We start from the raw sequence: 144,179 nt of genomic DNA, 5'->3' as shown, positions 1-144,179 counted from the left end.
GATGGACCCGCTGGTGCAACAACCTCAACTACATCACAAAGATACAGCTACAGCGATGCTACACTCCACCCACCTTCGGACCCATAAAGAAAACAGAGTGTCACATTTTCTCTGACGCCAGCAATGAAGCCATAGGTGCTGTAGCGTACTTGCGGTTTACTTACCATGAAGACAACGTCAACGTATCATTCATACTTGGCAAGGCAAAGGTAAACCCGACTCATGCAGTCTCTATACCTCGCCTAGAATTATGTGCAGCCGTCCTAGCGACAGAACTCGCACAGAAGATCATATCAGAAATCGGCCTGAACATCGACAATGTCATATATCACACGGACAGTGAAATCGTCCTTGGATATATAAACAACAGCTCGAAACGTTTCCACGTATACGTAGCGAACAGAGTAGAAAAGATACACAACATCTCATCACCACACCAGTGGCGACATGTGTCTACACACGAAAATCCAGCTGACATCGCATCACGCAGCGTACCAGCCCAAAAACTCAACTCAACTATCTGGCTATCAGGACCAGCACTCCTGTGGCAGCGAGACAAGCAAGACAAAGACAACCATGAAGAAACAGAACACAAATACACAGTAAGTGACGAAGACCCTGAGGTCCGCAAACAACTTGCTGTCTTCATCAACACATCAACGAAGGAAGTAGAACAAGACGACTTAGGTGCTCACCGATTTCAACGATTCTCATCATGGAGATCCTTGAAGAGAAGTATTGCTAACTTAATAGGCAAAATTCGACAAAGAAAATCACCAGAAAAGACAGACAAAAAGGAGAAAGAGAAGTCTCCAGAAGAACTGAAAGTTGAGATGATGGCACAAGCAGAAACCATCATCCTACGCTCAGTACAGAAAAGTGTGTTTCATAAAGAATATGAGATACTATCTGCAGCAAAGTCAGCAGGCACGGACGACGACAGACTACAGAAACGAAATCCCATCACCCGGATGAACCCATTCATCGATGAAAAAGGACTCATCCGCGTTGGAGGAAGACTTCGTCAATCTGACATCGACCTCTGCGGCCGACACCCCATCATCCTCCCACAGGACAACCACATTTCACGACTTATCATCGATCATGTACATCGACAAGTACAACATCAAGGCAGACAACTCACCCTGTCAAACGTCAGAGCTAATGGCTATTGGATCATGGGTGTACATGACATGGTAAGAAGCATACTACACAAATGTGCGGTATGTAGAAGACTGAGAGCAAAACCACTCACTCAACTCATGGCCGACCTACCATCGGACAGAACAGAGAAAACCCCACCATTCACCAACGTCGGAATGGACGTATTCGGCCCCTGGACTATAGCTTCCCGCAAAACCAGAGCCGGTACGTCTGAAGCAAAGAGATGGGCAGTTATCTTTGTCTGTCTCTACACTACAGCAGTACACATAGAAGTAATAGACTCCATGGACACTTCATCATTCATCAACGCCCTATGTCGCTTCATAGCTATACGCGGCAACATCAAGAAACTCAGATGTGACCAGGGCACCAACTTCATTGGCGCAAAGAACGAACTTCAGGCAGCAGCCAAAGAGCTGGATCAAGACCGCATCAAGAAATTCCTTACAACGAGAGACTGCGAGTGGATTTTCAACCCACCTCACGCATCCCACTTCGGCGGTATATGGGAACGACAAATTGGTACCATCAGACGCGTTCTTGACTCCATGCACTATCAACTAGGCAAGCAACAATACACACATGACTTGCTGACAACTCTCATGGCAGAAGCCAGCGCCATCGTCAATTCCAAACCTATAACGACTGTATCATCAGATGCAAACGATCCCCAAGCTCTCACCCCAAACATGCTACTCACCATGAAGACTCAATCACCGACCCCACCACCAGGCTCATTTGTCCAACAAGACATCTACAGTAGAAAACGTTGGCGACGCGTACAGTATCTAGCTGATCAATTCTGGATACGATGGAGAAAAGAATATCTACAAAGCCGTCAGCCACGACCAAAATGGAACAAATCTACAATCAACGTCAAAGAAGGAGACGTGGTTCTTTTGAGAGAGAAAGAATACGCAAGAAACAGCTGGCCCCTCGCTCTCATAGTGAAGGTCTACCCCAGCGATGACAACAAAGTGCGAAAAGTAGACGTGATGATCTACAAAGATGGCGAACATTGAACCTACCTCAGACCTATTAGTGAATTAGTTTTGATTGAAAGCACAAATTGAACTCTGTGATTGAATTCAATGAACACTATATACGGACTCTCTTAGTACGAACCCTTTCGTATATACTCTTAGCTTTTTTAGATTTTATTAAGACCTAAAATATTAGTAGGCATTTATTCTATTTGAAATTTATAATTAGTAAAAATTCAGCTTACCGCGCATTTTTAGACGGGGAGTGTGTTGAATTGACCCTTCATGACCCTTTCTAGATTTTCAGAAGATCGCCCTCTATCTTTCTTAAGGCCTTCTGACACAAAGGTCAAGAAACTTCTTGGTAAAACAATTAAAAGGTTAAAGATTAAATTACACCCAGGCAGACACGTTTTTCCTCCACTGTCTTAAAGCAAGTAGACATGCCACGTGGATCTCACTAACACTCCAGCCAAAAGTAGGACTGTAGGCGCAACGATGTAAGTTGATTTCCTTTTATGACTTTCCAATTATTTAGAGGACCATTTTGAATGCAGTGCTTAGATATTTTAGTAGAATTTAGTTCTTTTATTCCGTTTACTTTGAACTTGATTTGCCTCGACTCTCCGATGTAGACAATGAATGACCTTGTATTTTTAATCTCTTTATTTACCCAGTTTTCACCGCTTCTTGAATAAACCTATCCTAAACTAAAGCAACTGAGGGTGGTTATTTCTTGGAGTGGTTGGCACTTAGCGGATACAAAAGTAACTGGACTCCGCCACAATCGCCTGTGTCATCCCCATAAGCTACAGGATTTGAATTCATTGCAGATGAGTCAAGAAGTTCTTCATGTTGCAGGCTTATATATTCTTTCAAAAGGTTCGTGCGCAAAAAGAAAAATCTATAGCTTGAGTCTTGTGACATGTTTACGTTGTCATTAACATAAATCAGAGCACCCGAGAGATCAACACACTCTCTGAACTCATTCATTCTTTACTATTGACTTGGTCATCCATATCTCGGCCAATACGTCGCCTAGCTACCACCTCGTATGGCAAACATTTAGCGATTCCTGTTCTGCAGTCAGGTTTCAAGCTCGGTTTGCCCTGACCAGGTGCCGGCGAGAACGTGAAGTGCTGGAATAGACTGACACAGGTGAATGTCATCAAATCCATCGCCACAGACTCTCCGACACACTTACGACGCCCAGCGGAGAACGGTAGGAAGGTGTTCGGCGACGGCAAAGCATTGCCGTCCTCGTCCAGGAATCGCTCTGTGTGGGAGACGGAAGTGTAACATGGTTGTTATGGGATTCTCAATTGTGGCGCAGTTCTGAAGCAAATAATTGACAATAAACTGTATAGCAGAAAGAATATTGGCTGCGTCGGTGTTATGTTTCTCACAGGGCCATTGTTCAGTGTTCACGCCAAACATATTTATGGAGACAGTGTGTAGTGGGACCATGGTGGAGGGTTGAGATAATTTTATTTCGCCCATTCCACTCTAAGCTTATTCAAATTTTCCTGGATCAATTAAATGCAACATACCTGGACGAAATTCCTCCGGTTCTTGCCAGTATTTGGAATTCATGTTGACACTCCCAAAGTACATCCATATTTCTGTTCCGCTAGGTATGCTGTAGCCACCTGAGGAAGTTAAAATATAAGTGTTCGTTGCCGATGATTTTTATGTCAGTGCAACGCCAGTGACTATAATCTTTAAAGGTGTAGCTCACTGTTCTGTGAAATACTTTCCAGAAAAAGGGGAGGGAGATTATTTTTCTTCGTAATACATATATTTTTAATAATTGTTCCGGGGGGGGGGTTGGCTTGCTACGTTGCGTATTCTGACTATATCTCTCTCCCCGTTAAGTATTAGAAATAACCATATATTGAACAAAAAGAAAGTTTTGTGGTCGTACCCCGATGATGACCTCCCCTGCATCACCAAGAGGTAATTGCGTTAGGCTGCGTTCACAAAAAACGGTTGGAGGGGGGGGGGTGGCTGGAGGAATTCAGGAGGGATCCGAAAATTTTTGGGGTAGCAGAGGGGAGGACTTGAAAATTTTTGGTTTCGAATTCCTTTTGTGTTTTACATTTTCCAGTTCCAAGTTTTTGTAGGTAATTCAATGAAAAATGAATACCATTTTTATGTCATCAAAATGTTGTAATGTTAGTAATAATTTAACAAAATCTAGAACCATTTTGTCACATTTCATGACTTTTATCTCGAAAAAATCTAAACGTGTGATTTTTCGTAAAAAACAAACTTGAGCCAAGTAACAGGCTAGAAGCTGCAACTGTTAATGATTTATGCAATATTTCTATGCAATATAACAACTATAGTTTCTTGCTGTCTCCCTACAGTATGCTAAAACACTCAATATTTAGTTTGTCGACAAAGCCTGTAAATATATAAATACAAATATGTATTTGGTGATAATTTAATTGGAGTCCAGACTGACAGTCAGTTGTCAGTGATACAAATGCATGGTACACATACATAGGCTGTGATAGCAAGCTGAATACTAGACAATTCAACATGCTGTAGGGAGTAGAACAAGAACGCAGTTCTAAAACTGAACAAAAATATTGTCAAAATTATCAAAGTTAATACAGCTACTGTCTATGGGACGGTAGTGTCACTATATCATTAATGCTCTGCTACTGCAGTGTCACTTTCACTGCATACCTGAGCAGTGATAGAGATAGCTCTGACTCTGATGTGCATGGTAGTTGAAGAAGAGTTTGGGTCAAATGACAGTCATGACAGTGAAACATACTTGTACACAAGATCAGGCCAGAGAGCAACACATGGAAGAACACATAGAAATTTTTGAATTCTGGCATATTAGAATAATCAAATATGAAAGAAAAAGATAGGGTCACCATGCTTGATTTTCTAAATTTTCACATTCTTGTTATAAAATGATACAGAAGTAAAACTTTGAACAGTAAAGACTAAAAGAAAAATATGTGACCAAATGGAATTATTTATTTTTTAACCAAATTTGCAATTATTACACCCAAAATTTCAGAGATTAAAACATTTATTTGACGGAATATTTTAACCTTCCAGTATTGTCAATTTTGAGTAGTATCTAATCCATATATGCCTTGTAGTTTTGAAACAAATTTTTGGTAGGTCACTGTGCAATATGGCAATTAGCCAGAATTCACAATTTGCCTACTCTCTCATGATTGTCATTTTGTGTGCTCTTCAGCAGGAGCAGTTGACCTAGCTAGAGTTGGATCAACTCAAGTTGCCTTTATAACCAATAAATCTAAAAAATTCACTGATACATTTAAAGAACTTGCGTTTTGAATATGACTATACAAAGTGCTAATACAGGTAGTGTTGAACACCTGTGAGCAGAACGGCGCAATACATATTTATTTTTTCTACGCTCACATCCTTTACAAATATGCGGCCTGTGATAGTTGGGGGGACTTGAAAAATTTTGACCATGTAGTTGGGAGGCATTTGAAAATTTTTTAGGGTACTTAGGGGGGATCTGAAAAAAAAAGATTTCAATCGAGATTCCTCCAGCTCCCCCCCCCTAATCGTTATTTGTTAACGCAGCCTTAGAGGCAAAGTAAAGACGTATATACAGTCAGTCAGATCGCCTTTACTGAATCATTGCTATTTCAGGGGCCTTTTTGGCACAGTATAAGAACTTGTGCACTGGACCATTATTGGCATGTCATGTGTCAGACATAGTAGTCAAATTGAATTTTTTCCAAAATCTTAAATTTGATTCTTCTAAAACAATAATCGTTAATCAAACGTTCAACACTTGACCTAGATTAAACTGTCGCAAACAACACAACACTAAAGGCATACCTACCTAAACAAGTATCTTCGAGAGTTTGGTGCGGTAGACCTTTGAGTGCAACCGTTCTTATTCGCAAGACCTCAAGAATAACAGCTCGGCAGTACGGTAATGTATCAGCGTCGGACGACAGCAGCAGACTCTCTCGTCCAATTACATCTTCAATTTCCTTCTGCATTCTCGTCTGCACAGCCGGGTAATTGACTAAACAGGCAACGAACCAAGTCATGGTGGTTACAGCCGGGGCCACTGCAGCTGTGTGTTAAAGAGAGAGATTTGTGAAACCATCGGCCAAACGGCAAAAATTTCAAAAACAGAACGGTCATTATCCCGCTTGTATTAATACCGACTTTCGGAAATATTCTTGAATTTCAAAATTTTGATTATTGTTCATTGTTATGCGAACCAATACTAAAACTATGCCCCTGCCTTTCATTTCGTTAAATTCATCAACAAACGCCAATTATAGGAGGGTAATTTTGTCCAAGGTATCAGGTTGTGCAGGTGAATAAAATTTAGACGTTGAATGGTCATATTATAGCTCGGCGATTTAGTCAACTCACATATTTTGATTTCTTTTCAAATTTTCCCTTGCATTCGTTGATGAATTTTTTGCGAAAAACTGGCCTTCGGAAGTATACGTATACAGTATATATCATCCATACGCTTCATAACTTTTCTTTCATTACCACTGACACTTTTGGCATTAAATAATTGTAGAACAAAACTTAATTAAGCATGACATTGACGGACATCATCGAGCACAAAAAGAAATACGTCTGGTTGTCTGTGATATGATGAATACTCTCTTAAGATAAAAAGGACTTCTGTTGTCAATGTTTAAGGCACTTTGTGACACGAGTCTCTTATCTAGTGTGGATTAGTTTTTTTTAATATAAGATACTCTATTTGAAAATTGAAGTGAAATGCTGTGAGAACTACATAGCTATGGTTCTTTCACATGTACAAGTTAAATAGGGCATCCCTCATCATGCAATAAGCATTTTAATTCCCTTACCTACGAATACATTAGATAGTATTTGCCTCACGTTAACGTCTGTAAGCCAACTGCTCACGTCTCTACCAGATTCATCCGCATCTTTCAGGAATTTTAACAGGCCGTCAATAATACCGTGGATCTCTTCTGTTAAAATGATTTACAAGGAAATAGGCTGTAAAAGTGTAGTATGGTCTAATGAACATTGTTAATTGCGGTGATGACGACGCTGTTGCTGGCGATGATGCTGCTGCCGCTTCTGCCACTGCTATTGCTACTGCAGCTGATGATGATGATTATAACGATGACGATGATTTTGACCTTCACCACCACCACCTCCATCATCATCATCATCAGGCCAATGCAAACAGCCGACTTGTGGTTCCATGTACAAGACACACAGGTTCACTCGCTGAACCGAAGTTTTTTTAAGCCACATATAAACGCGGAAGTAAAGAAAATCAAAAACCATGTAAACATTGGTATGAAAAATACAAATCCACGAGAACTTTGAGGTTAACTAGTGTACGGCCTTGTTCACAGACGTTCAACTGTTTCAAAAAATGCGGCAATATTTAAAAATGCGAGATTACTTGAAGAATATCGCTATAAAAATTCATCCAAAGAAAACAATTTGTGTACCTATGATATAAAAACAAGCATGGGGTCAGTTACTATTTTCGAAACACCTGACATCACTTCTTGGTCTTCTGGCCAGAGGTCCATGTATCTTTCTTTCATGAATATGACTTTGTTTGTGTACCGTCTATTTACTGTCTGTTCTGTGCTGTTTGTGTCTATGTTTACAACTATTGTCTTACGAATTCTGACCTAATGCCATTGGATTATGGATTGGTATGATTACGATTATTTTACATGGGCTTAATGAAAGACCAAATATTTCTATCAACAATGATTACAGTTCAAATGAGTATTAATCACTCTCTTTTATTTGAATAAACAAAGCAAGTCAAATTAGTTTTAAAATCAACAAACATAATGCATTTTTCAAGTATAAATATACAATGCCTCAGAAATAACAAACGGAGGAATTTACACAACTAAAATAAGGTAAAGAATTTAAAGCTATGAAGTGTAACATTGCAGTTATTTATGTTGTAACATGAATGACTCTAGATTAATTTCTGTAGGACTGTTGTGCATTTCAAATTATGTAGGGGTAATGATATGATCAGGTCAATGTAAGTGAATTTGATATGATTGATAGCAAACGTTTCACAATTCTATGCATGTGTGTCAAATATTACAGTTGTTTTGTTTGAAAAAGCATCTTTCACTGTCATTTCTATGACCTGTTGTGGTGAAGGCCGCAAGCTATAATTGGTAATTAAATGTGGTCGGCCCTTATACGATTTGATTTCACAATTACTGTTACACCCTGCACGATGATATCGCTTACCAAGGTTTGGTACAAGGTGTAAACCTATCATCGTGATGTTTTCTTTTTTAAAGAAAAGGAGTTGATACTTCGAAATGCTTTCAAACTGAAAGGCACAGATATAAGTGTAGATGAGGACTTTATGCCACGTACGACAGCTATTTGCAATAAATTACTTGCCAAGAGAGGAGAACTGCCAAGTCGAGGAGGTAATATTAAGGCTTGGCTGAAATTCGACAAATTAGTGGTGAAAACTCCAGAAAACAAAATATGGTACGGCTACGACGAGATAGCGCAATAGGCGATACGCATGCCAGTCAACACTGAAAGACATTATGCAAATCAAGTGCGCTCGCAGCCACACGACAGCACTGACTAGCAATGCGACCAAGGCCAAAACCTGCAGCAACCAAAAAAGCAAGATATTAAGCTCATATCGAACTTGAATTTCATTGTTTGGAATATCAAGGGACTTAAGGTAGTATGCGCCTCGAAAGTGAAAGACTTAAACTTTTGCTCCAACTTTCCTTAAGGAATCTTTCAACCATTCTCTTTCAAAATCAAGAATAAAATTCGGGGGTCACCGTGCAAATTTTGGTACTTGAGAAACAAATAACCAAAGGTTTACCGATATTTGAAATTCAAAATGGCCGCCATCCCTGTGTTAAGTCTATGAAGAAAAATAAAAATTTTCGAATTTCGAAAAACTAGGCCGGTGATAAGTTTTCTTACACCATGAGCTTGAAAATGAACCCCAACAAGTGGTATATCAGAAGAAAATTGTAAAAGTTTGAGAGTCCGAATGTCTGTCCCCGAGGTGCATTCAACCTTAAATCAAAATGGGGGACAAGAGAATTTACTGAATACATAAAAAGTATGACATCATGACCTTGGCTACTGGGAAACAGGTGTTCAGCATAGATGGTTATAAAAGCTTTGCTTCTATTCGTACACCCTAATCAAGAAGGCTGTAATTTGGCTGAAATTTTGTCTGCCAGGAAATGAGAGTATCACATGGATACTTGACTTAGTGTCACCCCACAAGGATCATCGGAGTATGCAAAGGGCATTTTTATATTTTAGAGTTGGTAACAGATTTGAGTCTGACCATTTTCCATTGCTCTTTTCATTTTCAATGCCCATACAAAACATACAAAATTGTACAAGTGATGGGCGAAGTGTCAGTGTCACCTAACAAGTACCACTTTCAAAACCATTCATAAAGTATCGCACTGATACTGCTGACTTTGTTAATAATTTTTCTGAAAGTTCTTACGAAGTTCTTATTGCAGAATTTACAGATCTTCTTACTTCTGAAGTAGATGTTAATTGCTTGACAACTAAGTTTAATCAGTTTTTTACAAAGCTGCCAAGCCTCAAATGACTGATTCAAAGCGTTGTGCATGGAATACAAACACTTGGTTCGATGAAGAGTGCCAGAACGCTCGTAATTCAGTTTACAAGTCTTTGAGTATATGTACAGGAAAAACAGGAATGTGGAAGATTTGGAGCAGTACAAATAAAAGAAAAAAGAGTATCGCAATTTAATAAAAGAAAAGAAATCCAAGTTTCAGATAGATAGACTTCATAGAATTGATTTAGCACAGTACTAAGGGAAAAGGATTCAAAGAAGTTTTGGTCTTTTTTAAAAAGCACAAAATCCACACATCACCATGCATTAATAATGATGCATGGTTTAACTACATTCAGAATCTTGACAACCCTCAGGTTAGCAAGTAACAAGAGCAATATAGAGATCTGCTGACATACATGCATGAGTCTATTGACAGTTTTACGAATGCAGAGATCTCGGGGGTGAACGAAACCGTCATTGACACTTTAGATCAACCGATTACTGATGAAGAAATAGTAGCAAGTATGAAATTTAAAAAAAGTGACAAATCACCTGGAATAGACGGAATCCCACCAATGTTTTTTAAGGCATGTAGTTCTGTACTTATTCCCATGTTACGTGAACTTTTCAATGCTATTTTCAATTCGAGCAATTTTCCCTCGATTTGGGCTTAAGGTATTATTATACCAATCTTTAAGAAAGGCGACAAACAGATCCCAAACAATTATAGAGGGGTAACACTTTTACCTGTCATAAGTAAAATATTTACCAGAATTTTGTATAACAGGTTGCAAATTTGGCAAGACAATTGTGTACAGTTCAGAGAAGAACAAGCTGGCTTCCGTAAAGGGTATACTACGGCAGACACTCTTTTTATTTTACAAACACTTGTTCAAAAATGTTTAAGTGTGAGCCATGATAGATTGTATTGCGTCTTAATTTGTTGATTTTGAGAAGGCGTTTGACTAAGTTCATAGAACAACCCTCTTTCTTAAGTTGTGGGAAGCGGGACTTAAGGGGAAAATGCTTGAAATGTTGTACGCCATTTACTCTGAGGTGAAAACATGTGTTCTCGGAAGGGAAGGGCTTACAAAGTTTTTAATTGTCCACATGGGCTCAGACAGGGTTGTTTACTTTCCCGATATCTTTTTCCTTTTTTCTAAACGATCTTCATAAAGAATTTACTATGATTACTTGGGTGTGTGGCTGTTCTATGGGATTGGTGCAAATTTTTTATCTCCTCTTTGCGGATGACATGGTTCTGATTGCTGAAACGAGAATCAAACTGCAGAAATTACTCAACGAGTTAGACTCTTATTGTGTAAAATGTAAACTCAATGTGTATCTTGAAAAAACAAATGTTGTTGTTTTTTTAGAAGAGGTGGGCGTTTGCGAAACTATGAAAAAATGATTTTATCGGGGTCAGCCAGTCAAAGTGGTTACCTATTTCAAGTATCTTGGTATAGTATTTTCATGTAGTGGCATATGGTTTAAGACACAAAAAGTGTTAGAGGACCAACCCCTAAAGCTTTATACTCTATAGCCCGCTCTCAATTCAAAGCTATAGATGATGTTCCAGTCAGAACATGCTTAAAGATTTCTGATGCAAAAATATCACCAATTTTGAATTATTGCTCAGAGGTATGGGGGTATATTCAAGTGCCTGATATAGAAAGAATTCATTTTATGTTTTGTAAATTTCTCTTGCGTCAACATGGTTCAGTTGTTAATATTGCTGTGAGAGGAGAACTGGGAAGATTTAGTATGAGAGCGTTAAGACTTCCAAAAATTATTAAGTTCTGGCTACGTTTAACAAACGTTGATGTTAAGAAATATATTTTTCATGCGTACCAGGAGCAATGTAAACTGGCTGAAAGAAACTGTGAGTGTTGGGCAAAAGCTGTGAGATCTCTACTGTTTCACTATGGGTTTGCCTAGGCATGGTGCAATCAGGGAGTTGGTAACGAAACAAAATTTCTTTCTGAGTTTAGACAGCGATGTTTAGATATAGACCTGCAAGATTTGAACGTGGAAATTAGTACATACTGCAAGCTACAATCTCTTAGACTTTTTAAAACTGCTCTACTGACAGAACCTTACCTTCTCACCACCTTGAAGCCCATTTTTAAAGCCACGTTAACATCCTTTCGGTTATCTAACCACTCACTTCATATTGAACAAGGTCGACGGAAGAATACCCCACGAGAAAACAGATTGTGTATTTGTAACAATGGATGCATCGAAAACGAATATTAAGTTATATAACTCAACCAGGGTAAAATACTTACCTTCTCAATTTCTTGTCAACCCTTCTATAGATAAATTTATACAACTTATGTCAACAGCAAATACGAATGTCCTAAGAAAGTTAAGCTTGTACTTATTTTATGCATTTAAGAAAAGAAAGGAGTTGGTTAACTGATTTATTTTTTTCGGTATTGTTATCGGGAAATGCTGGTTCCTATTCCCTTTTGAAAGAAATTCACTGTATTTTATGTACATTCTCAAGGCGACTGTGTTCTGTCACTGCTTCTTTTTCTGTAATGTATAAGAAAATTCCAGTACATAGGGCTGGAGGCCTACAGTGCAAGTGGAGTAAACCATTATTATAAAAAGAACGGGCGACGCGCTGACTATTAACGTTTATTTATGGGCGCGGGCGAGAGGAAAGCCAAAAATTAACGGGCGAGGCTTGCCGAGCCCGTTTATTTGGTTTTCCTCTCGCCAGCGCCCGTAAAAAACGTTACGGGTCAGTGCGGAGTCTGTTATTTCAATTATATTATCAACGAACCGGAGAAAACCGTCAAAATTTGCGAAAATTTTCGGAGCGAACGACAACTGGGCCCCAGAACTGAGCAATACGCGACGCACTGTCACGCGCTCTGTAAAATATTGGCAAATCTGGAAATATTTTCAGAAAAAAGTATCTCAACCTGTTCCACAAGTGCTCCATTTTATTTTGTGATTGATTATGATTTACGTTTGAGCTGTAAAGTTACGATACTTTGAGTTGTTAATCTTATTATTCATATTCACGGGCATATAAACAGACCATTACTGTATATTTGTGGTCAGTCACGTGGTTCAGCTCGACCAATCAAAATGCGACTGGCAAGGCATGGTAATATTATATTATATCATAGTGTCTTCAATGAACATGGCATTCTGTCAAATTTTGTCAAGTCTATACAATATTAATTACCAATTAGGGAATCTTCTTAAATACACTAATTAATTATTAGCTTGAGTAAAAATGCCAAACCACTTTCACTGATGTTATATCAGAGTATTTTTGATGGGTATAGCCAGTTTTGTCAACTTATGGTCTGGTCAATCCAGATATGTACTGTAAGGAAGAAAGTTCATTACCTTATGAAGAGGTTTGAGAGATATTGATGCAAAAAATTCATCACACACAGACAAACACACATGCAGACATGTTACAGACACACATACAGATTAATACACAGCAACCTGCGACGTAGGCCCACTTTGATAGGCCAAAAATGGCAAAATAAGAAGGTTCCGACCTAATTTGAACGACACCTATTATTTGTATTTTGCCTAACTATCGTCATCATTATGCTTAAAGGGGGAGTGATTGCGGTTATGACATCATCATTTTGGTGATTGTGATGCAGTAGCTTTCGTTTGCCGTCGCGATAATGTGGTATTTATGGCAATGATGGCGGATTGGTGTCGGTGTCGGTGATGGACAGGTGCCGATGGTTGCGATGATGTAGCATTGTCGGTGATGTTGGCAGTGGTGGCGGTGGTGGTTGCTATGGTGGTCACTGTGATAGAAGCAGTGTTGGTGATGAAAGTCGGTGTGTTAGTGATGATAGCGATGGCCACCGTGATGAGGATGGCATTTGCGCAATTTTGCGGTGGTAAATGATGATAATGTTCGTGGTAACGGTGGTGATGGTGATGTTGTTGTTGACCAGTTTGCTGCTGCTGTGCCGGCCACTGACAAAAACTATATTCATGTTATGGTAATAACAAACGATTTGAATGGTTGCACTGGTAATTCCTAACCATTTTCTCTCCATTGTAAATGAAATTTAAAGTGATAGCGTGCCAGTAAAAGTCAAAGGTACATTCACGGGGAGCGTCAACAAAAACAGCAATAGCCCAGTCATGAAGTCACGAAACTTCTAACATAATGGTATCGTCTGCATTATTCTAAAAAAAATTTTGATGTACTACGTCCATAACAGGAATATCACCATAAATGCAAGGTTTTAATGACATACCTTCGTTATGCTGCGTCTTTCGCTGATCGATTTTCGACTGAATTAGCATCAGCCAGTCGCTTACAACTTTCTTACATTCGCGGACACCCTTAGTCGGTACGTGTCGCAAAATCGGGAACATATCGACTTGGACTGCGTGACCGAATCCTTCGAGGACATTTTCAAATGCACTCATTATTTCTCGAAATTCAGGATCATCAATCTTGTACCTGACAGAAAACGTATCATTAACAATGTCGTTTAAATTTTGAGTGCAGAGTTGAAACATGTCTTGAAAACTAAAGATCTGCAATCGACCAGTGGCGTGTAGGCTACTTTGACTTGCAAAAGCTCCTAAATAATAAATTTGTGAGACACGCGCAGATAGAGACGATCTGAACAGACATGTTACGTCTGTTAGCGTCTGGACGCTGGAAGAAGCAGTGTGGCGAGTCCACAAAACACATCTGTGTCAAAACAAAGACTGCAAATAAGGCCAAAAAGAAAAAAGAAATGTTTCTGGTCAGGTCTTTCTTTAAAAAATGGTGCGGCGACGCGCATTTTATTTTTTTTTATTTTTATTTTTTCCCCTCAAGGGAGGGAGGAGGGTCAGTTTTATATTTTTATCAATATAGTCACATATATACTGTTCATGCAGTCACTGATCATGCCCCCAAAGAATTTTCTCTTTCTCTTCAGCCATTTTGGTTTGGTCTCAGCCACGGCCGCCGGCCACAAACATAAAAAAGGGTGACGCGCTGTTGTTCAAGTGACGCGCGCGCTGACCAGAAACATTTCTTTTTCTTTTTTGGCCTAATTGACGCGTTTTATGCCTATTGAATATCGTTCCATATTCCACACTAAAATGACGGCATTTGTTGAAAACTCGCTATGAGGTTATAATTGAGCCTTTTTAATGTGATATACAGGACTACTGCAATCCTCTGCAGGCAGTTTTTCATCACATACTTACTTCCGACCAAAACACATAGAAGTAGCAGCGCTGCCGACGACCAACGCTAAGTAGGGCTGCGGATTGAAGGGCTTTCCATTTCTGTCGCAGATGGAATGTTTCACTTGCAGAAACGCTTCTCTGGCAGATTCTTCCATCCTTTGTCTAACAGTAGCATTCCTAAGAATGGTAAGCGCCGTTAGTTTAGCATATTGTCATTCTGAGATGCAGGTAATGTACACGGGATATGGCGTCAAAAACGCTACAAACGTTACATAAAATCACCGAGGGACTGTGATAAAAGTAACAACAATGCTTGATACATTACTGTATTTTGGAAGCAATCATTTGGTTTGTTTTCCTTTTCTGTTTTTGAAAATCCTCGTCCATCTGCGAACTGTACCGGAGAAGGCATGACGTCTTGAACACATATCGTGAATGACAACTTGCAAGTATATTAAAACTCATTAGTGCATAAGAAAGGAAAATAATACAAAACGTGCATGAGCATGTCCATGAGTACAGTCAATTTTAAGGCAGTCGGGTGAGTTTGATGGATAGAGGATGGATTGATAATGGATGTTATAGTTGATGGATGGATGGTTGGCAGATAGCCGGAGGATTCATGGATGAGAAGGTGGTTGGACGGGTTGGACGGCGGGAGGTGGGCGAAAGATTTCTGCATGGATTTCCTACCTTAACGATCGAATCAAAAGTTCGCGCCGTGCCACATACTCTGGTGAGTAACTGCAGTCGGTAATATCTTTCCCTCCTTCACTGAGCAAGTCATCTTCAAAATGATGGAAAGGGCGTCATAATACAATTCTGATAGAAACTGTGATGTGTGTACCTGCGTTACAAATCGCCCTCACTGCTATAATATCACTACATTGCCGAAAAATTGCTTATAAGATTATTTGACAGTCAGTTACGTCCATAATTACAAAGACTCTAAGTCACTTTAAGGGAAATCTCACCTGTATATCAGAGCATTTTGCACAGCAATCTATTAAGTACTTCCTTTGATTCTTACAATGTCAAGGTTTTATTTTGCATTTTATCGTGCACCCATACGCTGAAAAATGTATTAACTCTTAATATTTGTTACTTTATAATTTGAAAATATGGAACGTCGGGAATGTTTTTGCACTCACTGAAAAATCTCCATGGTCTTCCAGCAAACTCCTTCTTTACTAAGGCTTCTCTGATCAAGTGGACGTCGTTAATGACAACTTTTTTCCGTCCTTTTGTCTTCACGGAGAGTATGTCACCGTACCGCTCACTTAGGGCTAACAGATTCTCTGACAGATCGCCCCTCATACCTGAAACGAAGTGAGGGTACCGCCTGAAATTGTCGATGGAGAATTTCACGTTCACTCAGGTACTCGCAAATTTACAGACTTTTTGCCGACACACACAACACTTTACCATCATTCGTTTAGAACGCCCTCAGCGACAACTTTTGATACTTTGTACATTAATTTATTAACATTCTGTCTATGCTGTCTTTTGTTCAATGGGTTATCTACGTTTTCAGTGTTCAAATTGTGTTGACAACATTAAACGTTTATAGTTTCTCTGACCAAGTGCAGATATACTCCTTCCGCGTTTTTCAAGATGCCTAACTGAAAAGCTATCCTTTCTAGCGGCAATACTACAAAAAGACATCGATTGGTCCAAAAATTTCCTTCTTTTATACATGAGCTCACCTGAGGAGTTGGCAACAAAGGGCCATGAAACTGGCCCAGGAGGAAATCCGTTTGGCGCGTGTTTACTCCACAACGCTGCAAGCACCATTAATAATATTACTGTCATTATAACATCAGTTTGGCTTACGAGAAAGGAGTAAACCGTATCCAGTATGATAGAAACCATTTTGTTGACGTGATGTCCTATCGGGATGTAATGAAAAGTGCGTCTTTATGGCTCTGCTACATGAATGTGCGATTCACAGTGACCTTTTTCTTTTCGTTGATGGTGTCATATGCACCAATCCTGAAGCATTTGCTACTAGCATGAAAAGAGACGAGTTCTTCAAAGTCTGCCACAATGATGTATTAGTCATTGGTTAGGTGATATTTCAGCATATAACAAACAGACAACGATGATAACTTCCCCATTTCATGTAGCCTCCCTCTACTACTTACTTCTCCCTTTTATACTTCGACCCACTATACTTCGTTGGTTGAAAACAATGCAATTGTTCAAAAAGCGGAGTTTGTCAAGAAACAATGGAAGAACACAGAAGAATTCCAACAAGAGATCGACATGAACTGCTGTACAGAAAAGTGCACTACAGATCATGGGATCATGCTATCATGTTGACGTATGTGGAGGTTATACACTTACTCGACTCAGACGGAGGTCAGGCATGGGTCAACCCAGTTAGGGAGTGTCAGCATTTACTTCCAGGGCGGCCCCGGAGGATTTTCAGGGGGGGGCCCACTCCTTCCCCAAAGAAAAATTAAGGGGGACCAGACAAAAACACCACAATCCTTAGAGGGACTAAGGAAAAAACCGCCCAGGGGTCCCGATGAAAAGAGAACCATAGTAGCTACCTGGGTGACAGATAAACTCCAAAAGTGTACAGGTAAACCCAACCAGTGTATTTACACTCCTTAAGCTGCAAACTTTGGTAATATTCATAGTGGGTTGTTTTATACATCTACTGCAGTATCTTGTTCTCCTCACTCAAGCGTCATGAAATGTCCAGTCTTTAGCAGTCAACACAGACCAGACAGTAAACTGTCAGCGTTGTTATTGTTTAAAAGAGATCTCGAATTAAGTCCAGACTAGAATTCATTTGTCAACAATAACAATGGTCATTTACGTATGTATGTATTAGTATGTTGCTGAATGCAGCATTTGGTGTTCTATGTCGGGATAGAATAATAGACAATTGGTTGATACAGAGAAAATAAAACATTGAACAAACATTTCATACTAAACATTATTATACACCTGCGTCTGTAACCTGTGGAGATTCGTCGTACAGTAAATTTCGGTATAAAAGGACGCGGAGTCAAATAACTTTGTCGTGGAGTACACCGTAACAAACTATATGGCATATACCTTTAAGATATTTAGATTGGCATTGTATTATGACTGGCACTGTGTGCTAAATTATGACAGGGAACGTCGATGGCTACAAGCCAATCATGGGTTTGCTAGGGGCAGTGATTTACCCGACCTAAACATCTTTCTCAATAACCCTGTGGCCTTTAAGAGCAACCAATTGATGGGAAATAGCCAAACTTCTCATAACAGTGTGGAAATTTGCCGAAAATATAACTCTCGTCAGGGTTAGGGAAACATGTAAATATACCAATTCTTGTATTGTCCCAGGCTGTGGAAAAGCTCACCCACAGACCCAACATCAGTCAAAAAACGGGACACAATCACCATCACCCCACAGTTCATTATTCAGGCTGCTCCAAGTTTGACAGATTTTTTGCCCAACTGGATAAATGGACTTAGAGATAATCTCGACCATGATTTCCTGATTTCTGGCATCACTAATGGTTTTCATATCACTGACCCCGATTCATGTGTGCAGAAAGCGCAATTATTCTTCAGCCACCAAACCAGAATTTTGCAAGAAAGTTGAAAAGCAAATTTTGACTGAAATTCAGTGGCCAGTATGTTTGCACTAATACCATCCTAACAGTTGTGAGAGCATTAGGTGCTATCCTTAAAAAAGATTGTGATGAAATTCGGCTGATCCATGACTGCAGCCAACCAGTCGGCAAAGCAGTTAATGATTATGCTTCACTTGATAAATTCAAGTATCAAACACTCCAAGATGCAATTTCATTGATTACCCCTGATTGTTTCATGGCCAAAGTTGATTTGAAATATGCATATCGTTCAGTTTGCTTCTGACTATGAATGCACTCGGTTTAAGGAGAAATTTCAGAATGACAGTGACTTCACTTACATGTATGATACTAGACAGCCATTTGGGGCTCGTAAATCCCGAGCCATTTTCAGCCGCATCACACAAGCAGTGCGGAGAATTATGTCAAGAAAAGGGTATAACTCTGTCATTGTTTATCTAGATGATTTTCTTGTGATAACTAATTCATATGAGTCCTGTATAGAAGCTATGAATGTGTTGATTAGTTTACTGCATAGTCTTGGTTTTAGTATTTCATGGAGAAACTAGAATGTCCTACATAACGTATTAATTTTCTCGGAATGAGGCCATGAGGCTCGAACTGCCAACTCAAAAGCAGGCTGAATTAAGTAATCTCCTTGCGAGTTTTAGTGATAAAACTCGGGCGACAAAGCGGCAACTCCAAAGCCTGGCAGGGAAGCTTAACTGGGCAGCTCCGGTAGTCCGTGGAGGGAGAATTTTTCTCCGGATAATCCTTGATGCTATTAATCGTCTGACTAAACCATGGCATAAATGCAAGCTATCCCATTCTATCCGTAATGACATCTTGTGGTGGCGTGACTGTATGTATATTTTTAATGGTAGGCCTATTTCTCTAGATCCGTGGCCTGTATCACATCTTCTCATGGATGCATCGAAACATGCATCTGGCATCTATTTTCAAGGCGATTGGCAATATACTATGTGGCAAATAGATTGGCCAAAAATTAACAATGTGCACATCAATAACAAAGAGGTTTTGTCTCTGTATTTGGCAGCCTGCAGATGGGCCCCTTACTGGCAGAATAAATAAATTAATTAATTAATGATCCATGCAGATAGCACCACAGCAAAAGCCATTATTAACAAGGGTACTTTTCGTGAACCCCTAGTCATGGATATCCTTAGACATCTCTTTTGGCTTTCTGTTCGCCATAATTTCCATGTCAAGGCAATCCACATCCCTGGTCGCATCAATGATATTCCAGACTTCATCTCACGTTTACACCAACCAGGCCAACTAGACCGTTTTGACACTCTGTTTCGAGACCTTTGGCGAGACCTTTTTGCACTGACCTCCCTTCAGGTATATATAGGGGACAGAGATTGAGGCAAATTGTCAGCCACACTTGCACGTAGCTAGCAGACATAGCTTTTCTTTCTCAACCTACCCACTCCTTGTAAAAATAAATATTTTGTTTTCTTTTATCTCTGCATTCGAGTTCTGTATGCTTTGCCTTTTTAGCTTTGATACCTTTTGTAGTTTTAGAATAGTGGATATGGTCTCTCTCCTTGGGAGAAAGTTCTGTTCTAGGCCCTTCAGGGCCTTTTTCTGTTCGCAATAAAGAACTTGTCCTGAGTGTACCAAACAAACTCATGTGTTATCTCTCCGGTTTAGCTGTCTGCCTATTCGCTCTCGATGTGATCATTTAAGAAAAAGGAAGCTATCTTTGCCGATTCATTTTAGGTTAGCTTGACCAAAAATGGCAAAAACAGCTGCAAAAATACAAAATTGAAGATTCCATCATTATTTCAATATATCACATTAAGATAAATCCTAGGAACCTATATACCAAATAACAAAGCTATCAGACAAGTAGTTTTTGAGAAACAAATTTTTAACCAAAAATGGCAAAAATTGCCACAAAATTACAAAATTGCAGATTTCATCACAGTTTCAATACATCATATTAAGTTAACCCACGGAAACCTGTATACCAAATATCAACGCTATCAGACAAGTAGCTGTTGAGAAACAAATTTTTTGACCAAAAATGGCAAAAATTGTAGCAAAAACACAAAATTATAGATTTCATCATAATTTTAATATATCATATTTTCATCATCTATAAACCTGTAAAGAGTTTTGCGAAAAAACGTTTTGACAAAAAATGACAAATATTGTCTTACAAATCAAATTTGCGCAATTCTACACAATTTGAACAAATGTGAAATAGGTTATCCCTAGAGACCTTAATCCCAAATATCAAAGCTGTTTGACCAACAGTTTTGAAGATTTTTAACGAATTTTTTGACCAAAAATTACAAGAATTGTCTTAAAAATACAAATTTGAATATTTAATAACAATTTGAACAAATCAAAATAAGGTCATCTCTAGGGACCTGTATACCAAATATCAAAGCTGTCTGACCAACGATTATGAAGACTATTTTTTTCTAAAAACGGCTTCCTTGAGCTAATTTGCATATTTTCAACAATATCAAAAAAAAAAATACTAGTTCGTCATAATCATATTTTGCATCTCCAAATTAAATGTCAAGTCTGTAAGTAGTGCGCTTCTCGGGATATTTGAGTGGACGGACGTCCATCCATCCATCCATCCATCCATCCATCTATCCTTACATACATACATACATACATACATACATACATACATACATACATACATACATACATACATACATACATACATACATACATACATACATACATACATACATACATACATACATACAATTATCAAGAAAAGGGCTATAAAATGGATCATTTATAGTGGACATGACAAAAAAATTATTGATCTTTAATAGGCAACTTTTCTCCAGAAATTTACAACCTGACTAGTTCATTACTAGCCTTCCGAAAAGTGTGCCACTTACAGTCCCGGCAAAACATGATTTTTATAGGTACTCGATTGTAACTCTGAAATGTTTTGTTATATCATTGACTAAATGACCACTGTATTGTTCCTGCGAAGTGTGATTAACTTGTCAGACTCTATGTGTTTTAGTGTGTAAGCATGTATGTATAGCTGGGGGACCGTGGAAGAAAACCCTCAGATAATATAGGGGGGCATACATTTTTTCCATAATTTACTGGGGGAACCAAGGGAAAAATCACCATGAAAATAGAAAATCCTCCGGCCTTCCCCTTGAAGTAAATTTTGAATAGTCCCTTATACTTCGAATCGAACCACTATACTTCGTTGGTTGAAAACATGGCAGTTGGTCAAGAAGCAAAAGAAATTGTTGAGGAACAATGGAGGAACACAAAGGAATGTCAACAAGAGGTCGTCTTGAACTGCTGTACCGAAAAGTGCATTACAGGTCATGTGATCATGCTAACATGTTCAGGTATCTTAGGGGTAATACAATTACTCGACCCAGACGGAGGTCAGGCAAGGGTCAACCTAGGTAATAGTGAAAGGCAGCTCGCTCAACATTCAATGGATCTGATGTGCATGCATCAGTGGTTCGTTCAGCTCGTTACCTTATCTTACCTGTAGCATTTTGTTGAGAACTTTTGTTAAATCATGCACTATCATGCATTTCTGATCGATGTATGTCACCATTACTGGTGATGTCACATGTGACGTTAAACTTAACGTTCTCGCCATTATGTTTCTCTGGTGATCGTGCCTGTACAATTTACAGATGCTAGAATAAACCCACGCCCTGAACTGCAACCTGTACAAAGTGACGTGACAGTAACACTTGTGTAAACACAAGCATTCTCTCTCGCGAATCACTATCGAATATACTTACTTCTTGATCTTCCGATGCAAAGAATACACTCTAGTAGCTGGGCTTCGGCATAACAAGGTGTTTTATCGACCCTGGATATCTAAATCATCCTGCACAGAGATTTGGAGCGATGGAGTCTGGCTGTGCGTTGTTTCTCTTGACGGGGAAATATGGAGCTCAAATTCCGCATGAATCAGTGTGTTTGTTGTTGCGCTACTCCCACTATTTTTTTATAAGCTGCCTCTTCCTCTAGGTCGAATGTTGTTTTTGCATTCTGGCCACTACTTCAGGGATTAACATCAGTGCAGTAGTTGGTACAAAACGCGTGCTCTTGCACAGAACAGTTAAACCGTAATCGCTCTCTTCTCCTTTGTAATTTTTGTTTCCGATGATACATATATGCACTAAAACTTTTAATCGGTAAAATCAGACTAAACTGGCGCGCAAATTGATAGAATATTAGCCTCCGCTGGAAACTTCGCTTCAGGAAGTATGTTGCTTTTTAAAAAATACTTTTGCTTTTTGATCAGATAGGAAATGTATTCAAATGTTAACGAAATTATCACTTCAGATCAGTTTCCTGCGATGGCCGTATAGTTCCTCCTCACTGACATTGACGAGTTTCAAGTACAGTATGCCAGACTGCTCATCCTCAAGTCCCCTAACTATTCACCCTAACCCTGACCCTGGCCATATATCGTTCATGTTCCAATAAATTCTCTTAATTTATTTCACCAGTCTGAGAAAAAAGCAAAACTTACGATTGCAGATTTAGCTAGTTTAATGTTGTAAAAAATTCAGTTTTCTCATAGACTGCCATGTATAGTGAATCAACATTTTAGGTGAAATTCCAAATTAAAATTTCTTGCAGACATGTCCACTTGTAACCATCCTATTCTTATCAAGTACATTTTAATCAATTATCAAACGTCTATAAGTGCACAGATATTGCTTGCTTTCATATTGGAGAAATATTGTTCATAATTTTCACATAGACTAAATGGATCAACCATGTGTGGCCTGAAGGGCACACAGAAAAGTATGTCTGATTATTAAAGTTATGCACCCGAAGGACGCACAGAAAAATGCAACTGAATGATGAAATTTGTGGCTGGCATGATGCATTTTAGGCAAGTTTGAGCCTGTGTCGAAATTCAAAATTACACTGACCCCCCTGTTGGGCATTTCAAAAACATGGTGACCCCATCACCAACGTAAAAAAGAGGTTGACCCCCACGAATCCACCGCAGGCCCAAAGAAACTGACAAGTTCCTTATATGGTCCCTGAACCAGAGAAAGTTGAGAAGCACCACCAGCGATGCCAACCCCCGAGACGACGACAACCTCTTGTATGAAGTATATACGAGGAAGTATGCCATCAAGGTCTGGCGAACGTTTGTGAGCGGCCATGGCGCCATTTACCCCAGTGCGCTCGGCAGCTGCATTGTATGGGAAATCACTCTGGCGCCTGCAGCTCAACTGATAGTCTCTGAGGACTTCACTGATGGGGTTACATACTGTTGAGTATCCAGATGGAGTACGAAATGATCAAAGATGAGGGCTTGGCCCGAGACATGGCTTGCTACTATAACAGCGGGAAGAGCTTCTTGTATGATTATGTTCACCCTTTTCGAACGATCCTCTTCTTAGAAAGCTATACCATAATTAATGAGAATGTCAACGTCCCTCGCCGAAGTATGAATGGCGTGCTTATTCTGTTCACAAAAACAACACAGGTGCAAGCCTGGCTAGACAACAAGCTATTCGTGAATCCAAACCTTGAAAGCGTTAGTATGACAATCAAAGGGATTGCTAACAAAGTCTATGCCCAGTGAATGTTCCCCCAGCATATCTTGAAAGAGGACCACCTATACTTTGCAGAGGGCGTCGAAGACCAGAATCTTTTTCTTCATGAGATCGATTTCTTGAAGAACAAGTTTTACCTGTTCGTATACCTGAGAATCTTCAACTATTAAATGTTCCATGGCAATGGCCTGAGAGTGATGAACACGAAAGATGGTGCAGCTGGAAATCCGCCGAAAACACAGCCACAGCAGATCGTTATGACAGGCTGCTGGCACAAGTCGACGTGCTAGCCGATGCGCAGGTTTCATTGGTACAAAACCGTCTTAGCAGTATCCTTTTCTAAAAATAGGCACAGGCAGGTCGCAGCAGATGGAAGAGAGATTGAGGGCGGTTTGTGGGTAGATCCACACTTCAATATGATCATAACAGGGCCCACCTGTAGTGGCAAGACAGAGTACCTGATGAACCTGTTGACAGGGCCCTATTTTCGGAGGTTTGAGTACATCATTTTCTTGTGGCCCACTTACCTGTACAGCGAAACCTTCAACAAGAGCTTCCTGTTCATAGACGATGATGTCATCATTCTCCCGATCCCCTGCACAGGCAGGAGGACTGGCTAAAATGGTCAAGAAAACATACGCAGGGACGCTGTTGCTGATCATTTTAGATGACTGCGCGGCATCAAAAAATGTGAAGAAGCGGAGCGATGAGCTAGTCAACTTCGGGTTCAGTGCCTGACATGACCGCCTCAGAGTGTGGGTCCTGATGCAGCAATACACCAGTATCAGCAAGGGGTTTAGAGTGAACATGGGGATACTCGTGTGCTTTTCTAAACTCCGAGTAAGACAGACAATGAGAGCATCATCAAAGAGTACGGGATAGAATTGGACTAAAAAGAAGTGAAGTGACTGCTCAGTCACCTGAAGGAACAAGAACAAAGCAAGCTATACTTCAGGCTGGGGCAACTTACAAGATCGCCTGGGGTTGAGGACCAATACTCGTGGGCATGGCAACTTTTTTTTCACACAAGCGAAATCACGTTCTCTTCAGGTTCCCTTGAGTTGAAGCTGTTCGGGTAGCCCTTCCACTTGATCAGGAGGGACATTTTGCCCTTCACTTTATTTGCCTTCAGCACCTTTTTGACCGTAGTGATGTCGTCGTCACAATCCATCACTTTCTGCAGCTCATCCTCATTAAAAATGCCAAGGACCTCTTTTCTCCTGCAGGTTAGTGATTGCGGCTATCATGTCCTGTGGCTTCTTGAGGATGCTGCCATACTTGGTGCTGTTGTAATTCGCAACCACATCGTCCGAGGGGTGCGTGTTTTTAGGATATATTTGTCACCATTAATGTTATTTCCTACGGCCTTGAACGTTTGGTATTGACGCTGTATGTTGTACTGTGTAAGAATTTGTAAAGAACATCTCCCGAACATCTTTGAGACACTCAAAGTTGTATACTGTAAGTACAGATATGATCTGCTGCATGTTCGGACTCAATTAGAAGTAGATACAGCTTGTGTCATTTTGTTGTCACTTGAATCGAAAATTTAATTCCATCCCCGATAGAGTTTACCCGGTGTTAAATTTATATGTCGGTAAATGTTAGATATTTTATTCTCTCATCTAAAAGTTTTGAGACGAAACACAATGGTTTAAAGTTTCCGTGGGGTATTTTCTTGGGCAGAAATTGAAAACTTGTGCGTCAAGGCGAGATGACCTCAATTAAAGAGATTTCTAAATGAGTGATGTCAGGTGTTGCGACAGCAGTAATGAGAACATTTTAGTGTACATTTAATAACTATCCAATTTCGATATATTTGAATTCTTTTCATGCTGAAGTGGCAAACTCACAAGCAACCTCGACGTCGTACAGTGTACAAGTAAAGATTACTTTCTTTAATTAGTGAAGTTTATTGGGTAAGAGTAAACAAAGTGAAATATGATATCGGGTTTGTTTGTGAGTGAGGTTTATTAATTCTCTACCAAGTGTAAATTTAAATATTTCAAGTCATATTTTTTTATATTTTGCAATATGTATTACCCAAGAAATAGTTTTACAGCACTTATTCAACCTAGACGGTGTTCTTGTGTCAGATGTTCCGAAAAGCTTGAGCACCTTAGCAACATATGCGACAGCTATGATAAAACCTCAGTCTTTTCGAATTCCATTCACGTTATTTAGAGCATGCTCACGCACAAATTGTAAAATTTTTGCGTGCATAGAAAGTATGGTTTACTTCTGAAGACTACTATATATCATGAATAAACTATAATATGGCACGATTATTGTGTGTGTTTGATTTAATTATATGCACTACTTAATGAATTTCAAATAGCTTTTGAACATTAGCACTAGCTGATATAATGATATTCCAACGAAACTTGGAAGTGTCAATATTCCCGCGAATTTTGCCATTGGCCGAGATCACGACATCCCCCTCCCCCCAAAATTATAAAACAATTATAAATAGTATACAGGATCATTAGTATCTCTTTCATGTGTCAAAGAATTTAAATCACCGCCAATGTATCACGAAGTTCTATTGTACTGGATATGTCTCATATTATACTTCGCAGGTATTTTTTCAAAGATTTAATATACAATAAGCAAATGAACAACTTTGCCTTGTGACGTAATCACGCTGCCATTGCATTTCGCTCAATGTATTTGAAGAGTTTTGAAGATTTGCCGCAAAATAATTCCCTCGGGATAATCTGAGCACATGATTAGTCAATACGCCCTCTGCAGTTCCTTCGTTGAGACTTACTCAATTGCTCGGTCGATTCGTCTCCTCGCAACTATCTCATATGAGCGGCATTTTGTGGTCCCGTCTCCAAAGACAGGTTCCAAGCTCGGTTTACCCTGCTCTGGCGCCGTCGATATCGTAAAGTGCTGTAACAGACCAACACACGCACGTATGAGCAAATGCATCGCCACCGGTTCTCCAAGGCACTTACGACGTCCAGCGGAGAACGGAATAAAGGTGTTCGGCGTTGGCAAAGCTTGGCCATTCCCGTCAAGGAATCTTTCTGTGTGGAAAATTGAAGTAAAAAAAATTGTTAAAGTAAAGGAAAGAGTTTTTATTGTCACACCAATGCCCTACTGTGTTTCCGTTCTGTAGGGAATGATACGCCATGAACTAAATACCATGGACGAAGTTGCGGTGCCTGTGTTGTACCTCGTAAAGGTTATCTATAGTGTAGATTTCGTATGTATATATATATATATATATATATATATATATATATATATATATATATATATATATATATATATATATATATATATATATATGGAAAACATAAGTGTTACTGTCATGTCCGCTTTGTTCGAAATGTCGACCATCATTATAATACCTGGATGAAATTCGTCCGGTTCTTGCCAGTATTTTGGATTCATATGTATATTCCAAAAGTTCGTCCATATTTCGGTTCCTCTTGGTATGCTGTAGCCACCTATAAATGATGTTCACAGATTTATCGATTTCCCCACCATACTCTTTTTTAAAGATCTTTGAGAGTAAATGCTCATGCACAAAACATCTAACGGTTCATTCATTGTTCCTTTCAATAATAGTGACAGACAAGTCGATATCTTCAAAGTGTTTCGCGAGTGATGACGTTTCACGAGGATGAGTGCACACATAGCAGACATAGTCGAGATCAAGCTCGCATTTATGTTTGAGGTAGCAATACTGACGTTGCAGGAACATTTTAATGGGAGGGGGGTTGTTGATGCAGTAATTACTCTGTAAATAAAAATACCAGATGTGTACATCTAAAAACTATCAAGCATTACTCCCTGTTGACAATAAATGATTACGTCCATACTTAATTTGAGCCTCGAGTTATCCATCTTAATGTCTTTTTTTGCTTTTTGTTTTCTTGAACTTCATACATTTTTATGATGTATAATCCATTCAAATAGTTAGCATCATATGAGAGCATGGAGTTAAATTCCAGTTCAGGTCATCTCTGTCTGTCGATAGTTTTAACGAGCTTCATTTTTTCAACATCTGATTTGGTGAAGCTGTCGCCATGTACGTGACACCACACCTACCTACACAGGTATCGTCGAGAGTTTCATGGGGTACACCTCTCGGTACATTCGTTCTTATCCTCAAAACCTCCAGAATAACAGCTCGGCAGTAAGGTAATTTACCAGTGTCGGACGACAATAGCACGCTCTCTCGTCCAATCACATCGTCTATTTCCTCCCGCATTCTTATCTGCACATCCGGGTAATTGACCAAATAGGCTATGAGCCAAGTCAGTGTTGTTACAGTTGTGTCCATTGAGGCTGTGTGCGAGAAGAGAGAACCGTGAAAATATCTGCCGAATGTAAAATATTACAATGCTCGCATGCATACCGACTTCTGCTTACAATTCTTGAATTTCAAAAAGTGTCCGATTAGTGGGCTTTCGAAGAAGCAGAGTCTTCCACTTAGTTACAACTCTTGATATATCGTGTCAGTTACTAGCATATAATTTTGCTAAACTATGCCGGATTTCACGATTAAACATTTAGCACGGGCAATTTTTTTGTGTCTTTTAATTGCATTACCACTGCCCTTTTCAGATGTTATAGTACTTCAATCATAACTGTAAAAACCAAACATTATTGCCAGTCTGAACTATCATGAAGAACATGGAGCTCAAATAACTGGTTGTCTCTGATAAAGTAAATTCCTACTTTAAGTCATACGCACTTTTATTGGTATAGTTTCTCTACATTATTCTGATGAGCCTCTCTTATCATTGCGTTCATTTTCAGGATAGTTTGGAATGGGTTGTGGCATGACTCGTTCACGTGTAAAATTTAAATCATATGTTTAGTCCCTTAATCTTCATCAATAACTTTCTCATCATTGTACATTACCTATTATTACATCAGATAGCATTTGTCGCAGGTGAACGTCCGTGAGACAACTGCTTCCGTCTTCACCTGCAGAATCAGCGTCTTTCTTGCATTTTAAGAGGTCGTCAACAACACTGTAGACTTCCCCTGTAAAAAGGATAAATAAAGAAATCGGGAGAAAACATGCGTGCGGCATTACTGTCATGAATTTTTACATTGACGACAATGAAGTCGACGATGATGTGATGGTGACGGTGGTGGTAGTCATAATGGTGGTGACTCTCGTGGTGGTGTTTGTTGTGGTGGTAGTGATGATGGTGGTAGTGATGATGATGATGATGATGAAAATGATTATGATGATGGTGGTGGTGGTGGTGGTGGTGATGGTGATGATGGTGATGGGTGTGGTGTTGGTGGTAGCGACGGGGACGATGAAAATAGAGACAATGGTCATTTGTTTTTGCTGTTGTTGTAACTACAGCTATTGATGATCATGACGATGATCATGTTGATATTATAGAAATCGGTAGCGTTCTGTAGAATGGTGTCATTCTGTGCTATTCTGAAATAATCGCAATCATACCAATCCATAATCCAATGACAGTAGGTCAGAATTCGTAAGACAATAGTTGTAAACATAGACACAAAACAGCACAGAACAGACAGTAAATAGACGGTACACAAACAAAGTCATATTCATGAAAGAAAGATATATGGACCTCTGGCCAGAAGACCAAGAAGTGATGTCAGGTGTTCGAAAATAGTAAGCGCATCCTGCCCCACATGTGGCCCCCGCCATATATCAATCTATAAGTCAGATAGGTAGTGGTCACTAACTAAGGCCCAATGTCACCGATGCCATCAGTGATCATTTGTCAAAGAGAGATATTGTATTTGTCTACCAGCTTGCGATACCTGCCAAAAAAGCGTTTGAATGTAGAGACAAGTCTTGCTCTGGTGTAACCTTGATTTAACAGTTTGTAAGAGAGATGGCCATGTCTCTCTACAAAATCACCATATGAACTGCATGCTCTAGCGTATCGAATAAGCTGGGAAATGTATACCCCATAAGCTGGCGAGAGTGGAATATTACTTATGAGGTGTGGAAATTTGATGATACTAAAGTTGAAATCATCTCTCTTGTCATATAGCCTAGTAGAAAGGTGACCATTAGAGTCAAATTCAAGTAAAATGTCCAGATATGAAGCAGAAAAGGCCGTTTCTGTAGTTTCTTTAATCTCCAATTCTGGAGGATAAATCATAGCGAGATATTTACTGAATTCAGAGTTATTCATTGAAATAACATCGTCTATGTATCTATATGTTAGATTGAAAGTTCGACCTACAGAGACCTTTTTTTCTGTTTGATTAAGTTCTGGATAAATTCTGCCTCGTATGAGAACAGAAATAAGTCTGCAAGTAAGGGAGCACAGTTAGTGCCCATAGGAATTGCTATGCACTGTTAGAAAATGTGTCCTCCAAATTCTACAAATATGTTGTCAATGAGGAAATCAAGCATACTGATAATGTCTTTCTCGGTATAAAACACTTTAGCGTTAGTAACATTTTAAACAAAATATGTAGAATTATACCATAATACTACATATTTGTAACTTCGTGAACCGTTTTTGTAGAAAAATGCTTGGCTGATGATGTTTTTCAAGCGTTCTTTCAATTTATTATGTGGTATTGTGGTATACAATGTGGAAAAATCGAAAGTTTTAATAGATGTTATTTTTGAAACATCTTGATTTCAAATTTTCCAAGAGTTCCTTCGAATTTTTAATATCCACATTTGATTTATACCACTCCGAGAAAAGATAACATGACAGTATGCTTGAAGTCCCCGTTTAACAGTACAAAGAACAGAAGTCAGTATCTTCGATAACTCTGTTGTTGAACATTTTGAAGATCCTGCGATAAACCCAGCTTTGTAAGGTGTTTTGTGGAGCTTTGGTATCCAGTATGAGCTAGGCAACTTATTATGGTCATCCTTTGTTGTAATATTAAAATTATCCAGGAATGACTTATGGTTTGCCAAAATTTCAGATTTGCTGAATATTGATTGTGGAGTTGGTGGAGGTCTTAGTTACACCAAGTTCGTCTATTAGACATTCAAAATAATACTTCTTACAGACAAATACAATGTTATTGGCAGCTTTATCAGCAGGAACGACAACATATTTGTCATGGATATCATTCAAACACTGAACAGCATTAGGATCTTTAAATACAGAATAGGGTCTTCTGCAAACATGTGATCTTAGTCGACCAATACGGCCACGCACTATTTTCCTCATAGATTTGACCCATTCTGACAGTGTGTCCAACTCTACATCCTCCCTTTTAGCCCATTTCCTGGCATATTCTTCAACAGAGTCCATAATGATCTTAAAATTATGGTTCCAGTTGATCCTGCGAGGTTCTCCAGACTTGGGTCCACAAGATAATATCTTACGAAGGTGATGATGTTCAACCAAGTTCAGATCACCAGTGATGACATGGCCAACTGGAGTATATTTGAAGGGAGATGTAGAGCAGTCACAGGATGCTGGTGTTTGAAGGAATTCATCAATTTTTAAGTGCCGCAATGCCTTATTGTAATTGAATATTTTATTGGAGATTGTCTTGGTGTATTGATATGACAGAATAGGTACAGGCTGGTTCTTAAAGTATACAGGTATAGTTAATGTAACCTTTTTGTTGTGAAGTATATTGCTGATATTAATGGCATCAATTCCTTTGTTAGTAAATGGAAGATGTATGAAATGACGATGATCATCAGTCATAGGTTCAGCACGAACAAGCTATAGTCTGTATAGACTATAGTATAGTCTGTATAGTGCAACATCAGCAATAATACTAACCAGTCTGTATGGTTGTTTGTTCGGATCTGTCAAAGACAATCCCAATGCATAGACATGCAACCTTCTCAAGTCCTTGATGGAAAGAGCAAATAATGAAGTACGAATGTGATGGAGACTTAAAGGCTTCTGTAATAAAAGAAGCAGTTCATGAAATTTGTCATGGCAGTTGGAGGTAGATATATCCAATTTAGGCCGATGGTAACGCATATGTCCATGACTACGTCTTCTACGGACAGAAGACTCAAATAGGCCCATCACATTCACTTCTGAACAACCAGGACTTGAGAGATTGCCTATATCTTTGATGTTGTCATTACAACCATAAGGCATTGCGGTACATAACCGTCTAATCCAGTGGTATTCTCTCTGTCTACGGAATGGTGAACTAAGTGTGGGGCTGTTGGTTGGATGGTATATTTTTCAAGAATACGGACACGCATAGACAAAGTGGAGTGATCGTCCTGGTTAAAATGCTTATAAAGTTGCACATCCAAAGATCGATTCACTCCACTGCGATGTCCGTCCATTCTATAAGCTGTTTCCTGTTTCACCAACATAATTGAGCCCACACACCGAAAACTCAATTCCATAGATTACGTTTTTGGTTGTGCAATTCAGAGGTTCCAGACATTTGGTAGAATAGGTCTTCCCTGTCAAACTACTACTGAACTGTTCTGTAGTGATGAGCATACTACAAGTTTTGCAGTTTTTAATACCACATTTTGTAATAGAACCTGTATAATCACAAGCTGGAGATGACTTTAAACAGTCCGTCAGTAGCAATTTGCATGGTTTAATTGTCTGGTAGCTTTCTCAATTTCTGTGATAAAAATTGCCCTCTGATTGCACGTATGAGGTCTTAGTAACATCCCGAAGGGTAATCCGAGGGACACACGGTTTTTGAGCTACTGTGTCCTGTGTAGCTGACACAGTTTCTCCAATCAGCCCCCAAAATGCAACCTGATTAGATGCAACATGTTTTTGTGGGAATAATGTCAACAGCTACCTGGTAATCAAGTCAAGATATGTACAAGATGATAGGATAACACTTTGTTGTGCATCATCTACAGTTTCCGCCTAGAATATCATCTTATATATTATTGCCTATTCTAAATACATGGGTTTATGTGCCCCGAGAGCAGTTGACAATTTGCCCAACGCCAGGAGGGCAAATTGTCTCTTGCTGCGAGGGCACATTAACCCATCTAGTCAGGCAGTAATATTTTTATTGCTCGCCTTTCACAGTTAATGCTATATGACATTTAGTTACATGCAGGGCATTCTCAAACAATTAGTACCATTATCGGTGAGCATCGAACAGATTTTAACGAAAGTCAAAATAGCAGTGCGTGCCTAGCCTGAATATTTTACAAGCGTCCACTTTGACGACGAAAACGTCGAAGGGCTACAGCGGACCGGGTAACTGTACAAACCGGTCGGTACATCGTTCACACGGCCCGCTAATTCCCCGGATTCAAATCGATTTGCAATCGCATCGAGGCGTGTGATAAAATGCAACGACAAACCTTCATTGGGCTTTGCCTTGCGCTGATCGATTTTGGATTGGATTAGCATCAACCAGCGACTTATCACTTTCTTGATTTCACAGACACCCTTGGTCGGTACGTGTCTTAAAATCGGGAACACGTCAGCTGAGAATCTCTGACCAAATCCTTTGACGACATTTTCAGCTGTCTTGATGATTTCTTGAAATTCCGGATCATCAAATCCGTACCTGATACGATTAAAAATAATTTACTACAACATTGCATGAAAACTTTTTTCAAAATTTTAATATGTACATGTGAGTCAAATGTTTTAACAATCCACGTTCAGACATGACCACTTGATATAACTTTGTCGCATGCAACGTTCGTTTGATAATAACACATCATGCGTTAAATGCAATTTGCATTTAATTCCATATTGGATTTCCCAAACTTACATTCTTACGCTGGTCAATTGCTCACAACAAAATTATTTAAATATTTCTATGATGGGTTCGCATTTTCAAAATGCTCCCCAACAGTCCCGCGCATGTATGTTCTGGATGAACTTACTTCCGACCAAAACACATAGAAGCAACTGCGCCGCCAACGGTCAACTGAAAGTAATGCCTTGGATTGAAGGGCTCTTCATTTCTGTCGTCGACGGAGTTTTTCAATTGCAGGATCGCTTTCCCAATAGAATCATTCATCTTACGTCCGCTTGTAGCATTCCTGAAAGAAGACAAGCTCTATATTCGTTTAGAATACGGACATTTCTATCACACATTGCATGCCGAGAAATCTGTCAAGCTTCGGAGAAACGCGCGCATTTTCGAATGAAAGCGATCCATAAATGTTTGAAAATTAAACATTAAGTTATCGACAAAGTTTTGTTTTTGTTATTAGTTTTGTATTGTGCTGTTTTTCCTGTGACTGTTACTCTTACAGTGCGTTGAAGAATTACACCGAGATGCTTTTACGCCTTGAAAGCTTCAAGCGCATGACACCTTGCATGCGCAGAAACTAGAAAGAAAACAATGTAAAGCACGCTGTAAATGTGTTAGCATTGAATGCATGCATGCATGGATGAATAGATGTTGAAGGTTAAGTTGGGTAACTAAATGAATGATGGGTGGGTGAATGGGGAAGGGTGGACGGATGGATGGATGGATGGGAAAATAGATGGGAAGAACAGTACGGGAAAGGACACCAGAATGGTCTGGATTTCCTACCTTATCGCTCGTACTAACAATTTACGTCGGGTCATCCACTTTGGTGAGTAACTGCAGTGAAAAATACTTTCTCCTCCTTCACTGAGCAGTCCAACTTCAAAACGATAAAAAAGTACGAAATTACAATTCTTATGAATAATTAAACGAGAATAAGGCTAAAATGCATAGATTTATCAATTACCTAAGATGATGCCGTGACGGTTTTTTTATTTTGTTTTCGCTTTTATTTAGCTCACTGCGTCAAATAACAGAAATGTAAACAAGATAACAGAAATATTTACATGTTGCGGTAATGTTGATCTGTAGCAAGAAAACCATAAGAAATTCATTGTTTGGAACTTTACAGTGCGTAAACTTAATCATATAGCCGTTAACATTTTCAGTCGCACCGTGTAGTGTGATATCACCATATTCAAACAAATCTGGAAAAAGGCTCACGCGGTAAGTCTAGATCGACGCGGCGAGGAATAGAAACAAAACCCTTTTCTTTTGCCAGAACGACAATGGAACAGTGCCTAGAAGCATAAGCCAGGGTCACAGCCACCTCATTCGTAAAATGTAAATATAGAAGTGCATCCTTCGCTTGGAATCCAAGACGAGGGACGATATCATTTAATGTCTATGAATCTGAATTGTTCAAGGACATTCACCCTATGGAAACCTAACGGACACTGTAACCCCTACTCAGGGTAGCAAAACTGAGTGTTGGAAATGTCTGCATGCAATCCTGATACTCGGCAACCAATTCTTGATCATTCTACCTGTGTCACCGATTTCAAATAGATTCACTAATTTAACACGTTTTGAGCGATAACTGTTTTCAAAACGAAATAAGTAATAATTTAGAGAATGGATGATATTTTGTCCGCATGCTAGTAACTTGCTTGTAAAAATGGGAAATGTAGCAAATATGTTAACACGTACGATAATATCTCCATGGTCTTCCAGCGAACTCGTTTTGTTTCTTCACCAACGCTTCTCTGACCATGTTGACGTCGTTTATGACAACCTTTCGCCGCCCTGATACCTTTATGGAAAGTATGTCACCGTATCGCTCGGTGAGGTCTGTAAGAGCCTTTGACAGATCGCCTTTCAAAGCTGAAATGAAGGCGTATGATTTAAAATTTACTCTTGGAATTCTCGTACTCTCATACATTCGAAAAATAAGTTTTTGAGGACATCAGCGGCACGACCAGTCGTTCCCTTTAACGCTCGATTAGCAGTGACTTTCATATGCTGTCCATTATTGCTGTTGTGTTTGTTTTTATTTCTTGTTGAACTCTCAAAAGTATGTAAAATGCCTAGTGTTAAAATTGTCATTACATCATATTGGTATATTGTACAAGCGGAAGCTTTTTTCTTCTTTCTAGAACAAAAGCTTATGAAACTATTATCGCAAATTGCCAATATCTGTTGACCCCTTAAAAGGCTCACGCGTTAAGGTTCAACTGACATCCAACATCCCAACTGCAGGACAAACATACATCAACACCGCCATTAATCATTTCTTTCGGTGGTGAAGACTTTCATTACTTAGTGGGTTAGAGGTGGGTTTCAAAAAAAGAAGGAAAAAGGACCGCCTAAAACTGCTTATAAAGTCAAGTAATGTCAGTTCTGGATATGATAAGTATAAAATAAAACTTCAAAGTACGATACGTCTGTGTTGATGTTTCAGGAAAGATGCCATCATTTATTACCATTTTCATCTCGTCTCCTGTCTTTAAATGGGAATGACGGTTTGTTCTGTCACTTGACGATTACTTTTTCCAACACCCCCCTCATCTAGTTTTGGTTTCGCCGCCCATTTCATTTTTGCCGAGCCATTCAAAGTCTCATTTCGGTATATCAACTCAGTACCCCTAAATGGTTCTTTTAGTACAGCTCACCTGAAGAGATGCCAAGAAAGGGCCATGCAACCGGCCCGGGAGGAAATCCGTTGGGTAAAAGCACACTCCACAACGCAGTTAGCACCAATAGTAATATCACTGCCGCTATAACATTGGTTGGGCTGCTGAGAAAGGCGTGAAGCGCACTCGGTATTGCACAAACCATTTTGATTCCTGTGTTTCCTATGAGAATTTTATGAAAAGAGAACATTTAGGCTCTGTTACACTTACAAGCTATTCATAACAGTGACTCCTTATAGAGCGTGTTAGGTTCATCGCCGAGCCTCTGAAAACAACCGCTCCGATGTTTACAAGCATGTTCCGTTTCTATTAAGGTTAACAAAGCTACACAACATTTTAAGACTTCGGAATATACAAAAGAGTTAGGAGAATGTATTAATGTATTACATTCCATATTATATTACATGTACCAACATTCCATTCATGAACGTAATTTCCCATGACATAACAAAGTCAAAGTTTTATTATTGGCACATCGAAAACCGCTCAATGTTTTGCATAGACGATCCTCTAAACTTTCATTGTATGACTTCCTTAGGGCCGAGAGTATAAACAAAATTATGTGATCAGAAGCTTTGAACGAACCGAAATTGAAATTTGTTGCTGAGGCTCACCATTCTGATGATACAGCCATACTTTAAGTTTATTGAGATAATTTGAGTTGGCGTTGCACATAACACAAGAGTTTTTGATCAAAATAATTTTTCGCAAAAATTCGTGCAGGTTACATTTATTGGTCAACCAAAGATCGAAATTATTGATTGGCTTCACCTTTTAGCATGACAAACAGTCGAAAGTTGAGTGAGGAACATTAGTGTAAACTCGTGCACGTTTATACAAAGCACCCGAAATCTCAGTTTTTTTTTCTCCCGTTTTCAACATTTCAAAAAATTAACTCCACTCTGGTTAGGTCAAAGTTTTCACATTAGGTTCTTCAAGCACTATGTAACAATTACAACAATTTTGTTAGGAATGAAGTTCTTATATTTTGAATAAGAGTCATTTCAACTTTGGTTATCATGATTTTCATCACGTTTAAGAATATCAGTCATTCAATTGCTGGCATTTAAGAATGAGAGTAGATAATGCAATGCAAAATTTAAATTTTTCCGTATATTCAGGTTTCAAATGAAATATTGAATTTCACAAAGTAGTAGCAAGTTTTATACCTAAATCAAGTTTTGTCATCAATACAAAAATTAAGGTTTCTACCCATAATATTTACACCTTTGTACTTTAAGTAAGCTATTGCTAACGCACTAAACTTTAGATTCTCTGCTTTTTTGAAAATGCACAGCATGATGGATTTTCTTGTTATCTTTGATAAGAAATATTGCTTGGAAAAAAGTATTATCAAGTGCAACATCACCTTCTGAAGTTAACAGTCCACAGAAGATTGTTTCTAAAATCGATGGATGGTCTTTAGAAAAGAAGTTACCAAGAGATGGACACACACAGCTACGTGGAAGAATTCAGTGCATGAAACGCATACCCTTCTGACGGTTATAAATGTTCACCCCGACCTAGTTGGGGGAACGGACAGGGGTCAAGCATATGTTGATAATTCACCAAACCCGACACTGATACGGATCTGATATGCATGCATGTACGGTCTTTAGCGCTGCGTATATCACAATACTTGGACTTTTGTTCAGAGTTCATTACAAGTAATGCATGATAATGCCGTGTATGCTACATTATTTGTGATCGCCTGTGTGATCTTGCGAACAAACTTCTCGTCGCGATGTATCTTAGCCTGCCCTGCCAGTATGATTTATAGGTGCAGCACCAATGCCCTGAACTGCAAACTTTACTAACTGCCGTCACTCAAACTTATGTAAAGACCAGCATTTATCGTCATCATAAACAAAATAGTACTTACGTCTTCCACTTAAAGCACGATGATTTTTAGTGTACTTGAACTTGACAGGAAGAAATGAAATCGAATGGGACACCTGCTTAAGAAATTGTTACGCCCACAATACACGAATCAACATTTTCGATTAGCGGACATGTTTGTATTGCATTATGGGAAATATAACTGAGGACATGGGGTCATTCGTGCCAAAATACATGCAGGGTCACATGTGTATGTACACAACCAACAGCAATCTACACTCCATGTACTCGGCAGATTTGCCTTGCCCATCGCTTGCTTTTTTACTATAGCATAAATTTTCGCCAAAAGTGATCTCGTTGCACTGTGGGGTATATTGATTGATTGATTGATTGATTTTGTTTATTATTTCTTTATTCATAACTATTCGTTTCACGACAGTGCAGTTATTTTTGACACGGCCGATGCAGTGGGCGACTTTCGTAACTGTGTTAGCGAATATTATGACATTTTAATTATTTGATTATTGACAATGGATCGAGCGAAAGACCAAACGCCTATCACTTGTAAACCGGCGTTCAGATGTCAAATGGTGAAACCATTGGACAAAATATTGAAAGCAATTAATTTGTCACCCACAGGTTTTCCAGACTCAGAATTTGACTTATTTGTTCACTTGGACACGATTTGGTACGACTTTAGGGGTTTCAATCCACGTAAATGATTGTATTTCATTGCGAATGAGATCGATCGTCACTGCAGAGTGCCTATGTTACGATTGTAATTTTTAGCAAATGTACGATTACTTTCTGTGACGAATTTTGCATTTTAAGATACGCTTTTAAAATTGGCTCTATTATGTGAATTTTGATGTCTATAGGTTGATTTTCAGAGACTTTCCGAGATTTTTCAGAGATTTCGGAGACGTTCGGGGACTTTGGGGGACTTTCGGAGGCTTTTGTAGGCTATTGGACTCCAGGACTTTTGACTCAAGGCTTTGTGTGGGAGGCTTAGACTTTTTCAGTCTAGGCGTCCCTGGCCTCGAGCCGGCTACGCATCAATAAAAGTCATCCACTTCAACTTTGCGGCATCCCTGCCTAGTTCTATCCTGTTGTTATCGCCCATCGAGCTAATTTCCTGACTCAATTTGTCGGCCATAAAAAGAAAGCGGACAACACGTGGTGGAGAATCAGGGCAGCTACACAAACGTCGCAAGTTCTGGTAAACGACGCCAAGAAACAGTATATTCGGTATTGCAGGATGACGTGATCAATAAACAAAGACGGAATGGTGGCGATACAACAATGCACTGATGTCATCACCCGAAGTGGCTGAAGTACGTCTGGTGAAGGAGCTGACCATGGTTTCTAAGAGGAAAATGTAAAATGATAATTTAACGGTTTGCTGGTTTTGATATTAATACTTCCGAGCAGCCTGAACCGTCCGTTCAGCATGATGTTGACATGTTTGGTGAAAGAGACACCGTGGCATCCGGTAGCTAGACAGTTCAACAGATGAAAATTGACACAACTTACAATGACACTGTTTGGCGAAGCGACTGTTTAATCATTGGATATGGAAAAAATCGAATCAAGAAGAGAACATTGTACATGTACTTTAATGAGGTCAAAAAATTGACCCCGATATATATTGTCCTTTCATGTCGGGCTGTTAAACTGATATATTGCTGTTAAAATGGGTCAATACTCGAATGTGATGTTATTTCACTGGTAGCGTTTATTGGAAACGAAATAAATCATCCTTTAATGGTGATTTTGAAGAATGTCAATTGTAAACACACTGCAAGCGCTTCTTTCTGTTTTGTGTAACTGCTTTTTTTGAGTTAGAAGAAAAGTAGGTCGGTAAAGTTAAATATTGCGTTATAGATTTTGAAAAGTATTCTACATTCCATCATTTCTGAATGACCAGAAGGAATAGTATCCGTAGCCCGAGATTAATGGGTATTTAAAGTTTATACACGAGACTGGAGAGTTCGCCTTTTTTGTTTTAAAGTGTACTGTGTATTGGAGAAAAGTAAGAATAATAATGACATGTGCATTGAAATAGCACGATGTTAATAGCTGTATGTGTATATCAGAGAGATGCAGAAGTCTTGTTTTATGTTTGGTATTTTGTATGTTGCATGATTAACAAGGAAATGCTTAAGTCTTGTTTATTTTTTTCTTACGGTTTTGCCAATCAAGCGGTCTTTGCATAGAACTGCTGGTCGGTTTCCTTTTAACAATACATGTATTTGCTTTGATTAATAGTTGGCATGTCCTACCCACTGATGATGTGCTCTGTATTAAGCGAAATTGCGAGAGACCTCTTTAGTGCGAAGAAACACCTTTGGCTACGCAAGTTGTGTTACTTTTGATGTAGAGAGTCGAGTATTCTTATGTTGCAAATTATCGTTTCTTAGGCTTGAAATTATAACAGAGATTAAATATGCTGTTTTTACATGCTATCAGTCCTGCAGTAAGAAGAGCTTACAGTGAAAGTTTGGCCTTTTTCGATACCCTGCAGAAATTGGTTGATCGTATTTTTTTTATCAGTCCATCATCCAACGGGCGTTAGCCCAATTACAGGATGAAGTACGCATAACCCACTAACTCCCCCAATGGAGCACTGCGGAGTAAAGTGCCTTGCTGAGGGGCACAACACCGTGCTAGAGTCCTAAATTCACCGTCCTCTGACAGTGAGTCCATTACTCTGGACCTACCTACTGGTACCGAACTCACCGTCCTCCGATGGTGAGTCCGTTACCCTAACCACTGGTCAACGATGCCTCCTTTTGTTTTGTAAAATGTCATGCTACTTATCTGATTAATGCTTCATTTTTTAAGTTGTACAAAAGGTACACAAACAAACTGGTTACATGGATGAATTCGAGATAGAAAAATTTTTAAGAGTTGTCTGATTGTTGAGTTTCCTGTATGAAGGGATGACTAAGTGTGTGAGTAGCTCCGTGGGTACAGGAGTGAGTGTGCTGTGTGTTTCAGTTCGTTTAACCCTTTTTATAACATGATTCAATGACTGGAATTATGTAATCTCTCTGTACTACTACGGCGCGCCAAATGTTTCAAAAATATTTATCGATTCAGTGCAAAAATAAACTGTCTTTCTCAATTGATATAAAAATTCGACCTCATTAGGAAGGAAATAAGTAAGAAAAGTATAACTAAAATTCGGCAGTGATGGCTCTAGACAAAAGTGGATCTCATCTACAAAAAAATAAAATAAAATAAAATAAAAACGAAAAAATAAAAAAAACGACATGAGCAGAGATACAAAAAAAACGCGTGGGCCTGTGGAAAGAAAAAAACAAATGAGGACTCGCCACAGCAAAAAAAAAAACAAGCCCGAAATTACAATTATATTATTCAAAAGACTCGTGGTTCACGTTTCCTTCGATCGATGAATCCCCAACAGCGGGGAATCCGATCACCACATACTACAATGTTTGACGAAATATCAATTGAGCATTTCAGTGATAACGTGACATCTTGAAACCTAAGCTCTGTTTGGCTGGGCCCTGCTCTACTTGAAACCATACTTGATGAAATGAAGTGGGCAATATAACCTAAAGAACGTCCAAGTTAACAGTGATAGTTCCAGAGAGTCAAGTTAACTACGCCAATTTCAGGCAGTCCACAGGTCGGATCACGAGCGAGACGTACAACCCATGACCCATCATAGCAACACTGCGAACATATCGATGCCTTAGGCGCGGTATGGCAGGGAGCCCACTGCAGGCCTTCCACCGAGCCGCACTCGCCGTTTGGCCCACATGATTTCTACACAGTTTTATACGTGTGGTTCGATACATCGGGTTCAAATACCATGATAATAAACCACCTTGTTGTTTGGTAATTCCTCGTCTATCCTCAAAGATCACCCAAATCATGATAAAATGAATAGTTTTGAAGAAATCTGCCGCGTGTTGAGAGAACGTCCATCGTTTTCAGTGTTCGACAAGACGAGCAACGCAACTGTACAAGCCTTACGTATGGCGCGAGTGTCCGGCCTTCGCAACGCCAGACACTCTCACTATACTCGCAGGGCTAGACCGGCACATACACGACATGTCGATCCCCATTGCAGAAATCTTTATATCCACACAATATTTGTGCAGTAGCCTATACATAGCTCTGGGTGGCAGGGCTGTGAGTTAACGGCGTCACAGCCTAGCCCTGCCACCCAGAGCTAAATTTAAACGGAGTGAGTATTTTTGCCTTTGCCACACTCCGTTTAGAGGCTAAACCCACGGGATACGTGTGTGGTTCGATACATAGCGGCCGCTGCTAGCTCTGCATGGCGGCAGGGCTGTGTGTTACCGGCGTTATACGGGAGGCCGTGTCACGCCGGTAGCACACAGCCCTGCCATGCAGAACGAGCCGCTGCGCGGTATGCAATTTTACTATACATACCCACACGGCTGTGTATCGAACCACACGTAACCGTGGGCTAGCGGCTAGCCATCGTTTTGTTGGGGTTTGGGCACAGACTGTCTATGGTTTGGGAGAGGCGGCCCTACACTTTACAGCGAGGGGATTGCTGGTTGCCGGCGTGTAGGCCTACTGTACTAGTGACGGGACCGCCGGCCGCTGGCTTACCATCTCGAGTGTACATTGGAGCGAGGGGACCGCTGGCAGCCGACGAACCACCACGAGTATTTTGTCCACTTTTAACCAAAACTGGTAACTGTTTAATATAGAATGGGACGTGTCGGTAACTTGGACGTCCATGAGATGATATTGAAGACTAAAAGATGAGAGTTATCGCTGAAATACCCCAAATATCTTGTCCAACATCCGAGTGTGATAGTCCAAAACCCTCTGGCATTAAACTGTAACAATCATGACGTTGACATTATTCAATTTTCATGTTGGACTTTTTCTGCGGGGTGTCCCACTCTGTTTTCTTTTCTCGAACGGGCCTCTTTTTTTTCTACTGAGTTTTTTTTTGTTTTTTTTGGTAACCTCGCTTTTTTTTTTTGTAACCTCGCTTTGGTTTTTTTTCCAAGCTGACCTCGTTTTGGTTTCTTTACAGCCTCAACGCCGGCGCGATCTCGGTCGACTTTTCAATTGTGATTTTATTTCTTTTTTTAGGTGAGACCTGATGGTGATTCGTTTTGTTTTTTGGTAGTGGTGCAAGTACTATTTGTGGTTTTGTTTTTAATCATTTCAATATTTTTTGTGTGTGTGCTTAATTTTTTTTTCGTTTTTCCCTTATAATCAGCATTCATTGCACCTTTATTTCAAATACACGTGTATGTGTACGTCAATAAGTATGGGAGTGTGGTATTTCCAAATTTTTGAAAAGTTTATCTTCTCATTACGGTATCTTTTCATTACAGTTTGAAGAATATTTTACAATTTAGCATTACATAATATTCTGCCCTTTTTTGCAATAATACTTTTCTCGTTTATTTTCTTCCGTAATTCCATCGAATTTTTATTTCAATCGAGAAAGGCGGTTGCACGTCATCTTTATCTGTACAGACACATTCAAATATTTAATGACACGTATTTTCAAATGAATGCTATTTTTATGAAAAGGTACATTAATAAAATGCAATGATATGGACGAAAGAACTTTTTTCTTTATTATTCATACACGTTTAAGACTTTTTTAGAAAGAAAATTTGACAGTTTATTTTTACTCAATGACGATAAATATTTTTGAAACATTTGGCGCGCCGTAGTACTACCTTTAAAGTTTTACATTTCTTCGATGACACCATGGTAAGAAATTGCCATTAGTAATGTATACATTTCAGACGTCGTGTATGCATTATATTATCTTAGTGGCGTTATGGGCGTTATAGGTTTATGGTACTCCTCCGTATTTTGTAATTGTTGATCTTTTTGGGTGTTTAAGGGTATAATTTGCTCTTTTACGATTTCATAATTTTTTTCATATTTTTAACTTTTCAGATTTGGAAGGGTCATAAAGATATAACTTTTATTTTCAAGCAATGTATACTTGTGATGGTATAGTGTAGATTTTTTCATATTTTGACATTTTACCTGTGTTTTATTGTACTTTACATTTAATATGAACTTCGAAGTATTTTTTTGTTTTTTATTTATTTTATTTTATTTTGAGATAGAGTGTGACAAGTGACAAAAAATGAAACTTAAAAAAAATTTGGACGATTTCTTTAAAGTAGGGGAGTGTACGATTGTAACTTTTAGGTGAAAGTATTACACATTATATAACTCGGTTCATTCCATGACTAACATGCCATCAGGTTGGTTGGAATTCAAACAATTGTAGTCGGTCAAAAGTGGACAAGTTTTCGACCGCAAAAAGAGAGCAGACAGACCTACACAATTCTGAAGCTGGAATTTTCCAAATTCCCTCATTGATACAGTGTTTCAAATTCTGCTTTCAACCTTTACCGCTACCAAAACACGAATATATATAATTACACTGGTATCCATGGAGACTGAACCACAAATATGTTGTTGGCTGTGCCTTTCGATGCGTACACTCTACGTCATGACGTTACCAAAGCTGAATGATAGGCGATATTTTGTCTTTTCCGGGGAATATTTGCAGTAAAAGAAACAGCGAAATCACAGGCCTCTACAAAATGTGCTTGGGTCACCCCAGACGTGGCCTCATCCATATACATGTGTGAACGTCTTTGCTTGATGTGTTTGGTGCTCGATTTCCTCTCTTTCAGTAACTTTTTCAGAACAGACAATGGCTCAAAATGTGCAATTTAAGCAATTGCGCAGTCGAGAGAAGACCTTACAAATCCTTTCTCGCAATTTAAGAGGCATGATTTCGATACCCGATCATGGTCCCTGGATCTTTGACTTCGACAAAAAACAATGATGCTGAAATGTTGTACTACCAGGCACCCACTTTTCGGCACCGAGCTGGCAACTAGTCACTGAGCTCTAAACGATCATGTATAGACCCTTGCACATCGTTAAAAAGGAAGAAAAAATTCACCAAACAAACCATTTTGATATTTCGTATTTTGTTCTCTGTATAGTTATGCCGACGGCGTCTCGTTTGTGTTACGTGTAAGTCTGGCACGTTCGTTTCAAATTTCCAGATCAGTGCCGTCATGGAGCTAGCTCCACGGTGCAGTGTACGAAATCGGTTTTGCCCGGACGTTGATCTTAAGCTTCGTAAAAGATTAACAAAAATAGGGAAATATCGCCCTACTTTAGCGAGCCAAATGTTGGGATATTCTAGAAAAACTATTTTCTTTAATAAAAAAACATTCTCTTTATGCAAAACATATTTTCGTTTTGTAAAATTGATTTTCTTTGCGTAAGATCAATTTTCTATGTGTAAAAACCTATTTTCTTTGTGTTAAAACCCATTTTCTGTATGTAAAACCCTATTTTCTTTTTGTAAAAAAAAATTCTTTGCTTAACAAAACATTTCAGTAAAAAACATTTTCTTTTCGTAAGAAAACATTTTCTTTTTGTAAAGCCCATGTTCTATTTGTACTATTTTGTACAAACCTATTGTCTTTTGGTACTTTAAGTAAAAAGTAATAATATCTGTTGCTTAAGTTTCATGCATCATGCAATCTTCAGACAGAAGTCTGTTGGCTAGGATGCATGAAAATTACTTTATGCTTGAAATAATTTTGTTATTTTTCATAACGCTGTAGCTGCTTTCCGCATCGAGCACTGTAATTTCCAAAGCGAACATCTGTTGATCTTCAAAGTAGTTCGTAGAGTGTTAAGAAAGCGTGGTTTACTTCCTGAATCAATAAAGAGAATATTTCATTAGTTCGTGTGCATTTGAATAATTTTGCTTTCGAGTTTGAAGATGAAGTTCAGGCACCTTTAAAATATCAGCTCTCCCTAGCTCATGCTCTTGCTTGAAAGTCTCAACATTTCCGCGCCCTATGCTGTGTTGGCTGATGTTACAAAAACTAAATCAGCGTTGGATATAGGATCATAAGTGTCACTTTCACAAGCTACAGGATCTAATGTTTCATGAAGTCCTGTTTTAAGGAACATCATAGGATTATATATTCTGTCATAGATTTCATATACGACAGGTTAAATTTATAATTTGAGCCTTGTGACACGTTTAAGTTGTCATTTCATTTCACTCCATGTACTGGATTGGTCAACAAATAAATGTGTCTTTGGAAAAATCAGAAAATCTCAGGACTCATTACGCTGATCGGTTCTTTTAAGGAGGCTTAATCATTCATTTCTCGGCCAATACGTCGCCTAGCTACCACCTCGTATGGCAAGCATTTAGTGACCCCCTCACTCTCACTGCAGTCAGGTTTTAAGCTCGTTTTGCGTTGACTTAGTTCGGGTGAGAACGTGAAGTGCTGGGAACACGATTGGAACTAATTTTGGATAATTGGATTTTCATACTTTGCAAACTTCTCAAAAGTGTTAGGTGCCATATAGCTAAATGTTTCAATATCGCAAATTACTCATAAAAACAAGTGTGTAATATAAAACGAAAAGCAGATGAGATAACATTTGTAGATTAAATCGACATTACTTCACTATCCAATTATTCCAAATTAGTTCCAATCGTGTTTGGAATAGACTGACACATGTGAGCGTGATCAATTCAATGCATTTACGACTACCAGTGGAGAACGAAGGAAGGTGTTCGGCTTTGGCAAAGCATGCCGTCCTTGTCTAGAAATCGCCCTGTATGGGAGATTAAATGAAACGTCGTTGTAGTAATTATTACATTATGGTCACGCCGATACTCAACGATCCCTCTTTCAGTGCAGTTCTTCAATGAATGAAATGCGATAAACTTTATAGCATCACGAATGATGGCCGCTTTAGTATTGTGTTTTTTACAGGGCGATAATTCATCGAAGATAGTATTACCTGTTTTGGCGTTAAGGCATGTCCTTGAATGAAATTATTAGCCGGCTTAGAAACGTTGACTGAGGGAAAGAAGAGTGTTCATAGAACATGTCAATACTATAGTATTCTTGCCAATTGTATATATTTACGTACCATATTATCACGTTGACATTCGCAAGAGATCACGAAATCGTTTCGCTGTCGTGGAAATCCATGCATCTCGACACAAGGTGTTGCCACTAATGAATATGAGTTTGATAAATTGATTAAGCATCGAATTTCATTCATTTTTATCAGATAAACATTATTAACGTTACGATTCTACACGGAGAATTTTCGCTGATTTAAAACACATCTGCTGGACATCGGCAAGACCATAGATGAGAGAATCCAACAGAGAAAATCTTCATACCCATACCTACATCAACGTCAACTGCAAAATGCCATATCCATTTAATATTGAATTGACCATCAAATTCTATTGATTTTCTTTTGATGAGAATAAGAGGTGTGTTCCATCGTCCACTTCACCAGAGGTTCACTCGATTGGCTGTGTCACGAATTTAAGTTTAGGAAGAAGATAGACCCCCAACTTTTTTCTAACTGACGGAAATTTAAGATTATTTAAGGTTTAAACACAGACAAATATATAACAGACTAGCAACGGGCATTGTTCAAGGTGTGAAGCGGTTACTTAAGCCACCCATGTTTGCCTCGCCTCAGGAAGCTCTCGACTCTCTTTTCCGAAGAGTGCCGACCATGCACCCTTCGGTATTTTCCGAATTTTTGCTAATTTTTAAGCGAAAGTGTGTTCGGCAAAGTTCGTGTCGTTGTTGTCTTGTTGTGCTGAGCAGAATTGGCGTGCTAGCGAAAACTGAAAGTTTTGAGCATCGGGGAGGTGAGTTTTACCATTTTAAAAATTCCTCTCACTTTTAATGAATAATTAATGAGCGAGTTTGAACCAAATTTGAAAGTCTTTTTACAACTGTCAGATTTTACTCAATGGTTTCGGTCAGTCATACCGTCTTTTACACTTTCGTCAAGGAAGGACATGTTTATGGAACTGCTTGTGTGATATGTTTTGATTGGCGTGAAGCAGTGTTTCTGCCCTGATACTCACAAAGTAACTCTGGTTGCTAAGCGATTGGCAGCACGATGCCAACTCGTCGTAGTTTTCGCATAATCTCGTGCAAATATCAACCACAAAGTCTCCAAAAAGTTTAACACCTTTGAAGCTCATTTCAATATGAAAAGGCCATAGTCTACCGAGACGACCATGGAACAAAAGGCATGCCGCGTTGCTAGTCTGCTCTATATTTGTCTGTGGTTTAAATGATGAGTGTAAGAATAGTTTTACTAGATAGTTAGACTTTGTCGGTAACAAATAAATATCATTTCAAAGTTTGCAACATATGCTGCAAATTTAGTGTACACTTTGTGTGATGGTAGAAATATAAGTTGAATATAAAGTAATGTATTGTTGTTTAAGAATGGAATAGAAAACAACATGACGCAATGAGTAAGCAATTTTATAGCTTCTGAGTTAGGATACATTTGTCACCATTAATGTTATTTCCTACGGCCTTGAACGTTTGGTATTGACGATGTATGTTGTACTGTGTAAGAATTTATTAAGAACATCTCCCGGGAGACATCTTTGATCTTTGAGACACTCAAAGCTGTACAATACTGTAACTACACATATGATCTGCTGCTTGTTCGGACTCAGCACAGGACAAAGGAGGCAGTCCCTTTGGGTGGGCTTCTTTGTGCACGGGTTTACTTTATTTTATTAATTTTGACTGTGATATTTCAAATACAGAATGTGACTCGAAACAGTCTCACTGCTTTCTTTATTACCTACAAGTCCTTATCTCCTCTCCAACAATAGGGGCCTTGATCTCCGATGATGATGATGATGGGGATGATGATGATGATGATTGATTAAATATTTAAAAAATGAAGAAAAATTATTATATATTTGGATTCATTAAATTTGTTTTTGTTGTTATTATCGTATTGTTTTTGTTGATTGTATTTGCAGAAAAGAACAAAGTATGCGCTGCAAAATTCAATACAGCGTAACTATACAAATGCGCTGCAAAATTCAGAACAGCCTAACTATACACAAGGGATGTCTCTTCATTTTCACAGATTTTTTTTCCATCGCCAAAAATGCACCTAGCAAGCATCGAAAGTGGTAAAATACTACGTATGGTCACAGCATATTAGTCCTTCTCAATCATACTCAAACATTTATACCTCTTCCCAATGAAAAGTCGACAAATCAGCAGGTTTTTCAGCGCATCTTGTCGTGTCTTACATTCCAGATTTAAAAGACCCGCGTTAGATTAAGTAACGTGGGCGCATTTCAAATCGAACCAATAGCAGAGCCTGTACTTAACAAATGGGCCCGAAAGTAACGTAAGTTTCTCACGTCTTTGGAAAGAACTTTCTCTCGCTATGGGTGTCACTGTCTGCGTGCGTCTGCATACGGAATTCTGGTAAGTTTAACAATTCCAGTACACCCATAGTGTAAATTCAAATACTTTAAGTCATATTTTTTTCATATTATGCATGTTTATTACACATTGAATATAAATTTACATAACTTAGTCAACCTAGACGGAGTTCTTGCGTCAGATGTTCCGAAAAGCGTGAGCACCTATAGCAACATATGCGACAGCTATGATAACCTCAGTCTTTTCGAATTCCATTCACGTTATTTATAGCATGTTCACACACAAATTGTATATTTTTGGCGTGTATAGAAAATATGGTTTACTTCTGAAGACTTCTTTATATCATGAATAAACTGGAATATCGTACGGTTATTGTGTGTTTAATTTCATTATATACACTTTTTGATTAATTTCAAACAGCTTTAAACGTTAGCACTAGCTGATATAATAATATTCTAACGAAACTTGAAAGTGTCAATATATATTTCCGCGAATTTTGCTATTGGCCGAGATCATGACATCCCCCTCACCTAAAAATTATAAAACAATTATAAACAGTATATAGGATCATCACTATGTCTTTCATATGTCAAAGAATTTAAATCATCGTCAATGTGTCGCGAAGTTCTATTGTACTGGATGTTTCTCATATTATACTTCCGAGATATATTTTCAAAGATCTAATATACAAAAAGAAAATGTACAACTTTGCCTTGTGGCGTTATCACGCTGCCATTTCATTACGCTCCATCTCGAAGAGTTTTGAAAGATTTGCCGCAAAATAATTCCCTCGGGGTAATCTGAGCACATCATCAGTCAATACACCCTCTGCAGTTCTTTCGTTGAGACTTATTCAATTTCTCGGTCGATTCGTCTCCTCGCAACTATCTCATATGGGCGGCATTTTGTGGTCCCGTCTCTACAGTCAGGTTCCAAGCTCGGTTTACCCTGCCCTGGCGCCGTTGTTAACGTAAAGTGTCGTAACAGACCAACACACGTGCGCATGAGCAAATGCATCGCCACCGGCTCTCCAAGGCACTTACGACGTCCAGCGGAGAACGGAAGAAAGGTGTTCGGCGTTGGCAAAGCATGGCCATCCTTGTCAAGGAATCGTTCTGTACGGGAGATTGAAGTGAAATTTGTTGTTAAAGTGAAGGAAAATGTGTTAATAGTCACACCAATGCCCTACTGTGTTTCAGTTCTGAAGTGAATAATAACGTCATTGACTAAATACCATGGAGAAAGTTTCTGTGCCAGTATTGTACCTCCTAAAGTTTATTCTATAGTGTAGAGATCGAACATATATGGATGGGAAACATAAGTTTTACTGTCATTTCCACTTTGTTCGAAATGTCGACCATCAGTTGTTATCCATACCTGGATGAAATTTGTCCGGTTCTTGCCAGTATTTGGCATTCATATGTACATTGAAGTTCGTCCATATTACGGTTCCTTTTGGTATGCTGTAGCCACCTATAAATGATGTTGACAGATTTATCGATTTCCCAACCAAACTTTTTATGCAATTAAAGATCTTTGAGAGTAAATGCTCATGCACAAAACATCTAATGGTTCATTCATTGTTCCTTTTAATAATAGTGACAGAGAGGCCAATGTCTTCAAAGTGCCTTCGTGAGTGGTGACGTTTTATGAGGGAGAGTGCACACAGTGCAGACATAGTCGAGATCAAGCTCGCATTTATGTTTGGGGTAGCCATACTGAAGTTGCATGATTTTATGGCAAAGCGCGTCCGATTTTGCACTGTCCCATTTCGCGGATTTGCTCCTTTGCGAGCTCAAAATAACAACATAGGGTCGTACCATTTGAACAAGGGTACGTAGGTTACAAGAACCTTTTAAGGGAGGGGGATGATGCAGTAATTACTCTTGGAATGAAAATACCAGACCTGTATATCTACATACTACCAAGCATTACTCCCTGTTGGCAATATATGAATACGTCCAGACTCTATTTGAGTCTCGCATTATCCTTCTTGATGCCCACTCTTTTTGTTTACTTGACCTTCATGATCGAAGTTTACAGATATTTTTAAGATGTATAATCCATGCCAATTGATGGCATCAGGGAATTATATTTTCAGTTCACGTAATCTGTATCTGTCGATAGTTGTAACCATCTTAATTTATTTAATTGTTTATTCAATTTTTTCAAAGGTTTTAACACCAATTTGGTGAAACTGTCGCCATGCAACGTGACACCACACCTACCTACACAAGTATCTTCGACAGTTTCATGAGGTAAACCTATTGGTGCAGTCGTTCTTATTCTCAAAACTTCGAGAATAACAGCTCGGCAGTAAGGTAATTTACCAGCATCAGGCGACCCTAGCACTCTCTCATGTCCAATCATATCGCCAATTTCCTGCTGCATTCTCGTCTGCACATCCGGGTAATTGACTAAATAGGCAACAAGCCAAGTCATGGAGGTTACAGCAGGGACCATTGCAGCTGTTTGGTAAAGAGAAAATTATGAAACTATCGGGAAAACAGGAACATTTTAAAATGGAACGGTCATCATCCCGCTCGTTTTCATATCGACTTTTGTAAATATTATTGAATTTCAAAATTTCTCCTCTGCACATCCGGCAATTGACCAAATTTGCTATGGGCCAAGTCAGTATGGTTACGGTTGCGTCAATTGCGGCTGAGTGCGAGAAGAAAGAACCGAGAAAATGTTTGCCGAATGTAAAATTGTACAATGCTGTCATACATACCGACTTCTGCTTACAATGCTTAAATTTCATGTTCAAAAAGTGTTAAATCAATGGGCTTTCAAAGAAGCAGAGTTTTCCACTTATTTACGACTCTTGATATCGTATTAGTTATTAGCATATTATTTTGCCAAATTCTGCAGGATTTTACCATTAAACACTTAGCATGTGTATTTTTTCTGCGCCATTTCATTTCATTACGGTACCCACTGCCGTTTTAATCATATATGAACTATCGTGAAGAACACGGGGTTCAAATAACTGGTTTTCTGTGATAAAATAAGTACCGACTTTAAGTCATACGCACTTCTATTGGTAAAGTTTCTCCGCATTAATTAGACGAGCGTCTCTGATTATTGCGTTCATTATCATAATAGAAGGTAATTGTTGTGACATGTCTGCTGCACAAAATGTACAGACATAAATCGTTCACGTGTAAAATTTAAATCAGATGTTTAGTCTCTTGTCTGCATCAACGAATCTTCTCATTATTGTACATTACCTATTAATACATCGGATAGCATTTGTCTGACGTGAACGTCAGTGAGACAACTGCTTACGTCTTCAGATCCAGCATCAGCATCTTTCTTGTACTTCAACAGGTCGTCAATAATACCGTAGACTTCCCCTGTGAAAATGATTGATAAAGAAATTGGCAGTAAAGATGCGTACCGCAGAAGTCTCGCGAAATTTTCAATTGACAACGACGACGACAAAGATGACGTCAAAGATGACGACGACGACGACGACGACGACGACGATGATGATGATGATGATGATGATGATGATGATGGTGGCATTGGCGTGGTGAATGTAGTAGTCACAATGACGGCAATGATGATGGTGGTGTTTGTGGCAGTGATTAAGATGATGATGATGATGATGATGATGATGATGATGATGATGATGATGATGACGGTTGTGGTGGTTATGATGATGATGATTATGGTGGTAGTTATGTTGAGGGTGATAATAATGATGATTATGATAGCGAGGATGATGAAGATGAAGGCTATGGTGTTTGGTATTGCTGTAGTCGTTCCTACAGCTATAGATGATGATGGTGTTGATATTACAGAAATCGGTGTCGAATTTTGTAATGGTATCGTTCTCTACTTTCGTGACTCAGTATTTCCACTCAGCTGAAAAAGAAACTGCAAGCTGATAACGTGCAAGAAAGAGTAAGATATGTCTTTGTGGTAGTAATGTCAACAAACACCTAGTAATCAAGTCAAGAATTGTAAATGATAATCATTTACTTCATTGTAAGATGACACTTTGTTGTGCACAATCTACAGTTTCATCATCTAAAGTTTCCGCCGTGAATATCCCCTAAAATGCGACGACAAACCTTCATTTGACTTTGCCTTGCGCTGATCGATTTTGGATTGGATTAGCATCAACCAGCGACTTATCGCTTTCTTGATTTCACAGGCACCCTTGGTTGGTATGTGTCGTAAAATCGGGAACACGTCAGCAGGGAATCTCTGACCAAATCCTTTAAGAACATTTTCAGCTGACTTAATGATTTCTTGAAATTCCGGATCATCAAATCCGTACCTGATATAATTCAAAATAATTTACTACAACGTGTACGAAACCTTTTTCAATATATACATGTAAGTGAAATATTTTTTTGACAATCAACGTTCACACTTGTCCATTTATATCACTCCGTCGCATGCAATAACACTTCATGCGTTAAATGCAAGTTGCAGTTCATTCCACATTCCCAAACTTACATTATTACACTGGTCAAATGCTCACTACAAAAGTAAATATTTGTATGATTGTATCATATTTTCAAATACTCCCCTTAACAGTTCCACGCATGTATGTCGACACAAACTTACTTCCGACCGAAACACATAGAAGCAACTGCGCAGCCGACGGTCAAACCCAAGTAATCCCTGGGATCAAAGGGCTCTCCATTTCTGTCTTTGACGGAGTTTTTCAATTGCAGAAACGCTTCCCTAAAAGAATCTTCCATCTTACGTCCGCTTGTAGCATTCCTGAAAGACAACAAAGTCTATTCGTTTAAGCTGCATGCAAAAACATCTCTGGAGGGGGAGGGAATCCAAAAATGTTCTCAGATTTATTGAAATACCCCCGAACAAACTTACAATGCGTTCAAATCCCCTTCTGACCTACGATAGTGTTAAAATCCCTCTTTAAAGCGATTAGTCATAAATGACAGGTGGGTCGCTATTTTTTGGCGCAAGCCTTTTTATAGCGTTATAAATGTTCATGTATGCCTATTGGGGAGGGTCACCATTTTTCGCGCAACTATTTAGAAGGCAAAATGTGGCCGATATAATGCTTTGCCCAAAATATCAAATCCTACGATCTGGGCAATCATTAACAAAGTCCTAAAACAAGCTATATCTGTATATTTATATACGTTTGATAATTCATGTAAATATACTTTGCTTGAAGTGGCAAATAAAAGATGCATGAGTGTACAAAAACTTTGATTTTTGGATTCCATCGATAATGCTGATTCACTTAATATGTTGTCTATGAGAAAACTACAAATGATATTTTTCTAATATAAAACTCGTAACATCTGTGCATTTATTGACGTGTGTTAACTGATATAGATGTACCTGTTGGAATAGGGTGGTTACAGTACATATTTGTACCGGAAATTTGATTTGGGAATTTCACCGGAAACTTAATCCACTGTACATGGTAGTCCATGAGAAAACTATGAATCACTTTTTACAGTACTAAAATAGCTGAATCTGTGTGATTATAAGTGTTTGACAATAGCGCTGATCGAAAATCACGTCATTTTTTCTCTCTCATTAATATGCATATTAGTCCATATTTTCCGCATCAACTACGAAAATAAAACCTGCTAGTGTGACAATGGCTACAATGGGTATTAAAAGTCGCACTTATATGTATGAATTTATGGCTGAGACTAAAAGCTCCAAAAACAACCTCGCAAGCAACAACAAAATTTGTCTGAATTTTAGGCAGCGTTGTCCAAGGTCGCGCGCGTGCAGCTATATTGAGTAACAAACCTTGTTCTTCTCCCCACGGTTTAGAATAACGAAATCATGTTCAGCAAATGCTCTGTACATGCATGTGTAAAGACCATGCTCATCGTTATTGATGACAATGGGTTCTAGTCCGGAACTGAATTAATTAAATTTTAAATAATAACAATGCTCACTGTACACACATGGCTGTGCTGGACTTTTCACAAGAATTAACCAAACGTTATAGCTTAAAATTTAAAACCTAACTCATATTTCATATCAATAAGAATTGAGTTTTGTTTTGAGTTTCCCATTAAGTCCCCAAATCCCTTTAAGTGCCTCTCTAATCTACCCTTGATATTTTCAAGTTCCCCCGTACATTCTCCCGCGCTCTCCAGAAGTGTTTATGAATGCAGCCTTTGCATATTGGCATTTTTTATACGTTGCCGAGAAGTCTGTCAAGCATCTGAGCAACGCGAGCATTTTGAAATGCAGAAGATCCATAAATGTTTGAAAGTGAAACACTAAACTATTGACAAAATACTACAGAAGCGGTCGCTTTTGGGTTTAGTTCTCTTTTTTTTTGGAGGGGGGGGGTTGTGTCTTTTCCCCTCCGCCTGTTACTCTTAAAATACGTTGCCCAAGATACCATGATGTCTTGAAAGGTTCATGTGCATGACACCTTGCATGTACAGAAACTGGAAAGAAAACAATGTGAAACATGTAGATGTATTTCCTAGGCCGGAGAAGTTTTCCTTCTTTATAAATGTGTTTGGAAGTATAGATGAATGGATGTTGAAGGTTATTAGATTGGGCCGGTAGATAAATAGATGGATGAGTGGGTGAAATCCGGGGGGGGGGGGGGGGGGCTGGACTGATGGATTGAATAATGGATGGCAAGAAGAGTAGAATTAAGGGAGGGGCGACAGAATAGTTTGATGGTATAGGGATTCCCTACCTTATCGCTCGTACTAACAGTTTACGTCGAGTCATCCACTTTGGTGAGTAACTGCAATCAACAATATTTTCTCTTCCTTCACTAAGCAATTCAACTTCAGAATAATACAAAAGTACGAAATTACAAGTCTGACACGGCAGGTCTAGATCGACGCCGGCGAGGAGGAGAAACAATTTTTTTCTTTTGCCTGAACTTGCGATGTATTTCCCTGTTTGCACGTTTCACCCTTCACTATAGCAACATCACACTATACTCGATAACCGCTCATAAACCGAAACAATTGAACAATGCTTTGAAGTCAAGCTTTACCGGCAGACATGGATGTAAATTGCGCAAAATCATTTGTGATGTCCGCTAGCAGTCCCAGCAACCAATACTTGATTGATCAGGCCATGCAGGATTCACTTATTTTACGACTGCCAAACTCCCAAAAAATAAAATGTTTACAAGTTTTAAGCAAAAACTGTTTTCAAAAGGAAATAAGTGAATAACTTAGCCTAGTGTGGATGATAATTTTTCTGCATGCTAGTAACTTTCTTTTTCTTACAGAAATACGAACTTTAGCAAACATATTTACACGTACGGAAAAATCTCCTTGGCCTTCCAGCAAACTCGTTTTGTTTCTTCACCAACGCTTCCCTTACCATGTCGACGTCATTTATGACAACTTTTCGCCGCCCTGATACCTTTATGGAAAGTACGGCACCGTATCGCTCGGTGAGGTCCGTAAGAGCCTTTGACAGATCGCCTTTCAAAGCTGAAATGAAAAAGGTGTGTCATTTAAAATTATTCTTGGGTTTGTAGTATACTTTCGAATGCGCAAATTAAATAAGTGTGTTACAACACCTGTGACACGCCACGTGATCGAAAGTCGTTCTATCTAAAGTTATATTAGCTATAATTTTCATGTACTCTTTATTATTATACACCTGCGTCTGTAACGTATGGGCTTTCGTCGTACAGAAAATTTCGGTATCAGAGGACGCGGGGTCCAATAACTTTGACGCGGAGTACAGTGACTTTAGGTGTTCTTGGACGCTATTTGATGTTTGACCTCACAAACGCATTTACGTCAACGCGGGGTAAAGGAGAGATGGTTTTAATTTTTTAACATAAAATAGACATCTAAACTTTCAGTACATCCACAGGGGCTCAGAAGTGGCTATATAAGTCAATATTACAGCGTTTTTCTTTCTTTTTCAATGTTAAAAATAAACTAGCTGAAGAGCACAACACTTGTGTAGCTGTCTTTTGTGTAGCTTGTATTGGCATGTATAGTGCGCCCTCAATAGGGAGTGTGATCATATGTAAATGCGACCTTTAGTTCCGTGACCTCTAGCCATGCCTACTTCCCTCTCCATATGGCCGGCCATGCGTACAGACGTCGCTGTGTTTACTGACGTCGGTGTGTTTACTCACAGTCCCTCCACACTGTACTAAATTAGTACAGTAAGCATAGCGAGGACAGGAAGTAGGCATGGCTAGAGGTCACGGAACTAAAGGTCGCATTTACATATGATCACACTCCCTGTTGAGGGCGCACTATACATGCCAATACAAGCTACACAAAAGACAGCTACACAAGTGTTGTGCTCTTCAGCTAGTTTATTTTTAACATTGAAAAAGAAAGAAAAACGCTGTAATATTGACTTATATAGCCACTTCTGAGCCCTGTGGTACATCACGAAGTTAGTAGTGGTCAATCCAAAACCCGTGAATTAGAGTGAAATTTTGCCGCTAAGGCCAAAAAAAAAAAAGAAATGTTTCTGGTCAGGCCTTTCTTTAAAAAATGGTGCGGCGACGCGGCTTTTTTTTTTTTTTTTTTTTCCTCCTCAAGGGAGGGAGCAGGGTCAGTTAAAGCGCCAAAGCTTAGCGGCTAATTTGCATAATCATTTGCATATCATTAATTTATATTTGCATATGGATGTAAGCTTGCACATGCATCCACACATACATGTACACTCACAACAAAATGCAATGGTAACACAAAAGTGTGCAGTTTGAACATCATGGAAACTCTTTATTACACTTAAATAAATCATCACAGTATTGTAATTACAATTGCAATTAAAACAGAAGATTAAGATTGAAACTTTGAGAGCAAGAAATGGTTCGTCTCATTGGAGTTTCATTAATACATATATTGCTAATAAATTGTCAAAACTTGCCAACAAAGAGGAAAATTCACAAGTTTAAGCTTTACACAATTCAAATGCAATTGAATTTTATATCATTTTTGAACGACAAACACCGCGAATAATTTTTCATCACGGGGATAGATTTCAACCAGCCGCCCCCCCCCCCCCCCCCCCGCATAACTTCTACTTCCACTGAACATCGTCGTTCGATTCTTGATTTAAAAATACCACCAAGATGATCACAAGACATGAACTAAGTACAACTAGAATCCCTCGAAAATCAGGTGTAAAATCTTTCAGAGAACCTGTCAGAGTGGAACCACACGCGACGCCAGGATCAATGTCAACACGTTATGAACCTGTCGACCAACATGGCCGCCGCCATATTGAAATTTATGCAATGTGAACTCGATCGCGATCGTGATCGTACTCAGACAAAACTCATCGTTGTACAATCATAATCAACCTCACCAGTCAACTCTTGTTTCTTTTGCGGTCCATTTCGTTGATCAAAGCATGGGAATGTGATCAAAGGCCCTGCTAGTGCTACACCGCCTACCTCTGTGAACACTTGTCCGCGATGTATACTGTCTTTGTTGGTCGTAATAGTCGTTCTGGAATGAAAATTTGTGAAAACCCCAGCCGATTCTCCTATTGTTTTAACGTTCCTCTCAACACTTCCGGACAACTTATCTGATGCATACCATACTTCACACCTTCCACTCTTTCACCAGGTTAAAAGTTGCAGTGAGCGCTTATGTGTAGACAATGCAGGCATCAGCTGGTAGCTACGCAGAGCGTGTGAACTAAGGATGGCGGGAATATTTTAAAGCGTAGCGGGGAGAATCAAAGCGTAGCGGGGGGGGGGGGGGGAGGCGAAAGCGTAGCGGGACCGCTATGGCCTGGGGATATTAAACACTGAGTTTTGTAGTTTTATCAATATAGTAACATTTAAACTGTTCATGCAGTCACTGATCATGTGCCCCAAAGAATTTTCTTTCTCTTCAGCCGTTTTGGTTTGGTGTTATGGTAATCAGTATGTAGTTTGCCACAGCCGCCGGCCTCAAACCAGGAAAAAAAAAGGGTGACGCGCTGTTGTTCAAGTGACGCGCGCGCTGACCAGAAACATTTCTTTTTTTTTTTTGGCGCTAACCTACAATTTCTACCACGTGCACTGCGCTGGGCCGTTTGAATTAGCGGACGCGCTGGATGCGTTCCCAGTCTGCTTGCGATCGCTCAGTGCAGTGCGCGACGGACATCCTAAAACGCCCCAATTTCGACCTTTTTTGTGGTAAAATTGTACTAAAAAGGTGTATAATAATAAGGTTATTCACAAAAAAAGGATTTATTTCTTCGTACTCTGCTGCCACGATGTACTCGGACATAAATCCTGGTATTTTGTGAATAACCTTATATTAATTCAACAAGTAGGCCTAAGTTATTGTCTGAACTAGAATTCACTTTTAAACTATAATGCTGTACAGTTAACAAGGTATGTTGTGTTTGCAGTTCTCAGGCCATAATATTTTACTAGGAGGAAAGCGATATGTTTTTCCTTCTTTTTAGAACAAAAACTCATGAAGTTATTATCACTCGTCAAGGTTCAACATACATCTTTCATCCTGCAGTACACACATATATACCAATACCGCCATCAATCATTGCTTTCGGTGGTGAAGTCTTTCATTACTATTTTTGTGTATGAATAATTTTAAGGGTTCGGAAAAAATAAAAAACCCGCCTAAAACCACTTATCAACTCAAGTAATGTCACTTTGGGATATCATAAGTATAAAATATTACTTCACCGTACGATACGTCTTTGTTTACATTTCAGGAGAGATGCCATTGCTTCTTTGTATACATTCTGCAGTACATACCCTTTCTTCATCTCGTCTCCTGTCCGTAAATGGGAATGACGGTTTTTTCTGCCATTCGACGATACTCTTTCCAACACCCCCTCATCTATTTTTGGTTTTGCCCATTTAATTTTTGCCGAGCCATTTAAAGTTGCAGTCGGACATATTCTACTCCGTACCCCTATAAGTTGTTCTTTGAACACGAGCTCACCTGAGGAGCTGCCAATAAAGGGCCATGCAACCGGCCCGGGAGGAAATCCGTTGGGTAAAAGCACACTCCACAACGCAGTTAACACCACCAGTAATATCACTGCCGCTATAACATTGGTTGGGCTGCTGAGAAAGGCGTGAAGCGCACTTGGTACAACAGAGACCATTTCGATTACTTTGTTTCCTATGAGGATCTTATGAAAAGAGAACATTTAGGCTCTGTTACACTTACATGCGATTCTGAATCATAACAGTGGCTCTGTAGAACGTGAAAGTTCATCGCTGAGCCTCTGCAACAGCTGAAGGAAAACAACACGCCGATGTCTACAAGCATGTTACGTATCTTTTAAGGTTGACTAAGCTTCACAACATTTCAAGACTTTGGAATGTTATAAATGTTTGAAGAGAGTGTAGTACATTCCATATTGTATTACATGTAATTCGTATTTTGTTCCTGTCATTCCCCATGACATTACAAGGTGCAAGTTTGATTGTGTGCACACCAAAATCACTTAATTTCTTTGCACATATCGTACTCTAAACCTTCATTGCATGACTTCGTTAGCGAAGACAGCAGAATCAAAATTATCCGATCTTAGGCTTTGAACGAGACTAAACTGAAATGTGTTGCTCATGCTCACAATTTTGATGATGCGGTCATGACAGATGATACTTGTACTTGAATGTCATTGAAATGATTTCAGGTGACATTGCGGATGACACGGCGTATTTTTGATCAAAAACATGGTTTGGCAAAGATTCGTGCAATTTTTATTTCTTGCTTAACCCTAGATCGAAATATTGATTGGGTTCACCTTTTAATATGACAAGCAGTTGTAAGTTAGGTGAGAAAGAAGTGAAAATTTATGCAAGTTTATGCAAAGCGTCCGAAATCCTGCTTCGTTTTCCTCCCGTTTTCAAAATTCAAAAAATAAACTCCACTCTAATTTTTAAAAAAATTGACATTACGTTCAAATACTATATAACAAAACTAGAATTTTGTTCGGTAATAAAGTTCTTACATTTTGATTAAAAGCCATTTCAGTTTTGACCAATCAAAATTGTAATCACGTGTTTGAATGTCAGTCTTTCAATTCCTGCCATTTAAGAATGAGCATAGGTAATGCAAAACAAAATCTTTATTTTTTCTACATACATTCTGGCTTCAAATGAGATACCAAATTTTACAAAGTAGTGTCAAGGTTTAGACTTAAATTAACTTGAGTTTTATCATTGATACCAAACTTGAGGTTTTCTGCCCCAAATATGTACTTTATCGTTCTTCAAGTAAACTATTGCTACTGCACGAAACTTCAGTTTCCAGCTTTTTGAAAATACGTCGATCGGTGGACGTGACAAGGGAACGTTAACAATAGATAGACACAAACAGAGTTCAACGCATGTCACGCATATCCGTGCAGTATTCTTTCGAGTTTGACATATCTGACGGTAACTAATGTTTACCTCGACCCAGATAGGGGACGGACAGGGGTCAAACAATACGTTGGTATTCTAAACATCACAAAACCCGACACAGATACGGATCTAATGTGCATGCATCAGTTCTTCGGTCTTCAGCATTGTGTATATCACAATACCTGTATTTTTGTTCAGAATTCATTACAAGTAATGCATGATAATGCATTACATACCGTGTATATGTCACATTATTTGTGATCACCTGTGTGATCTTGGGAACAAACTTCTCGTCGCGATATATCTCAGACTGCCTCGCCAGTATAATTCACAGGTGCAAGAGCAACACCAATGCCCTGATTTGCAAACTCCACTAAGTGCCGTGACTCAAATTCATGTAAAGACCAGCATTGTCGACGTCATAATAAACAAGGTTTACTCACGTTTTCCACTTGAAACACTCAGGTAAAGACCAGCATTGTAGACGTTATGCTAAACAAAGCGTACTCACTTCTTCCACTTAAATCAGGTTAGTGAACATAGATGATTTGCAGTCTACGGGAAGTTGAACACAAGAAACTAAATCGAGTGGGACATCGGCATGAATTTGACGTTGTTACGCCGACCCTGAACGTCGAAATCAATCTGCACCAAGATAGAAAGAAATGCACACTGTATGTTTTTCAATTGTAGTGAAACACTGAGGTCGAAGTCAGAATGAGTAAGTGTGTTTGTCGATGCGCTACTCCCCATGATGTTTTTTTTTTCAAAACATTATTTACATGTTTTACATTCTGCTTAAGGTTACTTGTAGGATTCAACGCGTGCGCAGTTGTCATACTAAAGGTAACACAAAATTGATGATGTTGAACCAGGCAAACATTTCATGTAATTAGTCACATCGACTTTGAAGATTGCCATCTTCAGATGATAGCGTTTTGAATTAAAGGTGTATTTGCCGAAAACAACAAACGTTTTGCTAGATTAAAAAATGTAACAACGTAGCCCGGTTATTGAATCACTCTTTAATTGAGAGTGGCGATTTGTCCGAGCGGTTCTGTCTGTTGCTTCTCCGCTAGATGACTGGATGCCGTATGTTGTGGTTCGAACCCTGATTGAAGACATCGTATTTGTTCGCATGTAGGGGCCTTAAGCCTACTTTGCCGGGTTGCTATTTGGAAAGTAAAAAACCGGACGAGAACTGTTTTGTTGAATGAATACTTATGTAGCATCAAATATTGCGATTATGTGATTTTGTTTCGTTTTATTTTCTGTAGATTCCGAAGAGATCTATTTGATATGCATATAGGTCATAGACATGAATGGATAATTCAATTCGATATTTTTTCCTACATCAGCGCGCCAATTACCAGATGCTATGCCTATTTAATCCCTTCATATGTACCTCTTTTGAACAACAGTTCCACTTCATCACTGCATCAGAAGTCCATTTACTTCACCACGTCTTACTTACTAATTTGACGTATGAAGAAAGATGATCGATAGTTCAATCGTGAACTTTCATCGAATTTCCCGATAATCTTGTTTGGAAAAATGACTAGATAATTATCACTTACTTGTTCTGGGGAGTCTTTTCTGTTCGTGTGACCATCCATCACCGCAGTTAAATAGTTTAATATAAATACCTTTGCGTTAGAACAGAATAATATTGAATGTCCAAGATTCCTAACACGTATTAGAATACGTTCCGACCAATGTTTGTCAACATTTGCCTGTGATCGGTGGTGTGATTTGGGGAGCAAAGCCCTTACAGCATTTCTCAGGATGCCTCGCCTGTAACATTTACAGATGCTAGAACAACACAATACCCATGCCTTTACCGCAAACTCTACTTGATCTCGTGACTCAGATGCATATATAGACCGGCAGTTATATGGTTGTCATAAATAAAATTTATTATCGTCATATAAAGGTTATACTTACGTGCTCTACTTATCACGCAATGATCGAATGAAAGAACTTGTCATTAACATCGCGGTTTTTCCGTGCATCACATATGGTAGAGGTCAATGTATACAGTTTGTTACATTTGGTGTAAAGTGTTGTTTGTTGATGTTCAAGTAATGAATTTTAAGGACTACAACTGTTTAGTAAGGATATATATGTTACTATTTACGTTAATACCTACTGACCAAACACTTTTCTATATTTGTAAAAAAAGATAGTGCTCGAAAGCTTTACATTGTATCTTATAGATAAGTTGAGAGATTAATTTCAGTCTCAGACTTAGTGAACAGTCTTGTAAGATGATGGGACAGTAGTTAGCAAGTCAGACTGCATATTATGTTACATTTTTATCAACTCAAATCCTTTTCCTGTTTGGATGGCATGATCACCAGCAGCCTCAACGTGCTCCAGGTAGAAACGCAGATCGTCTAATCGGTGATTAAGTTTTATTTAGATGTAGGGATGAACCTATACACACTACTTTTCTACGAGACTCGTACATAGTCCCGTATGTAAATACCCGTACAGCATGGATATTGTTTTCCGTCCGATTTGAAAGTGTTGTTTAAGTCATGGTAAGTAAAAACACCTGTTAATTTCCCCATTTTAAGCGGCCCCTTATAGTTCTCGCCTTAGACTTTTAACCAAACCTCCATATTTCAAAGTGGAAAACATGGCAATAATTTGAGATGATAAGAGATTGTCGAGAGACAAATGAAGATCACGGGGGAATCAACAATATATCGCCGTGCACTGCTGTACCGAGGAGTGCGACACAGGTCACACATACTGTATCATGATATTATGTTTGACATATCTATGAGTTAGAGATGTTTGTCTCGACTTAAACAAGGGTCAGGTAGAAGTCAAACCATGATATGAAAGCCAGTCAACTCAACACTAACATAAATTTGATGTGAACAGATTAGTAATGTAGTGGTTTGCACGGCTCCTTGCATCATCTTAACTGTAGTTTAGTTGAGAGTTTAGTGAAAATAATGAATTATAACGCATATTGTGATCGATGTAAGTGAATGTCGCCATTGCTTGTAAGGGAACCCTCATCACTTACGGCCTTGGCGTCGGAGGAAATGTGGGGGGTTACTTAAAAAAGTGAAAACTTTAAGGGGGCTTGCACAAAATGTGGAGAGGAAGAAGAAGAGTAACTCAATTTCTCAAAATTTTGGGTATTGTTACAGTAACAGTTTTACTAGTAAAAGACAAATTGAAAATACCTCTCGGATTACCAGACTGCACCATTGCACACGTCAATTTCAACATTTTTTATTTCAGATACGGGACGGCCCCCTCTGACACTTTCCCCCTAAGCCTCTCCGTATTTCCCCATGTACATTCAAATTCTGCCCTATCAGATATCCTAGTGCAAAACCTGTCATGATACCGTACTACATTATCAGTATTGGTTATAAGCATGAGCTTTTATATCTGTATTTTGTTGTTACTTTGAATTTCATTTTGATGGTTTCGCCTTTTTTAACCGTCATGAGATGACCGATGATTATCCTGCAGGGTACATCAGGATTTGAAAGCTCTTTACTGTTGCTGTGTTTTGTTAATTTTACAAATACATGTATTGGTATTTAACCTTTCTATGTGTGTGTGTGTGTGTTTGGGGGGGGTCAGTCAAAATTTGTGAGTTAGAGAGAAGAGTTACTCAAATTAATTATAGTTTGCAGGGGTTATTCAAAATTTCGAAGTTTCGAAGTTTCCCAGGCCGTAATTATTGCACCGGCTCCCTAATGGCCTGTATGACCAGTTGGCCAAAGTTATCGTCGCAATATTTCTCAGGTTGTCTGGCAAGGAAAACTTATAGGTGCTAGAATAAAACCAATGCCCTTATCTGCAAACGATACCCAGTGTCTTGATTCAAACGGGCGAATAGAGCAGCATTTATCGTCGTCATAAACAGAAATTACTGACGTCTTTCACTTTACGCTCGATGAACTTAAACAATTATCAGTCTATTGCAATACACAGAATGAATCGAGGAGGACCCAAGCATGAGAAGCTGTTCCACCAACACAAAAGTTCAAGTTAAAACTGCACCAAGATGAAGAAATACAAGCTATGTTTTTTTAGACGATGACACACTGAGCTCGAAGTCCGCTTGATTTAGTGTGTTTGCTTAAGGCCATCGTCTGGGCTAATGTCGGTCAAAATGCTCAAAAAATCAAATTTTATTTTTTTCCTTCATTGTCACCCTCGACATGTATACTTTCAAATATGCTATATCATTCTTCAAAAAATATTAACTAAAATCGAGAAAAATCGCGTTTTTTTTCCACTGACCCTTGGTCAAATTTTATTTAGTCTAATTATATATTCAAAACAGGTAAATCGCTATTTTTGGTTGCCTAAAAACTTTGTTGAGTTATGGCATCATGTATGAAGTAGTGACCATTTGCTTGCTTATTGAAGCAGCTTTTTCAGAGGTAAAAATATGGCGTTGTGGAAATTGTGAGTTTGAGACTAATTGCAGTCTAAAAAAGCCAGATCAATGAGTAATCGGGAAGAAATTTGCAACAAATGATTCTGTTTTATTTTTTGTGTGGATATTACTGTAAGGCATATGAAGATTTTCATTCAGGTATAGCAATTAAACCAGAAAACAAACCATATTAGACGTTATGGTGTCCATATACATAACAAGTAAAGAATCTCACATGAATTTCATTATCATGCTGATTATAAATCAATGTTTTTTTGATAATTAACAGTTCATTTTTCACTTAGAAAGCAATTACAACCAGGCTTTTGTAAATAGAATTCTAACTGACAATTTAAACTTGTCGAATACCCTATTTTGAGGTCGTAAACTTTGCATGAAGTATGAGTATCACCTTTATGTTGTAAACATTTCAATCCAATACTCCTAACAATTGTGTTTTGTACTGCATTCGTTTCTTGTGGCAGTAATAACTCTTGAAAGAATGGTTGGAATGCAATGAAAATCAGCCAACATATGTGAAATTAAATACTTTACAAAATAAACCTCAAAAAACAAGGTCATCCAATCATTTTATAGTAGAAACTTGACGGAAAGTTGTGAAATTTATTAATTTTTCAATCTTACCGAGATGACTATGATTTAATTTATATTGACATCTTAGGCCAAAAAAAAAAAAAGAATGTTTCTGGTCAGCGCGCGCGTCACTTGAACAACAGCGCGTCACCCTTTTTTTTCCTGGTTTGAGGCCGGCGGCTGTGGCAAACTACATACTGATTACCATAACACCAAACCAAAACGGCTGAAAGAAAGAAAATTCTTTGGGGCACATGATCAGTGACTGCATGAACAGTTTAAATGTTACTATATTGATAAAACTACAAAACTCAGTGTTTAATATCCCCAGGCCATAGCGGTCCCGCTACGCTTTCGCCTCCCCCCCCGCTACGCTTTGATTCTCCCCGCTACGCTATTCCCGCCATTTTTAGTTCACACGCTCTGCGTAGCTACCAGCTGATGCCTGCATTGTCTACACATAAGCGCTCACTGCAACTTTTAACCTGGTGAAAGAGTGTAAGGTATGAAGTATGGTATGCATCAGATAAGTTGTCCGGAAGTGTTGAGAGGAACGTTAAAACAATAAGAGAATCGGCTGGGTTGTTCACAAATTTTCATTCCAGAACGACTATTACGACCAACAAAGACAGTATACATCGCGGACAAGTGTTCACAGAGGTAGGCGGTGTAGCACTAGCAGGGCCTTTGATCACATTCCCATGCTTTGATCAACGAAATGGACCGCAAAAGAAACAAGAGTTGACTGGTGAGGTTGATTATGATTGTACAACGATGAGTTTTGTCTGAGTACGATCACGATCGCGATCGAGTTCACATTGCATAAATTTCAATATGGCGGCGGCCATGTTGGTCGACAGGTTCATAACGTGTTGACATTGATCCTGGCGTCGCGTGTGGTTCCACTCTGACAGGTTCTCTGAAAGATTTTACACCTGATTTTCGAGGGATTCTAGTTGTACTTAGTTCATGTCTTGTGATCATCTTGGTGGTATTTTTAAATCAAGAATCGAACGACGATGTTCAGTGGAAGTAGAAGTTATGCGGGGGGGGGGGGCGCTGGTTGAAATCTATCCCCGTGATGAAAAATTATTCGCGGTGTTTGTCGTTCAAAAATGATATAAAATTCAATTGCATTTGAATTGTGTAAAGCTTAAACTTGTGAATTTTCCTCTTTGTTGGCAAGTTTTGACAATTTATTAGCAATATATGTATTAATGAAACTCCAATGAGACGAACCATTTCTTGCTCTCAAAGTTTCAATCTTGAATCTTCTGTTTAATTGCAATTGTAATTACAATACTGTGATGATTTATTTAAGTGTAATAAAGAGTTTCCATGATGTTCAAACTGCACACTTTTGTGTTACCATTGCATTTTGTTGTGAGTGTACATGTATGTGTGGATGCATGTGCAAGCTTACATCCATATGCAAATATAAATTAATGATATGCAAATGATTATGCAAATTAGCCGCTAAGCTTTGGCGCTTTAACTGACCCTGCTCCCTCCCTTGAGGAGGAAAAAAAAAAAAAAAAAAAAAAAGCCGCGTCGCCGCACCATTTTTTAAAGAAAGGCCTGACCAGAAACATTTCTTTTTTTTTTTTTTGGCCTTATACAGTCATAGATTAGGTTCATATTGTAATACACATACATCTGAATGCTACAGAAAAAATTCGGTTGTTGTATGACTTTTCGTTCAACAGATATCTTTGCCACAAATTTCCTTATATTTTTAACCCTGAAATTGTCGCCATGCCAACCGAATATCCGGTTTTCCCCCTGCACTGCATTTTACCATCTACTGCAACAAAAAGATGACAAAATCTGAAAACAAGGTACTACACGGTTAGTGTTTTAAAATAGCCCAGACAATAGCCTTAAGTGCTCTTCTCATCATATTTGCCACAATTATCATTTTTTCTAGTCCAAATATTGTTTTACATTCTGCCCAAGACCATTTCAAAGATTCAACGCAGGTGCAGTAGTTGGTACAAAATACACACAACACTTGCAAACAAAACTTTACACTGTTTGCTTCCTTTGTAATTTTTGTTTCCGATAATTTTATGTGCTTTAAATTTTACATTTTGTTAATCGTCTCGACACTGCAGTCAGCAAGTATCGTTCAAAACATTATAGACTTTTGTAAATTGGCAATCTAGCCAAATTATCAATGAATACAACAAAATTGATACAGACTTGCATTAATCTTAGTACCATAAGGTACCGAGTACATGATTCATTAATGTCCCTTATCATAACATTAACTATCAGCACATATCACAAGTCTTTGACCTTCATATTGCACAACTTCTTTACTCAAGGAATACACTTTCCTATAGCTGTGACTTCTAATTTGTTTTCATTTTCCGGTTATATATTACAATCCCGCCGTACTCTCTGAATCATGCATAACGGAAAGACAATCCTGTGTTCAACTGTCAACAAAGCCTGACAGGGCCTACATCTTCCAGACTAAACTTCATTCATAGACAATTACAGAGCATATTTGAACACAATACATTGTTATGTATCTGTATACTGATACTTCATATGTAATTCTGCTGAGGGAAATAGATGTCCTTGTTTTCCAAGAACAAAGTCGAAGAAAAAATCATCAAAATTTACAGAAATTGCCTCTTTTAATTGAAGCTTTCTTCTAAGTGGATATACGTATGCTAGATGTTAGATTGTATTTCCTGTATAGAAAGCTTGGTGCACTAATAGAATGAATAATTTGGAATATATCAAGTGTATTGTGTAGATTTGATTAATTTCCTTTGGTAGATGTTAAGCGCTCTTCAAACATCACACTCATTGGTTTTTGCCGTGTTAACAAAAACTGATCAAAATTGGATAAATGGTCACCAGTGTCATCTTCATAAGCTGCAGATTCAAATTCATTACAGATGAGCCAAGAAGTTCTTTTAAGGTATTTTGCAGTCTTAGATATTCTTTCAAATAGTTCGTGTACACACATGGTTACGTTGTCATTAATACGAATCAGAGCACCCGAGAGATCAACACACTCTCTGAACTCATTCATTCTTTACTAAAAATCTATGACTTAATCATACATTTCATGGCCAATACGTGGCCTAGCTACCACTTCGTATGGCAAGCATTTAGTGATCCCAATACTGCTGTCAGGTTTCAAGCTCGGTTTGCCCTGACTAGGTGCCGGCGAGAACGTGAAGTGCTGGAATAGATTGACACACGTGAATGTGATCAAATTCATCGCCGCAGACTCTCCCACACACTTACGACGCCCAGCGGAGAAGGGTAGGAAGGTGTTCGGTGTCGGCAAAGCATTGCCGTCCTCGTCCAGAAATCGCTCTGTATGGGAGACGGGAATGAAACATGTCGTTATGGGATTCTCCACTAGCGCGCAGTTCTTAAGTAAACAAAACACAATAAACTGTATAGCGTAAAGAATATTGGCTGCGTCGATATTGTGTTTTTTTACTGTCAGGAACACTATTTAGTGTACACACCCAAAATACAAATGGAGACACAGTGTGAAGGGGGACTATGGTGGAGAGGAGAGATAATTTAATTCGTCACACCACTCTATTCAAATTTTCCTGAACCATTTGAACGAAGCATACCTGGATGAAATTCCTCCGGTTCTTGCCAGTATTTCGAATTCATGTGAACATTTCCAAAGTGCACCCATATTTCTGTTCCGCTAGGTATGCTGTAGCCACCTGAGAAAGTTAAAGTACCAGTTTTCGTTGTCGATGATATTTATGTCAGTGCAATGCCAGTAACCACGAATAATCTTTAAAACTGTAACTCACGTATTTAAGAAATGCTTTCCAGAAATAGGGAAGGCGGATTATTTTGCTTCTTAATAACTCATTTTAAGTCATTGTTCAAAGGGTAATCGCATGCTACGTTGCGTATTCTGACAATATCTCCCTCGCCTCAAGTATTTGAAATAACTATATTGAATAATAAGAAGAAGAAAGGTTGTGGTCGCCCAGATGATGAACTCCCTTTATCACCCAGAGGAAATTGCGTTTAAGCGACAGCAAAGTCCTCTATCTAGTCAGTCCGACTGACTTGAGTGAATCATTGCTACTCCAGACCAAATTTGTAGCAAAGTATGAGAACTTGTGCACTAGACCCTTAACATTTTTACATGTCATATGTCTGAGATAGTGGTCACATTGGATTTTCCGAAAATCTTAAATTTGTAAAATAATAATCGTTAATCAAACTTTCAAGATTGACTCAGATCTAACTTTCGCAAACAAAATATCACTATAGGCCTACTTACCTAAACAGGTATCTTTGAGAGTTTGGTGTGGTAAACCTCTGAGTGCAACCGTTCTTATTCGCAAGACCTCAAAAATAACAGCTCGGCAGTACCGCAATGTACAAGCGTCGGATGACAATAGCAGACTCTGTCGTCCAATTACTTCGTCAATTTCCTTCTGCATTCTCGTCTGCACATCCGGGTAATTAACTAAATAGGCCACGAGCCAAGCCATGGTGGTTACGGTGGGGAACATTGCAGCTGCGTGTTAAAAGAGAGAATTAAGAAACTATTGGCCCAACAGCAAAAATTTAAAATTGGAAGGGTCATTATACTGTTTGTATTCATACCGACTTTCGGAAATATTCTTGAATTTCAAAATTTGCAGCTTAAGGTTAATCATTGTTCGTTGTTATGCGAACCAATACTAAAACTATGCTGTTACGTGCAGAGAAGACGAACAAAAGGGTGAACTCAGCAGTTAACGTTTAAACAAATTTATTACGAAAATAAAACTAATTGCTAAGTCAGGGATAGAGTACAAGCTTTAAAAGTGTACAGACTACTTATCTCAGCTGGGACGGCAAAGCTCCAGTCTCAGAGTTGTAACAGTCAGTCGGATGAATGAACAGTCCTTTGGCTTGCAGGCTTGAAGCTGCACAAAGTCCACAGTATAAATCCAGCGTTGACAGTGAAGGTCTTGAAAAGTCTTGAGAATGACTACTGCTGGAGTTTAGTAACACACAAGAGACACGATCCCAAAGTCTGACTGGAAGCTGTGCACGTCCCTTTTATAAAGGCATATAAGAACAATCTAGAACTTTTATTGACATGCTAATTACTGTTCTAAAATTATCTCTCTTACACAACTAATCAACTTTCCAGAACATTCCAAACATGACTAATTGAATTCAAGGTTGTGAGGTCATTAAGGGCAGTGACCTTGAGAATGTTCTAGACTAATTGAACTCAGGTCATGATGAGTGTGGGGTAAATGACCTACATAACACACCCCCTCTTCAAAAAGAAAATTTTTCAAAGAAAAATCTTTCTTTTACAAATGTAATCTTGAAAAGGATTTAAGTACTCAAAATTTTTTTTTTTTTTTTTTTTTTTTTTTTTTTTACTCTAAAGTAAAATTTCTTGAAAGTGAACAACAATAAACTCTAAATACGAGAGAGACAGTCTGCAATTAAATTGTCTCTGCCTTTGATATGTCTAATATCAAGATTAAACTCCTGTAACATTAAACTCCATCTTAGCAATCTCTGATTTTTGCCTTTAAATTTCTGCAGAAAAACAAGAGGGTTGTGATCAATATAAACCACTATTGGCTGATTTGAAGAAGTAACATAAACTTCAAAATGCTGTAAAGCTAATATCAAAGATAAACACTCTTTTTCAATTGTAGAGTAGTTTCTCTGGGATTTGTTAAATTTGCGTGAAAAATAGCAAACAGGATGATCTATACCATGACTATCCTCTTGCAATAAAACAGCACCAGCAGCCGTATCACTAGCATCACAGCTAATTTGAATGGCAAAGTGAAATCTGGTGCAGACAACACTGGAGCACTTTGCAGTATGGCTTTAAGTGTATCAAATGCCTGTTGGCATTGCTCTGACCAAACAAACTTTACTTTCTTTTTAAGTAAGTTAGTCAAAGGCTCAGTAATTGTGGAGAAATTTGGACAGAATTTTCTGTAGTAACCAGCCATACCGAGAAAGCGCATCAGTTGTCGTTTGCAGTTTGGTATGGGAAAACTTGAAATGGCACTGATTTTGGCATCAACAGGTTTTACCTCACCCTGTCCTACAGTATGTCCGAGGTAAGTTACCCTCGCCCAACCAAACTCAGATTTGCAAGGTTGACAGTCAACATTGCTTTGCTCAGTCTCTCAAAGAACTTCCGCATGAGCTTGATGTGTTCCTCCCAGGTGTCACTATACAGGACGACGTCGTCAACGTAGGCTGCACACCCGTCTAGCCCGGATATGACGTCGTTGATCATCCGTTGGAACGTTGCCGGAGAGTTCTTCATTCCGAATGGCATCACCTTGTACTGGAACAATCCGTCTGGTGTAACAAAGGCGGATATTTCACGAGCACGATCCGTCAGAGGGACTTGCCAAAATCCCTTCAGTAGGTCAAATTTTGTCACATACTTGGCTTTTCCCACTCGGTCGATGCAGTCATCAATCCTCGGGATTGGGAAAGTGTCTGTCTTGTTAAAGTGTTGACCTTCCTAAAGTCCGTGCACATACGATAACTGTGATCTGATTTGGGAACAAGTATGCACGGCGAACTCCAGTTACTTTTACTGGGTTCAATAAAGTCATTGTCCAGCAGGTATTTGACTTCTTCCTGGAGATATTTTGCTTTTGTTGGATTCAGTCTGTATGGATGTTGTTTTACAGGCTTACTGTCCCCAACATCAACGTCGTGATAGATGACGTTCGTCCTCGTTGGAACATCTTGAAACAGGTGTTTATATTCGTGGAGCAGTTCTTTCACCTGTTGTTGTTGTCCTGGCTGGAGGTGTGCCAACTTTGTAGACTCCAGCTTCTCCAGGATTTCTGAGTTCTGAAGCTTGACCGAGCCCAGCTTTGAGTTTAGAGTATTTTCACTCAAGTCAGTTTCAGTATCACTATCTTCATAATGGTTTGAACTGACTGCACTGACAGGCTGAGTTATAGTAGGATTATCCCTATCCAAATATGGCTTAAGCATATTTATGTGACATAGCTGTTTTTGTTTTCGCCTGTCAGGTGTTATTATGATGTAATTTAAATCACTCAATTTCTTATCAATTAGGTATGGCCCAAAGTAACGAGCATGGAGTGGTTTGCCAGGAATTGGAAGTAGAACAAGAACTTTTTGACCTGGTTCAAACTTCCGTTTGAGGTGCTTTTATCATATTTGGTTTTCATTGACTGCTGAGATGACTCAAGATTTTCTCTGGCTAATTCACATGCTTTAGAGAGTTTTGTACGAAAATCTGACACATATTGCAAAATATTCAGACAATCATCATCGTCTGATAGGAATCTCTCTTTAACGAGCTTAAGTGGGCCACGGACTGTATGTCCAAATACAAGCTCAAATGGGCTAAAACCAAGAGACTCCTGAATTGACTCTCTAACAGCAAAGAGCAAAAAATGAATTCCTTCATCCCACTGCTTCTCTGTGTCAAAACAGTAGGTCCTAATCATGTTTTTCAAAGTTTGATGAAATCGCTCAAGAGCACCCTGACTTTCTGGATGATAGGCGGATGACCTATACTGTTTAATGCCTAGCTGATCCATTACTTGTTGAAAAATACCAGACATAAAGTTGGAGCCTTGATCGGACTGGACACATTTAGGGAGGCCAAATAAAGTGAAAAATTTGACTAAAGCTCTCACTATAGTCTTTGTCTTTATGTTTCTCAGTGGTATGGCTTCTGGGAACCGAGTTGATGTACACATAATTGTCAACATGTACTCATTTCCTGATCTTGTTTTGGTAGGGGCCCAACACAGTCTATTAGTATCCTACTAAATGGTTCTTGAAATGCAGGAATTGGCTGTAAAGGGGCCTTTGGAATGGTCTGATTTGGCTTTCCTACCATTTGACATGTGTGACAAGTTTTACAGAAATGTGCTACATCCTGCCTGAGATTAGGCCAATAAAAGTGACTGAGAATTTTATGATAAGTTTTCCTGACTCCTAAGTGACCAGCCCAGGGGGTTTCATGGGCCAGGCGCAATATTTCAGCACGATAGGGCTTTGGAACCACAATTTGATGTTTTATAGCCCAATCGTCATCAACCAAAACATCTGGAGGTCTCCATTTACGCATGAGAATACCAGATTTTGTATAATAGGAAACAGAGCTATCTGAAGTTTTACCTTCATCATCTACCCTGTCAAACAAAGACAAAATATCTGGGTCTTTGTGTTGTTCTGCAATGAGATTTGATCTAGAAAATGTCTGACTTTGATCAGCAGAAGTTTTACTGGAAGTTCAAATCCACGAGGGATAACGGAATGATCCGTGTCAAACACCTGACTGAGAAAGGTGTCATTTAAGTCAACATCTGTGACATTATTTTTGAGAGTATTTGATTCTCGGAAGTTTTCTTTGACATGGCTCGAGTAATAGCACATGAAGGAAATAAATCGGGTATCTCTTGTTCAATTGGCTCTGGATCCTGATCTAAACTAGGATTATCAGTCACAAGTGGATTAGTGATGACCTTGTCCCCAGCAAGGTCGTTTCCAAGAAGAAGGTGAATCCCTTCGAAAAGGCAAAAAAGGCCTAATACCTAAAGCCACAGGTCCAGAAACAAAGTCCGAAGACAAATAGACATTATGGAGAGGAACAGGAATGTAGTCATTACAATCTACCCCTTAATAAGAACTTTAGAACCTGAAAATGACTTTTCAGAAAACGGCAGGGTATCTGCCAACAAAAGAGACTGGGAAGCCCGGTATCTCTTAAAATTTTGACAGGGGTAGCGGAAGAGAAATCACTAGAAAGTGATATAAAACCATTATGAATAAATGGTTCGAAAATACCCATAATGCTATCTTGAGAAGAATTGACCTTGACCTCATTAATTGGGGATAAGAGGGATTTAACCTCAGAAAATGTGTTGCACACATTATTAGGCTCTAATTGAGTTGATGAAGAAATAAAGCCGGTGGGCTTAGATCCACTTTGACCACTTTGACCTTCACGTTTTCTTTTCAATTTGAAACAATCTGACATTAAATGGCCGTCTTTCTTACAATAATTACAAGAAAGTGTACCGAACTGTTTGTCAGAAGGAGATTGAGACTTGGGATCTGATGATGTGGGAGTGTTACTTGAATTTTGTGAACTGTTGTCATTTGATTTTCTACTCTCCTTTGAAAAATTCTTGGATGAAAAGGAGGAGTTAAATTTCCCTGCATTGTTTCTGTAGGAAAAGGAGTGGGATGGTTTGCTGAGAAATGAAGATTTGTGAGTCAATGAGTAATCATCGGCCAAACGTGCAGCAACCTCCAATGTATCTGCCTTTTGTTCATTGATAAATGTCTTGATGTCACTCCGGATGCACCTTTTAAATTCCTCAATCAAAACAAGTTGTCGTAATTTGTCATAATTCTGACTGACCTTTTCAGAAGAACACCAACGATCAAACAGTTGTTCTTTTGTTCGAGCAAATTCAACATAAGTTTGATCTTTCACCTTCTCACAATCCCTAAATTTCTGACGGTAAGCTTCAGGCACCAACTCATAGCCCTGAGAATTAATTCCTTCACAGAATCATAATCTGAAGCCTGCTCTACTGACAATTGAATGTAAATTTCTCTGGCTTTACCCACCAAAGCACTCTGCAAAAGCATAGACCAGGACTCCTTAGGCCAATTCAGACTCTGAGCAATTTTCTCAAAATGAAGGAAATATTTATCAACATCCTTTTCTTGGAAAGGGGGAACTAACCTGAAATGCTTAGTGATGTCAAAACCGTGTGAAGGGAAGGATTTTCCTGACTGTCCAAGCTCTAAACGTTTCATTTCTAATCTTTCCTGCCTATCTTTCTCTCTCTGTCTTTCTTCCATTTCTAACTGCATTTGTATTTTTTCTTTTTCTATTTGTAATTCTAGTTTCTTGATCTCCAAATTTGTCTGCATTTCTAATTCTAATTTTCTGAGTTCAGAGGTAGACTCGGGCTCATAATCTTTTAAGGCAGACTCTTCAAAATGGCCAGAATTAACTAAATGTTTTGCAATCTTGAACTGAATTTCTCGCTTGCGCATAGATCTTTTGACATCTACTTTAAGGAAATTTGCCAGTGCTATGAGGTTGTCTTTTCTGAGGGAATTAAATGTGTCCTGATCAAGGTCATCCATAAATTCGTCTCTGGCTTGAATTCCGCCATGATTGAATTTCGCTGAGTTCACAGTATACAGTAGTTTTGAAAAGGCTGTCAAAATGTTGTCAAACGGCTCAAAATATTCGTATCCCGGACAAGCCCCCAATTTGTTACGTGCAGAGAAAGACGAACAAAAGGGTGAACTCAGCAGTTAACGTTTAAACAAAATTTATTACGAAAATAAAACTAATTGCTAAGTCAGGGATAGAGTACAAGCTTTAAAAGTGTACAGACTACTTATCTCAGCTGGGACGGCAAAGCTCCAGTCTCAGAGTTTAACAGTCAGTCGGATGAATGAACAGTCCTTTGGCTTGCAGGCTTGAAGCTGCACAAAGTCCACAGTATAAATCCAGCGTTGACAGTGAAGGTCTTGAAAAGTCTTGAGAATGACTACTGCTGGAGTTTAGTAACACACAAGAGACACGATCCCAAAAGTCTGACTGGAAGCTGTGCACGTCCCTTTTATAAAGGCATATAAGAACAATCTAGAACTTTTATTGACATGCTAATTACTGTTCTAAAATTATCTCTCTTACACAACTAATCAACTTTCCAGAACATTCCAAACATGACTAATTGAATTCAAGGTTGTGAGGTCATCAAGGGCAGTGACCTTGAGAATGTTCTAGACTAATTGAACTCAGGTCATGATGAGTGTGGGGTAAATGACCTTACAAAACTATGCCCTTGTAATTGCCTTTCCTTTCGTGCAATTCGTCTAAAAATCATCAGTCATATGCACGTAATTTTGTCCAAGTTACACGCTGACAGGTTGTTCAGGTGAGTTTAATTTGGACGTTGAGTGTTGTGTTGCGATTAGTCAACTCACATACTTTCATTTCAAATTTTTCCTTCCATATGTTGATTAAGTTTTGCGATAAACTAGACTTCGGAAGTATACGTACAATGTATAGCATCCATACACTTACTTCATGACTTTTCTTTCATAACCACTGATACTTTCGGCATTAAATAATTTTAGAGGAAAACTTAATTAAGTACGGTATTAACGAACATCATCGAGGACTAGCAGAAATAAATCTGGTTGTCTGTGATATGATGAATACTTGCTTAAGATAAAAAAGACCACTGCTGTCAATGGCACATTTTGTAATAAGTCTCTCATCTAGTGTGGACAAGGTTATTTTTATTAAATTTTGGATAATATGTTTGAAAATTCTGAAGTGAAATGCTGTGAGAAATACATAACATCATAGTTCGTTTACATTTACAATTAAAATAGAGTATCGTGCAATAATCATTTTAATAACTGTACCTATGAATACATCAGATAATATTTGCCTCACGTTAACGTCTGTAAGCCAACTGCTCACGTCTCTACCAGATTCATCTGCATCTTTCAGGAATTTTAACAGGCCGTCACTAATACCGTAGACCTCCCCTGTTAAAAGGATGGACACGGAAATTGATTTTAAAAGTGTAATGTGGTTTAAGTCTAATGAACATTGTTGATTGCGGTGACGACGGCGGTGCTGCTGTCGATAATGCTGCTGCTGCCACTGATACTACTGTTGCAGCTGATGATGATTAGAACGACGTCGATGTTGATCATCATCATCGTCATCGACATTTTCATCATCATCATCACCACCACCACCACCACCGACACCACCATCATCAGGCCAAGGTAAAAAAATCAGACGTGTGGTTCCAGTTACAAGACATACAATAGTTTTTACTCGCTGAACCAAAGTTTTTTAAAGGGATATGTAAATGCGTAAGTACATAAAGAAATAAAAAAAACATGTGAACCTCTGTTACAAAATATAAATCCACGAGAACTCTAGGGTCAACTAGTGCAAAGCCTTATAAACAGATGTTATGCCCTTTCAAAATTGTTCCAAAAAAGGAACAAGCATACAAGTATACACGGGTATATGTATGTACAAATACTGAAGTAGGTTCATTTTCATTTTCGTGAATGTGAACAACTTAACATGAGTGAATAATAATGTAATTTACTAAAACAAGAACTGATGCCAGAAACAGTTTGGTTTGGTGTGGGAGAAGAATTGTGATGAGTCAGTTTAGTTTCTATGCCATTCCAACACAATAATTAATAAGTACAGTTGTCTAGTATTGTGTTATACTGTGATAACACTAATATCTAATATGGAAACCTTTTATGAAGGAAATATTTAGCGCTGCATTGTTCGGACTCTCAAATTTCTACAATTCTCTTCTGATCTACAACTTGCGGGGGTTCATTTTTAAGCTCTTGGAGAAAGAAAACTTTCACCGTCTTAACTTTTTTGAAAATCGCAAATTTTAATCTTACTAAATAGAGTTAACACAGGGATGGCGGCCATTTTGAATTTATCGCAAAATATTGAGTAATTTGCATTGCTAGTTCCAAACGTTGCATGGTGACCCCTGATTTTATTGGTGATTTGGTAAGAGAATGGTTGAAAGTTTCATCAAGGAAAATTTGAGCAAAAGTTAAAGTCTCTAACTTTCGAGACGCAAGCTACCTTAAGAAAAACAAAAAAAAAGTTAAATAAAAAAGTTCCGACCGAAGTAAGCTTACCCTATTCATGAAATGCATGTAATTGGAACCACACCTATTATCATTATCGTCATTACACTGGAAGGGGTTGTTATAGCCATTAAGATAATAATCATTCTGCTGATTGCAATGCTATAGATTTCGTTTCCAATCGCGATAATCTGTCATTTTTGGCAGTGGTGGTGGTGATTGTGGTGGTGGTGACTGGATCCGTATTGATGACAGCTGTACTGACGGTTGCGATGATGTGGCATTATTGGCAGTGATGATGATATGGTGTATGTGGCGATTGGATCGGTGTTGATCGGTGTTATTGTTGCTAACTTTGCTGCTCCCGTCCCTGTTGCTGACAAGAACCATGTTGATATTACGGTAATAACTAACGATTTGAATGGTTGTGCTGATAATTCCTAACCATTCTCTCTTCACTTTCACGGGGTGTGCCGACAAAAAAGCAATAGCCCGGTCATAAAGTCACGAAACCTCTAACACAATGGTATCGTCTTCATTCTCAAATAAAAGTTGATATTTTACGTTCATAACAGGAATATCATCATGAATGCAACGTTTTGATGACATACCTTTGTTATGATGTGTCTTTTGCTGATCGATTTTAGACTGGATTAACATCAGCCAGTCGCTTACAGCTTTCTTACTTTCGCGGACACCCTTGGTCGGTATGTGTCGTAATATCGGAAATATCTCGGCTGGCAGTATGAGACCGACTCTTACGCTGAGATTTTTAAATGCACTCATTATTTCTCGAAATTCGGGGTCATCAATCTTGTACCTGACAGAAAACGCATAAGTAACAATGTCGTTTAATGTTTTTGTGTGCACAGTTGGAGATAAACATATGGGTTGGACCAGTGGCATGCATTCTGACTCGCAAACGTTCGTTAAATAATAAAGAATTGACGCGTTTTATGCATATTGGATATCGTTCTATATTCCAAATTTACGAGATATGTTGAAGGCTCGTTATGGGGTGACAAGGTTATCATTGTGCATTTTAATGTGCGATACTGTCCTACTGCAATCCTCTGCAGGTAGTAATTGCATCATAAACTTACTTGCGACCAAAACACATAGAAGTAGCAGCGCTGCCGACGATCAACGCTAAGTAAGGCTGCGGATTGAAGGGCTTTCCATTTATGTCGTAGATGGAATGTTTCACTTGCAGAAAGGCATCTCTTGCAGAATCTTCCATCCTGTGTCTAACAGTAGCATTCCTAAAACCAGTAATGTCATTGTGAGATGCAGGTAATACACACGGGATATGGCGTCGCAAACGCTACAAGCGTCATATAAAAATGTGTTAGCATGCATGTGTATATTGGGGACCGTGGAAACAACCCGGGAAATATCAGGGGGATCATATATTTTCTCCATAATGTACTAGGGGGACCATGGAAAAAAATCAATAGGAAAATAGAAAATCGTCCGGCATCCCAAGGAAGTAAATTCTGTACAGTCTCTTGGTTCATAAGCAAGGAATATAAAACAAAACGTGCATGAGTATGTCCATGAGTACAGCCTGATTTAAGGCAGTCGGGTGAGTTCGATGGAAGTAGGATGAATCGATAATGGAAGTTATAGCTGATGGATGGATTGTCGGCAGATAGCCGGACGATACCTGTGTGAGAAAGTGGTTGGATGGTTAGACGGGGAGAGATGGACGAAAGATTGCTGTATGGATTTCCTACCTCAACGATCGAATCAAAAGTTTGCGCCGTGCCACATACTCTGGTGAGTAACTGCAGTCGGTAATATCTTGTCCTCCTTCACTGAGCACGTCATCTTCAAAATGATGAAAAGGGGTGTCACAATTCCATAATTCTGAGAGAAATTACCGTCTGTGTCCCTGTGTTTTAATTTTCCTCTTACTCCTCTTATATATTTGCCAAAAAATTGCTAATAAGATTATTTCATCATAAGATAACATCCATAATTATACAAACTATGTCACTTTAAGGGGAAATCTAACCTGTATATCAGAGCATTTTGGATAGAAATCTATGAAGTGCTATACCTTTGAAATTTGATTCCTACTATGTCAAAATTTTACCTTGCATGTTACCATGCTCCAATGAACTGAAATAAAAACTCTTAATGTTAATTACTTCATTGCAAAATGGGGAATGTAGGGAACGTTTTCACACTCACTGAAATATCTCCATGGTTTTCCGCTGAACTCCTTCTTTACTAAGGCTTCTCTGATCATGTCGACGTCGTTAATGATAACCTTTTTCCGTCCATTTATCTTCACGGAGAGTACGTCACCATATCGCTCGCTGAGGGCCAACAGAATCTTTGATAGATCGCCCCTCAAACCTGAAATGAAGTGAGGGTCACCGTCTGATATTGTCGATGGAGGATTTCACAATCACGCATGTATTCGCAAATTTACAGGACTTCATGCCGAAACACACATTACTTTCCCGACATTCATTTAGAACTCACTTGGCGGTAACTTTTGATGCATTGTCCATTAACTTATTAATATTCTGTCTTCTGTCTTTTACTCTTAATCGTTTTTCAAAGTGTTGTGTGTTCAAATTGTCGAGACAACCTTAAACTTCGACAGTCTTCCCTGTATTTTAAGATGCCTCACTGAAAAACTGTCCTTTCTATACTGCAGAAAGACATTGACTTCGTCCCTCAAAATACCGACTCACCTAAGGAGTTGACAACAAAGGGCAATGCAACTGGTCCAGGAGGAAATCCGTTTTGCACGTACGTTCTCAACAGTGCAGCTAGCACAAACACTAATACCACTGCCATTATTACATCAGTTGAGCTTATGGGAAAGGAGAAAACCGTCTCCGGTATGATAGAAACCATTTTGTTGACTTGATGTCCTATAGAGGATATATATATATATATATATATATATATATATATATATATATATATATATATATATATATATATATATATATATATATATAAAGTGCACATGAATGTGCGATTCTCAATGATCTTGTACCTTTTGAAAATATGGTGTCATGTGCCCGAATTCTAAAGCATTGCTACGAGCGAGGGAAAAAGACAATTTCACCATAATCTACCATTTATATGTTTATGGTTATGTTTATGACATCCTGCACAACTTAATTACACCATCCTATTAAATACCTGTACTTATCCGTTCTTTTCTGTATACTTATCCCGTTCTTATCATGAATATTATTTTCCGTCTGACGTACGGGAAAGAGATGTTAAAGTGTCCCATGCAAGCCGCGGTGAATATTACAGTATTCCGACATGGGATATCCGTACTCAAGTTTCTATCATAGATGTTATATTCCGTCTGACGTTAACGAGCTTATGACGTTTGTTGAGGTAAAGACAGCTTACGCAAAATGACAAGACCTTGGAATGAACATCAAGATGGAAATTCGCCGCTGAAGTACGCCTTGACTGTGATAGGTCTAAAAACAATGCTTACCTACCCCGTTTCGCGTCGCCCTCCACTAATTGTTCTTACTTTAGAGCTCAGATCGAACCACTACAAATCGTTAGTTGAAAACATGGCAATAATTCAAGATGCATAAGAGATTGTAGATGTCGAGAAACAATGGAAGAACACAGGGGAATGTTGATGACAGATCGGAGTGCACTGCCCTACCGAAAGGTGCAGTGTAAATTATCGCATACTGGCCGGGGTTATTCTACCGTGTTTGACACATCTACGGGTCATGATGTATATCTCGAACTATAAGGGTCAGGCAGGGGTCATTACATACAATGAAAGCCAGTCAATTCAACTAGAAAACGAATCTCATATGCATACATCGGTGAGTTTGTTGGGCTTTACATCTTGCTTGTTCAGAGTTTAGTGGAAATCATGCATTATAATTTGTTATGATCGATGTATGTCACAAGTTGCTCGTGATTGGCTGTGTGATCTTGGGAGCAAAGTCCTCAATATTTCTCAGGATACCTCGCCTGTAACATTTACAGATGCACGAACAACACCAGTGACCTGACTGCAAACTCTATTTAGTGTCGTGACCCAGACGCATTTATAGACCGGCAGTTATAACCATCATAAATAACATTTATTATCGTCATAAATATATTATACTTATGTCTTCTACTTTTAGTGCTATGATCAAATGCAAGAATTTGAGAGAATTTGTCATTGACATTGCGAGTTTTCCAAAGCGTGCAGCAGATATTGGAGAGGTCAATGTACGTAAATTTGTTACATTTTGTGTATAGCGTTGTATGTCGCTGTTGAAGTAATAAATTTGAAGGACTACCGTTTAGTAAGGATGTATTTGTCCGTATTTACGTGTTACCTACTGGCAAAACGGCTAAATACAACACTTTTCTATTTTTGCAATCGTATCGTATCGCTATGTTCAGTCTCAGCCTGAGTAAACAGTCTTGTAAGATTGAAAGTAGTGAGCAAGGCCAACTGCATATACACTGTAAAAATAGCGGACGCTAGACGCGTCTGTACGCGTTCAAAATGTACATGTCAGTGTTCAAATTTGAACGCCTAGTGTTCATATTGTTAACACCAGTGTTCATAATATTAACAATGATGTTCTAAACCTGAACACTATGTGTTAACAACGATCTTCTTCAAGTGTTCAAAAACTCAGCATCACAGAAATTTTACAATACTGTGAAACAATTAACAGTCTTTTGTGTTTTTTACTTTACAATGGTTATATTAAATTTACTATTGCTTCACTGTCAGGTAAACGTACACGGATTTTGGTGTAACGAATTTCACACTAAGTGAAAAATATTTCCCGCATACAATTGCTGAAAGCATGTTTTTTCTAAAAAAGGAAGTATACAAAATAATTTTACACGTTTATTACGGGTTGAAAGTTTAAAAATTAGAAAAGAAAATCAGAAAACCTCCATCAACGTTTTGATTTTAACATCGGCGTGCAAGAGGCGTTCTACTTCTGAACACTCGGTGTTCAAGTTTGGTGTCTTTTCCTATCCCATGATGCATCAAAACGGAAGTTGCGACATTTTTCTTGTAAGCGCACCCTGAAGTCGTGATGGTGCAGAAGCAAGACCAGAAAGGGTAAGTTTCCTCTCCAAAATAGTAAAAGGTATTAGATTTTTGAAGCATCTATATTATCGTCCTTTGAAATTAATTGTATTGTACCTTGAAATAGCTTAACTACGTGAAGAAACCGTTTTTTCTTTCGTGGCTGCTATACCAACAACTAGCTGTGACTACGCAGTGGTACTTTTGGCCATAGCCTATCGATCGATCTCACTCGGGTCAAGGGTCATCAAAACACAACTGTAGCGAAAACCTTTACCTGAGAGCGATCGATACGCCTTGCATAGTACTGCTGCGTAATAGCAGCTAACACATGTCTTTTAGTAAACACAATCGCATGTAAAACATCGTTAAACATCGTAGAGTATACAATGTATTGTTTCAGCATATGAGAGTTTGGCTTTTTTATTTTAATCAGTTGATGACAAGAAGTAGCAAATATTATGCAACAGTATTGAAGAGAGGCACTGTATATGAAAGTCTCCCCTTTTCCTTAACCTAATCGGCCCCTTGTCTTTCATTTAAAGTTTCATCTCGCCATATTACCTATTGTTGCATTTTTTAAGGATGTAAAAAGTTGGATCAAACTGAAAATCGAAGAATTGTTATAGAAGCTGGTGGTACAGATAACGAAGAAGATGAGTGTACAGGTAGCTGTCTGGGAACAAGCTTGAGAACCTCAGTTCATCTCTGATTTAGATTTAAACTTCCAAGGGTCAGTAACTGAATTTTGATAAATTTCTGTATTTTTGTTCTGAATTAATCCAAGCTTTGGTAGCATGCTATGATCAACTAAATGTTGTCGGAGAATAAGCTTTCACAGACGTGTAGTCTCCCTTATTTAAATTAAAGCTGAAAGCGACAGACCATTCAGAGTAAAAATGTCCACTCTGAATTACTGGTTTTTCTGAAATTTTCACTCTGAATTTTCTGTCATTTTCAGCTTCAATTTTTCATCACACCCCTCGCATCTGACGAAGGAGACTTCAAGTCTTTGAAAGCTTATGCCCTTGTAACTTTTATTTGATCATAGCCTGTTACCAAACCGTAGATTATTTTGTATTGTAGCTCAACACGTCTCTTGTACTTAGCAAGTGGTTTTTAGCTTTGCTGTCAGCTAAATATGTGGATGTGTAGCATTGTCCTCAAATTTGTACATCCAAAGGCTTTTCTTCAAAACAGTCTGTACGAATCCTTTAATATTTGGATTACAGGTCCCAAGGGATTACCCTAATCAGATATGTTCAAATTATGATGAAATATGCAAATTTATATTTTTGAGGCTAATTTTGCTATTCTTTGGCAAAAATCTTCTTCTCTTTTACTGCCGTCTTCAATATTTGGTAAACATGTCCCTAAAAATGACCTTAGTCAAATTTGTGCTAGTTGTGATGAAATATTCAAATTTTTATATTTCATGGCAATTTTTGTCATTTTTTGGTAAAAAATCTTTAAAAGATATATTTCAAAAATGCTAATCAAACAGCTTTGATATTTAGGACATAGATCTCAGACATTTTTAAGACATTAGGGATTACCAGAATGTGATATTCAAGTTATGATGAAATGTACATTTTTTTCATTTTAAGAGTGATTTTTACCATTTTTGGTAAAAAAAAATTGTATAAATATTAATAGCGGGGTACACCAGAATTTGAAAGGTCTTTATGAATATGTTTTAAATTTCTGAGAAGTATATTTTTGAAATGTCACCTATTTATTTCAGGGTTTATTTAAAGATATTACAAACAAACAAACCTTTTTGTTTATGAAGGACTTTTTTGGACAAGGAAATAGGTTTTACCCTGCCAAGGACCCACTTTCCCCACTTTCTGCATGTTGTGCCTTACTGTGACACTTTGACAACTTGACATGTTGTGTTTACTTTAGTGTGGACAACTATATACCATGTGCACCAGAGAAGCCTTGACTAACTTTTTTTTCCTTCAAAATTTACAATTGTCTATACAAGAGGAAATGTCTTTAAGAAACCATCTTACAAAAATGGAGTATACATTTCATACATATACGTCTTTTCAACACAATAAGTATGCCAAATTTTGAGCTTTTACAGATGATTTTTGTACATTTTAAACAAGTATGAACATAAAACGTCATCCAGAATATGGTGATTTTTATTGCTTATGTTTTTGATAGGAAGGTGTCAACACTGTTGGTTTTTCCTGTGACAAACTTTACATACAAAGTTGCAATGTTATTTGCCCATTTTACAGTAAATTATTGTATTTTGCTCTAAAGCTGCTTTCGTGTATTTTTAGAATAAAATAATTTTACTGGATATCAATGGTCTGTCATGTTATTTCAAGGCTTGAACACCCCCTGAACGCCCAAAATTAAAGGTGTTCAACAAGCGCACATCATATGTTCTTGCCTTTAACACACTTATCGTTGAACGGCGTCCATGCGTTCAAAAAGTGTTACAGCCCTTTGAACGCGTAAAAGCGTTTAATTTTTTGAACACATTTCCCGTGCAACGTGTGTTCAGATATGGAACACCATGGTGTTCAATATAATGTCTGATGAACACGTAGCGTTCAAAATCTGCACACGTATGTTCAAAAATTGAACGTTGGTTGAACACGTAGTGTTAAATTTCTGAACGTCTAGAGGCGTTCAAAAAGTGTTACAAAAAGGCGTTTAATTGGTGTTCTATCCTTGAACACTTAACTTTACAGTGTACGTATGTCAAATTTTCATCAATTCAAATTCATTTCACGTTAGGATGTCATAATCACAAGCAACCTCCATGTTCTCCAGGTAGAAACGTAGATAGTGTAATTAGTGATTAAGGTTTATTTAGATGTAGGCATTAATCTACACACAGTCCCTTTCTGCATCGTTCCATATTATGTAAATACCCGTATGGCATGCATATTACTTTCCGTCCGATGTGAAAGAGTTGTTTAAGTGCAATCCTCTCAATATCATAATGTTCTGACAGGGGCTTCTGAACTTACATTGTACGTTCAGGAAAAGACAGCGTCGACAAAATTACACTCCGACCTTGAAACAAGCAGAAATGTAAGTGCCGTTACAAAACACTATTAATTTGCCGTCTCAAATTGCCCACTTTATAGTTTTCCCGTTAGCCTTCGAATCGAACCTCGACATTGCAAAGTGGACAATAATAGATCGGCGTACAGCTGCACAGCAGAGTACGCCGTGCAATGCAGTTCAGGTCACACACTCTGGATCATGCTATAATGTTTGACGCATCTAAATATTATAGATGTTTATCTCAACCCTGACAAGGGTCAGGTAGAGGTCAATCCATGAACTGAAAGCCAGCCAACTCAGCACTAAAATGAATCTGATGTGTAAGTATGATGCCTGTTATATAGTCTTAACTGTACTTAACTGTTTTTTGTCGAGAGTTTAATGAAAATAATAAACTTTACGATTTTAGTGTGTGTCACCAGTGTTTGTAATGGCCTGTATGACCAGTGGGCCAAAGTTATCGTCGCAATATTTTTCATATTGTCTTGCCAGCAAACTTATAGGTGTTATATTTAAAACCAATGCTCTGATCTGCGAACGATACCCAGTGTCTTGATTCAAACGAGCGAGTAGAGCAGCATTTATGGTCGTCATATTAAACAGAAATTACCGACGTCTTTCACTTTACGCTCGATGAACTTAAACAATTGTCAGTCTATTGAAATGCATAGAATGAAATCGAGGAGGACATCAGCATAAGAAGCTGTTTCACCAATACAAAATCCAAGTCAAAACTGCACGAAGATTGAAGAAATACAAACTATTTTCTTTCTTGAGACGATGACACATTGAGCTCGAAGTCCGTATGAGTTAGTGTATTAGCTGAAGCGCTATTTATTTCAAAGCTATCTTTTTGTTAGTCCAAATGATGTTTTACAGCCTGCTTAACGCTATTTTAATGATTCAATGCAGGCGCAGTAATTGTTACACAACAAACACTCATGCAAACAAAAGTTTACGCTGTTTGCTTCCCTTGAAGTTTTGTTGCGATGATTTTTATATGCCTTAAATGTTATATTGGGTTCATTTACATTAAATTAGTTCGAACATCGTCGATTTTGCTGTCAGCAAGTATCGTTTAAAACATTTAAGTGTTTTTGTGTTTTGGCTGGAAGTCTATCCATATTATCAATTAATACAACATAAAAGAGTATTATTACGGATACTGACTTGCATTAATATTAGTACCCTCAGGTACTAAGTACATGATACATTAATGTAAATTATCATAACATTAAATATCAGCACATACCATGATCTTCACATTGCACAACTCCTTTATTTAAGGAATACACTTTCTTATGGCTGTGATGTTTGATTTTTTGTCATTTTGTCCGGTTATGAAATAAATTCCCGCCGTACTCTATGAATCATGTGCCACCGAAAGATAATGCTGTGTTCAACTGTCAACAAAGCCTTACTGGGCCTACATCTTCCAGACATAACTTCATTCGTTGACAATTACAGAGCAAATTTGAACACAATACATTGTTAATTGTCTGTATGCTGATACTTCATATGTCAACCTGCTAAGGGAAAAGATGTCTTTGTCTGCCAAGAACAAAGTCGAAGGAAAATATCATCAAAATTTACAGTAATTGCCTCTTTTAATTGAAGCATTCTTTTAAGAGGGTATACGTATGCTAGATATCGGATATTTGAAAGGTGTAAGCACCTATTACCGCGCATCATATATGTGACAATCATCAAAAGTAACTGTGTTCGATATTTTCGTTAACATAAGCTAAAGCGTTAATCTTTAAAAGGTATCTCCTGTATAGAAAGAACGGTTCACTAACAGATTGAATAAATTGGAATATATCAAGAGTATCGTGTAGATTTGATTCATTTCCTTTTGTAGATGTTAAGCGCTCTTACAACATCAGCACTCGCTGGCTCTTGCCGTGTCAACAAAACTAATCAAAATAGGATATAGGATCACAAGTGTCACCTTCATAAACTACGGATTCGAATTAATTACAGATGAGTCAAGAAGTTCTTTTTAAGGTATTTTGCAGACTTATTCTTTCAAATAGGTCATGTACAACAGAAAAAAACTGTGTCTTAAGTCATGCGACATCTTTACGTTGTCATTAACACGAGTCAGAGCACCCGAGAGATCAACACACTCTCTGAACTCTTTCATTCTTTACCCATGATCTATGACTTAATCATACATTTCTCGGCCAATACGTGGCCTAGATACCACCTCGTATGGCGAGCATTCATTGATCCCAGTACTGCAGTCAGGTTTCAAGCTCGGTTTGCCCTGACCAGGTGCCGGCGAGAACGTGAAGTGGTGGAATAGACTTATACACGTGAATGTGATCCAATTCATCGCAGAAGACTCTCCCGCACACTTACGACGCCCAGCGGAGAACGGCAGGAAGGTGTTCGGTGTCGGCAAAACGCTGCCGTCCTCGTCCAGGAATCGCTCTGTATGGGAGACGAGAATGAAACATATTGTTATGGGATTCTGCACTTGTGCGCAGTTCTGAAGTAAACAAAAGACATTAAACTATATAGCATGTAGAATATTGGCTGCGCATATCTTACAGTCAGGAACATTATTCAGTGTACACGCCTAACATACAAATGGAGGCACAGTGTGAGGGGGGACTATGGTGGAGGGGAGAGACAACCACTCTATTCAAACCACTCTATTCAAAAATTCCTAGACCATTTGAATGAAACATACCTGGATGAAATTCCTCCGGTTCTTGCCAGTATTTGGAATTCATGTGAACATTTGCAAAGTGCATCCATATTTCTGTTCCGCTAGGTATGCTGTAGCCACCTGAGAAAGTTAAAGTACCAGTTTTCGTTGTCGATGATATTTATGTCAGTGCAATGCCAGTAACCACAAATAATCTTTAAAACTGTAGCTCACGTTTTTAAGAAATACTCTCCAGAAATAGGGCAGGCGGATTATTTTGCTTCTTAATACACTCGTTTTAAATCATGTTCAAAGGGGAATTGCATGCTACGTTGCGTATTCTGACTATATCTCCCTCGCCTTAAGTATTAGAAATAACCATATTGAATAATAATGAGAAAGGTTGTGGTCGCCCCGATGATGAACTCCCTTTATTACCCAGAGGAGATTGAGTTTAAGCGACAGCAAAGACGTCTATCTAGTCAGTCCGACTGACTTGAGTGAATCATTGCTACTGCAGACCAAATTTGTAGCAAAGTGTGAGAACTCGTGCGATAGACCCTTAATATTTTGACATGTCATATGTCTTACATAGTGGTCATATTGGATTTTCCGAAAATCTTAAATTTATTTTTTCTAAAACAATAATCGTTAATAAAGATTGACTTAGATTAGATTGTCGCAAATAAAAAAAATCATTAAAGGCCTACCTACCTAAACAAGTATCTTCAAGAGTTTGGTGCGGTAAACCCCTGAGTGCAACCGTTCTTATTCGCAAGACCTCAAGAATAACAGCTCGGCAGTACCGTAATGTACCAGCGTCGGACGACAGCAGAAGACTCTTTCGTCCAATTACATCGTCAATTTCCTTCTGCATTCTCGTCTGCACATCCGGGTAATTAACTAAATAGGCTACAAGCCAAGCCATGGTGGTTACGGTGGGGACCATTGCAGCTGTGTGTTAAAAGAGACAATGAAGAAACTATTGGCCAAGCAGCAAAAATTTAAAAATTGGAAGGGTGATTATACCGATTGTATTCATACCGACATTCGGAATATTCTTGATTTTCAAAATTTGCAGCTAAATGTTAATTATTGTTCATTGTTATGCAAACCAATACTAAAACTATACCCCTGCCTTTCTTTTCGTTAAATTCGTCCACAAATCGTCAGTCATATGCACGTTATTTTGTCCGAGCTACTCGCTGACAGGTTGTTCAGGTAAGTTAAATTTGGACGTTGAGTGGTTGCGTTGCGATTAGTCAACACACATACTTTCATTTCTTTTCAATTTTTCCTTCAATTTGTTGATAAAGTTTTGCGATAAACTGGACTTCGGAATTATACGTAAAATGCATAGCATCCATATACTTCATAACTTTTCTTTTATAACCACTGACACTTTTGGCATTAAATAATTGTAGAGCAAAATTTAATTACGTACGGTATTAACGGACATCATCGAGGACTAACAAAAGTACATCTGGTTATCTGTGATATGATAAATACTGGCTTAAGATAAACAAGACCACTGCTGTCAATGTCACTTTTTGTAACAAGTTTCTCATCTGGCATGGACAAGGTTTTTTTTTTTAATTTTAGATAATATGTTTGAAAATGGAAGTGAAATTCTGTGAGGATTGCCTAGCTATTATAGTTCTTTTACATTTACAATTAAAAAGGGGTATCGTGCAATAATCATTTTAATTACAATACCTATGAATACATTAGATAGTATTTGCCTCACGTTAACGTCTGTAAGCCAACTGCTCACGTCTCTACCAGATTCATCCGCATCTTTCAGGAATTTTAACAAGCCGTCACAAATACCGTAGACCTCCCCTATCAAAAGGATTGACACGGAAATTGATTTTAAAAGTGTACTGTGGTGTAAGTCTAATGAACATTGTTGATTGCCATGACGACGGCGGTGCTGCTGTCGATAATGCTGCTGCTGCCACTGATACTACTGCTGCAGCTGATTATGATTAGAACGACGTCGATGTTGATCATCATTATCGTCATCGACATTTCCATCATCATCACCACCACCACCACCAACACCAACACCAACAACAGCACTACCATCAGGCCGAGGTAAAAAATCGGACGTGTGGTTCCAGTCATAAAACATACAGTAATTTTAACTCACCGAACCGAAGTTTGTAAAAGTCATATGTAAACACAGAAGTACAAAAATAAAAAGAACATGTAAACCTTGGTGACAAAATAGAAAACCATGAAAACTCTAGGATCAACTAGTGTAGGGCCTTATACATAGATGTTCTGAAGTTTCAAAATTGCTCCAAAAAGGAAACGAGTATACAGGTATAGACGGGTATATGTATGCCCAAATGCTGAAGATGGTAACACGATAACACTAATATCTAATATCGAAACCTGTTATGAAAGAACTGTTTACAGCTGCATTGTTCGGTCTCTCAAATTTCTACAATTCTTTTCTAATCTACCACTTGCGAAGTTCATTTCAAAGGTCTTGGAGAAAGAAAAACTTTCACCGTCTTCATTTTTTTGAAAATCGTAAATTTTATTCTTACCACAGAGAGTTAACACAGGGGTGGCGGCCTTTTGAATTTATCGCAAAATGTTGAGTAATTTGTATCGCTAGTTCTAAACGTTTTACGGTGACTCCTGACTTTTATTGGTGATTTTGTAAGATACTGGTTGAAAGTTTCATTCAGGAAAGTTTGAGCAAAAGTTTAAGTCTCTCACTTTCGAAAGGCAAACTACCTTAAGACAAAACTAAAAAAATTAAATGAAAAATTTCCGACTCAAGTACCTTATTTATGAAAAGCATGTAATCGGAAGTACACACCTATTATCATCATCATTATACTGGAAGGGGCTGTGATAGCCGTTAAGATAATCATCATTCTGCTGATTGCAATGCTATAGATTTCGTTTGCCATCGCGATAATCTGCCATTTTTGGCAATGGTGGTGATTTAGTGGTTGTGGTTGTGGGGGTGGTGATTGGGTCGGTGTTGATGACAGCTGTGCTGACGGTTGCGATCGATAATGTGGCATTTTTAACAGTGGTGATAATTTGGTGGTGGTGGTGCTGCTGCTGTTGTTGGATCGGTCTTGATGACAGCTGTGCTGACGGTTGCGATAATGCGGCAATTTTGGCAGTGGTGGTGATTAGGCGATGGTGGTGGTGATTCAATAGGTGTTGATGACAGTATGCTGACGGTTGCGATGATGTGGCATCGGTGGCGTTGATTAGCTGTGGTGGTTGCTATGGTGGTCGCTATGACATATGGCCATCGCGATGAGGCTGGCATTTGCGGAGTTAGTCCGTGGGCTAGAGGGGGTCTACGTGCACCCCCCTCCCACAGGATAACAAACCTGTATTTTTCAAAAGCCTTGGGATCCCTACAATACAAAATGGAATTTAACAGAATAAATATAATGATGCAATAGCTGTTATGGTCATGTTTTGAAGGTACCGCAAAATCACCATTTACTAACTCAAATGCTTTTTCGTCAAATCTGTCTTCTTATAAGTCATGTACTGAGCTTATTTTTTAAACATAACCTCACTTGTTTGGTATCATTAGAAGACTAATTTATTGTTCTTTAAGATGACATATAGTACTATGCAATATCTTCTACAGTTCTTGTGAAATATGACCAAAACTCACCCCATACCCCAAAATGTAACATTGCAAATAACAGTAAATCTCAAATTATACCAATTTATAAGCTTGGCATAATACAAAATGCAATGCTTTGAATGAAATCTGTTTTATTTGATACAGGGTCATGTCAGAAATATGAATTAGACTTTTAACAGAAAAAATATTGGGACTCTAGAGCTGTAATAGTCATATTTTGAAGGGTACCGCAAAATCACAGTGTTGCAGATTTGCATGCATTTTTGTTAAAGCTGTCTTCCTATAAGTCATCTGCTGAGCTTGATTTTGAATATAACCTCACTTGTTAGGTATCATTATAAAGATAATTAACAAATCTTTAAAATGACATATTGTTACATGCAATATCTTGTATAGTATTCATGATATATGACGAAAACTTACTCCATACCCCAAAGTTTACATTGAAAATTGCAGTCATAGCTAAGATCAAATTCTACAAATTTTTTAACCTAGACATATAAAATCTGTCCGTTTTTGCTATTGAATCTGTTTTATGTGGTACAGAGACATGTCTGAAATATGAAATAAGACTTTTAACAGAAAAAAATATTGGGACTCTACACCTGTAACAGTCATATTTTGAAGGTACCGCAAAATCACAGTGTTGCAGATTTGCATGCATTTTTGTTATATTTGTCTTCTTACAAGTCATCTGCTGAGCTTGTTTTTGAATATAACCTCACTTGTTAGGTATCATTATAAAGATAATTAACAAATCTTTAAAATAACATATTGTAACATGCAATATCTTGTATAGTTTTCATGAAATATGACCAAAACTTACCCCATACCCCGAAGTTAACATTGAAAATTGCAGTCATAGCTAAAACCAAATTCTACAAATTTTTTAGCTAGACACAAAAAATATGGCCATTTTTGCGATTAAATCTGTTTTATTTGATACAGGGACATGTCGGAAATATAAAATAGACTTTTAACAGAAAAACTATTGGGACTCTACAGCTGTAACAGTCATGTGGATAGAGGGACTGTGGTTTTGAAGGGTACCGCAAAATCACAGTGTTGCAGATTTGCATGCATTTTTGTTATATTTGTCTTCTTACAAGTCATCTGCTGAGCTTGTTTATGAATATAACCTCACTTGTTAGGTATCATTATAAAGATAATTTACAAATCTTTAAAATAACATATTGTAACATGCAATACAAATCTTTAAAATAACATATTGTAACATGCAATATCTTGTATAGTTTTCATGAAATATGACCAAAACTTACCCCATACCCCAAAGTTTACATTGAAAATTGCAGTCATAGCTAAAACCAAATTCTACAAATTTTTTAGCTAGACCAAAAAATCTGGCCTTTTTTGCTATCAAATCTGTTTTACTTGGTACAGGGACATGTGAGAAATATGAAATAGACTTTTAACAGAAACAATATTGGGATTCTATGGCTGTAACCGGCATATTTTGCGGGGTACTGCAAAATCACAGCAGTGCAGACTCATATGCTTTTTTTTTAATTTTGTCCCATTGTAGGTCATCTGCTGAGCTTATTTTATTACATAACCATGTTTATTTTTATTTTATTTTTTTATATATAATATTCATCCACAGCGGACACGATACGTGTACCGACATAGGATAGGATAACTGAAACAGGTGCGAACCACCTATACAAAGACAGTCACCCTAATGAAATGAAATATGTACAAATGAAAAAAAGCAAACAACAATAACATACAGGAGATAAAAAGTGAAGAAAGTCTAAAACAAAAATGAAGAAAGTCTAAAACAAAAATGAAGAAAATCTAAAACAAAGTACACTTGAAAAGGCAATTTAGTAGTTTTTAAAAAGACATATTGTTATATGCCATATCTTATATACTTTTTATTGAATATGACGAAAACTTACCCCATACCACAAAGTTTATGTCGAAAATTACTTTCGTAACTTTCGTCAAATTCTACCAATTTTCTAGCAAGACATAACAAATAAGGCAATGCTTTATGTGAAATCTTTTTATTTGCTACTGGGGAATGTCAGAAATATGAAATAGACTTTTAACAGAAAATATATTGGGACTCTACAGCTGTAACAGTCATATTTTGAAGGGTATCGCAAAATCACAGTATTGCCAACTCGCATGCTTTTTTGTTAAATCTGTCTTCTGTCTTCTTATAAGTCATCTGCTGAGCTTGATTTTTGACTTAACCTGGCTTGTTAGGTATCAATAAAAAGGTAATTTACTAGTTTTTTAAAATGACATATTGTAATATGCAATATCCTGTTTAGGTTTCATGAAATAGGACCAAAGCTTACCCTATACCCCAAGGTTTACACAACAAATTACTGCAAATCTGAAACTCTACCATTTTTACAATTTATTAACTTTGTGTACAAAAGGCAATGCTTATATGCAATCTATGAAATCTGCGTTTATGTTAAAAAGTATGTCACAAATATGAAATTAACTTTTAACAGGAATATAATATGATTTGATAGCCTTTTGGATCATATTTGGAAGGGTACCTAGGTATCAGGGCAAATTTGCCGAAACACATACATTTGACATATATTGGTTACCTCTCCAGAAATGATCCAAATGGCTACTAAATTGTATCATCTTCCCATTGAAAGTAAATTTTATACTTGTGACATACTTTTGTAACAAATAAATCAGATTTCATACAAGAATTGCATTTTGTATTATGTGTAGCAAAAAATGGTAGAATTTAAGATAAGCCATAATTTGCGATTTGAACTTTTGGGTATGGGGTAAAGTTTGACCATATTTCAGAAAAAGTATGAAGGACATTGCATATTACAATATGTCATCTTAAAGAAGAATATATTGCCCTACTAATGATACCTCACAAACCAGGTTGTGTTACAAAATAAGCTAAGCAGATGACATACAAGAATAAGAATTTAACAAAAAAGTTGCCAGTCTGTGGTACTACGATTTTGCATTTCCCTTTAAATTAGGCTGTTACAACTATACAATCCAACTATTTTTTCTGTTAAAAGTCTATTTCACATATCTGACATGACCAAGTACCAAATAAAACAGATCTAATACCAAAACAGAGCTCTTTTATCATGTCTAGCTAAAAATTCGCGGAATTTGATCACGTTAGCTATGACAGTACTTTCTATATGCACCTTGGGGTATGGGATAAGTTTCGGTCATATTTCATGGAAGCTGTACAAGATATTGCCTGTTACAATATGCCATTGTAAATAACAGTTAATCATTTTTTCAATGATACTAAACAAGCCAGGTTTTAATCAATAAAAAGCTCAGCAGACGACTTATAAGAAGACAAATTTAACAAAAACGAATGCGAATCAGGAATACTGAGATTTTGCTGTACCCTTAAAAATACAGCTGTTTCAGCTATAGAATCCCATTATATTTTCTGTTAAAAATCTATTTCACTTTCTTAATATGTGTCGACGTCAGTACCTAATAAAACAGATTTCATACAAAACATTGCCCCACTTTTTATGTCTAGGTGAAAAATTGTTAGAATTCGACATTAGCTATGACAGTAATGTCCAATGTAAACTTTGGGGTATGGGGTATGTTTTGGTCATATTTCGTGAAACTTAAAGAAGATATTGCATATAACAATATGTCACCTTTAAAGACTAGTAAATTACCTTTCTATTAATACCTAACAAGTCAGGATATATTTAATAACAAGCTCAGCAGATGACTTATAAGGAGACATATTTAACAAAAACGCATGCGAGTCATAAATACTGAAATTTTGCGGTACCCCTGAGAATACGACTGTAGAATCCCAATATTTTTTCTGTTAAAAGTTCATTTCGTATTTCTGATATAGCAAAGTTCAAAATAAAACAGATTTCATACAAACAATTGCCCAATTATTTATGTCTCCGTAAAAATTGGTAGAATTTGACATTAGCTATGACAGTAGTTTTCGATGTAAACTTTGGGGTATAGGGTATGTTTTGGTCATATTTCATAAAAACTGTACAAAATATTGCATGTTACAATATGTCATTTTAAAGACTAGTAAATTATTTTACTAATGATACCTAATAACTTACACTATATTCTATAAAAAGCTCCAATGACATATGAAGATAGATTCAACAAAAATGCACGTAAGTCAGGAATATTGAATTTTGCTGTACCCTTCAAAATCTGACTGTTACAATTACAGAATTCCGATCTTTGTTCTGTTAAAAATCTATTATATTTCTGACATGACCAGTTACCGAATGAAATATATTTCATACAAAAAATGCCTGATTTTATATGTCAAGGTAAAGAAAATGGTAGAATTTGATATTAGCTATGACTGCAATTTTCAATGTAAACTTTGGGGTATGGGGTAAGTTTTCGTCATAAATCATGAATACTATACAAGATAGTGCATGTTACAACATGTCATTTTAAAGATTTGTAATTTATCTTACTCATGATACCTAACAAGTGAGGTGATATTCAAAATAAAGCTCAGCAGATGACTTGTAAGAAGACAAATATAACAAAAATGCATGCAAATCTGCAACACTGTGCTTTGCGGTACCCTTCAAAATATGACTGTAACAGCTGTAGAGTCCCAATAGTTTTTTCTGTTAAAAGTCTATTTCATATTTCTGATATGTTCCTGTACCAAATAAAACAGATTTAATAGCAAAAAAGCCAGATTTTTTGTGTCTCGGTAAAAAAAATTGTAGAATTTGGTTTTAGCTATGATTGCAATTTTCAATGTAAACTTTGAGGTATGGGGTAAGTTTTGGTCATATATCATGATGAATACTATACAAGATATTGCATGTTACAGTATGTCATTTTAAAGATTTGTTAATTATCTTTATAATAATAACTAACAACTGAGGTGATATTCATAAACAAGCTCAGCAAATGACTTATAGGAAGACAGCTTTAACAAAAATGCATGCAAATCTGCAACACTGTGATTTTGCGGTACCCTTGAAAATATGACTATTACAGCTCTAGATTCCCAATATTTTTTCTGTTAAAAGTCTCTTTCATATTTCTGACATATCCCTGTATCAAATAAAACAGATTTCATCCAAAGCATTGCATTTTTTATTATGCAAAGCTAAAAAAATTGGTATAATTTGAGATTTACTGTATGTGGGGTAAGTTTTGGTCATATTTCACAAAAACTGTAGATATTGCATAGTACAATATGTCATCTTAAACGTTTTCTAATGATACCAAACAAGTGACGTTGTGTTAAAAAATAAGCTCAGCACATGACTTACAAGAAAACAGATTTGACGAAAATGCATTTGGGTTGGAAAATGGTGATTTTCGGTACCCTTCTTAACAAGACCATAACAGCTCTCGCATCCCTATATTTTTTCTGTCAAAATTCCATTTCGTATTCTAGGGATCCCAAGGCTTCTGAAAAATACAGGTTTGTTATCCTGTGGGGGGTGCACTTCGACCCTCTCAAGCCCACGGCCTAAGTGTAATGATGACAATATTCGGGTTAATGATGATGGTAATATTGTTGCTAACTTTGATGCTCCCGTGCCTGATGCTGTTAACGATGTTGATATTACGGTAATAACTAATGATTTGAATGGTTGTGCTGATAATTCCTAATCATTCTCTCTCTACTTGCAATAAAATGGAAAGTGACAGCATGGCAGTAAAAGTCAAAGCTACATTTACAGGAGTGCCAATAGAAAAGCAATAGCCTGTTCATGAAGCTTCATTCTCAAATAAAAATTTGATGTACTACGTTCATAACAGGAATATCACCATAAATGCGAGGTTTTAATGACATACCTTCGTTATGCTGCGTCTTTTGCTGATCGATTTTAGATTGGATTAGCATCAGCCAGTCACTTACAGCTTTCTTAGTTTCAAGGACACCCTTGGTCGGTACGTGTCGTAAAATCGGGAATATCTCGGCTGGCAATACGTGACTGAATCTTTTGCTGAGATTTTGAAATGTACTAATTATTTCTCGAAATTCGGGATCATCAATCTTGTACCTGACAGAAAACGCATTAGTAACAAGGTCGTTTAATTTTTGTATGCACAGTTGGAACACAAACATTTGAGTTCGACCAGTGGCATGCACTCTGACTCGCAAACGTTATGAGATATTTTGAAGTCTCGTTATGGGGTTATCATTGTGCGTTTTTAATGTGACGATACTGTCCTACTGCAATCCTCTGCAGGTAGTATTTGTATCATAAACTTACTTCCGACCAAAACACATAGAAGAAGCAGCGCTGCCGACGACCAACGCTAAGTAAGGCTGCAGATTGAAGGGCTTTCCATTTCTGTCGTAGATGGAATTTTTCACTTTCAGAAAGGCATCTCTGGCAGAATCTTCCATCCTGTGTCTAACAGTAGCATTCCTAAAAACGGTAAGTTTAGCATAATGTCATTGTGAGATGCACGTAATATACACAGGATATGGCGTCGCAAATGCTACAAGCGTTATATAAACGTATCAACAGTTTGTGTAAGCATGCATTTGTATATTGAGGGACCATGGAAACAACCCAGGAAATATGAGGGGGACCATGGATTTTCTCCATAATTTACTGGGGGACCACGAAAAAAGATCACTGGGGAAAAAGAAAAACCTCCGGCCTCCCCGGGAAGTATATTCTGTACAGTCTCTTAGTGCATAAGAAAGAAAAATAATACAAAACGCGCATGAGCATGTCCATGAGTACAGCCTAATTTGAGAAAGTCGGGTGAGTTGGATGGAGCGAGGATGAATTGATAAGGGATGTTAGAGTTGATGGATGGATTGTCGGCAGATAGCCGGCGGATAGATGGATAAGAAGAATGAGTTGTATGGGTTGGAAGGAGGGAGATGGGTGAAAGATTGCTGTATTGATTTCCTACCTTAACAATCGAATTAAAAGTTTGCGCCGTGCCACGTACTCTGGTGAGTAACTGCAGTCGGTAATATCTTTTCCTCCTTCACTGAGCACGTCATCTTCAAAATGATGAAAAGGGGCGTGAACAATTCTACAATTCTGAGAGAAATTACCGTGTGTGTTCATGTATTTAAATTTTGCTCTTACTCCTCTAATATCACTATATATTTGCCGAAAAATTGCTTATAAGATTATTCCATAAGATAACATCATTATACAGACTATGTCACTTTAAGGGGAAATCTAACCTGTATATCAGAGCATTTAGGATAAAAATCTATGAAGTGCTATACCTTTGAAATTTGATTCTTACAATGTAAAAGTTTTATCTTGCATTTTACCATGCACCCATGAACTGAAACATAAATTCTTAATATTAATTACTTTATTGCAAAATGGGGAATGTGGGGAACGTTTTCACACTCACTGAAAAATCTCCATGGTTTTCCGCTGAACTCCTTCTTTACTAAGGCTTCTCTGATCATGTCGACGTCGTTAATGATAACTTTTTTCCGTCCATTTATCTTAACGGAAAGTATGTCACAATATCGCTTGCTGAGAGTCAACAGAATCTCTGACTGGTCGCCCCTCAAACCTGAAATGAAGTGAGGGTCACCGTCTGATATTGTCGATGGAGAATTTCACATTCGCTGAGGGATTCGCAATTTTACAGGACTTCGTGCCGAAATACACAATACGTTCCCAACATTCGTTTAAAACTCTCTTGGTGGTAAATGTTGATGCATTGTCCATTAACTTATTAATATCCTGTCTGCTTTGTCTTTTACTCCCAAATCGTTTGTTAAAGTGTTGTGTGTTCAAATTGTCAAGAAAACCTCAAACAATAATGGTCCTCCGCGTATTTCAAGATGTCTCACTGAAAAACTGTCCTTTTCTAGACTACAGAGACACATTGACTTCGTCCCTCAAAACACCGACTCACCTAAGGAGTTGACAACAAAGGGCAATGCAACTGGCCCAGGAGGAAACCCGTTTGGCACGTACATACTGAACAGTGCAGCTAGCACAAACGCTAATACTGCTGTCATTATAACATCAGTTGAGCTTATGGGAAAGGAGAAAACCGTATCCGGTATGATAGAAACCATTTTGTTGGCTTGATGTCCTATAGAGGATATATAAAAAGTGCACATGAATTTGCGATTCTCATTGATCTTGTACCTTTTGAAAATATGGTGTCACGTGCAAGAATTCTAAAGCATTGCTACGAGCGAGGGAAAAAGGCAATTTCACCATAGTCTACCATTGATATATTTATGGTTATGTTTATGACGCATCCCACGCAACTTTCCTACACCATCCTATTAAATACCCACACTATAGCGTGCTTATCATGAATATCATTTTCCGTCTGACGTACGGGAAAGAGCTGTTAAAGTGTCCTGTGCAAGCCGCGGTGAATATTACAGTATTCCGACATGGGATATCCGTACTCAAGTTTCTATCATAGATGTTATATTCCGTCTGACGTTAACGAGCTTATGACGTTTGTTGAGGTAAAGACAGCTTACACAAAATGACAAGACCTTGAAATGAACATCAATATGGAAATTCGCCGCTGAAGTACGCCTTGACTGTGATAGGTCTAAAAACAATGTTTACCTACCCCGTTTCGCGTCGACCCTCCACTAATTATTCTTACTTTAGACCTCACATCGAACCACTACAATTCGTCAGTTGAAAACATGGCAATAATTCAAGATCCATAAGAGATTGTAGATGTCGAGAAACAATGGAAGAACACAGGGGAATGTTGATGACAGATCGGAGTGCACTGCCCTACCGAAGGGTGCAGTGTAATTTCTCGCATACTGGCCGGGGTTATTCTATCGTGTTTGACATATCTACGGGTCATGATGTTTATCTCGAACTATAAGGGTCAGGCAGGCCCGGGGTCATTACATACAATGAAAGCCAGCCAATTCAACGAGAAAACGAATCTCATATGCATACATCGGTGAGTTGTAGGGCTTGTTACATCTTGCTTGTTCAAAGTTTTATAGTTGAAATCATGCATTATAATTTGTAACGATCGATGAATGTCACAAGTTGCTTTTGATTGGCTGTGTGATCTTGAGAGCAAAGTCCTCATCATATTTCTCAGGATACCTCGCCTGTAACATTTACAGATGCTCGAACAACACCAGTACCCTGACTGCAAACTCTATTTAATGTCGTGACCCAGACGCATGTATAGATCGGCAGTTATAACCGTCATAAATAACATTTATTATCGTCATAAATAGGTTATACTTATGTCTTCTACTTTACGTGCAATGATCAAATGCAAGAATGTGAGACATTTTGTCATTGACATTGCGAGTTTTCTAAAGCGTACAGCAGATATTGTAGAGGTCAATGTATGTAATTTGTTCATTTTGTGTATAGCGCTGTTTGTCGCTGTTAAGGTAATAAATTTCAAGGACTACAACTGTTTAAGAAGGATGTATTTGTCACTATTTACGTGTTACCTATTGGCCAAACGGCTAAATAAAACACTTTTCTTTTTTGTAATAAATGAAAGTTGGGGTACGAAAGCTACATATTTTATAGTATAGCTACATTCAAAGATTAATTGCAGCCTCAGACTGAATAAACAGTCTTGTAAGATGGAAAGTAGTATGTCAAATTTTCATGAATTCAAATCCATTTCATGTTTGGATGGCATAATCACAAGCAACCTCCATGTTCTCCAGGTAGAAGCGTAGATAGTGTAATTAGTGATTAAGGTTAATTTAGGTTTAGGGATTAATCTACACACATTCCCTTTCTGTATCGTTCCATATAATATGTAAATACCCATGTGGCATGGATATTACTTTCCGTCCGATGTGAAAGAGTTGTTTAGTGCAATCCTCTTAATATCAACGTGTTCTGACAGGGGTTCTGAAATTACATTGTACGTTCAGGAAAAGACGGCATCGACAAAATTACACTCCGACCTTGAAACAAGAAGAAATGTAAGTGCCTTTACAAAACACTATGAATTTGCCGTTTCAAGTTGCCCCCTTGACTTCGAATCGAACCTCGACATTTCAAAGTGGAAAACATAGCAATAGTAGATCGGCCTACAGCTGCACAGCAGTGTACGCCGTGCAGTGCAGTTCAGGTCACACACTCTGGATCATGCTACAATGTTTGACGCATCTAAGGGTTTTACATGTTTGTCTCGACCCTGACAAGGGTCAGGTAGAGGTCAATCCATGAATTGAAAGCCAGCCAACTCAGCACTAAAATGACTCTGATGTGTATGCATGAGTCCCTTTACATAGTCTTAACCGTACTTACCTGTTGTCTCTTGTCGAGAGTTTAGTGAAAATTATAAATTTTACGATGTTGATATATGTCATCATTGTTTGTAATGGCCTGTATGACCAGTGGGCCAAAGTTATCGTCGCAATATTTCTCATGTTGTCTGGCTAGCAAAACTTATAGGTGCTGGAATAAAACCAAATGAGTGCTCTTATCTGCGAACGATTCCCAGTGTCTTGATTCAAACGGGCGAGTAGAGCAGTATTTATGGTAACAGAAATTACTGACGTCTTTCACTCTACGCTCGATGAACTTAAACAATTGCAAGTCTATTGGAATACATAAAATGAAATCGAGGGAGACATCAGCATAAGAAGCTGTTTCACCGACACAGAAGTTCAAGTCAAAACTGCACCAAGATTGAAAACTATATTTTTCTTGAGACGATGACAATTGAGCTCGAAGTCCGTATGTGTTAGTGTATTTGTTTAGGCGTTATTTATTTCAAAGCCATCTTCTTTGTAAGTTCAAATGTTGTTTTACAGTCTGCTTAAGACTATTTGAAAGATTCAACGCAGGCGCAGTAATTGTTACACAACAAGCTCTCATGCAAACAAAAGTTTACGCTGTTTGCTTCCCTTGTGGTTTTGGTTTCTGATGATTTTTACATGCTTTAAATTTTACATAGGGTTAATTTAGCTTCAATTAGTTCGAACATCGTCTCGAAACCGCTGTCAGCAAGTATCGTTTAAAACATCCAAGTGTTTTTGTGAATTGGCAGGACGTCTATCCATATTATCAATGAATAAAACAAAAACCATTATTAGCATGGATATAGACTTCCATTTACATTAGTACCCTAAGGTACTCAGTACATGATACATTAATGTCGATTGTCATAACATTAAATATCAGCACATATCATGCATCTTTGACCTTCATATTGCACAACTCCTTTATTCAAGGAATATACTTTCCCATGGCTGTGAAGTCTGGTTTGTTTTCACTTTTTCTGTTGTAGATAACTTTCCCGCCACTCTCTAAATCATGTGTCACGGATAGACAATGCTGTGTTCAACTGTCAAGAAAGCCTGACACGGCCTACATCTTCCAGACTAAACTTCATTCATTTACCATCACAGAACACCTTTGAACACAATACATTGTTATGTATATGTGTATGTATATGTATCGCCGATATTTCATATGTCCACTTGCCAAAGGGAAAAAACGTCTTTGTTTTCTAAGAACAAAGTCGAAGAGAAAGATCAAAATTTACAGTGCTATCAGTGGCCTCTTTTAGTTAAAGCATTCTTCTAAGAGGATATACGTATGCCAAATATTTTGAAAGGTGTAAGCACCTATTACCGCGCATTGTCTATGAGACAATCATTAAAAATAACTCTGCTCGATAATACCGTTATTCGTAACATTGACATGATAAGCTTAAGCGGTAATCTTTTTATTATTTTTTATTTTAATCACAAAACAAAGGAAAGCACAAAACAGATGCAAAGAAAGGAACAAAAGCAGACAAAAGACAGGAAAAGGAAGAAAAATGGCAAGGAAAAAAGAGCCAACGACAAAACCTCTTGAAACCAAAAACTTTGAATATAAACAAAGGCTGAGTAGCTATAATATAGTCTTGTAAAGTATGTGTGGAAAACCTGTCGATTCTTTGAGAGAGCTATATATGGCAAACTAAACAGTTACAGTAAAATCACTCTGGTAATAATGATATAACAGCTTTCCATTTATGATTAAAATGTTCTATGTTTGTGTAACTTGTTAACACTCTTTTGACATTTTCAAGGATAAGATGAAAGAATGACTTCTTATCGAGAAAGCGAATTTAATACAAATGATATTTTGCAATAGGTAATAAATGGTTCAATAAATCATTAGTTTTACAAGGCAATACACCTAAAACAACTTCTTTACATGTCAATTCTATATTCTGTTGTTTTTTGTTGAAAGAAATGTTGAAAGGCAGCCCAAAATAACTTTATTTTATTACAATCATAGAACAGATGCTCCAACAATTCTTCTGAATTACAATGTTGATATAGCGTATTGTCTCAAATTTTGTTTTTCTTTAAAAACATATTTGTTGCAACATAGACTCTCGAGTTTTTCTCGAGAGTCTATGGTTGCAAGTATTCGATGTAGAACTTTGAATTGGAAAACTCTTAATCTCACTTCTCTTGTTGTTTCATAAATTAATCTCCATACTTTTTCCCATTCAACGTCTTTTGCGTAGTTTATTTTTGACTATGCGTTCTCAGATGAGGCGGGCTGGACTTGGCATTTTAAATAAATTTATAAAATTCTTTAGTTGTGCCTTTGCCAATATTTATTTTCTCTGGACAGTCGTATTTTCATCCGTTGCATGTTGAAAACTTCCGGGTTTTTTAAATAACAGTCTACACTTCCTTGGAATAGCCACAATGATACCGTTATATCTTACATAATCTACTTTAAAGTTATGTCTTTCTTGACATCTTTGCAAAGGAAGCGGGTTTCCTTTTCCATCGAAAAGGTCACTTAAATATTTAATTCCGTATTGCAACCATTTCTTATAAAATATAAATTTCCCTCCGGCGCTAATATTTTGGTTATTCCAAATTATTTGGGATGCCAAATCTTGGGCTGTTTGGGTATGTTGAGTTTTAAGCTCACTGAAATATGACAGAATATCTGAATAAAACCCAGGAATTTTTAATGTAAGATTTTTCCTTTTGTAATTACAATTCAATAGGAAGGCGGTAATCATTAAAAGGCATCTCCTGTTTAGAAAGCATGGTTTACTAACAGAATGAATAAATTGGAATATATCAAGAGTAAAATGTAGATTTGATTCATTGTCTTCAAGTAGATGAAATTTAAACGCCCCTAAAACATCAGCACTCGCTGGTTCTTGCTGTGTTAACAAAATCTGATCAGAATTGGATATAGGATCACCCGTGTCATCTTCAAAGGCTTTAGGATTCGAATTCATTACAGATGAGTCAAGAAGTTATTTTGAAGGTATGTTGCAGGCTTATATATTCTTTCAAAGAGCGCTTGTACAAAAGGAAGTCTTGTGACATGTTTACGTTGTCTTTAACGTGAATCAGAGCACCTGACGGGTCAATATACTCTCTGAATCCATTGATTCTTTACTAATCCGTTTCTCTGCCAGTACGTCGCTTAGCTACTACCTCGTAAGGCAAGAATTGGCTGAACCCCTCACTGCTGTCAGGTTTCAAGCTCGGTTTGTCCTGACCAGGTGCCGGCGAGAACGTGAAGTGCTGGAATAGACTTACGCACGTGAATGTGATCAAATTCATCGCCACAGACTCTCCCACACACTTACGACGCCCAGCGGAGAACGGTAGGAAGGTGTTCGGTGTCGGCAAAGCATTGCCGTCCTCGTCCAGGAATCGCTCTGTATGGGAGAGGGAAGTGAAACATGGTTGTTATGGGATTCTTCATTGCGGCCCACATCTGAAGTAAATAAAAGGCAATAAACTGTATAGCATAAAGAATATTGGCTACGTCGATATTGTGTTTCTTAGAGGGCCATTATTTGGTGTACACTCCCAAAATACATATGGATGCACAATGTGTGGAGGCGAAGATAATTTTTAATTCGCCCATCCAATGTATGTAAAGTTTCCTGTATCATTTGAGTGCAACATACCCGGATGAAATTCCTCCGGTTCGTGCCAGTATTTGGAATTCATGTGAACATTCCCAAAGTGCATCCATATTTCGGTTCCGCTAGGTATGCTGTAGCCACCTGAGAAAGTTAAAATAACAGTTTCGTTATCGCTGACTTTTTTGTCAATGCAATTCCAATGACCACGAATAATCTTTAAAACTTTAGCTCACTGTTCTGTGATATGTTTCCAGGAATAGGTGAGGAAGATATTTTTCTTCGTAATACTTACATTTTAAGTAATTACCCTAAGGGGAGTCGCGGTAGATATTTTTCTTCGTAATACTTACATCTTAAGTAATTATCCTAAGGGGAGTCGCATACACGTTGCATATTCTGACTATATCTCTGGCACCGTATGTATTGGAGATAACCAAGTTATATTATAAGAAAGTTTGTGGTCGCCCCGATAATGAACTCCCTAGCATCATCAAGAAGAAATTGAGTTTGAGCGACAGCAAAGACGTCTAATATACAGTCAGTCCGACTGACTTGAGTGATACATTCCTATTTTAGAGCTAATTTTTTGGCACAGTATACTAACTTGTGCACTAGATCCTTGACATTTTGACATGTCATGTATCAGACATGGTGGTCATATTGAATATTACAAAAACCTTAAATTTGTTTAATCGAAAACAATAATCGTTTATCAAACTTTCAAGATTGACTTAGATCTAACTGTCGAAAAAAAATCACTATAGGCCTACCTACCTAAACAAGTATTTTCGAGAGTTTTGTGTGGTAAACCTCTGAGTGCAACCGTTCTTATTCGCAAGACCTCAAGAATAACAGCTCGGCAGTACCGTAATGTACCAGCGTCGGACGACAGCAACAGATTCTCTGGTCCAATTACATCGTCAATTTCCTGCTGCATTCTCGTCTGCACATCCGGGTAATTGACTAAATAGGCTACGAACCAAGCTATGGTGATGACAGTAGGGAACATTGCAGCTGTGTGTTAAAAGAGAGAATTGTGAAGCTATTGGCCAAACAGGAAAAGTTTTGTATTCATTCCGACTTTCGGAAATATTCTTGAATTTCAAAATTTGCAGCCTAAGGTTAATTATTGTTCATTGTTAGGCGAACCAATACTAAAACTATACCCTTGCCCTTCATTCCATTCAATTCTTCGACATATCGTCAGTCTTATGCACGTAAATTTGTCCGATTTACACGCTGTCAGGTTGCACAGGTGAGTAAAATTGGATGTTGAGTGCAATGAGTGGTCGTATTATAGGTCGGCGATTAGTCACATCGCATACTTCATGCCTTTTCAAATTTTTGTTCCATTTGTTGATGGAGTTTTGCGAAAAACTGGACTTCGGAAGTATACGTACAATGTATAGCATCCATATGCTTACTTCGTAAATTTTCTTTCATAACCACTGACACTTTGCATTAAATAATTGCAGAAAAAACTTTAATAAGTACGGTATTAACGGACATCATCGGACTAACAGAAATAAATCTGGTAGTCTGTTATATGATGAAAAAGGACTTCTATCGTCAATGTTTAAGGCACTTTGTGAAACGGGTCTCTCATGTAGTATGGACAATTTTTTTTGAATTTAAGATGATATGTTTGAAAATGGAAGTGGAATGCTGTGAGAACTATATAGATATAATGGTTTTTTTCACATGTACAATTTAAATAGGGTATCATGGAATAAGCATTTTAATTACCTTACCTATGAATACATTAGATAGTATTTGCCTCACGTTAACGTCTGTAAGCCAACCGCTCACGTCTCTACCAGATTCATCCGCATCTTTCAGGAATTTAAACAGGCCGTCTAGAAGACTGTAGACCGCCCCTGTTAAAAAGATGGACGCGGAATTGATTGTAAAAGTATGTTGTAACTCTAATGAACATTGTTGATTGAGGTGACGACGACGCTGTTGCTGCCGATAATGCTGCTGTTGCTGCTGATACTGCTGATGCAACTGATGATGATTATCATGACGTCGATGATGATAGTCATCATCATTATCACCATCATCATCATCGTCATTTTGTCATCACAACCACCGACACCAACGACACAACCACCATCAGGCCAAGGTAAATAATAAGACATGTTGTTCCAGTTACAAGATATACAGTAATTTTTACTTGCCGAACCCAAGTTTTTTAAGCCATAAGTAAACGTGGGAGTCGAAAAACCAAAATCCGTATGAAACCTTGTTGAAAAATACAAATCCAAGCGAACTCTAGGGTCAACTAGTGTTTGGTCTTACACACAGATGTTCAGTCGTTTCAAAAATGCTCCTAAAATAAGAGACGAGCATACAAGTATACATGCATGCTCAAATATGTATGTATGGACAAATACTGAAGAGCGTAAGAATAATGTTACGCATTCATTTTCGTTTGCGTAACTGTGAACAACTTAACATGAGTGAATCATAATGCCATCTACTAAAACTTGGACTGACGTCAGAAGCAGTTGAGTTTGGTGTGGGAGAAGACATTGTGATGAGTCAGTTTACTTTTCATGCCATTCAAACACAACAACCATGTACAATAGTCTAGTGTTGTGCGATACTGTAATAATACTAATATCTGATATGGAAACCTGTTATGAAGAAACTACTTAGAGCTGCATTGTTCTGAACAAATGCAAACCTTAAGAATTAAGACAAAACCTGAAATGGCAAAATAAAAATGTTCCGACCCAACTAGCCTATTTATGAAAAGAATGTTATTGGAACCACATATATTATCATCATTAAACAGGAAGGGGCTGTGATGGCCGTTACGAAGATCATCATTGAGCTTATTGTGGTGCTGTAGATTTCGTTTGCAATCGCGATGTGACATTTTTGGCAGTGATGATTTATGGGTGATGGTGGTTGTGATTGTGGCTGTTAATGACAGCTTTGCCGATGGTGGCGTTGATGTAGCATTTTGGTAGTGGTGGGGATTTGGTGGTTGTGGTGGTGATTGGATCGGTGTTGGTGACAGCTGTGCTGGCGTTTGCGATGATGCAGCATTTTTGTCAGTAGCGGTCATTTGGCGGTGGTGGTGGTTGTGATTGAGTCGGTGTTGGTGACAGCTGTGCTGGCGGTTGCGATGTTGCACTTTGGCCAGTGGTCGTGATGTGGTGTTGGTGGTGATTGGATCGGTGTTGATGACGGCTGTGTTGATGGTTGAGGTGATGTGGCATTTCTGGCATTGGTGGGGATTTTGTGCTTGTGGTGATTGGATCGGTGTTGTTGACAGCTGTGTTGACGGTTGAGATGATGTGGCATTTGTTGGCAGTGGTGGTGATCTGTGGTGGTGGTTGTGGTGGTTGGATCGCTGTTGATTACAGCTGTGCTGCAGGTGTGCTGACGGTTGCGATGATGTGGCATTTTTGGCAGTGGTGCTGCTTTTGTGGTGGTGGTGGTGGTGGTGGTTAATGGATCGGTGGTGATGACAGCTGTGCTGACTGTTGGGATAATGTGGCACTTTTGACAGTGCTGGGGATTTGGTGCTTGTGGTGGTGGTTGGATCGGTGTTGATGACAGCTGTGCTGACGGTGACAATGATTTGGCATTTGTGGCGTTCATGGCTTTGGCGGTTTCTATGGTGGTCGCTATGATAGTAGGGGAGTTGGTGTTGAATGTAGGTGTGTTTGATGGCCATCGTGATGAGGGTGGCATTTGCAATAATGTTCGTGATAATGGTATGGTGAACAAAACTCAAGTCTGTCACTTTCGAGGCGCATACTACCTTAATAAATGGAAAGTGATAGCGTGCCAGTAAAGTCAAAGGTACATTCATGGCGTGTGCTAACAAAAGAGCCATAGCCCAGTCATAAAGTCACGAAACGTCTAACATAATGGTATCGTCTGCATTCTCAAATAACATTTGATGTACTTGTTCATAAATGGAATATCGCCATAAATGTAAGGTTTTAATGACATACCTTCGTTATGCTGCGACTTTCGCTGATCGATTTTAGATTGGATTAGCATCAGCCAGTCGCTTACAGCTTTCTTACTTTCGCGGACACCCTTGGTCGGTACGTGTCGCAAAATCGGGAACATCTCGATGAGGACTTCATGATCGAATCTTTCGTTTACATTTTCAAATGCACAAATAATTTCTCGCAATTCGGGATCATCAATGTTGTACCTGACAGAAAATGTATTAGTAACAATGACGTTTAAATTTTTGAGTGCCCAACTGAAACATCTCATAGAGAATATAAACATCGGAAATCGACATGTATCATGTACTCGGACTCGCAAACTTCGTTAAATAATACATGTAAAAGAATTGACGCGTTTTATGTATATTCCACACTAAAATGATGGCATTTGTTGAAACCTTGCTGCTACGAGGTCATAAGTGTGCCTTTTTAATATGACGATACAGTCCTACTGCAATCCACTGCTGGTACTTTTTGCATTATCAACTTATGGCCCTGTCACGCCTTGACGATTTAGCTAACATACGGAAAAATTGGCAAATACCCTGGCGTAAGTCGAATATGTTATTGATAAGTTCTGTATAAGTTAAGAGCATGCTGAAGCACGCTGGTATAAGTCGTAGTACGGCGAGGTCGTCGAAAACTTTTGTGCATGCACAAAACTTTTCGACCCATGCCAGCGAATGGCTCATACGTCCCGCACATGCGGGTCGTACGTTGTGGGTAGGTTATGCGCTCGTTGACACACGTTGACACACATTACTTGTATCAAGTTACTCATAAGTCGAAGTGAGTCGAGATAATTGTCTAGCGTACCCAAAACGTATTTTGAACCTATGAGTACGTTACGAATACGCTATGTATACGCCAAAATTTGAAAAATACATGGTTAGTTCAGCAAGCCAGCGTTTTAGGAAAATGGATACGTCGGCATATGCTTGCTAAATCGTCAAGGTGTGACAGTGCCCTTACTTCCGACCAAAACACAGAGAAGTAGCAGCGCTGCCGACGACCAACGCTAAGTAAGGCTGCGGATTGAAGGGCTTTCCATTTATGTCGTCGATGGAATTTTTCACTTGCAGAAACGCTTCTCTGGCAGCTTCTTCCATCCTCTGTCTGACAGTAGCATTCCTAAAAATGGTACAAGCGCTGTTATTTTAGCATATTGTCAATGTGAGATGCAGGTAATGTACACGGTATATTGCGTCACAAACGCTACAAGCATTGTAATATTAGAGTGTCAACTATGCTCGATATATTACTGTACTTCAGAAGCAATCGTTTGGTTTGTTTTAATTCCTTTTTGTTTTCCTTTTCCGTTCTCTGAAAATCCCCGTCCATCTGCGAACGTGAACTGGACCGAGAAGGCATGACGTATTGAACACATATTGTGAGTGACAACTTGCAAGTGTATTAACACCGGCTGATTTAAGGAAGTCGGGTGAGTTGGATGGAAGGAGGATGAATTGATAGTGGAAGTTATAGTTGGTGGGTGGATGGTTGGCAGATAGCCGGCGGATAGATGGATAAGAATGAGTTGTATGGGTTAGATGGAGGGAGATGGGCAAAAGATTGCCGTATATTTTTCCTACCTTAACAATCGAATCAAAAGTTTGCGCCGTGCCACATACTCTGGTGAGTAACTGCAATCGGTAATATCTTTCCCTCCTTCACTGAGCACGTCATCTTCAAAATGATGAAAAGGGTGTCACAATTCTACAATTCTGATAGACACTGCAATATGTGTCCCTGTATTTAAATTTCTCCCTCACCACTGTCATGTCACTATATATTTGCTGAAAAATTTACTATAAGATTATTCTACCGTCGGTAATGGCCATAACTACAAAAATTATAAGTCACTTTAAGAGGAAATCTCAGCTATATATCAGAGCATTTTGGACAGAAATCTTCCTTCGAAACTTGATTCTTACAATGTCAAGGTTTTACCTTGGATTTATCGTGCACCCATGAGCTGATAGATATATTAACTCATAATATCAGTTATTTTATTGCAAAATGTGGAATATCGGAAATGTTTTCGTACTCACTGAAAAATCTCCATGGTCTTCCACCGAACTCCTTCTTTACTAAGGCTTCTCTGATCATGTCGATGTCGTTTATGATAACTGTTTTCCGTCCTTTTATCTTCACGGAGAAAATGCCACCGTATCGCTCGCTGAGGGCTATCAAAAACTCAGACAGATCGCCCTTCAAGCCTGAAAAGAAGTGAGGGTACCGTCTGAATGTGAGATTCACGTTTACTCAGGTATTTTACAGACTTTTTGACGACACACACGACACTTTCCCAATATTCATTTACAACTCAGTTGGCGGCAACTTTTGATTCATTGTACATTAATTCATTAATATTCTGTTTGTTCTGTCTTTTGTTCTCAAATCGGTCTAGTGTTCAAATAGTCAATATAGCCTTGAACGCTGATGGTTTCTTTGAGCACTTATACACTCCTTCCAATATTTCAAGCTGCCTAACTAAGAAGCAAAACGGCATCGACTTCGTCCCCAAAATCGGCTGTCTATAAACACGAGCTCACCTGAGGAATTGGCAACAAAGGGCCATGCAACTGGCCCAGGAGGAAATTTGTTTGGCACGTACATACTCCACAACGCTGCTAGCACCAATAGTAATATTACTGTCATTATAACATCAGTTTGGCTTATGAGAAAGGCGTAAACCGTTTCCAGTATGACAGAAACCATTTTGTTGGCGTGATGTCCTATTGGGATGTATAAATGAAAAGTGCGTCTTTATGGCTCTGCTACATGAATGTGCGATTCACAGTGACCTTTTAATTGAGATTGTGTCATTTGTTCCAATCTTGAAGCATTTGCTACCAGCTTGAAAAACAAACAAAACAAAAAGACACAACAAACAAAAACTAAAAAAAACAAGACAAAAACAAACATAAGATTTCTCCAAAGTCTACCACGATAATGTATTTATGGGTAGGTGAAAATTCAATTTTTTCTATATTATCCCATATTATGTTTAAATTCGGATCCAGTACTCACGTTCTTATCCTTGATAGTATTTTCCGTCTGATGGGAAAGAGCTGTCAAAGTGCCAGTCGCTGATTATTACAGTGTTGCGCCGGCATATAACAAACAAACAAACAATGATGACTTCCCCATTTCACGTAGCCTTCCCGCACTAGTTCTCCCTTCTATACTTCGAATCGAACCACTATACTTCGTTGGTTGAAAACATGGCAACTGGTCAAGAGGTGCAGTAGATTGTTGAGAAACAATGAAAGAACAAAGATGAATGTCAACAAGAGATCGACATGAACTGCTGTACCGAAAAGTGTATTACAGGTGTATTACCTCGGGGTTATACACTTACTCGCCCCTGACAGAGGTCAGGCAAGGGTCAACCCAGTTAGGGAGAGTTCAGTTTTTACTTCCAGGGTTGGGGCGGATGATTTTCAGGGGAACCCACCCATTCCCAAAAGAAGAATTGGGGGGGGGGGCAGACAAAAACACCACAATTTTTTAGGGGGACTGGGAAAAAACCCCACATCAATTCAATATTTGCACAGAAGTCCTTATCTATGAAAAGGAGAGCCATAGTAGCAACCTGGGTGACAGGTAAACGCCACAAGTCTATTTAAACTCATTTAGCTGCAAAATCTTGTACTATTCACAGTGGTTGTGTTATGCATCTAGTGCAGTATCTTTTTCTCCTGCCTCAAGCGTCATGAAATGTCCAGTATGTAGCACGTCAACACAGACCATACAGTGAACAGTCAGGGTTGCTATCGTTGAAAAGACATCCCGAATCAAGTCCAGACTATAATTCATTTGTCAACAATAAGAATGATCATTTACGTATGTATGTATCAGTATGTTGCTGAATGCAGCATTTGGTGTTCTATGTAGGGATAGAATAAGCAATTGGTTATACACAGAAAATAAAACATTGAAGAAATGCCAAAAGTTACAGCAAATGTCCCTTTAAGGTAGCGGACTACCCGATACCAAGAATAAAGTGACTGTTATTTTTTCTAGAGATCAAATTTGTTGTAGCTGGAAGGGTGAGGTTGAAAAAATGGCCAGAAAAACGGGTGTTTCTAATTTACGTTTTGAGATAATTTACATTCAGTTACCCAATACCCCATGGTTTTGAGCACCGCACATGACTTTATTGCAATTTTGACACTTTCAAAGAAAACAATAGCCATGGTGGATAACAATCTTGTTATTTCTTGCACTTCTGATCCTAAAATTTCCTCTACCAGTGGAGTGTTTCCAATACAGGTAACATGTATGAAGATACTGATCTAATAACAAAGGTGTCACATATTTAATGATCTCAATCTTGTTTAACAATGCTGAGTCAGCACTTTCGCATCTGTGTCTTTTCAAGGAAAATGTGCAATTATTATTCTGCCTAAAAATCAAGTATTGTGACATGGTATTTATTTTATATTGTTCAATAAAGCATCTTTAAAGGGATCATTTGTAAAAGTTTCAGGAAATTGACAACATTATTTGTATTGGGTAGTCCCCCACAATAAAAGTCTGTACCTGCCACAGTCAAACGTTTACCAGCTTTTTCAATTCATTTCCACCTATGGGAGAGTACTTCTGAAAAGAGTGAGACTTCACCCTGCATTGTAAATTGTTAGCGTGTTATTTCTTCCACTGAGTACTTGCCACTAGTATGTAATGTTAAAAACAACTTGGCAACATTTACAACCAAAGTGTTTGATATAGACCACTAATATAACAACATCTGAGACAAAGTAACCGTCAAAATAATCAAGAAAAGGGCTATAAAATATATTTTCAAGTGGTATTTTATTTGGTCTCTCTGGTCCCTATACCGTATGGCCTGGCAACCATCGCAAGAACAATATGCACACACACTGAAGACTATAAGGACAAGAGAGACCAAATAAAATACCACATGAAAAAGGAGGGATACAAAATCAGACACATAGAACAACAACTGAAAAAAGTCGACCAGATCAACAGACAAGATCTGCTCTACAGACAAGAAGACAAGACCAATAGACGACATAATGAAAGAGTTATTTTCCCGCTCACATACACCAATGCACTTCCAAATGTATCGCAAATCTTGAGAAAACATCTAAACATACTTCACAAATCCGAAAGATGCAAATCAGCGTTCCCGCAACCACCAATGATTGCATGGAAAAAAGGACAAAACCTCGAATCGATACTGATCCACAAGAAACACGCCAAACTATTCAACAAACAAAAGCCAGGATCATACCAATGCCAAGCTACAAGATGTGCTATCTGCAAACACATGAAAACAACATCCACTTTCTGAGGACCAAATGACATCACCAGTTTCAAAATTACAGGACACATAAATTGCAAATCAACAAGCGTGGTACATGGAATCTATTGTGAACAATGCAGACACATAGTGTACGTGGGCGAAACTGGAGACACAATATACACTCGCATGCAAAATCACCTATCTACAATACGCGCAAAAAACAAACAGGATCCGGTACCAGTTCAATTCAATTCACCAAATCACCAAATAGGCGACTTCAAAATAATTGGACTTGAAAAAACATGGAACAGTAAGTCATACAGACTAACACGAGAAACATTCTGGATAAAAAAACAAAACACCCATGGGAGTAATGGTATCAACCGAAGACAATAGACCATTTTGGATCATGTGACATCACATGACAGGACAGCAGAGTAATGAAAGGACAGGGTCTACTGAAGCAGCCCAGCAAAGACTGGTCGAAACGTCTTGGCCAGGAACATCTGCCGATTTACTACCATTGACAAAAAACTGCCAATATATATATATATATATATATATATATATATATATATATATATATATATATATATATATATTATTTTAGGGGCATGGAAAAAAAACAAGAATATGAGGGGACCACAGATTTTCTCCATAATTTAATAGGGGGGAAAAGGAAAAAATCACCAGGAAAATAAAAATCCTCAGGCCTCCCCTGGAAGTAAATTCTGAACAGTCCCTTACACTGCGAATAGAACCACTATACTTTGTTGGTTAAAAGCATGGCAATTGTGCAAGAAGCACAGTAGATTGTTGAGAAACAATGGAATAAAACAGATGAATGTCAACAAGAGATCGACCGAAAAGTGTATTACAGGTCACGGGATTATGCTATTATGTTGACGTATCTGGGGGTATTAACCTTACTTGCATTGACCCGGACGGAGGTCAAGCAAGGGTCAACCCAGTTTAATGTGAAACGCAGCTAGCTCAACATTAAATTTATCCGATGTGTACGCATCGGTGGTTCGTTCGGCTCGTTACCTATCTTACATGTAGCTTTTTGTTTAGAATTTTCTTGAAAATCATACAACATCATGCATTTCCGATTCATGTATGTCACCATTACTGGTTAGGATACATGTGACGTTAGGACTAATGTTCTCGACATCATGTTTCTCAGGTGATCGCGCCAGTGAAATTTACAGATGCTATAATAAAACCAACGCTCTGAACTCAAACTGTACAAAGTGACGTGACAACAACACTTGTACAGACACAAACATTCACTATCGCGATTCACTGTCGAAAATACTTACGTCTTCCTCTTCCGATGCAAAGAATACACTCTAGTATCAGGGCTTCAGCATAACGAGATGGTTCATCGACCCTGAATATCTAAATCATTTTACCCAGAGATTTGGAGCAATGGACTCTGACTGTGTGTTTCTCTCTTGAGAGTGAACTGTTGAGCTCGAAGTCCGTGTGTTTGTTGTTGCGCTACTCCCACTTGTTATTTTTTTCAAGCTGTCCTTTCTTCTAGGTCACATGTTGTTTTTACATTCTGCCCTCTACTTCAGTGATTCAAAACCAGTGCAGTAGCTGATTGTTTGACTGTTTGACAACTGCATATTCAGCTCATGCTGAGTTTTTCGAAGTAATGTGGGACTCAAAGGTTATCAACGGTCGCTGCACGTGTTGAGTAACCATGCAGGCAAAGTCAAAAAACTTCTACATCACGGGGAAAATTATTATTCTTTAGATCATAAATACAAACATGCATAAGTAATACTAGATCAACTAAAATGTTCAAATGCTTAAATTGTGAAGAAAGGCTCAGAATGAGCAAAAAAATCTGAAAAAGTGATTTTTTTTTTTGAGACGAAAAATGGGATCAAGGTAGGTTGTGTAAGTGTTTTCCCAGATTTCTATACAACAAATTAAGTGAGGTAAAATAAGCATTTCCTTGAGAGTTTATAAATGTATGTAGGATTGAGTCCGTTTAAATTTTAAGGTCCCAGCGGCTTCGCTGACCAAGGATATTCATTCAGACAGATAGTCAAGGAGCTTATACTATACGCTGTCATAAACGAAAATCAACATCCCGAATCCGTATCAATTATAGCCGGAGACTTCAACAAAGCCGATCTCAGAAAAGATCTTCCAAAATACTATCAACACGTGAATTGTGCAACTAGAGGCGCCAACACATTGGACCACTGCTACACGACAATAAAGAATGCTTACAGCTCAATACCTCGTGCACCTCTCGGTAATTCAGATCATGATATGGTTTATTTAGTTCCATCCTACAAACAACAACTGAAGATAAGTAAACCTGTTAAACGATCAGTTCGTCTGTGGACAGATGCCGCTATTGAAAACCTGCGTGCGTGCTTCGAAGTTACCAATTGGGACATATTTCAGGGATCAGCGACTGACATTAATGAGTACACAGAGACGGTCATCGATTACATAAAATTCTGCGAAGATATCTGCATTCCACTCAAATCATTTACTAAATATCCGAATGACAAACCCTGGTTTGGTAAAAATATCAGACATAAACTGAAAGCTAAGCATTTGGCTCACAAATCGGGTGACCAGCAAAGTTATAAGCAAGCTAAGTATGATGTCAGAAAAGCTATATTATCAGCTAAACGACACTATAGAGACAAACTCGAAAATGATTTAACAACAGGTAATCCCAGAGATCTGTGGCAAGGAATTCAAAGAATAGTTAATATCAGACCAACATCAAAATCAACAGCAACCGATAACAAGAGCCTCACAGATGAATTAAATGTTTTCTACAGTCGTTTCGACATCCCCGATAACGCTCTGAGAACACGGGAAATCAGTAATATTAATACAAATGCCACTACTGTTTTGTCAATATCTGTGCAAGATGTTGCTCGTGTGTTTTCGAAAATGAATGTAAGGAAAGCGAGTGGCCCAGACAACATATCACCACGTCTATTACGATCATGTTCTGATCAACTTTCGGAAGTTTTTGCTGGTATTTTTAATTGGTCTTTAAACATTTGTAAGGTCCCAAATATATTTAAGAAGTCAATCATCATACCAGTTCCTAAAAAAGCTACCATCACTCAGCTTAATGACTACAGACCTGTTGCGTTAACCTCTGTCATCATGAAAGCATTTGAACGTCTGGTTTTACAGTACATAAAGTCTGCTCTTCCTTCTTCATTGGATCCATATCAATTTGCCTACCGCAGCAATCGTTGTGTTGAAGATGCTGTTTCTATTTCCCTTCACCATGTACTCAGTCATATTGAAAAGGCCAATTCTTATGCCAGAATGCTCTTCATCGATTACAGTTCGGCTTTTAACACTATAATACCTGTTAATCTTTACAATAAGTTACTTTGCCTTGGTCTTGATAATGCACTCTGTAAATGGATTTTAGATTTCTTGTCTAACCGGCCCCAAATGGTCAAAATGGGGTCGTTTCTTTCGGAATCTATCACTTTAAATACAGGCGCCCCTCAAGGATGTGTCCTATCCCCTATGTTATACTCGCTAGTCACGCACGATTGTGCCTCATCCAATGATAGTTCTCTGATTGTCAAATTCGCAGATGACACGACTGCTGCGGGTTTCATTCTCAATAATGATGAAGCAGCATACCGAGACCAGGTGGACGAGATGGTTGATTGGTGCGATCACAATAATTTGCAATTGAATGTAAACAAGACAAAAGAGATGATATTTGACTTTAGAAAGAAGAATAAAATCGATCATCTACCATTGAGGATTCTTGGCAAAGATGTTGAAATTGTTCACACATTTAAATTCCTGGGCACGCTGCTATCAAACGACTTGAAGTGGGATAATAATGTCGATCACATTGTCAAAAAAGCACAACAACGCCTCTATTTCCTTCGCCGTTTGAAAAGCTTCGGTGTTAACAAAATCATACTAAAGAAATTCTACCGGGCTGTTGTCGAGAGTGTCCTTACCTTTTCGATTACGGTTTGGTATAGTGGTACTACTCAAAAGGATCGCGCCAAACTAAATCGGATTGTTAAGACAGCTGCGAAAATCATCGGCGATGATCTTCCGTCGCTTGAGTCGCTTTTTAAGACCCGCGCCATTAGGAAGTCAAATTCCATAATTAGAGATGTTACTCATCCAGCACATACATTATTTGATTTGCTACCGTCAGGCACTCGATATAGATCTATTAGGACAAAAACCAACCGTTTCAAAAATAGTTTTTATCCAACAGCTGTTCGACTTTTAAACGATTTGTAGTGTTACTTTTGGTGTCTTTTTAAACTTGTCAGTGTGATATTATGTTATTTGTTGTTTATTTCTAGCCTGAGCTCTGCAGATCCACCCAGAATTCCATTGTATTTTCGTTTTATACATATGGTAATAAAGTGTTATTATTATTATTATTATTATTATAACTTGGCCGTGAGAACCAGACGACGAGGCCCTGGGAATTCGGGTTAAATGTATATTCCGAAGAAATCAACTTTTTTTCTATGTTCAAAACATTGTATGAGAATCCCTGATTTTCACTCTTAATTACCCCAAAAAATTAGTATGAAGTTTCCGTGGACAAGGCATGAGGTTTTTTAGATTCATTTGTTGCCTTAAAGGAATTCTGTCACCCTTCTTTCGAATAGTCAATCATTGGGTTTCACCTGACAAGCAACGTGAAAAAGCGCGCTGCCAAAACTTTATACTGGTACTGACTTATCAAGATAGGCATGACAGACACACCCTCTCACACCATATATGGATATACACGACTTCGCCAACAGTAACCACGTAAGTATTCATGGTATAGAGCCAGATACGGGTGTAACTTGCAAGGGTAAAATCATACAAAACTACAAAAAACTACGACGTCATGTGTTACGGCGTGAATGGTTATTTGTCATCGACTTCCGTCAAGACAAAAGCCCTTCGACTTAGTCAAAGCGACGTGTGTTGGTCTAACTTACAAACGCTTCTCCATCAAACAAACTTAGCAGTTAATGCCAAAGAGAATCTTTTCTAATCAAATATATAGTATGAAAATACTTTTTATATAAAAAAAACGCAAGAAGTGAACAAATGAACTGAGCTGACAATTTTTGTTATCGTGATTTTCACGATAAAATATGTCACTTGCAGGCACTAGTCTGACTATTTGCTTAGAGGGACGCTGGCTCCCCTTCGTTACATAGGCGCACGGTGAATTTTAAAATCAATTATCTGAATTTTTAATGTTGAAACATGCATTTTATTAACAAATGTGCAAACAGAAATCGTGCGGCCAGATTTTGAGGCATGATGTGAACAGTGAACAGTGCCCATCACTACACTACAGTGCAGTGCATGGCTGTGGCCGTTAAGCCCTCCTGTTACTTATACACTCGGCGAATTTTAAAACCACTTGTCTGTAATTGAATGGTGAAACATGCATTTTATTAATAACTGTGCAAACAGAAATCATGCGGACAGCTTTTGAGACATACTGTGAGCAGCGCCCAGAACACGGCTGCGGCCGCTCGGCTGTCTTGTACACATTACTCTGAGCACAGTCCCTCTTGGGAAAATAATTTAAATAAAATCCGTAAAATAAAACGTTGTTGGCAACCCAGGGGATTCAAACTTCTCTGTGTTGTCGCATGCGTGGTACTAAATCGATCGACTGGGTTCTTGAAACACAAAAACTTCACGTATTGGTTTAAAAGAAAAGTATGCGCATGCGTCAACTTCAAGCTGCACACTTTGAAAATGGCGCTGGCACGGGACTTGTCCGTAGAAAGACATTGCGCTAATTATCAGCCGTATAGATAGGACCTATGTTGACTTTACAAGTTAGGAAGCCAATCGATCGATTTTTGTAAGCATTCCCTTGATTAAGTTGAAGTTTTAATCTCGAGGATGGCCAATAACAGTTAATTTTGTCTAATTTAAAAATTATTTTCCAAATAGTTTCGTACCTTAGAGTAATGTGTACAAGACAGCCGAGCGGCCACAGCCGTGTTCTGGGCGCTGCTCACTGTATGTCTCAAAAGCTGCCTGCATGATTTCCGTTCGCACAGTTATCAATAAAATGCATGTTTCAACATTAAAATTGTAGACAAGTGATTTTAAAATTCGCCATTTGTATAAAGTTAGTAACGTTAACAGTAGAGCTGAGCGGCTACAGCCGTGCACTGTTCACTGTATGTCTCAATAGCTGCCCGCACGCTTTCCGTTTGCACAGATTTTAATAAAATGCATGTTCCAACATTTACAGACAAGTTATTTTAAAAGACGCGTGCCTGTGCTTCGTTAGGATAACTATGAGAAAATTCATCACTGAAGTGCTATAGCTTGACACGCAAACCGACAGTGGATATGAAAAATCTGGACTCCTTCTACATATCGTAGGACACATTCACTGTTCACACTATCGAATCTTATCAAGGGTAGTTCTGCTTTTGCAAATACCGACGAACACAGCTCAAACTTTGATTTCAATTCTGTTTAATTTTCATAACGTCACTTACATCGATAAGTACATTCGATTCGTTTGAACCATGTTTCTACCGCCTTCTCGGAAAGCATATACCTTGCGTGCTTTTTCATAGCACGTATGAGTCCTAAACGCTAGATCTAATCGTCAGTTCCAACGTACCCTCGCAAGATCTGGGTACAAATCTCAGCCGATGAACTTGAATTTCTCAGTCACAAATGAAACTCAAGACGCAGATATAGAGTGTATCCACTTGCTGACATGTGCCGCAAAACCACTTGAAATAAGATTGACAGTACTTCACTTAAAGTATCCTAAATCTCCTGTGGCAATATTATTTACTAAGGATGACGCGTTCTGTCCAGTTTTCTGTCAGTGTCATCTTTGTTGTACGGCGACAAGAGTGGTCAGTAGGCAGTACAGTAGTGGGGCAAAGGTCACGGTAACTGCTCCTGCATAGAAAAACAAAACGATATCACCCTCGGAAAATGTTATACATCTAATTATCTCATGCCATCTGAAAAGATTTCTACTAATGCATGTGATAACGATGATGACGATAATGATAATGATGATGACGATGAGATGACGACGATGATGATGATGGATGACGGTGTTGTGGTGTCACCCTAAATAATATATCTGTCATCTGTGTATTACGAAGATTCAAAATGGCGATGACTGTTAAAATGAAATATCATCATCATAATCATTACCATCATCACGATTAGCGTTACGTAACCAGCCTATTGGTTATTTTTATCTTCAAACTTTATGTATTCATCAGAAAGAGCACCTGGATTGTCGATCTGTTTCTGAGACTTCAAGGGTCAGTAGCTGTAACTTTTAACTTTTTTTCACTAGACTAAGTTTTGTTTTAAAGGTCCATGAGCTGCAACTCTGCGAAATTTGTCCAACCTCAAGGTACCTGCAATTTCCTCAAATATTCATTGCATTCTACAAATTGAACGATATAGTCATTAACTATGCCGCAACAACATTTGCTTGTGGCAGACTAGGCAAGAAATTGAACAGATGTTTGTTGATTTTCAATTTGCCGCTGTTTTCAAAATCTTGCCAGGTTAGGTGAAAAACGGAGAATTTTTGTCAAAGTGGAGTGAATCCCTTTCCTTTCCTTTCCTTTCAGTAGGCTGCACCATGTTGCATTTGTAAAGATTCAAATGTGTACATACACCATTTAGGCTGTTTTTCATGTAGTTGTATGGAGGCGGCCATATTTCGGTGTGACATGTCACCGTTTATTATTTGTCTCACTGAAACCTCCTCATGCAGTTCCAATCAGTGGATAATTATACTTTGGTAAACACCTCTGAGTAAGAACATTTCTATGAACTAATTTTAATCTAAATATAAAATCATGAAAATAATGCCAAAAGTTACAGCTCATGTGCCTTTAATGCCAAATACAGTTCTTATTCTACTCCCTAAGGGATCTTTAGGTACACAGTAGTTAGCTCGTCAACAATGCCTGTACATGACCGTATTGTTACTTTTGACAAACGAATTCTGATCCTGACTCTATATAAACAATAACATTGCATTTTACTAAGACGCTGTATTAACAAAATAAATAATAGGTGTTTGAACATGCTTCGGGGGAGTGGAACAAAAACCTAAACTTGACATACAAAACAAAACTAGTTGGAAAATAATCCGTGGCACAATTCGGCCAACCAATAAACCAATTTGCATTTTCAAAAAAGAAAATCGAAGTGGAGCTAATTTTAAATTTTCAAAAGGTTTTATCATCTTGATTATTAACTTTTAGGCCTATTTCTAAATTTAAAGTCTTTGGGCTGAGATTGAAATATAGGAAACAGGTGTATACTGCTGTGAGGATGGCACTTTACGGCCATTCAAATTTCCCTCTAACAAACTCTATTTCCCACAATTCGTATTTCCGTTTTTTCAATTTCCAATATACCAAATGTCCGATTTTCCCATTTCATTTGGGGCGTGGCCCAGTATCTGTTCATACTATGGCGGAAATAATTGTATCGAATTGGAATTAAGGTGTAACATTTATCTCAGTGTGACCAAATGTACTGGGGCGGGGCTTACGACAATTAGAACAAGATACTTTTAAAAATTTGCGGGAATGAGGGACTGGTCAGTTTCTTCGGCCTTGGAGGCCGGTGGATTCATGGGGGTCACCTTGTTTTTCACTTTGGTGATGGGGTCACCTATTTTGTAATGCCCAATTAGGGGGTCGGTGTGTTTTTAAATTTCGACACTGGCTCATACTTGCCTAAAATGCATCGTACTAGCCATGAATTTCATCATTCAGTTTCATTTTTCGGCGCGCCCTTTGGGCGCGTAACTTTACTATTATGAGGTTATTACGAAAATACCGCAAAAGATGCACGAGGACATTGGCGTAGCGTATCGCTCGACGCGAAGCGGAGGGTGATGCACGGCGGCGCCGATGTCATAGTGCATCCTTTGCGGTATTTTCGTGATAATCTTATTATTATACATCTTACATTCTTCACTGGGACATCAAATTGTCTAGCTGTGCAGCTATCTGTTGGCGGGATAGGGTGCGTGGCTATGCAGGTCATCGAAAGGTAACCCCACCTTTTGATGACCCGCATAGCGGCGCACGCTACCATGCCAACAATAACTGCTTTTCCACAGCTACAAATTGTCAGAGTAGTGACCGTTTTAGTGCAATATCAACATTGTTTCTTCCGATATATAGTGCAAATGTAGAACGCTATCTCAGACGGCTTCTGCAAACTCTGGAGTGTGTGTACTACACACGTACGAACAGAGCGCGCGAGGCTGAACAAACTGGCCAGTCCCTAACATCGTCTCACATACTGGAAGACAAGAAAAAAACTGTTCTTTGGATGGTAGACTGCGCGTGCACTTCAGCCGCAAGAAATTCAAGAAATGGGTGAAAAAGGAAGAAGTCACCGCGAAATAGGTGTTCCCAAAATGTTTAGCCCAGGGCAAGTGGTATCTCTGAACGAACTGTTAGACGATGATGTCTCAAACATGATATCAAACGCCTTTAAGGTCAAGATTTTGATCGGGTTGGAACAGGTGCAATTTATAAAGTGAGCCGGCATACGAATTAAAACTATGATTGGTTACTGAGATCATTATGAGGAGAACATCATTGCGTACAAAGATTGACAGCTGAATAAATTGATCAGATAAAATTAAGTGTGGATGCCGCGCTCTGATTGGGCTGATGACTGTCACAATTTACGCAATGTTCCAGTTTGCGACATTGACGGGAAGCGCGCAAATCTTCAGCAGGTCAGGTCAAACTGATTATATCGGACTTTCCTTTCCGGCGGCCGCAACACTATTGTTCTTTGTATGTTCGTTACTCTATCCGTTGAACGACTTGCCCGCGCAAACAACTGTCACAATTTGATGCATTCCTATGCCAAAGATAGATACTATCAGCTGCCACGCCCCAAATGAAATGGGAAAATCGGACATTTGGTATATTGGAAATTGAAAAAACGGAAATACGAATTGTGGGAAATAGAGTTTGTCAGAGGGAAATTTGAATGGCCGTAAAGTGCCATCCTCACAGCAGTATACACCTGTTTCCTATATTTCAATCTCAGCCCAAAGATTTAAATTTAGAAATAGGCCTAAAAGTTAATAATCAAGATGATAAAACCTTTGAAAATTTCAAATAGCTCCATTTCGATTTCCTTTTTTGAAAATGCAAATTGGTTTATTGGTTGGCCGAATTGTGCCACGGATTGAAAATGATGACAAGTTACAACTACTGGCTTTTCAAAATGCCAAATCGTGGGGAAGAAAATTTGAACGTGCTGTAAATCTTTTGTAAGACTTATTTCGCAAAAGAAAGAAAAGTGAAGTACAACTTTGCCTGCTGACACAGTCAACAAAGATAATAATCAAAACTTTGCATACCGCAGCCATTTTGCTTTAGAGCGTCCGCTGTAAAATCTTTCTCGTCTTTCTTACGGAAAGTCGTCACACCTGTTCAAAAACGAACAAGACGAAAGTCCATCAAACGTAGACATACATAATGTCTAATGCTAATCATAGTATAATCAAAGACTTTGTAAACAAAATCTAAAATTACATATGCTGCATTCTAGCTTATATGCGAATTCATCACCGATGGCTTTATTAAATAAATAGAAAGTCAGTACGCCTACTAATTCTGATGATCCGTCCGATGTAGAGGCAATGCACTTTCCAATCTTCAATAATCACGTTTGGGCAGGGACTGAGGTAGGTGATCGCATGTTGTATTTTAATCACTGGCAGCGGTATGTCACACACAGACACAGACACACGCTCTCTCTCTCTCTCTCTCTCTCTCTCTCTCTCTCTCTCTCTCTCTCTCTCTCTCTCTCTCTCTCTCTCTCTCTCTCTCTCCGTTTCAGGTCGTTCGGGTAACCGTGACATAGCCTCTCACATCATGACTGTATTTCGGACTCTTAATATATGGCTATACCTTCTGAATTATCATGGAGTGACACAACGGGGTACCCTTCTTTTTGAGTTACACTACTGTAGAAATATCCTTCGACTTTGTTGTATTCTTCAGATTTTTGCCGCTCTCCTACGGTTTTGAGCTCATACTTTGGTGTTGTGGAGTGAGCCTCGTAACCGACCGTTGAGGGCGCAACTGTGTGGTCGTCGACTTCCTTGGTTACTATACGCGGCTTGTTTGATACCAATGGTGGTAGGTGATGCAGTGGTGGCGGGTCACCTTCAAATGACGGGAAGTGGTCGTCAGTGTCGTCTATAGGTGCAACTGTCAGTGATAACCCTGTGAAAATAACATAAAGATAGACAAGAACTGTCTACAACTTCGTCTCTTGTCTGTACCCTTACATATATGCCTGGATCAATAAGGCCTCTCTCAGGTGATATTTAGAAGAAAACACCTAAGTGATGACGGGTATACAACGAGATTTTGACCAGTTCATGACATATGCACGAACGAAAGCCAGTGCATGTTTGGAGTGAACTGGTCAAAATTGAGTGATATACCTGATTCTGAGGGTTATTGCTATAAAATGTATATCATAACAGTACATTAAAATTTTGGAGAGAAACTTCCAACAAGGATTTTTTTTCTCTAGCTGAGAATTCCAGTCGCGCTATATCGCGAGTAAAGCATGGTTATTTTCACATTTCGACCAATCAGATCGCTGCACTTGCGCAATAAATATACCAGGGAATGATATAACGAATTGGATAGCCCAATTCGGGCTGTGCTTGATACACAGTAACTTTATCTGCATGATTATATATATATATTTTCAATCCTCAACAATGTGTAACCGTACACTCTGTGCCCAAGTTCAGAGGTTGCCATAAAGCCATTATGGTGATAACGGGAGGGCACATTGTATACATTTTGTATATATATATATATATATATATATATATATATATATATATATATATATATATATATATATATATATATATATATATATATATAACATTGGCTATTAGAGAGTCTATGTGACTACGAGAGCGTCTGCCTTTACTCAAAACCGTAGTTCTGAAATCTTCTTTCGCGCCCATTTCTTACAAAACTGACAGTCAGCCTTCATACCCATGTCTGTCTATCTATCTATCTATCTATCTATCTATCTATCTATCTATCTATCTATCTATCTATCTATCTATCTATCTATCTATCTATCTATCTATCTATCTATCTATCTATCTATCTATCGTTCGATGAGTACCAATCTTTACTTGTATGTAACCCTTTCACATTATTCGTTAAAGTGAAACCATGGTGCAGAGTCACGCGAAACTGATGAACAGATAGACGGTGAGCTAAAAACAATTTTGGGGGGATGAGATCGCTTCCTTTCATAGCTTTTATGATCTATTTACTGTCCCGTCGTGAATTATCAGGACAGTTGGACAATGAAAGAAAAGGGGACCGATGACAAAGCTTGGGGAATGTAATGTAGGAGCAAGCAATAAGACCGGTGAACACGAAATCTCAACACTTTGGAGGAAACTAGACTGTGTAATACTACAGTAGGTGAATGAGTGGTTGTGTTTTCGATGTAAAATCGCGGTATTTTTTTCAAATAACCGTTTGAAAGATAATTTGAACATAAAAAAGTTAAACCACGGAAAAAAATATTTGTTTGAACTAGTGTGATAAAGAGTTCTTAGTTTCATGACTGTATCATATTAGCTATTGCAAATGATGGACTAAGGCCGTCTTTCTTACGCAGGACATGTATTCCGATCACTGTTCAGTCACTCAGCGCAATTATGCATTTAACAAGATATGAAATACCGCTTGGAATGGTAACGTTTGTTCCAGTTATTAGGAAGAAGATACAGACATCCTCGGAATGCGTTTGGAATGGTGCATCTATAAGCGGCTGCCAACACACCAGATGATGTAGTTACAACGGCGACAGGTTTGAGACCTTACGCCGTTGTATACATTTCTTATACGATACAGCGCACAACTCGTACGTCTGATTTTGCCCAGGGTTGTAGATATTTTGCACGGTGTTGGTACATTCGTTTAACCTTGTTATTGTTTGGTCAAAGCCTGGCCTCCAGGCATAATCATCCCACCGAACAAATAACTGTCAGAGGATGTATATTGGTTGAATGTGCGGTTTTCTTAAAATGATGATGATGATGATGATGATGATGATGATGATGATGTTTATGATAATGATGCTGCTGCTGGGTTGATAACTCTGCTGGTGGACAGATTTGTCCCCGAGGCTGCCTTTCGCCCAGTTTAAGCGATGTATTCATTACTTCGCTTCGATAAAGTTTGTGTGCGAAGTGTGATAGTGAGCGTGCGAGCGTGAGTGCTTCACGAACTCTACAGCGGTTATGGAGGGGTCGCAGTCAGAAAAATTGTAACAACTTAGCTCGGTTATTGAACCAATCTTTCTGAGATTGGGGATTTGGCCGAGCGGTTTTGTCTGTGGCTTCTACGCTAGGTGACTGGGTACCGTACGTTGTGAGTTCGAATCCGATTGAAACCACCGTGATGATGATGATGATGATGATGATGATGATGATGATGATGATGATGATGATGATGATGATGCGAGGTCTTGCAGATCTCCAATTCAACTAACGCTTCATAAATATCTATTTCACTTTTCATTCTTCTACCTATCCTGGATACTTGACGTAATGGTTGTATTCAACAAACCAAACGCGTTTCCAAACGCTGCACGCACTCTTCTTCCAAAGTCGGACATCGCCCAGGAGTCCTTCTGGTGAGCAAGTACACGCATCGTCGATTAAAATAACATGCCAGCTCATAGCTGGAAAACCACATGGTATCAGAAAGTTCTTCATAGTTTGACATGACTAGGATGTAAACAAATAAGGTATGTAGCCGATCACGTGACCATCCGACTATTTTGGTAAGCAAACCCAGACTACCTCTTCACACATTCCCGAGCATCGTAATGTAGCAGAGGCATTCCCTGAATCTGGACAATTTTCTTCTCCTTTGTGGGCCGCCGGATAGTAATTTTACAAGGACTTGAGTTGATGGTCATGCACTTACGTTGACCAGCCTAATAGTTTGATAGCATAACTGTGCTCTCAGTGCGGAATGGACCGTACCTTTTTCGAATGAGGCACGCTTTAATTTCTGATAATTTCATTGTAATATAATGGCTAAATCGAAGACGTCGAGTCGAAAGAACCACGTCTATGCCACAGTAAATCCAACGGAATAGAGGAGTAGCCAAGTCATTGTACATTAACTGAAAGTGAGATCCCAAACGAGCAATGCACTGAAGTCGTTTCTTGGACTTTTCTCAAGGCTTGGACTTGCAACATATTAATTATCTCTCCTGTCACGGGATCATCGCTGAATATGATAACCTTCCTGAAAAAAGTATTGGTCTATGAGGAAACTATGAATAGCTATATCTGTGTATATGTGCTATATCTCTTGATTATTGATATTAATGTACTTGATCAGACTAGGGCGGTTACAGGTGCATGTGTGTGTAAGCAAGAAATTTGATTTTGGAATTTCACCAAAATGTTGATTCACTGGTAGTTTATAAGGAAACTATGAATAATTGTTTTTTGAATACAAAACTAGCTAAATCTGTGTATTTATAGATGCTTGATTATTGATACTAGTGTACTTGATTACACTAGGGTGATTACAAGTTCATGTGTGTGCAAGAAATTTGATTTTGGGATTTCATCAAAAAATGTAACAGTTGATTCTAAATACATTGTGTTCAGTGAGGAAAACTTGGAATAGTTTTTACAATACAAAACTAGTTAAATCTGTGCTTTTATAAACGTTTGATAATTGATAATGCACGTTATGAGAGTATTTTGTTTGAAAGAGATCTGAAAAACATTATGATATTAGAATTTCGCCCAAGTGATTATCTGTATAGTTCAAAAAGGATTCTCTGAAAGTTCAAAGGTCAAATGAGAAATTAGAGGCCAATTAAGATATTATTGATACAGACTGTGATATCTGGGGGAGGGTCGCTGTTTTTTGTGCGTGAAAATTGGAGAGTAACTTTTTTCTTGCAAACACTTTTGAAGGGCCCAGTTTTTCACCCCAGGGCCATAGGTTGCAAAGCGTTTATGAATCAAATCTGATGAATTTTTTCTCGTGGGGGGGGGGTACATTTTACAATTGATGAATTGGGGGCGGGGTCAAATTTTAGAAATTTAATTTGGCGGCGGTCGCTTTTTACATTTCATTTCATAAGTTCCACCGACCGCCTCCCCGTAAAAAAACACAAACCAAATACTCCCTTAGTATGCTATTCGCTACAAGACCTTTCGAAAGGTTTCCTGAACAGACAAAAATAATAAAAGATTGAAGGTTAAAAGAAGACAAGTATCAAAAGCTAGCAATGATCATTCGAACTTTTTCATTGCACTGGGGCTGTCAGATGTCTTCATCACACCTAGTTTGTAATGTATTGAGAAAAGATGCGCTTGCAGACTTCAATTTGATTGATTTTTCGTCTCTTCATATCCCATAGAATCTTTTTCTTGGAAGATCTGAAGGATGTTTGATGACATGTAAAATATCGAAAATTCAATTCTTAACGTTTAAGGTAACATGCCCATAGCTACAAATTTGTTGATTTTATCAAATCGTATCTAGCTCTAAGGGCGACGTGCAGAAAAGCCACTGCATTTCAACACGACGCTGGAATATCTCCGATGAATACCTGACATAATATCGCCCGAGACTACTTCTAGATATCTGCCGAAATTCCTAACTGGAGGTTAGCATTTCATCGCAGTTAGCGAGGATAGTTGAATGCTCTCTGCTGGTGAGATAATCATCATTCCACGTCGGTCATCTTACACTGAATTTATTTTACCGCTGGATATTTACCCCGCGGCCACCTACGGCTGACCGTAGAATGTAACGGACGCTGCCCGAACATCTGAGCGCGGGACTTATGCAGACTTTGCGGCGGGAGGCATGCAGTCAGTGACACGTCGCTGCCGGGAATAGAAACAACACTCTTCGGCTGCCGGCAGGGGAGATCTATTTAAGTCTCGATGTGTGCAACGACCTGCTCGCACCGGATTGGCAACATGTGTAGAATGAGGGACGCCTCGTCTGATAACCTTGTAAGCGAAAGTCCTTGTCTCGCAGTGCATTAAAACCTTGATGTCACTCAGTCACCGTTCATCAATAGCCATCCATAAGGGGAAAACACAAAGTCAGGAAAAATCATCAATAATGGGACAACAGCGATAACTTTTGATTGTTCCAGTCACCCATGTTCTTAAAATATCGAGAACATTTTTCTCCTTCTCTGTAAGGCGTGTTGAACTGCGAGGTACTACCCTTGTAAACACAACGGATTGTGAACAAACACACAGTGTTCTTGGAAACAAATAAAGTCTAGTCCAGACTTAAATTTAATTGTCAACATGATAACATTGGATCTTCTGAACGACATGATTATTCATTTTTTTAACTGAACATAGTTTTACAGGGAGGCAGTCGTCGGAACTCGGCTCAAGGGTTGCCAGGGACCTCTACGAGCAATGTAAACACTGTGTCTAGGATACGTTGGCGATTGATGGAAGTTAAAACATGTTTGTTAACAGCGAATATCGTAAAATTTAAATATTGCAGCTATGTTGACTTGATGCATCTAGATATCATAAATGAAATACATTGTTTGTAATCAAGAAAGTCGCACAGTTCCGACGACTGCCTCCCTTTAAACAATCACAGCCCATATATACCAACTTTCTTTGTACACTCCGAATACTCGACATGAGTTAACAACAAATTATCACTGTGCTATTAAAGACAGACCGAAAACAAACAAACCAACAAGACAATACAAGGGCATAGTGTGTACAAAAACAATTTCTTTGCCAAGCAAAGCGCTCTGGCATTATTTGAGCGAATACCCATGACCATATCTCGTTCACATTGGCAACCCAACTGAAATTTGGGCCGACGCAAAATAATTGTCCTTTTGGGATTAAATTTGGTCCGTGTCCACACCTACCGGTACCAGAATTAGGGCCGACGTAACTTTACCTTCCTTTGTGACCTCTGACCTGTCAAAAGTTCAAAATGGCGCATTTGAATATGGCACGCTGTTTCTACTGTTCATGATTTTCCTGTGTTTTTACGCACAAGAAGGGCAAATATGACTACCACTCACCCTTTTAATCATCGGAGAGATCTTCACCATGTATTGGATGAGCATATGGTATATATAAGACCGCGGTGGAGAAATAACCAGTGCGCGGGATTTTGACATGCCTCTCTAATACGTGCACTGTGGAATCGAATGACATGGTCTCGTTGCGGAACAAAGGTTGGTGGAAGTTCAGCGTACATGGGATGATATTAAAATGTAAAGACTGGATTGAAAACTTTCGATAGGTGTAAACTTTAGTTTCAAACGTCGTTTGTTTTGTGCGAATAGGGTGACTAGTTCAACTTCGATCCATAGCGGAGGCCTGGTCAACTGGGACCAGGGCCGACGTAACGTGTCCACACTGGCGATTTGCGTCGGACCAAATTTTGCGTCGGCCCTGAGTCGGCCCTGAACCCCCCTTCTAACCGGGACCAAACTGAGTCGGCCCAGGGCCGACTCAGCGTGTCCACATGGTTTTTTACGTCGGCCCCGGCCCTGGTCGGGACCTGGGCCGACGCAAAGTCGTCAATCTGAACGTACCACATATCTCAAAGGTCACCGTCTCAAATTTTTATTACCCTGCCGATGGAAATAATTTGTGGCGGAGGCGACTTCATCAAAGCTTGCGCTCACAGTTAAGGACTGTTTTGTAGGCAATATTTCAAGGCGGGCTTCCTGAATTGCGGCAAAAGGCTCTCTCATAACATGTCGATGCATTCGGCAATACACAACGTGAACAGCGGGAAGTCATCGTACACCATGTTTAAGCAATTAGGCAGCACAGTGATATCCTGCAAAACGTGTTATTTTAATCGACAATTAGTGGTGGAATGTGTCAAAAAATAAAGCTTCAAGATAGTACATGGTTCAAACCAATCGCAAATTTAATATCCCCAAAAGCTTTTCCTCTTGAAAGACATCCAATTAAAATATCTTGGAAGAGCACTTAAGCAGCAGGATTCTCCATCGATAGCCTCTCCAGATAAACTCGCTCTCCCGATAATTCGCATCTGCGCAAAAGACGATGTATGAATACCAAACGACCTTTATCGAAAGGTCAATCGTTGTAATTAGTCCATCACTATTGTTGCTCGTATATACGGCCCTATATACTCTCTCAAATTTTCTCCATACTTAGATTATCGTTGTCCGACGCCTAGACTTAACAAGAAATCTACATCATTATATCATCATCATCGTCATCATCATCGGTGGCGGCTGCGGCGGCAGCAGCAGCAACAACAACAACAACAACATAAACAACAACAATCATCCTTCCATCACCACCACCACCACCACCACCATCGTCATCATCATCATCATCATCATCATCATCATCATCACCACTCTGCACCATCACCTCCTCTAAGATTATACTGGCTGCGCTCAGAGAGAATTGATTACAATAGCAACGAAAAAGCTTCATTTTAGTTAGTTGTTGAGGAACAATGGAGAAAAGTTTTGTAAGAAGGTATGGAAAAAGTAAACAAAATTAGCTGGAGATGATTGTGCCTGTAATCCCAGTTTTATTGAATACCGCCAGGTGTCTTCGTTTCTTTGTTTGAATTTGTCATTCTTGTGCACTGAAGAAGACAGAGAACTGAACCAAGTTGACTAACATGTGATTTTCAGTAAGGTAGACACTCCATGTCATCGCAACTCTTGCATTCATGTAAGTTAAAACTTATAACGTGAATGCATAAAACATGCCCTCAAATTCGTCCGTCGTATCATTCTGTGCTTGACAATCGTATTTGAATCTATACAAATCTTATTGAATTCACATCTTCATCGTGAATGGTTTGAAGACGTCCGATCAGCTCATATAACCATCGTGTAAATATTTTCCTTTGATACATGCATTTGATCATACGATATCTCCGACGGTTGTGAATTTGATAGGTTTGTTATGTGTTTTTGTTTTCTTGGTCGGTAAGTCAGAAGTTTCTTGTTTTCTACGTATACCTATCGAAGTATGTTGAAAAAAAATAAAAATCTGATTTTCAAGCCCCATGGTTTTGACGTTTGCTAACCATGAATTCAGAACTGAAGTTACAGAGCTCCATTAAACTTTCAATGAAAGGGAAGGATAAGTTAGAACTGTATTATGAAGCCTGCTATAGAGTAAAGCTTTCAGAAAACTGACCGTTCGTAAAATGATTAAATTTTCACAAGCTCTGGCCTTTTAACAATAGTCGAAGTCTAGGTTCACGTTGCTCATGTTAAAGTGAAATTTCACGTATAAATGCCATGGGTATCAGGACGGTCAGTTTCTGAACGCTTCCCAACCGCCCACTCTCCATAAAACAGTTCGATCGAGGGTTAGTGATACGCTGAGTGTGAGTACATCTCCTAGGGTTAGCTCTGTTGTGTCAATTCGTCCGTTTGATATCTCTGTCTCAAAATACACACTTCTCACACTTTACGTGCTATAAACCAAACTGAATAGACGTGATTGTAAGCCCAAAGCCAGGTTTGTGGTCAAGACAGTTCTCAGTACCGGCTGAGGAACAATTATCGTCTATCACTAAAAACTACATAGCACAAACACTTCATACAATCTGTGGCAAAATATTGTGAAAAAAATTAAAACGACGGGTTAACCGAAATGGGTATGCTCCTATAAATAAGGCTAAATAATGTTGTTGATATGTTTTATTGCTGGCCAATAACACAGGTTAAATTGTTAATGAAAGTTTGCTAATTGATAAATAAGTGACACGTGTGATCCTAAAACTTTTGCTGTGCTGTATTCAGAATATATAAATTTTGATGTAGATCAAACCGAGTGTTCCATGTTGACACTGAAATCAGGTAATAATAAAATGGATAAAAAATAATGCTAGGGAAAATTAAACATTACAAAATGTATGTATGTATGTATGTATGTATGTATGTATGTATGTATGTATGTATGTATGTATGTATGTGTATGTGTGTCTAATTATCATTTTTGATACACTTAATGAACACTTTGCATATCAGAATCAAACAAGTATCATTTATAAAAATTACTTTAACCAATCTGTATTTTGAGTAGCGTCTTTTTTCTGACTTTTCTCTTCATATCAAATTAAATATTGAGTTCAGGAGACCGAAACTACTAATCTGATGAAATCATCACTCTTATGTGTACACAGTGTCATAGATGTTAGCTGTTGAGAATTTTCTTCGCGATCTCATTAACAAGACGAACCAGGTAGTTATGAATTCTGATATTCAATTATTAATGAAATAATTAATTTCGTATGAATTATTTGAAACTTTTGTCTCTCAAAAGTTCATTACAGGAGATATTCCGGGCTATTGGTTCACTAGAAATGGTTCAATTACGCAAACGCAACGCTCAGGGCAAAATCAAATCTCAACCTGTTTACTTTCCGTACACGTGGTTTTGCAGCTGCACAACTTCTCACGTAAACATCAGTTTCCAGTAGTTTCACATACTCACCAATGCCGCTTAACGTAGATAAAACAAGGAGTATCCAAGCTTCGAGCATCACCACTGCCAGCTTTTGAAGCATCGTTGACGTGGTGTTTACGTGGTTTTCCTCTACAAGCCAGTTACTCTCTCTAACGATTTCTCCCGCTATTTGTGTACATGTTCTGCCAAGCCGGATTTCTGCGCGTTGACTCTCAGGCTCCAAACAGTTAACTTTCACCGTCCAACCTGCTCGGATAGAGGAACAAAAATACCACTGCATTTGCATCAAAGCGTCAGGACGCGTTCTGCGATCGAATGATACAACGCATGTTAAACACATATTTGTAAAATCTGACATATGTCATATGTGACAGATTATTAACCTGCGTAAACCAGACCCCGGGAAAGATGTCAAAGGTCAAATCTTAAGTAAATATTTCGCCACACCTGCCACTAGCATTTAAAACTGGCCAGTATGCGTAAGTGAGGACGTGCCAGGAACGTATCTTTATCGGAGAATTACGTTATGTTTATTATTGTAGACAATTAAACCAAGGTGTTAACCTAAATTTGAACATTCTTCTCGGTAATGGTACCTCGCTTTCATTTGAACCGGCATATGTTGTGTGGGGGTGTCTTTCCAAGTATAGCCATTCCTAAATTGAAGCCAGATCGTCTCAACATTCTTTCCCAATTCGTGTCCGATATGGCTCTGGCGTAAATGGTGGAAAATACCGACGTGACATTGAACGGCCCGTTAACCCAGTTTGCGAAAGGTATTTGAGAACCGGAACTTGTTTTTTATAGTCGCAAAAAGATTCCATAATGGTCTCTCTCTTGGGAAAATATTTCATGTAATGATGGAGAGAGTGCAGTTGAACAGTAGAAAGTCACGATTTTGTCGATGCCGTTATACTGAAAGAATCTTTCATCCCATTTTACATGTTACTAAAACCACATTACATCACGCCTCCATAAGGAATTCGAAAAACTCGGATGTTGCTCACACATCTAAACACTCAAATGTCGAAACAGGAAAGATGATCTTTGTCTTAATCAATAGAATATTGGATATACTGTTGGTGTCTACCGTGATGAGAAAGCTCAACTACTTCCAGACGATTCAAGAATGGACTCTGTGGTAATATTTCAAAAATCTTGTCACATTTTTGCTTGTGTATCAATTTTTTTTTTCTTAAAGTGCGTGTGGCTGTCACGGTTTAGCCGAATCGGAGGACGAAGCGTGAAAGACACAAACAGACGACTGCGATGAATGAAATATTACCTGGAGGTATGTGGGGCATGGATCCATATACCCCCTGGAGCGATATTTGGGTTATTGGGATGAGTATTTGGGTTATTGGGATTAGTTCAAAACCAACTTAATTTTCGTGTATGTGATGTTGAGAAGGGTGTACTGAAGCCGTGAAACCTAGAGATCGACAGGACAGAACTCTTGAACGACATGCGACAGGCAATCTCCTACGTGAATTTCGGTATTACTAAGAAAGTTTGATACCGATCATTTTTGCTGTTTTCGAAGATGGTTAAAAACCTAAGAAACTCGCCTTTTGTAACATTATAGCTGAAATTTTACGACAGGAAGGATATTAAAAGTGAAGAGACATCTGTCCATATTTACTAGAAGGTCAGTCTGCCAGCCTGCGTACGTGTTTGTGAGATCACTGAATAAATAACTAATCATTAATTAATTAATTAATTGATATATTGACCTATTGATTGATTGATTGATTAATCAATCTAGCAATCAATTCTATATGTAACTGATAACATACTAAGTGGAACAGCAGGGAACACGTAATCAGACGTTGAAGTAAATATCAAGCACCCAAGCGGACCACTTTGTCATTCCTTTTCTAACATTTTCAGATACTGATATATGCCACTTTGAAGGCTACGTGTCACACGAATGTACATCCAGCAACATCAACACTCTAGAAGAATAAGAATAAAATTACTACCGGGATGTTTTTACAACAAGTCAAGGAAATATGTACTGATTAAAATGGAGAATGTTTCACACGATATGTTATTATAACTTTTACATTTGGTGTGCAAACTGCTATATAGTCTATCCATTGCTTGAAAGCGTGCTGCCTACAAATGTATATACATGAGGTAATGTAACATTGCTTTCTACGAAAACCGGATGAGAATTAGAAATATACTCATAAATTATCGATTATCGAATTAAAGATGTGAGAAAACACGAGCAAAATCACAGAGTGAGTGTACTCAAAGGGAGCCGTCATTATTTACGGCCGGGGGGAGGTCATGAGGAATTTCATCGGAAACTCAAATTTCGAGTAACCCCCTGCCAACCATGATGAGTAACCCCCTCTCTAACACAGAAATTTTGAATGTAAAATTTACAAAAATACAGCAAGAGTAAAGACCTTTCAAATTCTCGTGTATCCTGCTAAATTATCATCGGTTATCTCATGACAGTCGAAAAAGGTGAACCAACAAAGTGAAATTCCAAGTCACAACAAAATATAGATATAAAAGGTCACGCTACAACCTGAGTATCCAACCATATAGTATTGACAGGGTTTTAACTAGGATATCTGACTGGGCAAAATTTGAAAGTACAGGAGAGAGAACGCGCGAGGCCAAGGGGCGGGGTGTCAAAGAGGGGCTTCTCCTATCTTGAGTGGACAATTTTGAGAAATTGACGTGTGCAATGGTGGAGTCTGGTGCGATCTGAGAGGTTTTTAAATGTTTTTTACCAATAAAGTAAAACCGTTAGAACACCCCAAGGGGAGAGCACGAGAGGGAGTATCCCCCTCTCGCATCGAAAATTTGGAGACATTGATATGTGTGCAATGATGCAATCTGAGAGATGATTCAATTTATTTTGCATCATAAATTGAGTGCCTCCGTTCTTGCTCTACACATTTTAGCAACCCGGTACCCCCCTGTAGCTTTCAATATTCTGAGTGACCCCCCCCTAAGATGGCTCCCTAAGGGGTTTGCGTAGTATACGTAGCCGTAATAAAGAGACACTATGATACAGATAGTCCTAGACGTTGTAAATGGTCGAACAACTAAACCAATTTACTGCAGTGATAGTATATGTCTTAAGAAGTGTCAGAATATGAAGTTCTGAGATCCTGGCTAGCAAAAGTCATGCACAAATTCTGAAAAACATTAATTTATCGACGTTTATGGGTAAGGCTGTTGATCCAAATGTTACCAGATTAAAGTTGATCTAATGAGACAATGCAACAAAAAGTTACATTTATCCGCAACAATTTTTTTTTCGGAAATATCAAAGGAAGCAGACGACACTGCTATCTGTTTGACCGGGTCACTTAAAGAGACACACATGCATGTCCTAGCTACATAGGAACTATCGCGTTTGCAAGACAGATGTTATGTCAATGCATTAAAAAAATCAACCATTACAAAATAAACTTACCGTGATTTTTGAAACCTATGATATTTGCTGTGCACTCTTTTAAATCTTTGCCTGGCGAACTGCTCGAAAGTGAACGATGGCAATAAGATATTTGGCGGGAAAACACTTTCGTTGCGAGTGCACTCCGGTTGTAGCGTGATTATAAATTCACCGAGACAACGACATTGCTTCCATCTTTGGCATCCTACCTTTTGCATTCACCGTGGTCGTCATAATTAGAACCCGTGATCATGATTCATAATCTGAAAAATGTAGTCCTATGTTCATCTGACGTCGCATCCAACATTTTGCGCACAAAAATATCTCGCGCTCGATAGTATTATCGTTCAGGGTCTCTCTCGGGACGCGAATTACGCACCTCCGGAATAGTTGTGACGTCCGAGAGGAGGAATGTTCGTTTCGACTTTGTGAACTGTCGTCTGATCGAAATGCATATGTTCTACAAGGCACTAATTCTGCTCGTCGGTCGTTCGCAGAGCTTCTGCCGACAAATATAGTCAGCAATTTTGATTAATTGTCATGAAGGTGGTTGGTATGAGCTGAGTTGAGACTTCTTGAATGTCAAACTACCGTGAAATAACATTAGATCGCAAGAAAAGTACGATATCAGAGGGGTTTTTAAGATTCGTTGCGATTCAAAAACGCTTCAAAAAATTATGTCACATTAAACAACTGATATTGGTTTATGGAAGACCCGTCAAAAAAAGTTGGTAGGCGATATAATTTTTAATCACCGACAGATAAAGCTTGACACAAGAAATAAGTTGTTGAAAGCATATCAGCTTACCTTGTTTTGATCGTTCTTGACGAAGAGCTGTCAGTGAAGTTGGTTCGACTGACACGTAAATATAACAACAGGTTCGTCTTGTCGTGTTTAAACACATTTTCTTGACTTCAAAATAGTTTCCGAATTGCATTTTTGTGGTTTTAATATTAATAGTAGAGATACAGTTAATTAGTTCACGCGTTAAGGATGTTCTTTCGACTACACACTGCATGACCTATTAGATATTCAGAAAAAATGCGCTGACGACCCGGGCCGTCTACACCAGTGTAATATTACTTACTAGGAGGAATACGAAATGGCGTTTTAAAGCGAGTATTTTGGCCACATACTTTTGTTGCTGAAAGCATTTCAGTTTCCTTCCTAGAGTCATGTCTTACTGAAGTCTTTAACTTAATATATATTAATAAAAATGAATTTAGGTCATCAAGATTTCAAATTTAAAGCAACTCATACATAAATAAATATACCACATGCTGTTGTGAGGCATCGACCAATAGATCTTGCGAAGGAATGACCATAACGGATAAAAATATGTGGTATAAAGATTCAAAATATATTTCTGCAGCAATGCTGCTTTTTGAATTGAAAGAAAAATCTTTTGAAGGCCTGCAGGTGAATGAGGTGTGCAAGCCTAGCAAATCTAAAAATTTAAGCTTATTGTAAAATTTAAGTTTGAGACACGAAAAAGATTTTGCACATCGGTATCGTGATTACCCTTCCAAGGATCTAACGGTGCATCCCTAAATACGATCGGTCAGTGTGTCCGACATTGCACCGAGGCATCAGCCGGTAGAAAAAAATTACCCAAGAACTACCGAAATTTTATATTCAAAATGGCCGCCATCCTTGTGTTAACTCTATGGAGAAAGATTAAATTTTCGATTTTCAAACAGGTAAGACGGTGAAAGTTTTTCTTATCCAAAGGGCTTCAAAATAAGGCTTCACAAGTGGTAGATCAGAAAGGAATAACATAAGGTTGAGAGTCCGAATATCTGTCCCCGAGGCGCATTCTACCTTAATGTATGCACTCTCAGTGAATTTTGTCTGGACCGTGCCTCAAACGGGAGCTCGGCCGGCAAAGTAATTTATTCACCCAAGTTAACGCGCTGCTGACAGGAACAACCGGTTAGATACTATGACATAAAACGTGTACCGGTTTCTGTTTCCGACACTTTTATTGACCGTGATCTTGTCAGTCGATGAAATATTTCAGATACCTGATACAGAAACAAACATTGCGGTGGATCTACTGTCTTGGTCAATTTAATGGTCTACCATTTCCTGTTCAATGTTGTCGCACGAGATTCGGGCGTGTGAGCTTCTGTCAATCATAATCATGTTATCACTAAATCAGCGCTGATCGCAAATATAGGTCGTTCCCGGGAACACTCAACTGAACAGCGCTCCGCACTGCAAATTGGGTACATATGTGCCCTTGGCATTTCAAATTCTGGCGCCCATACTCTACAATTTTAAAATGGGGTCTCAAAAGTCTGCATTTTTTGCCAATTACAAGTTCTAGGCCTACATGTTGTACAAAATGATTAGACAACTTTCGGCAAGTTTGGAGTAAAAAAAACCAGGGTCAAATGTCTACATTTAGGTCAAAAGTCTGCACCTTGAGGCGAAAACGGGGAGGGTGTCAAAATATTGCAGTATGTGTGCTTACCCTACGTAGGTTTGTATACTTTACATGTACATTATGAGTGCGACTCGGACACGACAGAAATTTTGGCAAAAATTAAATTTTCCTTAAATTAAATCTTTTAATAGTAATGATAGAACTTTGATGCTTTAAGGATCAGCCCTACAAGTGTGTGCACTATGACCTAATTCATTTGTTCACCACATATATCTAAGGCAAAGTTGTTAAAATGTGGAGATGGTGCTGCCAACAATATAATTAGAAATAGCTTTCACCTTTGTTCACTCGCTCTCCTTTTCTAGCCTAGGCCAAACTTCCTAATCGATCAACCCCTTGATGTGTCTTTTAATGACCATATATGCTGTCAACGGTTAGGTCCATAACATGTTTCTGTAATAATCTGATATTCTGTTTCCTTGACCCCTGACCCCTATGACATCCATTCCATATCCTTTTCAAGCGATTAACTCCAGTATTCGATTAGAAGTGTTTCTCTTCGGCCAATGAAATGCGCTATCGATATCCGCCGATCCATGAAATTTAAAGACATCAAAAAATAAGTCGCCATACTTCATGATTAGTAACAATAACAGTGATAACAAACGATATAATCAGCAGTTCCTCTGAAAACCATCCGTCGTAGGTTAGCATGTTATCTGACATACAAGCACATATAAAACATAATAGGTTGGCATATTCCCTGTAATGGATGTATCTGCGGGCACTGGT

The 144,179-nt window shown here is 38.5% G+C and overlaps 8 protein-coding genes and 1 long non-coding RNA gene across 13 annotated transcripts in view; 1 reads left to right on the top strand and 8 right to left on the bottom strand.

Moving 5' to 3' along the window:
* The window catches only part of LOC139148515 (uncharacterized), a 3,283-nt gene extending 1,097 nt beyond the window's left edge, over window positions 1-2,186 (top strand). Inside the window, exon 2 of the mRNA XM_070720005.1 lies at window positions 1-2,186. This exon is cut by the window's left edge and continues 108 nt beyond it. Within this exon, the coding sequence (XP_070576106.1) occupies window positions 1-2,186 (2,186 nt within the window).
* A 922-nt stretch (window positions 2,187-3,108) lies between these two features.
* LOC139147924 (steroid 17-alpha-hydroxylase/17,20 lyase-like) lies at window positions 3,109-22,575 on the bottom strand. Of its 2 annotated transcripts, XM_070719148.1 has the most exons (10): window positions 22,298-22,575; window positions 16,629-16,811; window positions 16,074-16,241; window positions 15,616-15,709; window positions 14,941-15,099; window positions 13,989-14,197; window positions 7,001-7,126; window positions 5,998-6,237; window positions 3,698-3,796; window positions 3,109-3,423 (listed from the first exon to the last, which is right to left on the bottom strand). In XM_070719148.1, the coding sequence occupies exons 2-10, from the start codon at window positions 16,792-16,794 to the stop codon at window positions 3,137-3,139; spliced, it is 1,548 nt and encodes a 515-aa protein (XP_070575249.1). In that variant the 5' UTR covers window positions 16,795-16,811; window positions 22,298-22,575; the 3' UTR covers window positions 3,109-3,136. The 2 variants fall into 2 exon arrangements, with proteins under 2 accessions (XP_070575249.1, XP_070575250.1); XM_070719149.1 differs by lacking the exon at window positions 16,629-16,811 and having other exon boundaries at window positions 22,298-22,572.
* Window positions 22,576-25,405: 2,830 nt separating this feature from the next.
* Window positions 25,406-38,443, bottom strand: LOC139147926 (steroid 17-alpha-hydroxylase/17,20 lyase-like). Of its 3 annotated transcripts, XM_070719150.1 has the most exons (10): window positions 38,318-38,443; window positions 36,415-36,597; window positions 35,453-35,626; window positions 34,529-34,622; window positions 33,870-34,028; window positions 33,336-33,544; window positions 28,964-29,089; window positions 28,145-28,384; window positions 27,442-27,540; window positions 25,406-27,114 (listed from the first exon to the last, which is right to left on the bottom strand). In XM_070719150.1, the coding sequence occupies exons 2-10, from the start codon at window positions 36,578-36,580 to the stop codon at window positions 26,849-26,851; spliced, it is 1,533 nt and encodes a 510-aa protein (XP_070575251.1). In that variant the 5' UTR covers window positions 36,581-36,597; window positions 38,318-38,443; the 3' UTR covers window positions 25,406-26,848. The 3 variants fall into 3 exon arrangements, with proteins under 3 accessions (XP_070575251.1, XP_070575252.1, XP_070575253.1); XM_070719151.1 differs by lacking the exon at window positions 27,442-27,540; XM_070719152.1 differs by lacking the exons at window positions 25,406-27,114; window positions 27,442-27,540; window positions 28,145-28,384; window positions 28,964-29,089 and adding an exon at window positions 29,102-31,451.
* Window positions 38,444-49,628: 11,185 nt separating this feature from the next.
* Window positions 49,629-56,326, bottom strand: LOC139147930 (cytochrome P450 2D6-like). Its single transcript, XM_070719161.1, has 7 exons — window positions 56,239-56,326; window positions 54,147-54,305; window positions 53,645-53,853; window positions 52,796-52,921; window positions 51,791-52,030; window positions 50,940-51,035; window positions 49,629-50,677 (listed from the first exon to the last, which is right to left on the bottom strand). Exons 1-7 carry the CDS (start codon window positions 56,271-56,273, stop codon window positions 50,412-50,414), a joined length of 1,131 nt encoding a protein of 376 aa, XP_070575262.1. The 5' UTR covers window positions 56,274-56,326; the 3' UTR covers window positions 49,629-50,411.
* A 501-nt stretch (window positions 56,327-56,827) lies between these two features.
* On the bottom strand, window positions 56,828-62,559 carry LOC139147931 (uncharacterized). The gene is made up of 3 exons (XR_011555839.1): window positions 62,304-62,559; window positions 60,446-60,638; window positions 56,828-56,995 (listed from the first exon to the last, which is right to left on the bottom strand). It is a non-coding gene; the product is annotated as an uncharacterized lncRNA (long non-coding RNA).
* A 6,336-nt stretch (window positions 62,560-68,895) lies between these two features.
* On the bottom strand, window positions 68,896-83,954 carry LOC139147927 (steroid 17-alpha-hydroxylase/17,20 lyase-like). 2 transcript variants are annotated; one of them, XM_070719153.1, is made up of 10 exons: window positions 83,016-83,954; window positions 82,243-82,425; window positions 81,731-81,898; window positions 81,271-81,364; window positions 80,638-80,796; window positions 80,146-80,354; window positions 78,314-78,439; window positions 71,157-71,396; window positions 70,483-70,581; window positions 68,896-70,210 (listed from the first exon to the last, which is right to left on the bottom strand). In XM_070719153.1, exons 2-10 carry the CDS (start codon window positions 82,406-82,408, stop codon window positions 69,942-69,944), a joined length of 1,530 nt encoding a protein of 509 aa, XP_070575254.1. In that variant the 5' UTR covers window positions 82,409-82,425; window positions 83,016-83,954; the 3' UTR covers window positions 68,896-69,941. The 2 variants fall into 2 exon arrangements, with proteins under 2 accessions (XP_070575254.1, XP_070575256.1); XM_070719155.1 differs by having other exon boundaries at window positions 83,020-83,954.
* A 4,479-nt stretch (window positions 83,955-88,433) lies between these two features.
* LOC139147923 (steroid 17-alpha-hydroxylase/17,20 lyase-like) lies at window positions 88,434-102,032 on the bottom strand. Its single transcript, XM_070719147.1, has 9 exons — window positions 101,786-102,032; window positions 101,270-101,437; window positions 100,808-100,901; window positions 100,150-100,308; window positions 99,728-99,936; window positions 91,996-92,121; window positions 90,994-91,233; window positions 90,322-90,420; window positions 88,434-90,059 (listed from the first exon to the last, which is right to left on the bottom strand). The coding sequence occupies exons 1-9, from the start codon at window positions 101,994-101,996 to the stop codon at window positions 89,791-89,793; spliced, it is 1,575 nt and encodes a 524-aa protein (XP_070575248.1). The 5' UTR covers window positions 101,997-102,032; the 3' UTR covers window positions 88,434-89,790.
* Window positions 102,033-105,572: 3,540 nt separating this feature from the next.
* On the bottom strand, window positions 105,573-118,482 carry LOC139147928 (steroid 17-alpha-hydroxylase/17,20 lyase-like). Its single transcript, XM_070719156.1, has 11 exons — window positions 118,333-118,482; window positions 114,769-114,945; window positions 114,291-114,473; window positions 113,787-113,954; window positions 113,328-113,421; window positions 112,708-112,866; window positions 111,730-111,938; window positions 109,507-109,632; window positions 108,530-108,769; window positions 107,798-107,896; window positions 105,573-107,542 (listed from the first exon to the last, which is right to left on the bottom strand). The coding sequence occupies exons 3-11, from the start codon at window positions 114,454-114,456 to the stop codon at window positions 107,277-107,279; spliced, it is 1,527 nt and encodes a 508-aa protein (XP_070575257.1). The 5' UTR covers window positions 114,457-114,473; window positions 114,769-114,945; window positions 118,333-118,482; the 3' UTR covers window positions 105,573-107,276.
* A 5,012-nt stretch (window positions 118,483-123,494) lies between these two features.
* On the bottom strand, window positions 123,495-141,145 carry LOC139148720 (uncharacterized). The gene is made up of 5 exons (XM_070720195.1): window positions 141,019-141,145; window positions 137,604-137,822; window positions 127,975-128,292; window positions 127,422-127,490; window positions 123,495-123,949 (listed from the first exon to the last, which is right to left on the bottom strand). The coding sequence occupies exons 2-5, from the start codon at window positions 137,674-137,676 to the stop codon at window positions 123,876-123,878; spliced, it is 534 nt and encodes a 177-aa protein (XP_070576296.1). The 5' UTR covers window positions 137,677-137,822; window positions 141,019-141,145; the 3' UTR covers window positions 123,495-123,875.
* Window positions 141,146-144,179: the final 3,034 nt, after the last annotated feature.

This window comes from Ptychodera flava, chromosome 13 (assembly GCF_041260155.1).
Source record: "Ptychodera flava strain L36383 chromosome 13, AS_Pfla_20210202, whole genome shotgun sequence".
NCBI lineage: Eukaryota > Metazoa > Hemichordata > Enteropneusta > Ptychoderidae > Ptychodera > Ptychodera flava.
The sequence above is the reverse complement of the archived record's forward strand: the minus strand, read 5'-3'. Positions and strand labels throughout refer to the sequence as shown.

What these genes read in the sequence shown, in the direction of transcription:
- LOC139147927 (XM_070719153.1), bottom strand. Translation starts at nt 82,408, where the DNA reads ATGGTTTCTATCATACCGGAGACGGTTTTCTCCTTTCCCATAAGCTCA. An exon ending in CTTTGTTGTCAACTCCTTAG is followed by an intron (nt 81,899 to 82,242) that starts GTGAGTCGGTAT and finishes ACTTCATTTCAG; the next exon opens with GTTTGAGGGGCGATCTATCA. An exon ending in CTTTTGATTCGATCGTTGAG is followed by an intron (nt 80,797 to 81,270) that starts GTAGGAAATCCA and finishes TACTGGTTTTAG; the next exon opens with GAATGCTACTGTTAGACACA.
- LOC139147930 (XM_070719161.1), bottom strand. Translation starts at nt 56,273, where the DNA reads ATGACTCGACGTAAACTGTTAGTACGAGCGATAAG. An exon ending in GCTATCCGATGTATTAATAG is followed by an intron (nt 52,031 to 52,795) that starts GTAATGTACAAT and finishes TTTACCAAACAG; the next exon opens with CTGCAATGGTCCCTGCTGTA. An exon ending in TGTCGAAGATACTTGTGTAG is followed by an intron (nt 51,036 to 51,790) that starts GTAGGTGTGGTG and finishes CATCATTTATAG; the next exon opens with GTGGCTACAGCATACCAAAA.
- LOC139147924 (XM_070719148.1), bottom strand. Translation starts at nt 16,794, where the DNA reads ATGGTTTCTATCATACTGGATACGGTTTACTCCTTTCTCGTAAGCCAA. An exon ending in CTTTGTTGCCAACTCCTCAG is followed by an intron (nt 16,242 to 16,628) that starts GTGAGCTCATGT and finishes ACTTCGTTTCAG; the next exon opens with GTATGAGGGGCGATCTGTCA. An exon ending in AAGACCATGGAGATTTTTCA is followed by an intron (nt 15,710 to 16,073) that starts GTGAGTGCAAAA and finishes ATCATTTTGAAG; the next exon opens with ATGACTTGCTCAGTGAAGGA.
- LOC139148720 (XM_070720195.1), bottom strand. Translation starts at nt 137,676, where the DNA reads ATGCTTCAAAAGCTGGCAGTGGTGATGCTCGAAGCTTGGATACTCCTT. An exon ending in ATCTACGTTAAGCGGCATTG is followed by an intron (nt 128,293 to 137,603) that starts GTGAGTATGTGA and finishes TTATTTTCACAG; the next exon opens with GGTTATCACTGACAGTTGCA. An exon ending in ACTCCATGATAATTCAGAAG is followed by an intron (nt 127,491 to 127,974) that starts GTATAGCCATAT and finishes GTTTTTGAACAG; the next exon opens with GTGTGACGACTTTCCGTAAG.
- LOC139147928 (XM_070719156.1), bottom strand. Translation starts at nt 114,456, where the DNA reads ATGGTTTCTGTCATACTGGAAACGGTTTACGCCTTTCTCATAAGCCAA. An exon ending in CTTTGTTGCCAATTCCTCAG is followed by an intron (nt 113,955 to 114,290) that starts GTGAGCTCGTGT and finishes ACTTCTTTTCAG; the next exon opens with GCTTGAAGGGCGATCTGTCT. An exon ending in ACTATCTAATGTATTCATAG is followed by an intron (nt 108,770 to 109,506) that starts GTAAGGTAATTA and finishes TTTAACACACAG; the next exon opens with CTGCAATGTTCCCTACTGTC.
- LOC139147923 (XM_070719147.1), bottom strand. Translation starts at nt 101,996, where the DNA reads ATGTGCACTTTTTATATATCCTCTATAGGACATCAAGCCAACAAAATG. An exon ending in AAAACCATGGAGATTTTTCA is followed by an intron (nt 100,902 to 101,269) that starts GTGAGTGTGAAA and finishes ATCATTTTGAAG; the next exon opens with ATGACGTGCTCAGTGAAGGA. An exon ending in ACCGGAGGAATTTCATCCAG is followed by an intron (nt 90,060 to 90,321) that starts GTATGTTTCATT and finishes TCTCCCATACAG; the next exon opens with AGCGATTCCTGGACGAGGAC.
- LOC139147926 (XM_070719150.1), bottom strand. Translation starts at nt 36,580, where the DNA reads ATGGTTTGTGCAATACCGAGTGCGCTTCACGCCTTTCTCAGCAGCCCA. An exon ending in AAGACCATGGAGATATTATC is followed by an intron (nt 34,623 to 35,452) that starts GTACGTGTTAAC and finishes ATCGTTTTGAAG; the next exon opens with TTGGACTGCTCAGTGAAGGA. An exon ending in GCTATCTGATGTAATAATAG is followed by an intron (nt 28,385 to 28,963) that starts GTAATGTACAAT and finishes TCTCGCACACAG; the next exon opens with CCTCAATGGACACAACTGTA.